Here is a 131,227-nt window from a genome sequence, read left to right as displayed (position 1 = left end):
ACAAGGAAATAAAAAAGTATTTTCAGTCACTGACTAAATGTCACAACATGAAAAGAGAATTATATGTGAATTCGATAATTTCCCAGAAAACCTGCTTGAATTTAACCTCTTCACACTCTTGGTCATTGTGAAGGTCTATAGTAACAACCCATGATGTGTTAAAAAAATAAGTGTGAACCCCATTGTGTGGTCAAGATTGCAGGATTAATAAAGATACAGTTCTATGCATCTTCTGAGTAAATGTATAAAAATTTGCCAAGTTGGAATATATTGCATCATTTTTAAAGTGGTTTTGCTGTTGACGGATTCACTGTGGGTCAAAGATTCGGATGCGTTTGTAAATGCACGGAAAGAATGATGAACAATAAAATGAAAATGAGAATCAAGCACGCCCTGTTCCAAAGGAAGATTAAACCACAATTGCCAATTGAATTCATGCACTTAAATTTCTATCATTTTTAGAAAGGATGGGACGTATACAGGGTTTTAAAAAAATCTTCTTATTGGCACCGGGGTCCTTGAGCTCCTCCTCACCCGGGGCGATGGAAACGCCAGAGTGATTCCTGGCCATTCTCCTGGGCTCTAGGAGGAAAATCCTGTTTAACGTCTCCACAATAACATTCCCTGGGGTTATTTATTCAGGAATGTTAATGTGCTTAGAATCTACTGGCCCCTGTGGCCTCTGACACGGGCTCCTCTGGGCTTTCCTATCAAGCGTTCGATCAGGCACAGCACAAGCTCTCCGGTGCCACTGCCATCTGTTTAAACAACAAAGATTGATGCAGCAGGAATCTATTGATGAGCCTGTAGTCAGACAGCACGCGTTATTTGTTTGTGTTGAATCCTGCCTTACAGCATACACACAGTGTGCATCCCTGCTTGTGTTCTCGTTGCAGTTTCACATTGCAGTACATGCCAGCTTTTGCAATTGATGTAATTAAAATGTTTGTGGGCCTTCTCAGTAGAAAATCATGGATTGTTGGTGTTCCTCCTGTGAACTGTAAATACTGTTTTTATGGCTCTTCTCAGCTCCAGGATCTGTGGTTTATGTTACAGCCTGAATAAACACAACACAATTACAGGATGTAAATGGGCCTCTCCATACATGTGAGATCCATTACTTTTCCACACTCATTTAATCTCTCTGCAGGTTCCCTAACCGGAAACAGATGCACAGAGCAGCGGGATCACCTAACTAAAAATTCATGAGCAGTGGGAGTTCATAGCTATTTCTCTTTTAATCTCGTGCCTTTTTCTTACGCATTAATAAGATGTCAGTTAGATCCTTAAAGGTAAAGTTCCACATTTTGGGGAATGTGCTTATTTGCTTATTCTTGCTGGGTAAAAAATGAGAAAATAGAGTTACTTCCAGCAAGCTGGTTTGCTTAGCATAGAGCAGTCACTGGAAACACGGGGAAACTGCTGCCTGGCTCATGCCAAACAGCATGATATGCACGCAAGTACCTTTAAAGCTCAGCAATGAAAATGTTATAGTTTGTTTGTCTCTCAGTAGAAAAACCAAACTGTTAAAAACAGATTTAAAAAGACCCCCCTCTTTATGTGTGGGACAATTTCTTAATGAGAGCCAGACTTCCTTGAGACACTGCTGGTCAGGACCAACATACAGTGCCCATAACATACCTCAACAAATCATCTGTTGTTTCATACTTCTTATTATTTTTTCGTTTTTTTTGTTTTTACTGACCATTGACCATTGTTAATAAAGACGGACGAGGCACCTCCCCTTCCTCCCTCTATAAAGATATGAAGCCCAAATACCCCAGATTTGAACGCTGCCATCTTGTGTATTTGAAGCCAGAGTTTGCACAGTAGTGATCAGGGGATAGAACTGTGGTATCAAGGTCCCGCCCATACACGGGCTTGACCAATCGTGAGTCCGTGTTAGCTGTCAGTCATGACATTTCAACACCTATTTTTATGGCATCAAATAAGTAATTGAATCCAAACTTGCTAAGAAAATGAACATGTGAACAAAAATCTGTGTAATAAGAACTAGCTCAGAGACCGAAACCATTTATGAGGAACAATGTATTTGACGTATACTTTAACATTTTAGTTTGATCCATCCACTAACATGGAGGAGACAGGGTTTATGACCCGTACTACAATCAGCCACCAGGGGGTGATCCAGATGATTTGGCCTCACTTGTGTGGAGCTGTCGTGTCGTACATCTTTATATACAGTCTATGGATTAAACAGATGAGAAAAACAGTGCTAGTTTTAGAGTTCTGGAACTGCTCAGAAGCAGATTTTGTTGCCTTTGGAATTGAGCCAGGCTGTTTCACCAGTTTCTAAACTTTATGCTAAGCTAATTTGCCGGCTAATGGAGCGTGCAAACAGGGATCTGTTGCCAGTCTAAATCTAAATCCCAGCTAGAAAGTGAAATGTTCCTCAAAATGTGGAACCTTTCCTTTAAACTCATCTCTGAGGGCAGATCAAGTCTGCTCAACGCTGTGATTTAAAAAAATTAAAAATGTTCTCAAACTCCCCATGTACTGTATATTTGACGTGTAGATTTCCACTCTGGAGAGCTTATTTTTCTTGGGAAACTTTTTTCCTAATTGTGCTTTAAAAATCCAGGGGTCCTGGCCCTCCCTGATTGGCTTTGTTTGCATGTGCGGACCTTCCACAGACCATGTGAACCTGAAGGATTTCCTGGCCCACTGGCCTCATTTGTAACGTAATGCTGTTTTTCTGACCCTCGACTGCGTGCATGCAAACACACAAGTCACGCTTCAGGCTTACTCACAGGGGACTCAGGCTGTACCACGAGGATTTCAAAATATCTATTAAGCTTTACTCAAGACTTGACCCGACGCAGTCCACATCACTGGTTGTGGTTTCATGTCCGTCACCCTGCTCGTCACGTTTCACAGGGTTTGGCAAAAATTCAGAAGAACTCCCACCCCACATCCTCTTTATGACACACGGTAAATCACGTTTAATTCCACTGACAGATGCAGTAAAATCTTATCTACTCATAATGCTGGCCTTTCAATGACTTTCACATTTTTTCCATATTTTCATGTTTGCGTAAGTTTATGATTTCCCTAAAACTGGAAGTTGGAGGCCCTGACTCATAAAAAACATAACTCTTTCTGTGTGAAAGGTTTTTACGATTAGCCTCCGCCTCATGTAACACTGACCCCGGGGTCTGAGCTGCCCCGAAAACACTTGTTTTAAATGTGGGCAATATTTTACAGCACCCTCTGGGCTTGCACGAACCAATTTTTTTTTTTAATCCACTTCTCCTTTCAGCTTCTCACTTGCTTTTTCAGTCAAAGAAATTACAAGAATGCAGAGTCAAGTATGAAAAATTATCTTTCTCTATTAGGCTTCTCTCTAAAGGAATCACGGAACATGTTCGCCGCAGAGGTGAGCGTATTTTTCAATAAATCTGGACAATTAATGGCCCAGACTCCTATAAAATTAAAGAAAGCATATTCTTTATGATTCTCCAACAGATGAGATGACCTCAGAGTATTGACTTTGGCTCAGTTTTCAGGGTAGCTGTGAGTTAGACTGCCTCGCTGGTGAAACCTGATCTGTATACGCTTAAGCAAACAGATTTAATGAATGAGTTCCCAGAGGTTCAGAAATGATGGCTCGATTGTTCAACTGTCTGAGAAAGTCATCAAACACTCGGGTGCCCGGAAACTTTAAATGTCTGCTGCCATCTACAGGCCATTATAGAGAAGAACAAGCCATTTGAATTTAGCTGGCAAATATGTTTCTGCAACATCGAGTGTGAAGGGAACGATAATGTCTTCTATGTTTAAGTTTAGATTTTAAACTTAAAAATAATAAGATGCTGTGACAATGATCATTACTTCAAACCAAATGTATATAATCTCTTCAGATATCATGGCTTTGTTACTCATCTTGTGTGTATGCCTTTGCTTCTTGGGTTTGTCTTATTTAAGTTTAGTCAGTTTTGTAATTACCCTATTATACACGATTAAACGATTATCTTCCTGTTTTTTTTTATATAAATAACAATGCAAATTTGTTTATATTTGATTTTGGGAATGTAGGTATGTGAGTATCTATATATGTATAAATATATATATATATAAAGCCTTTTTTTATTATGACCTATATTTTTTCTACACTATATACAATATAGAGATAAAGAGAATATATAGAAAAACCTGTCTATATAACGATAGAGGTTCCTGGTTCTTCACAGGTCTGAGATGGATGCTGCGGTGTTTCCCTCACACTACAGTGACAAGTGGTAACATCCTTTATCAGGTTTTCTGCAGCTAAAAAGTCTCCTCCCACCTTCTCACTGGTGAAGCATCATAAATGTATTTTCAGACAAAGTCTTAACCTCCGTCATGAGGATGCAGGAAGCTCCCATAACTGCTGCCCTGATTTTACAGGAATTAATATGGGGCAAGATGACAGGCGATAAAAATAAATAATCTATTTGAGTGGATGGCAGATGTCAGCTGCTTATTTGACCCATCTCTGTGTCTAAAATCTGAGTCTTTCCACTTAAAGAATTAAAATTGAAGCATATCTCACTTCAACAAATTTTGTACAAGGGAGACACCGGGGGGCTATTCCCAGGGGTCTCCTCCCAGTTGAGCGTGCCCAGTAAACTTCCAATATAGGCACCAGGAGGCATCCTGACTAGAGGCCCAAACTTCTTCAACTGTCCCCTTTAGACGTGAAGGAGCAGCGGTTCTACTCCAAGCCTCAGTCTGATCTCCTCAGTCTGATCTCCTCACCCTGGTTGAGGCTGACCCCAGACACCCTGCGGAGAAAAACTCGTTCTTCCTCTCACATTCAATGTCCCTTTGACAAAAGGAATAAATAATCTGTCTCTTCATGTTCTCTTCACTACAAATGATGTGGACATGTTGAAGAAATAAGTGATGATCCCAGGATAAAATACTTAGATTTAGCCCTGCTAACATTGTAAAGTAGGATATGGGATGTCCATATCATAGCCTCCATTACATTGTACCTTCATTACTATTGTTTGATTTTATGTTTTAATCAGTAACATGATACAATAAAAATTCTAATCTTATCAAAGTAAGTAAATAAGTAACAAGGCAATAAAGAATTAGAACATAAAACATAGACTACAGTCTGACTAAGCCATTAGTCAAACTACTGGTCACCAACATTTTTCTCTCTTCCACATTTCTCTGTTGTTGCCCTGCTTTAGAAAGGCGTTAATATGAGGCCAGGTAATATGTGACCCCACCGGACGAGGCAGATTCCCTTGAAATGTTTTTTTTTGTCTTCTGTCACCAAGTGCATGAACTGCTACGTTTCTCTATGTTGTGATTTGGCCCAAAACAAACACAACTGACTTGCACGGATTTAAACGTGATCAGCAGCAGCGGCTCGGTGCGCACAGGTGCCACTGAAGCCTCTCCATGTGACCTGCTGGAGTGATACTCCCTCCATTGTTCCGCACAAAGAGTGTTTCCACTTTCCAGCATCATGTTGTACATGGTTACACACCAGCAATTCCTCTGTAGCAGCGTGAATGATCCCAGCAGTCAGCAGGACGCACGAGTCGCGCGTTCACGCTTCCAGCGTTTTCACTGCTCGTCCTGCGCTTCTCTGGCAAGTCTGATCGAGATCGTGCTTTATTGTGGCGTGTTCATGTGTGTGTGTGTGTGTGTGTGTGTGTGTGTGTGTGTGTGTGTGTGTGTGTGTGTGTGTGCGTGTGCGTGTGCGTGCGTGCGCCTCTTTGAGTTAAAGGTGAAGTGACTTTACGCACAAACTCTTCTCCATCCAAAAGCATCTCCACTGGATTACTTGGAGGTGAAACGGCTGCCATGGCAGAGGAGAGCCTCCGGGATTTCTTTCCAGAGATGAGGGAGGTGGAAAATAAGGTCGGGAGGAAAACACCAGAGAGTCTTCTGATGTGGATGAGGGATGCTGCGGACTGTGGAGACGGCTGCAGGTGTGATGTGGGGGACAGGGGAGACCACAGCTCTGCCTCCAGTGGAAGCTTCTCTGACAGGATCAGCTGTTTGAAACAAGAGATGGTAAAACTCCCAGCTTTTCACTTTTCACATAATAAATACTATATTAATACATACTAGATGGCAAAGCTGTGAGTGTGTAGTTTTTGAGTTGCATGTACCTGTTCATCTCCCCATGTTTTCACTGTGACAAAACCTGTGCAGCTTGTTTCAGTGATCACGGCTCAGTTTTTTTTTAGGCATGTCTCCACCACTGAGTTTCATTGTGAGCCACTTCACCTGCTCTGGATTTTTATTTCTAATGACAGACACTGTCTCTCCGCCACACCCCTCACCTGGCTCCTCTCCCATTCACCTCTGTTCATTCTGTACAGTCTGACTGGATTCCTCTGCTCATTCTCTCCCCATGTGCCTCTCAGTTACAGTATTTCCGTGATGTGTAATGAGTACACTAGCAGGGGCCTCACTAGTGGTGGGGATAGACTGCATTCTGTCAGGGGGGCCCAGAGATAAAAGGGGCCCCATGAGAAGGACCAGGCACCCCACTAAAAACCCCAAACACACATCCAGCGGTGGAGGAAGTACTCAATCATTTTGCTTACGTAAAATACAAATAATTAGACGAAGAATTGTACACACATGAGCTTTTCTACTTGAGTAAACATAGGCAATCGTTTACAGTATTAAATGTACTTGTGCAGTGTAACCTGTTCCTTGGAAACAATCCACTACATTATTATGGCTGAGTCTCCGCCTCTTCCGAATCCATTTCAGGTGTTTCTTCTTCACTAGTCATGCGGCTGCAGGAGGCGGGGTTTACCTCCCTGCTCAGATTGGATCTGTGGATCAATTCTTACTTCTAAAAATATAAAAGTCAATGTTAAGATGCAACACAATGCTTTTTAAAAATGTGGTGAAGTAGAAAGTACAGATATTTGCTGGTATGTCAAATGGAGTAAAAGTACCTACTAAAGTAAAGTACAGATACATGAAAAATGCACTTAAGTACAGTAACTAAGTAAATGTACTTTGTGACATCCCCCCACTGCTTAGATCAAGTTCAGGTTCAAACATGTATATGATATAGTCAGTCAGGTCCCCTCATACACACATGTTAATGCATGCATCACTGATAAGTTGTTAATTCTCCATGTTGTCCATGCAGAGAAGGCTGCGCTCTGCCGATGTGAGGATTCTGCGGCAGCTGCTTGCCGTGCACGAGGGTATCGAGGCCATGCGTTGGCTGATGGAGGAGCGGGGATCCCTGGTCAGTGGCGGCGGCAGCTTGACAGGAAGCCTGAGCAGCCTGGTCACTGTAGAGGAGCACGGGCCCTCTGTGACGCCCTGCAGGTAGAGTTTATCATCTGTCAGAGGGGGGCTCTCATTGAAAAAGTGCATTTAGATAAGCCAAGATGTAGGTACAATTACATGATACAAAATATTATAATTAATATGACATGCAATATTAACATATACTGTCTATCCAGAGACCCATGAACCTCCATGCAGTGTATCCTCGATTTGAAACCAGAAATTTGAGTTTCTAAAATCGTAAATGAATGAATTTATTTCACTGCTGATCTGCAGTGAACCATTCAATACAAAATACATTAGCTGAATTATGCTGGATATGCATTTCGGGGTTTTCAGTCCAGATGTGACTCAATATTGCAAGTGTTTCTCCCACAGGGAGAGCCAGAGTCCGACCTTCCCTCAAGATTTGACAGAAACAACAGGTGAGGACTCCGCAGGTCAGCGATCACCACATGATGATGGTGATTCATTCCACAAGAGCTACTTGGATGTTCTGAGCCCCGAGTCTGGAGGAGGGAGATCTCCAAGTCCTTCCAACTCTGAGTTTGAACCCAACCCTGCCAACGGTTTGGTCAGTGCCAGTTTACAAAAGTCACAAACACAGGACGTGGACGCAGGTCAAGACCCCACAGCTGGAGCTTGTACCATCAGCAGAGCTCTGCTCAGATCTAGAAAGGCAAGAAAAGAAGTGAAAGCAGATATTAGTGGTTTTACCCAAGAGTCCGGGGAGATTCAAACAGAGCGCAGTCCGCCTCAGGAGAGTTTCAGAGCCTCTCCGAATGAAGTGATGGAGGAGCAAGAGAGTGCATCAACTGCAGAGACTGTTCTGCTGGGGTATGACGCTCAGTGGTGCTGGGTGGAGTCGCAGGATGATGTGACGTTTTTGTGATTATCTGTAACTGAAGCTGTTGCACCTCAACAGATACTGTAGCTGCCAGTTAATGCAGTGGGACTTCAAATGCACGTTGACGCTAAGTGTGCCTTGATAAAACAAGAGGCACTAGCATAAAAATAAATAGTGCAAACTCTGTCATTGATTTTTTTTCCCGAATGTAATCTGTTTAATTGTGTTTTTGCTGTATCCATATGTATTTTATGAGTGAAAAAGCAAAAACAAATGAAAAATACCATGGCATTCCTTAATATAAATGATAGAAACCTCCAATCTTGGCTGATAAATGTTATATACTCTTGGGGATTTGATTTTCAGTATTACATATAGCCTACGGACCGTTCATTAAGAACTTCTTCCTTTTATTGTGGGAAAAAGAGTCATTTTAGAACATAGATGGAGAATCTTCTTTGTATATTCTCCATCTTGTCCTATGTTCTAAAACGATTCAGTTTGAGTTTATATTATGACACAATGAGTAATAGTGATGATTTTTGGCTTAAATTGTTAAGCAATGATGAGTCCAATATATACATTTTGGTAATAAATAAGACAGACATGTTGTCATGAAGGTTCCTCTTTGTTTCTCAACCCAAACAGTAGAGATGTGTGAATGTGCTGAATCAACGTGTTCTTGTGTAAGGGTAAAATGTTCTTTAAACAAACAAATAATAAATGTTTATTTAAATGTTCTTTAAATAAACAAATACGAAAATAAATAAATACAGTAATGTGGAAATAAAAAATGCACCACGTTTTTAAAAATAAATAAATATGTGTGGAAATACATAAACTGTATTTATTTATTTGGGCTGTTTCTGTCCTCGATACACTCGATTTGTGCGATGTCGATATTTCCAAGAGACCGTGAAGGCAGCCCATGACGCTTGTCGCGTCGTCACAGAAACCAGGAAGTGCCGTGAGAAACGATACGCTCCGGATCACTGTGACATTACAGGAAACAGGTCGATGTGATGGTTCAGGCAGTGGCGAGGGAAACATGGAGGCTTGTTTTCTACGCGGGCTCCTTCTCTTCGCTCTGACCACTTCGACATCAGGAGGCGGTGAGGGCTTTGTTTCGGTTCTCCTCCGCGGGAAGCAGCTATTATTAGCATGTTGGCTAACTGTCCCCACGCTTGGTGCTGCGTGACCGACGCTACAGAGACACTGTTTACACTCGTGTGCACACGGACATGTGTCTGTCAGCTGCACGTCCACAGTTTAGTGTCAAGGTGTCTCCATGGACGTGTCAGTGTCTCTGGGTCAAACACTTTGTTGGTTATTTAAAGTTCAAACTTGACTGTACCAATTACTGGCATCGTACAAGGTCCAGTCTTTATAACAATTAAAAAAACAACAACAACAACAACAAAAACAATTTGAACCATTTAGTATTAAAGTAGCATTTCAATTTGTTTTTCCGGTGGGTCATTTATTTGTTATTTTATTATCAATTGCTCCATTACACTATCTGCGATTAGCCTTTGCAGCTTTAGCTCAATTTTGCTAAACTGCTAAGATCTAAACTCCTCCATGTTTACTGCCACAGCTGCTGAAGTCGAGTGCTTAGAAGTAAAGGAAACAGGAGTGGAAACAATTTGAAATTTTCCAGATACAAACCAAAAATAAACAAATTAAATAATAAGCCAGTCAACAGAAGATTTTGAGGATCATATTATTGTATGAATTTTTTTTTTCTTTCTTTAAGCAAAAGGTTTTCTGTTTCTGGCTTCTCACACGTGAGGATCTGATGCTTGTCTTTGTCACACATGACATGAACTGAATATTATTCAAAACAAGACATTTGCATTGTCACCTAGCTCTATGGAAAGTTATAACTATCATAATTAACAATTTGTTGTCATTTTATAGGCAAAAATAATAATTCAAAAATATGTATCAGCATATGAATTGTTAAATAAGTTGCAGTGTTTTCAACCTGTTTAGTTTAAGAGTAACTCTAGATGCACTGCACTGTTAAAGAGACATAAGTTAACTGGAATGCCCACCGTAGAATAACGCTTCTGTGCATGTAATTCAAAGTTACAGGAGTTAATTGTAATATGAATGTAATTAGTATATTTTCATCGGTGAAAACCTTCTGCCCCACAGATGGACAGGTGACGTTCGTGCCGGAGCTCTCATCCAAACCAGCTCAGAAGTTGTCCAAGTACGGTTGGTACGGCAACGTGAGGCTGCAGAGGTTTCACATCCCAGAGGAGACCGCCGTCGCTCGCTGGCTGTTTTCCATCACCAAGCTCCACAACTTCCATTGTGGACAGAAAAACGTCACCATGTAAGAGGAATGCACTTTCCTCCACTGTTTTATTTCCTGATGTTTGGCGACTTCTGCTGTGATGATTTTCATTCTCTGTTTAGTGAAATCCGACTTCCTTCTCTCTCTCTCTCCCTTCACGTCATCGTTTCTCTGCTCAAACAGATGTCTGTTGAATTCGACTCTCTCTCTCTCTCTCTTTTGCAGTCATATTCGATGGGGTGCCCCTCCAGTTATAAACCTGATAGGTTCAGTGTTTCCTAATGACACACTATGGAGTCCTAGCCTGTCTCTGACCCTACCAGTAGCATTACACAGCTCCATCACCTTTAACCACTCCGACCCTGCCCCCGGTGATTGGTACGTTGCTGCCCACTTGCCTCAGGATGACGGGCGCATCGAGCAGAAGGTTTGTATCGAGCTGTGTACACTTGACCCTTGATATTTTCAGATCTTGAGATTTTTGTTGCTGTTCTAAGTCTTAAGGTTTTCTTAGAGTGATTTTTTTTTTTTATTATGTAAAACTGATGTTTATTTTACATTTGAAGGCCAGGATAAGGTGTCAGTATTCCAGTTATGCTTCACTTGGAAAACCCCAACCTGTTATACTGGATCAGAGGGTTAGGAGGATTGTTTCTTTTGCAAAGCAGCTAAACCACATTCTTCTTTCTTCTTGTCTCTGTTTATGCAGCAGGATTACATTAATTGTTGTGTTGTCGTATTTACCAATGGCAGAAAAAGAAAGAAAAGAAAATGTCTATCTTTAATTTTACCTTCGTCTACATTTTGTTTGTGTGTGGATTTAGTTGCATACATTTTTTTCCTTCTGACCCGTGACTCTTATCTGTTTTTAAGTCGCCCATAAAACACTGCACTAAAAACATTTTCTCTCTCTCTTTGTCTGTCAGGGTCTTCTGTCCTGCGCTTATTTCTTCCAGCCTCAGTTATCAATCAGGAGAGCAGTGGACACACCTATTTTACAGCAGGGCACATTCCTCCAACAGACCACCGCACCTGACAGACCGGCTCGCCTTAAGTAAGTAGTGTACACCTTCCATTCCCGTGTTTCTTCTATTGATACGGATGTATTTTTTTCCCCCATTAGTTTATACTGTACACAGTAATGTTTTTGTCTGTGTGTGTCTTAGGTTCTATGTTCCAGAGTTTGCCTCTTCTCTCTCCGTCTCCGTGGCGGACTGTTCTTCAGGGGAGGGAGCAGACACTGGAAACTGTTCACTGGTCCTCAGGCTGGGCTCCTCCTCTCTGCAGCAGGGCCCAGTATCAATGAACTGCTCAGGGACTGGCTGCTCTGCCGTGCTGTCTAACCCACCTTGGGACACCTGGCTACGAGTTGTCGTTGACAGCAGCCAAGACAACCGCACTGTGACCTTTCGTATCATCGCAAACTACACAGGTGACTATAGATGCATGTCTGAAATTTAAGTTTCACATATATCTGTTCTAATCTACAACTTGTGCATCTTTTTGCTCTGTTCTCATTTGTGTCTTCCTCAGTGGGTTGTAAGCCAAAAAGTGTCGGCCTTAAAGCAGACGATGACATTAAGAAGCTCCGTGGAAACAGCAGCTATAGCAACTCAACTTCAGCAGGCAACAGCTCACTGGCTACAGCCGCGGTCGCCTTAATCAATGACTCAGCATCGCCGTCGTTGGAGTCTGCGTGTGTGTGGAGCATCCCTGTGCTCTACGAGGAGGTGGACGTTCTGTCGCTGCGGTACACCCCCGTCAGCGGACCCAACGTCAGCGTCACTAATACACACCCCACTCTGCTCACCTACCCCCTGCACACGGAAGCCACTGGTGGAACACTCAACCTGCAGCTCACACTCAACTCTGTGAGTATCGCTGAATTACAACAGTCACACACGCACCATTCTTTGAAAGCAGTGTGTGTTTAATACATATATGTGTGTGTGTTTGTGCATGCACGCAGACTGCTGTAATGCTGGGGAACAGTAGCAGTGTGGTGGCCTGTCTGTCTCAATGGGCTCCAGTTCTCGATCTCAACCAGTCTCAACCCTGCAGCACAGGTAACACTCAAACCTGAAAAGATTCATTCCTATTTCACACTAAGGGATTCATGACATCTTATATCTGAAAATAAAAGTGGATGTAGGATAAATATTCAATAAAAAAACTTAAATTTGGAGACATTTCTCATGTGTGTTTATATGTGAGTGCAGGTTTGTTTGGAGGTTATGGCCTTCAGGTGAATGCCACCGTGACTAAAGCTGTGGTCAGGCTGCCGTTCCCTCAGTCAGCAACATGGTACCTCACCCTGCAGCTCACATGCAACAGGTAACAGCACACTCATACATTTGTTCTTTGACAAACAAGTTATTCAATACTTAAATACTCTGACACCATGTCCTCCATCGGATAGAGTCAACAACATTCTCCACAGGCAGCAGATGTTATTTAGATTCTAGCAGTTCTCATGCTAAAACAGTGAATGCATTTGTAAAGGCTTGTTCGTGTAAATTTTTACTCCATGAAAAAGTATATTTTTGAGATTTTCCTTTATCCCGGTCCATGTTTGATTTTATTTTTGCACATAAATATTAGTAGTTGGATGTCATGCTACAGTTTTTGATTCACACTTGTGTACAGTACCTGTACCTATCTCTTTGGGCTGCAATAGATCTCTATTCACACCATATGCAATCTCATCTCTAATATAGAATTCTGCTGCGTTTGCATTTTGTGATCGTTGTGACGGTGGCCTCAACTGAGAAAAGTGCTTTAGATTCGTTAGGAAACTGCAGGGGGTCAATGAAAGTCAAAACCAGGTACATTGCCAGCTGTGTTTTGCCAAAGTAGCAGCAAAGAAAACTTCCGGTGAAAATCCCTGTCGCCTGACAACACGGCTCATCAATAATGGATCAGGCACAATCATATTTTTTGTTGTGTGTATATCGAAAACAATGGTGTGGGAGACTTGTGATCTCAATTCTAATCAAGAAAATCATGATTCAAATATGCGCCCTAATACATCTTTATCTATTTACTTCTTTAACTGTACATTTGAGTTGGTCTGTGTCAAAAGTCTCTGGCTCTGTTAGATGAGATATTGCTGTCTTGTCTCGTTAGTTGTGTGTGTTTTTAAAATGTAAGTGTCTTTGTTTCTTGCAGCACTGATTGTGGTAACACATCAGTGGTGCATGTGACCCCAGAGGTGTTTGTCAGTGCCTGTGTCGAGGATTGTGGGACATACGGTGAATGTAGACTACTGAGATCCTACAGCTACCTGTACGGTGCCTGTGTCTGCAAGGCTGGTGCGTCATACACACACACACACACACACACACACACACACACACACACACACACACACACACACACACACACACACACACTTACTTTACATCATCTAAATTAATATCAATCAATGCAGTCTCTCTGTTATTATACCAAAATGATAGTCCTTACCGTCTACATTTAATATTTTTGTCATGCCATCCATTTGGAAATTTGGGTTCACTTTGTGTGTGTGTGTGTGTGTGTGTGCGTGTAGGCTGGAATGGTTGGGGCTGCACTGATGATTCGACAGCTCAGTCGTACGGGCGCCAGCTGACCGCAACCCTGCTTCTGGCTCTCAGTAACGTGATCTTCCTGCCTGTTATTGTGGTGGCCATCAAACGCTACTACTTCACAGAGGCATCCGTCTACCTCTTCACAATGTTCTTCTCCACGGTAACAGCCACTCGCACTCATGTGACTAGCATCGCTTTTGAGAAATGTTTGTATTTTTTGGGGGGTCCTCACGATGTGGTGCAAGAGGGAAGTTTCAGGAAATCAAAGCCAGGATTATGCACTGAACTCTGCATAATCTCCTGACATTGTCCGGAGGGGTTATATATGAGAAGGCAAATGTCTGAGTACGAGGCCAACCTCCCAGACCCCGTCATTTCTACTGGGGTCACACCACAGCGATTCGAACCAATCCACGTCCGTCAAGGGAGTAACTGCTTTGTGTCTTTAGTGTAATAAAAGTGAGAAATGGCTGCTCCTAGATGCTGTTGTATCATCACTTTCACCTAAGAATTTCTGTATTGAAAGGAGAGTAAAGATTTGACACTAAAGGTTTTTATCAATATAAAAGATGTTTTCACTTACCCCCCCAAGTTTACTTGGATGTTAGTAACCATGATGAACTAAAAGTCCTGCAAAACAGTAGTTTGTCATATCGATCCGTGTGCTTTTGAGACGGAGGTGATTTTAATAACTGTTGGGTTGTTGATGTTTTGATTTTAAAATATCTTAATTAATAGCATAGATGAATCCAGACTAGATTGCACAAAAACGTCAAAGCATTTAAATCATCCAGGATTAATCTATACATCTGTCACATTCATCACTGAGTAAACATCTGTGTGCATCATACAGTATGTATTTATGGGGACATCGAGCTGTGTGTTGTCTTGTAGCTTGAACAGTGATTACTCTTCTACTCTCTGTCCTTGTAGTTCTACCATGCGTGTGACCAGCCGGGTATAGCTGTACTGTGTATAATGGACTACGATACCCTCCAATACTGTGACTTCCTGGGCTCTGTCTGTTCCATCTGGGTCACCATCCTGTGCATGGCTCGCATCAGAGACGTGTTCAAATATGTAAGACACTGATGACTGTTGCTATTCTTTCCATATTTCTGTCATCACTGAGAGTTGTTATGAAACTTAAAGGGCTAAAGTGCGTGTGTGTGTGTGTGTGTGTGTGTGTGTGTGTGTGTGTGTGTGTGTGTGTGTGTGTGTTTAGACTCTGTTTTTGCTCGGGACTCTGCTGATTGCTATGTCAATGCAACTGGACCGCAAAGGCCTGTGGAACCTGCTGGGCCCCGTCCTCTGTGCACTGCTGATCATGGTCACTGCATGGGTAAGATTCTAACGGAAGGATTCTGTAAAACACCACTTGACAACCTGGTGCCAAAGATAACATGTATCTACACACACAGAACAGAAGAAAAAGAAAGATAATTTTCCCACTTGGCTAAATCAGTTTCTTTTTCGTCGACAGGTGTCCAGAGGGGTGCGGCGGCGACATTGCTACCCGCCTTCTTGGCAGCGCTGGGTCTTCTACCTGATCCCGGGGTTGACCTGTGCCCTCGTTGGGATATGCTTGTATGTTTTCGGTGGAACAGAGGCTAACTACTACTACACACACTCACTGTGGCACATCCTGATGGCCAGCTGCGTGGTGTTCCTGCTGCCGCCGAAGGAGAAGGACAGGGAGACGTTGGGCTGGAGCAGGGGCTGGAGCTGGAGCTGGAGCTGGAGCTGGAGACCCCGGGTTTGTGGGTACACTCTCTGCGAGAACGGCAAGGATGAGCTCTACACTGTCACATAGTGAGATGAGAGAGGCTGTAAGGAAGCAAAGTGACTTGGTGTTGATTGGTAAACATCTCTATAAGCTCCACAATGTCTTTAAGTCTCTGACTCTTCAAAGTTAGACCTATATTCTCTTACATCTGCTGATTTCATATTCACTTTCTCTTCCAGTGGGAAACTGTTCTCATGGATCTTAAAACACTAGTGTTCAGACACCGTAGATACGCAAACACCCCTGAAACCTGCTGAAACCTCTAAGGTGGTCCTCTGCACCAGCTTAGGTATAAATCAAACCCTTCAGGTAGCAGACCACCTGACCTTTGACCTCATGGCCAGGAGTTTGTACATAGTCTATATGTACATATTTTATTAGACTAGAGTATGAATGTGTGAAATATTTATAAGTAATAGCACTTTGTGGAACTCTTCTGAATCTTTTCTATTCAGTCTGTCCCTGACTTTGCTGATAAAAAATATGGTGTATTTATAGTTGGTGTGAACACTCCTCCGGTGTTTTCATTTGTCCCACAGACCAGGGTGGAAAATTGATTGATAAAACTGGCTCAACTCCAAGTTTAGCTCCAAGCGTTTTCCAGAGCTTTCAAACCGTATCACATGGTCTTCGTTCACCAGGGTCCTGTTCACACCTGACTTTACCATCCATCCAGAGTTTTTCTCCTGTGACCACTTGTGGTGAGATCTCACTTTTCAGCTGTTTGTGCGTCGGCACATGAGAGAGATAGAGCCAGCGGCCGAATGAATCAATGCACAGCTCTGATATGGAGAAAGATTTGAAAAAAAAAAAGTATTGATCATTATGCTGTGACCAGTGTTGATATTGTTACCACAAGCAAAAGAGTAAAAACACATTTGACACACTTTGAAACTGTGGGTCGGGACATCAGCTGAGTACGGTCCTTCATATGTGACCCAGAACACATTTGCATTCACACAGTGAAAAGAGTGTCACCACGTGCGTCCCACCCAGACCTCCTCCGAATGTGGTCGGAGTGATCGGATCTCAGGACGCATTGAGGATCGTTCAGACCTGATCTAAAAGCTGTCCACTTGTGATCGTATCACTCAGGGCGTATGTTTATACCGCGTCCGAACAGGGTCTAGTTAACTGCAGGACACTGAATAAGAATAATAAAGAATAGTATTTAAGAATAGTAAACAAACATTTACTTCACAGGAACCATTTAAAACCAGTGAAACCGCTTGTTTGCCAAAGTCTGATGAACCCTGTCTCAGATGCCTTCCCATCGCGCCGACATCAGCCTCTCAACTCTCCTCCACAGAGCCGCAGATTCAGTGATTCAGATGCAGGATGCCTCCTCATTCCAATCCCTGTCTTTAATCACCAAATGTCTCGACGTCATGTTCATGTGCAGACGCATACGCTGCTTGTATTGAAACCTACTGTCGTCCTGTGTGTTTATCCTCCCTCTTTAAAACCTCACCTCATTGTACCAGCAGCCATTCTGAAGCACTTTTATGATTTATAAAGCTGATTCCCCTACGTAATGGTCATAGCCCATACAGTATGTGTATGAATGGGCACCTAATGAATGTATATTGAGATTGCTGTGTCCAGTGCCTCCTGTATGTACTGTGTGAATCTGTTTTGTCTTCTGCGTACTTTATTTTCCTAAGGCACCGTTTGTGTTCTGTCTATTTGCACTGTTTGATTTTTTTTTTTGCAACCTGCATTGCCTTCCTTTCTTTGTTTTTCTCGTGTGTGTGTGTGTGTGTGTGTGTGTGTGTAAATTATTTATTTTTTGTCACATTCAAGTATGCTGTTATGATCAACAAACCACGACAACAAACTACCGCTCTCATTGCATTTAAGGATTGAAGACATTTAATGTTTGATGTAAAACATGGTTTTAATTTCCTACTTTCCAATCTGTTCAAAACCCAAACACTTGCCTATCAAAAATAAATATTTTGTATGAAGAGAAATGTTCTTACATTGCTTTTTGTTAAGTGGACTTTATTTTTTAATCCTCAGACTGACACTCTCTTGCACTAAAAGAGGATTGGGGGAATAGAGGGAAGCAGATTATCATAATCCTCAGAAATGTTGAAAGTGCCTGTGTTGAAATACACATTTCTGTGTGTGTGTTTGTGTGTGTGTGTGTGTGTGTGTTACCTTACATCTTACTTCCATTAGTAAATTTGATGGTTTTACAGAGCTGACACAGATCGGCACTGAAGACCACATCCTCGTAAAGTGTTTTTATGTGGCTGACGTGGGTCAACTAAAAGGTGTGTAAAGTATTTATAATCTTATTTCTGTCTGTAATGGTCCACCAGCAGTTTACTGTTGCACTCGAGACAAGTTGAAAAAGGAACAGTCAAAGCAGTGGAGGCAGAGATAGGCTGATTTGAAGTCCCGAGTACGAGTCAGGCTTCAGAAACACTGGGTCCTACACTACCCATGACGCAACTCATTTTTTTCTGCATCTTGAATACTCCCCCCTTGCTTGTAATGAAGGTTGTCAGTCAAACATATTTATATATCAATCCAAACTCTATAGTGCAACGGAAGACCAGCCGACTGTTTACACAGGCTGAGCTGTGTCCTGGTGTAAAACTGCTGTTGCTTCAACCTGAGATGTCACCTAAGTCTTAAGTCCTGCATAAGAGATGAGTGTTTGTGTGGATCTTGGTTTTACATTCTCTATTTACATCCATGGTTTCCATTCTGGGGGTAGGAGCATCCCAAGATAAATCTGAGGGGTTTCATGATGATTCAATATCTTTTTAACCCTTTTTCTTTCGAAATATTGGATATTTTCAACTCTTCAGTTAGTCAATTCAAATAGTCTGAGGAGTAAAACTCAGTTTGAACACATGCAGCCAGTAGAGGGAGCCAATCCAGAAGAAGAAACGGCAGCATACTTGGGAAGATGGGAGGGAAGGGAACAGTTACAGTTAAGAGTTTGTAAATTCAGGCGATATATATGTTTGTATACAGTCTGCAGTTCAGACACTGGAGAGAAAAGGAAAAAATGCATGTGCAGGCAGAAGGCACTGTACTAAACTGACTGGAGCCAAATGTAAATAACTGCATTTGCCTAAATCCTGCAGCAGTTACTGCTCCAGTCAATACATCCGAACACAAATAAGGATTTGAAATTTACAGTGAAAACCTGCAAATAGACAGAACAGTGTTTAAGTAAGAGTAAAAAGCCTGATCCACACACACACACACACACACACAGTTAACTTAAGAACACAACAGAACACTGAACACTGTCTTGACATTTTATTGGGATGAAAACATGCTCGAGCAAAATGAACAGCAACAACGATCACAACGTGAAGCTCCAGCATGAAATGAAGAAAACAAGTCGAAAGTACGATAATCACAGACATGCTGAGGCCAGTTTCTGACTAAATACATATAATAAATCACTATTTTATATAACCACAACCCCACCTGGAACTGCTTGTGAGAGACAGAAGATTCTACAGTTTCGAAAAGCTACTGAGGGAGAGAGGAAGGCTTTGTATCAGGAGTTAATCTCAATAACAACAGGCAGACTTTCTGGACTGAGATGTACAGAAGAGTGTTAGAGCCAGGCATGAGAAACAAAAGGAAGTGTTTTTTTTTTTTTTTCAAGTAATAAGTTGAACAATCAACTTGTAAAATTTTGCATTTTAGAATAAAGTAGCAATATCAAGAATATATGTGAAATTTCAAGATCAAACTACTTATGGTAGCACATGTGACTCCCTGCACAAAACACCTTGTGGAGATGAATTTGTGAAGTTAAAAATTTAAAACTGCATCTGTTCAGAAGGTGAAAACCACACAAGCTTGGAAAGATGGAGTCTTGACATTTCAACTTTATCTCAACACTTCAGCTTGAGTCTTAGCATTCTGACTTTTTTTTCACAAAGAACAATACAAAATACAATCCCCTGATTTCGTTTGACTTTGGCAGTGTTTCAGCTTTACTCTCAAAAAACAAAAGAAAAATTGCCCTCTAATTTCTGATTTCAACTTTATTCGCCGACTTTATCCTCAAAAGCAAAAAGATATCTTCCTCTAATTCAGTTCAACCTAATTTTAAACATTTAACTTTAGTCTCGACATTTCGATTTTATTCTTGACATTCCGACTTTATCTAAGAAATACAAAAGAATCATCCTCTGATTGAGTTTGACTTTATTTTTCGAAATGCAAAAGGAAAGAAAATCCTGCTCTTCTCATGTTATTTCTTCTGTCCGACCCTATTCCTCCCCTGTAGAGGTGTGATGAAGGTGCAGGGTGAATATGCGGCAGTACAGAGTTGAACAGTGGCACTAAAAGCTCTTTTCCCTGCTGTCCACTGCTCGTGAATAAGATGTGAAGCTGCTATGGTATGATACGCCTGTGCTCTGTTGTATGCTGTGATCCTAACACTGACAATGTTGCAGTTCTGAAAGAAAAAATAATAACGCTTTATCTCAGTTTGAGATGAAACATTAAGCTAAGAGGACTTCTTGGATGGTTACTATGGTGACCAACAGAGACAATGGAGACGGAAGGTGATTGAGTCTGACACCGTTTTTTTGGGGGGCCTGGTATCAGACATTGGAGCTGGCTGTAGAGTTGGTACCTGCTTGCCCGGCCCCCTTGGCCCCGTCTGTCTCTGACGTCTGGGTGACAGCCTGAGCAGGGGACGGGCTAGAGTGGCGCTGGCGTCTCATGAAGGGGAACACGCTGAGAAGAACAGAAATTGTGATGTTGGAGAATACATTTTTAAAGTTTTAAAGCGAAAGGAGAATAATGTAACGGTGATGTCACCTCTTCTTGGTCTCCTGGGGGACAATAGCTTTGGCCAGCATGTTCTTGTATAGGTCAGACTTGAGATATCTCGGGAAGGAGTCCTAAACACACGCACACACACACACACACACACACACACACACAGATTGTACTATTTGTGAAGACATTCACTGACATAATGCATTCACCGCTCTGCCAAACACTGCTGCTACAGACAACTGCAGCTGTCTACAACACATAATGCTGCAATGTTAAAACACATTTGATCACATGACAACTGTTCTTACATCCCTGCCCTGTCTTCCAGTGACTTCAGTTAAGGATATGAGAACAGTGTAAATATAATGTATGTCTTCTAGGGTTGAATTTGCAGTAAACAATATACATTATATCTTTCAGCTTGAATTTGCCTATTTAAACCTGATCTCTTCAAGGTCCCATACCACTGTTTGTACCATAGACTCTATATAAACATGGATGACAATAAGAGCTCCCCAAAAGTGAAGCCAAAGCACCTAGATTGCCCCCGAGTGTCTGGCTGCAGTATAGTTCATACATCCTGCCTCTTCCATGTTAGTGGATGGGGCAGAGACCAAATACAAAAAATCATAGAACACGTCAAATTGATTTTTCTCAAATATTGTTTCTGACATTTTAGGTGTCTAGTTCTTATTATACTGATGTATGTTCAAAGGTTTATTCATCGGATAAATTTGGTTTAAATTAGTTATTTTTCGCTTAAAAATGACTGATAGCAATTGGTTGAGCAAGTGTAACATTGTAGTGACTCTCACTTGTCTATAACAACTTCCTCTGGGTAAAAAGCTCGAAGTACAAATATTGGGAGGAATCACTTAAAACCTGAAAAGCTTATTTGTCAACGTTAGAATATGGTTCATGGTCATGCAGCTCACAACAAGTTGATTAATAGTGAAGTCCTTTAAACCATGTCACTGAAAAGGCCGTAGCATAAGGTAAGTATCGTGTAGAGTCAGAGGTCAGACCTTTTTCATGAGGAAGTAGATGTGCATCTGTGCGTCATCCATAACAAAACGATGTGGGTGTTTGATCCCCTGCAGAGTTTTATCCATGGTCTTACTGTCGATGTTGACCCAGCGGGCCGCTCCGGGAGCCAGGAAGTTTCTGAATCACACACAGCAGAGAGGCCGTCACCTGACAGTGAACGTGAGAGTGTGTTCCTGCACGTTGGTCTGCTTGCACTCTTACCTGTACGCCTCCTCCACTTTCTCTATGATCCTGGAGCTCTCTCCGTGTCTGATGTCCTCGCAGGCCTGCCAGAAACACAGGTTCTCCGCTGAGAGCAGAGACACAGACAGTGAGCAGCCGGGGACGGGCGGAGGTCGACAAAACCACAGTGATGCAGGATGAGGTGAAACACGACCAGAGAATTTCTAAAGCATGAGTGGCCTCTGTGGAAAACCTTGGCCCCTGGCAGTATATCATATAGTGCATATCTCTCCCCCTTAAGTCCTTTCCTCTCTCTACCCCTCCTATGTATTCTTGTCATCCTCCCAGTAGTCATGAAATTAATTTTCTTTTCCACTTCCTCTACCCTCCCATCTCTCACCGCTGGGACTGGAAAATATCATTACGGAAGATGATGAAATTCTAGACGCTGATAAGAGTGAGAATCAATTAACGGTAAATGCATTGCTACTGTAATGAGCTTCTGTGTAGAAAATGATTCTGTTTGCAGAACTCCACTGCCACATTATTGTGATTCAGGCTTAAACAAATGTTTGTTTTTAATCAAATAAACATGGTAGAAGAAATATTGGATATTCTGTGTCAATAATCATAATCCAGGATATGGGCACACTCAAGTAATTGATGCATTATTATCCATCCATCCATCCATTATATGCACTGCTTATCCTCTGAGGGTCATGGGGGAATGAAGCTCAATTGTATTATTATTTATTATCAGCATTATTGTTGTTGTTACTACTACTATTAACTAGTGCTGCTTTGATTATTAACATCTATAAGTATCACTATTATTATCACCTCCACCAGGGAGGTCATGATTTTGTCACGATTTCGTTCATCCGTTGTTGGGATTCCTTGGAACTTGGTGGAAGGGTGTGGTGTCAGGGAAGAACCCATCCAGATCCGGATCCGCTTAAGGATGCAGACCCAGGAATTTGTTTTCATTGTCTTTAAAATCTCAATTGTGTATTTTCCACGTTCGTCTATCACTCAGAGAATAATTCATGGCTCTCGATGAAAATAAAATTGAAATGTTTAGGGGACTGATATTTAAGAGATCCAAATATAAGACTGTTGGGCCTTATTGTAGGGATATGACCTTCTGAGTGCTGTTCGAGTTTTCATGTTAACAACGATGGTTACACGACTATTCCTGGTCTGCCTCTCGTCCAATTAGGATATGATGTCTTTGCATTTGTGAACTATTCCGAGTATTTTAAGTCACTCTTGCTCACCACTGAACTCTTTCTCCAGATAGGTCATAAACTCCCGCCGCCCCATGGCATCATTCAGAAGCTCCATGAAGCTGAAGCTCCAGCGCTCCACTCGGAGACGTGTCGGGGTAGGCACCCTGCTCACAGAATAAAACACACAAACAGTGCAAACATTAAGAGAAAACTAGAGCATTCAGCAGAAGAGCATTCAAAATACTACTGCTTTATTTTGAACTTAAATATGATTGGGTTTGGTAAGGGAGGCTAAAACGTTGAAACCAGAGAAAGATGGATTGATTTTTGAGAAGGTGGACTACTGTACCATCATGGACTGTAGTTAGGATTTATTATAAATTGTGTATTATAATGTGTGTGTGTTCTCTCACATTCCTGCGTTTATCGACCAGTGTGCACTGTCATCAGAAATCCAGGGGTTACTGGGAAGGCATCCTTGCATTATGGGATCGTGGGTCTGGTACTGCTCGCTGTATTTCACAAAACTGCTCACACACACACACACACACACACACACACACACACACACACACACACACACACAGTATTATTGTATTAGTGTTGCAGATCATAGAACTTAATGGCCACTAATTCCAACTTGCCTCAGGAAGAATCCATTAGTGGCTCTTACAGCGGGGGCACTAAGCCCTATGTACGTGAGTGTGTTTGTGTGTGTTTGAGTCTGTGGCGGAGAAGTAAATTTGGGTTCAGGCAGCATCACATCCATTAGTCCTCATGTGTGTGTGCACATGTGAATGTGTGTCTGCATATGTGCGTTCATCAAAGTGACACCAACCCCTCTAGGCAGATGGATGACTTTATACGGTTTCTTCCGAGGGCCCTTCTACAGGATTCGATCTGTAAACACACACACACACACACACACACACACACACACACACACACACACACACACACACACACACACACACACACACACACACACACACACAGCTACAATATACACTCAATGTACTTAAAGTAATAATATATGAATTATATATGGTGTTTACCTCTCTTTTGTAGTAGTCACTGTTCTAGTTCTGTAAATGGAAAGTGTCATCGGATTAGGTCACACACTGCCATCTTTACACATGTATACTATGAAATCATATGAACTGTGTCTATATTTTTTCACCTATACAAGATGTGGTGTTAAATATTAAACACGGATATATTCTGATAATAGACTGTATATAAAGATGGACGGCGGATGTCCACTTCCTCCAGCTATCCAGTAAATAAAGCCAAAATATTGTGGATATGAACGACACATTCTTGCGCATTTGGAGCCACAGCCTGTGCAGTAGTGATCGGGGGAAATGGAATCATGTTGTCAAGGTGTCACTGGCACACACCATCGACCGATCACGAGTCAGTCTCAGCTGTCAATCATAATATTTTACCCTGTTGTTATTGCATCAAATTCAAACTAAATTTGAATGAACACTTTAACGTACATCAGTGTGACAATAACAACCTAAAATGACAGAAACCATCTTTGAGAAAAATGTATTTGGTGTGTTGCTGTCACGGAGGAGGTTCGGTTTATGCCCTACACTGCAGCCGGCCAGTTCTGGGGAGCCGTCAGGTCGATCATTGTTATAGATAGTGATTCTGAAAAATTAGGAAAGTAGGCTACCTTTGAGATTAAATACTGAATGTAATATATATATATATGTATAGATATATAGATATATAGATATATAGATATATAATCCTCATCACAGAAAGATATATTCTGTGGAATGCCAATTCCAATGTGGAACAATGAATTTGCTACCATGTCATGTCAGGGCCTGAAACTATTAAAGTCCACAATTATAAGAAGATGGTAATATATTGTAATTGTCTACTCTATAGCATAGTGTACCTCACTTGGTTACTTACTTTGAAGTAGGAAGAACGAGGGAAAGCAGTGCAACAAGAAGAAAAGAGATAGATAGTAGACATGTTATCAAACTTATTGTTTCGGAGGGGAACATAAACAGGACGTTAAGATATGTGATGGTGTCACTCACCAGCGTAACTCGTGTGCTGAAGTCATTTGGTCTCTCTAGACCCATGTCCAATATATTATGTGTCCCGGGCTGGAAAAAAATAATATACATAAATACGCATACTAATAAGTATAGTGTGTCACTGTGTGTGTGTGTGTGTGTGTGTGTGTGTGTGTGTGTGTGTGTGTGTGTGTGTGTGTGTGTGTGTGTGTGTCTGATAAGATGTGATGCGTGTGAGTGAGCACTTATCCTTCCTCATGCTTTCCACTCCACTAGCTCTGACTTTCATATCCAGGTTTTTCTTTCTTTTTCTCCGTGCATTCGTACCTAATTCATAGGGGCAAGACAAGATGGAGTCCCTCCTCCTCCAAACCCTTGTCCTCTGCTTCACCCTCTCCTTACTCCCACAGTACCACTACACTTCCCATCATCCCTTTCCCCTTGCCTCCTGCCTCTGCCACCCCCAGCCTTCTGTCTGTCTGTCTCCATGTAAGAATCAGAGGGACAGAAAATTATGTTTTTACCCCTCTCTCTCTCTCTCTCTCTCTCTCTCTCTCTCTCTCTCTCTCTCTCTCTCTCTCTCTCTCCTGTTGTCAGCTCAAGCTTTTACCAGATGGGTTAAATATTTCATGCAGAAGGCAGAAGGGACTGTGGGTGAACATTAGTTGGACTTCTGACTGTTTTATATACTCTGTCTAGTATAGTATGCTATAGTATAGTATAGTATGGTGTGGTGTGGTGTGGTGTGGTGTGGTGTGGTGTGTTGTGGTGTAGTGGAGTGGAGTGAAGTGGAGTGTAGTACAGTATAGTGGTATATTTCAGAATAGTAAACAGTATATCACAATGGGCTATAAGATAGGTTAGTAAAGTACAGTAATGTTGGAGTAGAGAAGCATTGGGTAGAGTAGAGTAGAGTAGAAGAGCACTGCATGGGTAAAGTAGAGGAGAGTAGCGTTGGGTAACGTAGAGTAGAGTAGAGAAGCTTTGAGAACAGTAGAGTAGTGTAGTGTAGAGGGGCTGGTCCTGTCAATTCAGGTACAGTCCAGTACCGTTGCGTAGAGCAGTGTAGAGTAGTGTTGGATAGAGTAGAATAAGATAGAGTACAGTAGAGTAATTTAGAGTAACATGAACTCACCGGGGGTCTGTTGATGAGCCAGTAAGACTGCTCCTGACATTCTAGAACAATGCGGTCGGCCTTCCGCCTCTGCTTGGATGCTCTAAAGATGAATCACACTGTAAGTTTGTGTGTGTGAGTGTGAACGTGTGTGTGTGTGTGTGTGTGTGTGTGTGTGTGTGTGTGTGTGTGTGTGTGTGTGTGTGTGTGTGTGTGTGTGTGTGTGTGTGTGTGTGTGTGTGTGTGTCTGGCCTGTCCAAATGTACCTGAGTTGCTCTCTTGCTTGCATCACCACAAAGTCCCAGGTGTGGTTGATCCTCTTGTGCAGCACACTGTACCTCATCTAAAATAAGAAAAGGAAAGATGACATGGGCCCATTACAGCACACTGACTGCTGCATAATTCATCATACACACACTGTTTTCTTCACACAGACAGTCACACGCACGCACACTTTTCTCACCTTTTCATATTCCATCAGCTCTCCTTGTTTCCTTATGTTCTTTTTCGCCAAATAGATTGCTGATGGGGTAAAACAAAGGGAGCAAGGAGAGAGAGGAAAACAGAGGTGAAGGAGCTACATCACTATTTTTGCTTCCGTACTGTAGCAGGAAAGTCTCCTTCAGTTTGCGTTTGTCTCACCATAGTCGAGTTCTGTGGCAGGCCATCGGGTGCTAGTCCAGAAGTAAGGAGTCTGAGAAAAACAAGGGACATTTTAAAATTACTGACGGACATTGATGTTTAAGCGGGTGATGGGAAAAGTGGCAGATGGGTGAGGGATTAGGAAGTGGGCTAATGGAGAGAGAGGGTGACAGATAGAGACAAGGTGACCATTTAGCTTGGCGGAAAGCAAATAGGGATCATCGTCTGACCTGGAAACGGTACGGCGACTCATCGGCACGTAACACAAGGGATCTTGGCTCCTTGAGAGGGTAAATGTACCCGTATCTCACCAGCAAACCTCCAAGGTGCAAAGACTCTGTGAAACACCACAGAAGAAGAAGAAGCAGTAGCCAAACTAATCAATGGGCTGATTCTTGAGGTGATGGACCAATCGTCAAAACTTTTGAAGTAGTCATTCCTCTTTTTCATGTATATTCTTAGGCATTCATTTGTATAATAAGGTCTAATTTGTCCCGTTTTGTAACACACTCGAGCTGCCAGCACTCTCTCTGAAATCAGGGATTTGTTCCAATGATGAAATGCTCCATCAATCTTCCGTCTCCACTCATCTGTTAGAGAGACCTACTTTTTTGACTGGCAGCTACTGAAAAAAGCTGTGCGAAGCATTTTCATCATCACTCTTTTTTGCTGACTGGCTCTTCTCTCTCCTCCGCCTTCCTCCTGAGGTGGAAACCTCCACGGGGACCTTAATCAAACCCAGACCATCAAGTGAGTTAATCAAACTCGGATTCCTCTGGGGGTTCACCCTGCTCCTGTTTACTGGAAACCACCACACATAACCACCACGTCAGCTCGAGAGAGAAAACACCATATCCCGGCAACGCATTGGCAGAGACACACAACAAGCACGTCACACTGAACCTGGAGAATCACTAGCAGGCCCTTCAACATCCTTTGTCACATACACAGTGTAGTTATCAGTGAAGCTACTTACCCTCCTCACAGATGTTGTATTTCTGGATCAACCAATCAATTACATCACGGCCTGCAGACAAAGAGAGAAAGGAGTCAAGAAAAGAGGGCAAACGTTCTCCTTTTACTCTGCAAAGCTCGCACTATTCTCCAAAACCCACTGCTGCATTATGCATGACCACTGGGACAAACACCGGCTGCAATGTGCCTGTCCACACATGCACACACAGATTCCAATGCACACTGACAGTAAGGGGTACAACCATGAATATAGATATACACACGCACACGCACACGCACACGCACACGCACACGCACACGCACACACACGCACACAAACTCACCTGTCATTGCATGTGGAATGACAGTGATCAGGAGCCTCTGGTTTCTCATCTTCATGCCCATGTCAGGGTCCTGCATGGCCACAATCACTTTCTCCATCTGTCAAGAGGACACACACATGCAAACGCACACGCGCACACACACGCACATACGCGCACACACACACACACACACACACACACACACACACACACACACACACACACACACACACACACACACACACACACACACACACAGTCAAAGATGGAGAGATGCATAAATATAAACACACATTAAACACTCAGAAATTCTAATAAACAATGCACATGATGTAATGTAGCTTTCACAATTTGTTTTCTTACAGGAAGACATTTAATAACTTGTACGTTTGAAGGATTTACAAATACCTTAATTAATATCATCCTATATAAACACTCTGTGCGGGTGTGGACCTCACCTTTCGAAAGCAGGCCATCTGATCCCGGTGCCAGCCTCCCTTGGCCAGGGTGTTGATGGTCATCTTGCAGGATGCTCGGGATCAGTCGACGGGACGGTGAAGTGCAGGACCGAAGTGCTACCGGGAGCGCGCAGCAGAGAGTGCACCGCCGCTTCCTTTTTTTTTTCCTTCCATCAGCAGGCGGTCGGGTGCCTGCGGGCGCGCCCCCGCGTAGATTAGAGAGGATTACAGTGTGGAAGTCACTTCCAATATGATATATAGTTTCTGTGCAGAGGCGAAAACAGCAGCTCGTGTAAAAGTCTGACACTGAAAAGGTCAATTAAATCCATAATGCACCATGGAATATATGACGATTAAAAGTCTCGTTTGTTATCAGTCAATCTACTTTTATTTCTATTGCCCATATAAATCACAATTTGTCTCATAGCGTTTAACAAGGTGCGACATCCTCTGTTCTTAACCCTCAACAAGAGAAAGGAAAAACTACCAAAAAACCCTAATAACAGGGGGAAAAACACAGAAACCTCAGGGAGAGACACATGTGAGGGATCCCTCTCCCGGGACGGACAGATGTCGTGTGTAACTGAACACAGCGACGAAATCACAGTATTTACAAAATTGATTAGAAAACAGTTTTTACCATAATGGAAAGGTGTATCAATGTGTTTAAAGTGTTTATACATAAGCCAGTGTCTGATAGAGATGGATGGAGCAGCAATGACAATTGAAATGGAGGAGTTATTGTCAGTAATGATAGAATAGAATAGAATAGTGTGAGTAGGCACATTGAAGCAGTTTTGTTGTAATTATAGTCCACGATCAGCCACCACCACATTACCACACAGTACTCCTATCAGCAGTATATAATATCATATCATATCATATAATATCATATCATATCACATCACATCACATCACATCACATCACATCACATCACATCACATCACATCACATCACATCACATCACATCATATCATATCATATCATATCATATCATACCATATTATATAATTTGCATATATGTTATTATAATATCATATCATGTACCTATATGTTAATATAATGTAATATATTATAATATAAAAAACAGCTAATATCTATGAAGAATAAGAAAAAATATATAGCCTATATAATATGTATATATTTTATTATATAAAATAATAACAATAATAATAATTCTAATAATAACAATGAATTGAACTGAATATATATATCTAAAACAAAACAAGTCTGTATGAGAAGCAGAATAAGTGTATAAATAAGTACATTTTACTTGCATTGTGTTATTTGAAAATGGTGAAAAGATAATTACGGACTCCACAGTCTTTGTTGACATTGTTCACGCAGCACATGCAGCCTCTGGGCGGTGGAAATCGACCGCATTACTTTTGTCCCATGCAGGGTTCCGTAGACACAGGAAGTGATTCCGTTGTCGTTCTGGGATCATTCACCAGCCCGATCGTCGGCAAATTCATTAAGTAAAATTAAACATCTTAAGGTAAGGGCTAGTTTAAGTGCACGTTTTAATTCAGAGAAGCCTTCTGTGGTGGTATAGAGACGCGAGGGTCGTTGTGGAATAGAGAAGTATGTTTTTAGCTAACCTTGCTAACATTAGCTGTAGCGGGGAGGGACAGACCCAATGTGAAGCTTGTGTTCCGCTTGAACAACGTGACGTTACAGCAGTGAACTTACAGCTGGAATCACTATCAATACATATATTTATATATTCTTTTGCCTGTAGAGCACTTTGAATAACCCGTGTCAGTGATATGCTGCTAACGAAGTGAACGTGCTCGGACTTGATATATATAAATATCAGTTTGTGAAACATGAGTTTGTAATAGGACTGGACGATGTGGTCAAAAATGATATCAAGATAAAATTTGACACATCAGTTGATACTGATAATCATCAAGATAGCACTCATGATGTTATTTCTGTTAAGTTAGAGACCGATTTCTGCTCCTGGGTGAAGTTTGTGGTGTTAAACTCTTTTTTATGAGCTTATAATGGAAATCGACAAAACATTTTACAAATCTGAAATAAACGATTGACGTGTTATGCCTCATCACTGTGTTTGCACAATGTCTATGCTTTATATTGATATAATGAATCTCTGTAATATTGCTGTTGATGAAAATGATGTCAGTAGTTGATGATAGATTGATATTGTTTTGTCTCCTAGCTCTAGTTTAGAATTGACCTTCTTAAATGGTTGTTTTTTTCCTCTTCTTCTTTGTTATATAGGCTGAGAACAATGCATTGTCATGTAATAGCTAGATATTTACATTACAGGATGTATGTAATAGCAGAGGCTGAAACATCTTTACATTCTCTAATTGAAATGGCACTTTTCACGTGGGTCTGTGTCAGGTGCTCATGGGGGACATCCGTCAGTCGTTGCTGCCTCGGGATGTCCTGAGTGCAGCCAAGGAGCTGCTGTACCACCTGGACATCTACATCTGTAACCTGGTGCAGTCCGGGAGGCAGCCTCCTCAGGTTGACTCCAAAACCGTGGAGCTGGTAGAGGAGTTCATTCTGCACGCACCCAAGGACAGAAACACCCCTGGCAGGGTAAGACATGAGCCTGACATGCATGTGTGCAGATAACAGACAGACACACGCACATGTAAACAGACAATTGATTGTGCGCGTGTTTTCTCGTTTCCTTTAGAGAATGAGCGCTCTCCAGGAGCTCCAGCTCTTGGAGATCATGTGCAGCTGTTTTCAGGAGCAGAGTCGTGACACTGTCCGTCAGCTTATGTTCTCCGCCCTCTTCAGTCTCCAAGGCAACCAGGCTGATGAAAGCCGCATGGCACTTTTAGGCAAATTGGTCTCGATGGCAGTCGCTGTGGGCAGGATTCCTATCTTGGAATGCGCTGCCACCTGGCTACAGGTGAGGTTTAAAACAGGCATAAAATACATACTTGAAACAGATGGGTATTAACTGTGAGATTCGTTTGGTCTTTATATTTGTATTTTGTTTTGAATGTGTGTGTGTACTGAATGTGGATGCACTGAACATAAGCCTGTTGTTGTGTTTGTGTCTTGCAGAGATCCCACCGTTTGTACTGCATACGTCTGGCACAGGTGCTGGTAGACGACTACTGTAGCATGGTGCCAGGCTCAGTCCCCACGCTCCAGAACATCCACAGTGCCAGCCCACGCTTCTGCTGTCAGTTCATCACCGCCGTCACCACCCTCTATGACCTCACATCAGGTACTTTGGTGCCGCGACACAAATGTACAAAGATATCTACAAACTGGGATCTCCATAAAATGTGATTTGATCGTTGAAAAATAGGGCAGAACCAATGCATTGTCAACATCTTTTTAATTGTAGTTTTTGAACCTAGAAATAATGCCTTAAATATGATTTAGATGGTAAATAAACTTATAATAGGGAGAATGGCATCTCTGTCATTGCCACAGCACCTCCCTAACACCTGGAATTGCGCTAAGTTACTCTGGTGTGTTATGCTGCAACATTTGTGTAATGCCGAAAAAGTAGCAGGGTGAAAAAAATAGACCAGAATGAGTATTGGACAGGCAGAGTAATAAGTAGAGAAACAGAGGGCAAGCAACGGTAACAGCAAAGAGTGATGGTAACCAACACAACAGCAAAGAACACTCAGTTAGACATCTTTTCTGCAGTGTAAAAACTTTTAGTATCATTATGAAATTCTGGCAGAACAAATATAGTGTAATAACAAATATAACTATGCATTATATTTGTACATAATCCTGTAACCTTCACAGTCGACATGGTTCTTTGTTTTTTGAGGTTGCCTGTTCCTTTTCCGTCAGCTTGTAAACAAAAGTATGTGTTTACCACTGACCATGGAGAGGCTCGAACCCAGACTGTATTTACCACACTGATAAAAACATGAATTACACCTGCTACCTGAAGGGGGACCCCAAGTATAGCGGAGCAATTCTTGTATTTTGTTGCTTTAAAAGGCTAAAAGTAATACTACCCCTAAATATTATCTCTCTTTGTCAATTTAACTTTTGTGTGTGTGTTTTTTTGTGTGTGTGTGTGTGTAGAGGAACTCACCCCTCCATTAGAACTCCTCCAGATGATTGTTTCGTGGATCCAAGATGACCCTCGTCTGGTCCTAATCACTTTCCTGAATACACCCCTCTCTGGCAACCAGCCAATCAGCTCACTTGATGTCACACCTTTGGGGGGTTTGGTGCGTTGGTGCGTTAAAGCACCGCTGACCTACAGGACAGACAAGAAGCCGGTGCTGACCAATGGCAGCACTGACAGTGAGCAAGAGACGGGGCCTCTTTTCTCTGCTCTTCATCTAAGTGTTTTACAGGTATGTGTGTGTGTTCATGGATCTTAAATTCAGATTTATGTACATGTACTAATCAAGTCCGGGACATTTTTTATTTCGAAACTCACTCCACATGTTAGAGTACACAACAGTGAAGGTTATCCCATTGTCCTCTGCTACATTTAGGTCCTCATGCTCCTGCCAAATATTCTAAATGAGAAGGGGCTTTTCGGTCGCCTGGCGCTGCTCCAGTTGGAGTCCTTGGCTGCGCTGACCTCTGACCTTTCCAGACTGTTGGACCAGGCCGACAAACATACGCACACGTCATCCGCAGACACACACTTGTTGTCCCAGCTGACCCTGGAAAGGCTGGCACAGGCCCTGCAGGTGGCCCTGGCCAATGGAGCCCTGCTCTGCTCGAGAGGTAAGAGTGTGGATACGGGGGGGGAGTGTTGGAGAGGTAGTGGATAGGAATCTAAAGAAGAGGAGAGGACGATTAAAGCTGTTTACTTTAAACACTTTAAACGCAGAAACTTCAGGCAAGGGGTGGCACCTGGGTACAGGAGACAGGACACGACATTTAACTTCCGCTGCAGAAACCACAGAGTTATGTTTAGAACACATTGACACTGACATCAGCCCTTATCATTAAAATCCCCTGAGTCGTGTTGCCTTTCCAAGTTGACATGTTCATTGCCGTATTATACGTGTATGTCTTCTCTTTTTAGTGTCCATCATGTGTTAGAAACATCATCGACACTTCTGTTTTTTACATTTTACTAAGGAAAGGTTTGGTTAAATGCGCGGAGCAACTGACTCTTATATTTGCATTCTCACATTCAGCCTCTCAGATGTTGTGCAGACTTCATTGCATGTCTGAAAGCAGCTTAAAGGGATAGTTCACAGAAAAATGAAAATTCACTCATTATCTACTCACCACTGTGCCGATGGACGGATGGGTGAAGTGTTTGAGTCCACAAAACACTTTTGGAGTCTCATGGGTAAACTTTGTTGCAGCCAAAGTGACCTCTTCTTCAGGCCAGTGTGTCCGTGAGAACATGAACGTGGCTCCAAGGAGGATATCAGAGGACATTTAGGCTAAAAACACGGTGTAAATGACCTCGTTTCAAGTCGAATACGAATGTCGTGGCTTGCAGACATTTGGATGACCCCACACGAGAAGGATGGAGGCATGTTGTGTTTTTTTTTCTGTTGTTTTTTTACGTCTGAAAGTGGAAGCCCATTTACTTCAATGGTATTGGCTTTGGCTGAATCACTGTTTACCCCTGAGACTCCAGAAGTGTTTTGTGGACTCAAACACTTCACCCACCCCTCCATCAGCATAGTGGTGAGTAGATGACGAGTGAATTATTCCTTTAAGAGAGTTACAGTGTCAGAAGGACTCCTGCCAGGTGTTAGTTTGAACCAAAAGTGATTATCAGGCTGAAGCTCATCAAGTTCATTCAAAACAACCTGTACATTTTACCCCATGTTTGTAAAAAATTAAGCATACGTCTGGAGGCATCACAGTTTCCTCGCTGGTACATCTTCAAGTATTTAAAATGATTATGAGGCTTTCACATAACTTTCTATATACCTCACCTTCGCTGCTGTAGACCTGCACAGGGCAATGTATGAAAAGTTACAGATTTTAGTCGGTGGTTAGATAAGTAACTGATTGGTTGGTGGGATTGTACATTCATCATGTGGATTGTTCCATCATGCTGTGGTGTTTGAGTGCTTATTACGTGTCATGTTGTCTCCGTAGAGGACCTGAGAGCCATCTGTTCCCGCCTCCCCCACAACAAGTGAGAACCAAATCTGTGTTTTAATTCTTTCAGGGCATCATTTCCACATAATATTTTCTATCTAGAATTTGACAGTAGTGGTGTTGAAGTGAGCACCAGTAAACATTCCATCTGAAGAAAAGGAGGAAAAAAAAAAGCAATTTTATTAAAACATCCCTGCAAGTTTTTACACATTTTCTAAGGAATGTAAATAATTTATTCCATAAACACAGTTTGTGAACTATTCTGTATTATTTTATTATTGTTATCAATTACTTTGTTATATTCTATAAACATAACTTGTTTAAATGACTACATATATCCTTCCTCTCCTTCCTCTCGTCACTGTGTCTCCAGTTTGCTCCAGTTGGTGTTGTCGGGCCCCGTGATGTACTACAACAACATCCACACACCTCCGCTGGCCTTCAGCCCGCACGCAGCTCACTCTCCAATCGCCTCGCACCCCACACACCCCACACACACCCCGCACACACCCCTCACCACCCACCCTTCCTCTCACCCTCAGTACCCGGGTCAGCCTTTCATTACGGGGATGCCCTTTCCCTTCCGACCCAGCCACTAAAAGGAAACGGTGTCCGTCGTGTTTGCAGATGTGAAGACGTGTGTGTTGTGGGTGATGATTGCTGTTGTGGACACGTGTAAATTTACGTGTGAATGAGAATGATGTTTTATGATGTTATTAAGCACATTTTGTGTCTGAGGAAGTCTGTGAGGCTAACGTTTGTTCAATAAATATTTTTTTACTGCACTCTTGGTTGTTGTACTTTATCCAACCACTTCTGGTGGTCAGCTAAATTGTGCTTACACCAAATATTTGTGCAAATATGCTCAATATATTTTCTCTGTCAAACAATCTTGACAAGTGTATTTGCTGGAATAGTAGGTGGAAAACAATCTACTTTCTCTTCTTGTATTTTAATTCAAGTCATATAAGTGCATGCACACGCCTCCAGAGGCTCATACTGAGCTCCGCAAGTCAAAATATCGAAAGGTAGACTGTTCACATCCGTTTCAAACTTGACGTGTTTTGTTACGTAACCAAAGATGTCCGAGTTTTTGGTGCCAAGCCCTGGGTGCAAGAGCTGAGCTGTGTTTTGGGACAGATAGCGTATCGCTTGTCTGCAGCACAGCAAAAAAAACGAAAAGGGCTGTTCAACCCTCCGCAGGACCTCAGCTGCCCTCATCAGAGAAGAGAATTGCATCATCCACAGTCGTCTCTCCGAGCGAGCGTGACGGCTGCCTTTTGCTTTTGGTGTAGGAGGATAAGTTGTGGCAGTTTGGTTTTTAGGATCCTAATGGGCATGCTTGATGTGTCTACATCCCACCTCTTTTAATTTCTCTTTACTCTATCTATTTTTAGGATTTTAATTATTAATACATTTATTACCATTCATTACTTATCAGTTTTTACTAAAGAAGCCTTAAGTGCAGCTGTAATTTGCTATAACACATTCTACTATAAATGTATCCAGTCTCACGTCCATTCAAAAGGAGCAGACCCACATCCCATTGTTACTAACAAGTGTGCATAGGCTACTGTTCAAGGCTGATTGTAGTGTTCACACTGTAAGATTGTACTGTCTGGGCCCCCTACAGAAGTCATGGGTGGGACAGTGATAAGGGTATCTTATGCATTACTGTTTGGCTGAGGGAAGGGGCAAGGCAGATAATATTCGAGGGAAGAAGGCGGGATCGGAGAGAAAGAGGATGTGTGAGCGTTGCTTCTGTAAATCATACAGGTGCTGATGGCGAGACTCCAGATTCTTCTGTTAGAAAAACAAAACCAATTCAAAACAAGAAGTAGCATAACTGCTTACTAGTAGACCCTTTCGCCAAGGCCTGAAAACTTTTATCAAGCTAATCCAAATTTCAAACACTCAAAGAAAACAGTTTCATTAATTATACTCTGAGAAAATGGTGAAAATACAAAAAAAAAGCCTATCTTGGGATGTCAAAGCAGTGGCTTATCTAGGATTCTTCTAAATCAGGGGCCGTAAAGGGGCCACAGTTTATACAGTGGGGCCAATATATATATAATATATATGTCCAACATCCATCCACAATTCCTGATTCTTAAAGAAGTCATTCCTTGTTCACTGTTAGCTCTATTGCTTTGATTCAAAGCCACACATTGAATATATTTTGAAAATGATCCCTTGTTCAAACATTGTGTTTTTCTAAGAATGTAATTCGGATTGATATTTTTCCAGATTACACTCACAAACAGTTTAAAAAATCGAATAGATAGCCGGGCCAATGTGACCAATCCCGAATATAATTTCAAATTTTTTTCTTCAAATCGCATTGTGTAAATATATAATGTATGTGTAAATTTCTTACAATCTGGAACCTTTCAAGATGTAAAAAGAAAAGTCAAACAGGCATGTGTGTATCAGGGGCCAATCAGATTTCAGCTGGACACCCCGAATCTGCCCTTGTGTCAAAGAAAGTGAGCAAAAATCCCTGGATTCTGCCAGCTGCTCCGGATCCACGCCAAAATTCAATGGCTTCTTCCTTGACCCATACCGGATCCTTTCACCATGTTCAGTTGTTTTTGTGTAATCTTGCTCACAAACAAACCAACTAACACACAAACGGACAGGGGTGAAAACATAACCTCCTGAGCGGAGGTAACGACAAGTTCAAAAAGAGTTTTTCCGTTTCAGCTTAATATTCCCTCAAGTTTTTTCCTCTTAATACTCCCCAGCCAGAGCTGGTGTTGTCTGCACAGTAACATGTAGTATGAAGTAAAGAGCACATTGTCGATGGGTTTCAGAGGAAACCAGAGTTTGTGTTGGTCTGCTTCCCTTCTGCAGGTACCAACTGTGGTTTTACAGGAGCCTGTGTCAGACGCTACAGTTTCCAGTAAGAATAAAAAAAACCTCCCAAGGCCAAGTACGAAATGTGACCCCCCTGGCAACTCCAAAGCTAACCACGAACCAGACGGGTGAATGTTATTTCTGAGACATTAGCCCATGAAAACCTGCTCTGCCTTTACCAGATGAACGAGGCTTTGAAAAGTGCGAAACCCTCAAACTGATTCAAGCCTGAAATAACAGAAAGGCAGAAGTGACTGTGTGAGCGGATTTTCACTCACTCTTTTTGCTGGATGTTGGGTTTTGCAAAGGTTCAGTGGTTTGTCTGTTTGCAGGTGTTAATCTATTTACACTCCCTCTGTCAGGAACACAGTAACTCTGGAAAGCACCTGCAGTTTCAGAGTGAACAAAGCACCTGGTAATTTAACAGTATTGACTCGTGGAAGTCATCTATTTCACAGTATATGGATGTGCATAAATACAACATTGTGTATCATTAACAGGCTTGTTCTCTCAGATCCTGCAACACAAGGCTTTATCCATAGAAGATTATATGTCCAGCTGTGGTTACTGTATAAGACCCCCCTTGTTTTCCCTCTCACTGGGGGAAGATCACCACAACAGAGTTTGTTTTTGCAAAGCCTGATCTCAGGATTTTCTTTTCCACATAAACAAACAGAATGGAGGGTTTTCATGTTGTTGAGTGGGATTCAGCAGCATTATAAGAAATGGAATACATTGTTGTTTCTCAGGGCCGTATGAGGAGAGTTGAATAATATCAAAGACCTGTACAATAAAGTCTGTTATCCAACTTGTATGTATTACAACAGAGTGGGATAAGACTCAGGGAGTTAACTGTTGATATAAATTAAATATACATTATGCTTCTGCTTTGGCCTACAACCAACAGTTTAATGAATACTATCAGAAAAGATTGACATTGATATTTACTGACAACAGACGATGTTATCATGAGTGAGAGTGGAACTGACGATTTTGGATGTGTCGTTTGGTTTAGGCCCGAGTCTGCAAACAGATTCTGTGCATGGGTTCCTTTAAGAAAAAAGGGAAATCCCTTCATTTCCATTGAAAGACCTCTGTGACATTTCTTCTGAGAAAACCTTTCCTCCTCTGTTTTTGCACAGTTTGAGTTTTTTTTACAGCAGTTACAGATACTGTAGGAAATCTATTCCTGCTGTGCTTCTCACCTTCAACCTACAGTATGTAACGACACAGGTCGGGACATAATCACTTATTCCTCGACAGGTCTAGCACCATTCAGACCACATCAGAGTGCCAAGCAGTGATTACACATTCTGACTCCAGGCTCTATGGTGACTTTACATTCTTGGTCAGCGATGGCGTTAAACTGCAACAACGACTCGCTGTAAAAAAGGATTGCTGAACTTTCAGAACTCTAAATCCTCGACAGTGAGACTGCTGTTCCCAGGAGACGACAGAATAAATCCCCATCATGTCCACTGTTTCGTTGAGGCAGGAGATATACTGCACAGTAGCTTTAGGTATCTTCCGTACAAACATGCATGTTGTACAGAAAACAAAGCCACCTCAGCTCCTCTTTCATGTCACACAAAATGTGGGAAAATTACACTGCAGGAAAATTATTAAAACCAGAGCTCAGAGCACCCAATGACTGGTTTGCACAAAATGCAGTGACCATGCACTATGCAGGTATAAACATACAATTACTGAAGACACCCAAAAGAGCAATTATAGGCACAATAACAAAACCTCATAAAGACTGTGTTTTCTCAATAATCAATAATTACAACTGATGGTAAATAAACCAGATTGCTAAACCCAGCATCACTAAATAAAAAGTATCACATGTTTACAAAGATTTACTAATAATTGACCGACAGTGGCGTCTGCTTTGCTGCTGCCCACCACAAATACCCAATCAGAGGGGTTGTTGATTCTTTCAACCCCCTCTGTAAAACCCAAAGAGAGTTGTACTTTAAGCTTAAATTGTATAATACTGTAGCATATTATACTTCTGGATATTAACAATGACTTCAGTGAGGGCAAACCAAATAGGCCCACGCTTCTTTTCCTTTTCCCAAGCTGATATTTTCACAGGTGCTGAATGAAATAAATGTTATTCTCTGGTTTCAGCCCAAACAGTCCCTGGCACGTTGGTATTATGTTTGTTCTCGTTTCAAGGTGAGCTGCAGATGAGAGACGCCAGTTTGTCTGTGACACGCTCAAAGTCAACCTCAGCTGAGAGTCTAGTTCACTGGAACACTCATGGGATTATAGTATTGTAACAGGTATCTTTTACAAGATTTCCTGATGATTTGAAACATAAAATGTAAATTTCTCATGAAGTTTTTTTTGTACTTCTTGATGATAGCGGACTCATTATGAATAAAATATCCTTATATACATGTGTCTGTAGCTGTGGCCACCAGTGTTTTTTTTACTTTTTGTACCAAGGTTGGATATATGCACTTGAGGTTCAGGCTCTTCAGTGAAAAGCTTCTGTCTTTCTATAAGTGGTTTATTTTGTGAAAGGGTCTAACTCTCCCAACCCCCAACCCCAACACAAACCACCATGTTTTCCAAGCAGTTTGGGTTGTTTAAACCCAAACATGTATGTTTGTTGCCTGTGCATAAACAAACTGCAACTGAAAAATGAATATAACAATTTAAGATGTAAAGAAAACTAAGTCTAAAAAATAAGCAGATATCAAATGTTTCAAGGAGCTATTTGGGGGATGTGTCATGTGTCTGTTTTCACCTATAGGAAGCAAATGGATACTCCATTATAATTACTGCCACATTTAGAGGCAATAGTTATTAAGTTATATGACTTTAACCAGTCGAGCTGGCTCGGCAGGACAATTAGGACAAATGTCAGTGGAGGCATAGCAGAATATGCATAATTTATATACAGTACACTTATGGAACAGATGGTAAATGAAAAACCAATTGACTGTTAAGAGGAAGCAGCAGCTATTGGGGTATTTTGGATTCAGAGTTAAGTTCAGACGATGAGGTTACAACATTAATACAAATTTGGTCTTTGCCAAAAATGCTTTTGAGGTCCTGTGGAAAGAAGGACTTTTGACTTAAGTGTGCAATATTTGTGCTTTTCTTGTACAGCCGTTTCGTGTATATATAGAAACTCTGCTTAGTTACAGAGAGCAAAGTCAATAGCTAAGAGAGTCCTTCCCTTCCACACTCCTGAAGAAGTGGCTTGGCTTGGCATGCGGATGGGTATAAACCAAGCCATTGTTGCCATGGCCACAGCTACAGTAGTGTTCACAGCTCCATGCAATGGACCAATCAGGGCACTTTAGATTTCTCACCTGTGTCTACAGTTGAGTTGCACTCTGTTTTAAATGCACCACAGTGTAATAAATCTTAGGTCACGTATGTCCAATACTTGTCATAATTATAATATAATAATTTTCTCTGTAGTAATAGAACACGGCACTGTGTTCACTGGTACATTAATTAGCAGATATTGGAAATCCTATTTCAGTTTCAAATTATCCAAACCAGAGGGAACAAGCATTTGCATTTGACATTTGCATTGAAAGGAGGAAATGGGAGAAGTAAGACGAGAGATAAGTTGCACCTTTATATATCCTCATAGGGGAAATAAATAACAAAAATTCACAAAGCACAAGGAAGTAGCAGCACAAGGGTGTAAGAACTCAAACAGAGTCCAGAAAATAGAGGATACGATTGACATCCTAAATAAAGTAAAACTAGAGATACTATTTGCAAGGGCTGTTTTTCTAAATGTGCAATATTAAGCTAAAGGTTGTGTAATTGTGCAATATACAGTATGTGCAGCCGACTGTGGCGTTGTGCAGTCTGATGGCTGATGGCACATGAGAGGGGTTGTCCACGGGGGAGTTTAGCTCTCCTCTCGTCCTCTTCTCTGTCACTGCCTCAACATGATCAAGACACAGACACTGTGAGGGAAACTGCGGAGGTGAAGACAGAGTCCAGCCAGGGAGGCCATGGTCCAGCAGGAGGTGCAGAGTTTGTGGAGGAATCTCTTTCTATGCAGTTTGTGGGAAGAAATAAAGATGAAGCCTCGGCCCCTTTAGGTGGCAGTATAGCAGCCACTGAACACCGCAGAAGAAGAGGAGGAGGAGGAGGAGGATGCGGAAGTGCTGAGGAGGAAAGCTATAAATACACGCAGCGTGTCCAAGGACACCGACACCTCGTGAAAAAGAGCAGAGAGCGGGAGAAACTTCGAGGAGCACAGCCGCGTGTCACAGTTCATCCGATGAGAAGAGAAGGTGAGATTCAACCGTGACACTGGGTTTGAAAAGAGCTGGACAATTAAAGGGTTTAATTACAGACGTAAGCCGGGAAGCACGTGAACGCGCCCGCTTTTTTTTTTCCTTCCGTGATAAACGTTTCAATGTCGCGGGGTTTCACTTGTCCATTTTGAGCTAGTGGTCACATTTGAGCTGAACGTGAAGAGTGAAACGCTCACGTTGCGGTGTGTCGGCGGTCCGGCCACCTGCCACGCCGTGGGGGAAGAGGCTCCTCGCGGCTGTCACATTGCGGATACCACGGCGCCATCGCGACTCGAGCCGGAAGTCATGCACGGCAACGCGACACTGACCGTGTCCCCGATCAGAGGGGTCAGGACACGGTCTACTGACCTTGGCTGACAGCAGGGACATGCTAATGCTAACCCCAACCTCCAGCCCTCACACTGCAGGTGCACATGCAGGTGAAGCTAGCTCTGCTTCAGGGGCGTTATGCTAACATATGGTGGTAGGAGTGGAGCAGGAACTGGGCTTGGTTGTGAATGAGCTGTCATTGAACACTGTTCAGACCGCTGCTTAAATGGACTGCAGCTTTTGCCCCTAAGTTCAGTGTTTGATAAAACTGAATACAGCCCATATAGCAAACACACTTTCACCTATGCATAATAGTTGGTTTTGGTTTCAGGGTGGACATTTTTCGTCATTCAAGTTCAGTAGTTGTTGACTATTTGCACAACCTCCATAGGAGAAACACACGTACCTATTCCTAATTGGTTTAGATTGTAGGTTGTTTTCCTTACTTAAGTATTGTATTTTCTTAGTAAATCCATATTTGTTTTGGATGCCTAAAATTCCCTGGGGATCAATAAAGTATCTCCATCCTTTAATTTTGAGATTAAGTATTTTTTTTTTTTTTTTAAACTGTAGTTTTTCCTCACTCTAGTTGAGGGTTAAAGACAGAGGATGTTGCACCTTGTTAAACCCTATGAAGCTAATTGAGATTTGTGAATATAACATCTCTATGTAGTATGCGTGTTCAGAACAGACGTGACTGTGTTTTTGTTTGTACAAACTAACAATACATTTGTATATAGTGGTTTGAACAATGCCCAAAGACACTTTACATATTGGCTTCCACATCATTCATCACACATTCAAAATGGTTCTAAATAGGTTGGCTTCAGTGTAGTTTTAGTCTGTCATTGGAATCTATTTTTTACAGATGCATTTTGATTAACCTCAAGCACAAAGGTACATTTTGAGCCTGAAAGATGTATACACACTGATGTCACCGCACCCTTGGGGCATAAAGGTATGGCCCACTATAGGGAGACAAACCGCCCGACAATCTGTGAGTAAAGAGCATCATCCTCATGATCGTTGTCTCGTCTGCGTCGAACACGGCTGCGTCCTCTGTCTATAACTTAGAATGTGCTGCAGTACTTGTGCAGGCCCTATAAAGGGGATTTGCCTGCCTGTTCTACTTCTGCCTGATTTATTTTTTTTTTCTTTCTGTGAGCTTCTTGGAGCAGTTTTTTCCCAATGTGACTGTCACGTGATTTTCCACTAAATGACTCAGACTTATCCGTTTGTATTCCCAGGCTTTGCCACTTTTTCGCTCCCCTTACATCCATCTAACACTGTTACCTTGATTGGTCCTGATTACTGAGGAGTTTGATTACAAGGAAAACATTTAAAAATATACTCTTAAAGAAGAGAAGATGTTACATTTGTATATGACTTTGTTGATCTCGAATTACATGTGGAGGGTAGTATAATGGTCTTTTTCCGTTGCATTTGTGTACAAATTAAAGGAAGCACACTAATTTGTTACACTCCCATTTAACCGTCATGTTGTGTAATATGCTACAATGTATGATGCAAGGTTTAACTGCTCAAGACGTGCCCTGTCACCTGGAGTTTATCTGGCTGCCTTTGATCAAATATAGATGACTGATTATAAGCCACCATAATATTTTTAACAAAAAAAATGTGTCTACAGATGTACCTTGAATTGGATTGTTTTTTTTCTCTGTACACTCCCATATTATGAAATGATTAAACTTTATTTAATAATCTGCGTGTCTATGAGTGCATATTCTGCTCAAAAGACATTTAATACATGTCATTTCCTAATCAGCTGCACAAGTTTCAATTGTATGGTATTGGGATGCTTCATGAGTTAGTTGTCTATGGCTCTTCTAAGAAGAGGTAGTTTCTTTTGACAAAATGTAAATTTCATAAAATCACATCCTTTTTTTTTTATGAATTTGGTATTGGATTACTCTGGGTGATTTCAAGTGTAAAGATTTACAGCTGTTGTTTTTTGCAATAACAACTGAATATTCACAAACCCAAACAACTTCAGTAAAGTACAGGTGTAATAACCATTGGCTGATGGTAGAGCCCTTTAGATAGGCTAGGTCATCATCACCATAATGATAGCTATCGTGATGTTATGCCTTTGACAGATGTGTGCAAGGTAGTTAGTAATAATTGTCATGTAATTTTGTTCTAACTAAGTTGAGATCCTTGGTAAATGATACTGTGTGTAGTGTCAAGTACATGTTCTGCACGTGGCTGTCCTTTACAGTGAAATACGTGTATTCACACTTGTTGGTTTAATTCAATAAGGTAATAACTAAATGTTCTCGCATACAATAAGTGAATCAAGCACATTGTCTTTGACTCTGTGACTCTCAGCAGTAGTGATGTTGTAATGTTAGAACAAAGGTGTCCTTGCCAAATGTTTAGTAACCAAGTATGAAGCAATGCTTTTTTCAAAGATTTGTTCAGTTACCAATAACTTGACAGGAAGCTACTTTTGCAACACTTTTTAACCTCGAAACTAGACGGCAGCATTTCATTTGTCCGCAGCGTTATGCAGTTGTGGTTGAACTGAAATCATGCTCAAAAGCAACTATTTCCAATGTCTTTTATGTTCTTTTGCTTTGATCATTATGGTCTGCAATATTTATATGAAAAAAATCCCTATAACAGGTGAGCATGCTAGGCTGTTTCACTCTTTATTTTAATGGTGTTGATGTATGTAAATGTCCTAACTCTTTATCCTTTAATGTTCAGAGGGCCACGTCATGACTTTCAAACTGGCAATGCCTGTTTGTGCTGTTCCCAGAAGGGTGTGACTCAAATTTGCTCTTACTATCTCTGTTGCACACGCGTGTCTGAAATTATTCAATGGAGATACAAGTCATGCCTCTTAGTTGTAGTTTAGAGACTGAAAATTGACCTCATTAAAGATGCTTTCGTTTAGTCTATAGGGTATTTACATATACATTCTTGCATACATTCTTAAGTGTTTTATATTGCTAATATCTATAGGTCTCAACTAAAAGTTCACGTAAGCCGATTAAAGTATTAGCTCTGCTAATGCATGGAATGTTTGGTATGTAAGATTATAGACATGGTTCTGTTCACCTTAGAGAGCAATTAGCTTTACAAAGAACTAATCCTGGCCTGATGCCACTTTTTAAAATCCATTGGTCAATGTCTTCAGATTGTGCTGAGAAGTAGGCTATGTGCTAGCGTTCTTCTTCGTCCATAAACTAGTTGACTTAAGTTTGTGACCTTCAGTGGTAATGCTGTTTATAGTGAGGTAAAAGTCAAGGCTGTCTGAGGGCCAGCCATGTTCTAAAGTTAGCTGTACGTCATGATGCCTGCAATAGCCACAGTATTTTCTGAAGCAAAGTTATTGTCTGGCCAGGTTCCACCATTTCGGCATACTCATTTGCCTGGAGTGAACGTTTAGGCTTAGTATCAATGCGGTTTTAGAAACATGATGTAGGGAGCACATCAAGGCCTTTTTCTTGGCTCGGCCTTTAGAGGTAGGAATTTCTACATGAGGGTTCGTGTCCCCCTTGGCATTTTCCCACACGCAATGTCCAGTCTGGGATCTGCTTCCAGTGGAGCTGGAAAATTGGACCAGAAGGGTCATTAAGAATTTTTCAGTTAGGCTGCACAGCACACATCATAATCAACCCGATTATTATCAATTGTGTCTCTTGTTTTAACCTTATGTCTTCTCCATTACTTTGTTTTACACAGAACAGGTAATTACAGAATCTATTAACAGATCATGCAAAAAAGTCATGAGCCAAATTTGACACCCTTTTAAGCATGTTGGTTTTGCTTAGTCCTACTGTCAATGAAACTGTGTTCTCAGTGATGGATTGAGTCCAAAGTTTAACTGGTGTAATCCCTGAAGCCATATACTTCTTGCATACAAGATCAGTTAAAAGCTGTGGGATTAACCCTCTTTAGGGTTTGATAAGACATGGTTTGTTTTTAGGCGGTTTTGTTCTTTTCTGAAGGTCAGACAGGGCAGAAGAAGTCATGTGAGCTCGGTCAGTCAAATCATCCGGTCTGCTCACTACAACTGGGTTTGGGGTCAGATAAGGATTTTTTTCTTTTACTGCTTGAGGAGTTGATATACTGCCATCTTTTCATGTAAACACTTTTTAGTTATTTTTTTACTGGCATAAGATTAACTACGATAAAAATTAGAAAATGACTTAAATGCTTTGGTCTCATTTGTTTTGTTCTCTTTGGTGAATGGGATTGCTGCAGGCAAGAGTTTAGAAACTCTTCATATAATTTATTTTGCAGCATGTACTGGCATTCCTGCATCAACGCATATTTAAGAATACATTTTTAAAAAGAGAAATGATCACAACATCTTCAATGAAATCACATAATGTCTAATACTAAACTAGACTGGCATTCAGTAGAGCGCATACCTACACCAATAGTCTCCTAATATTCAATCCAGCTGCACTGAATTGCACACACATAGAAATCAGCTACCTAAATGTGAATTAATTATTTGATGGGATATTAGTGAAAATCTCGGATTGTTAAAGAAAGTGATACAACTTTTGTGATCTACCCCCTAGTCCTCATCCGCACCAAAATTTGATGGGTTCTTCTCTGAACCATAAAGCAACCTTTCCAAGTTTCATGGTAATCTATCCTGTAGGTTGTGTAATCTTGCTTAAAAACACAAACTGCTTTCAGACATGCATTCAACTCAGTTTTTAGATTAAATTCAAGAGTTAATATGATTCTATGATGAAAAGAATTGAGGTTATATTAAACATTTCAATTATACTGTGACTTCTGTAAGCACTGTATAGACTTTCATCATATATGAAAGCAAAAGGGTTCTGATGAGTTATTGTCATACATTAGTTTTGTCATAAATGCTTTGTAATACATATGTTCTGACCTTCCATATTTGAAGCGCCATACACAGCAGGTCTTTCTCCCCAGGACTATCAGATGCATGACTCTTATTCCACTAGTTGTGCATTATCATATTTAAGAAAATATACAGAAGACTTGTATTTCAGCTCTTTGTTCTCCTGTTAGACTGAACCTTACTTTGTTTGGCTTGTGGATTGAACTGAAGCTTGTGGGAAGCTAGTTATTCTGTTATTGTGCTCTTCTGGCGATTGGTTCACATGGCATGGAGTCTGTGTTGACCTGTGCAGGACACTGGTCTTTTGTGCGAAGATACAGTCCTGTCTTTCTAGTTGGAAGCAGAGAAAAACCAATGGCTGTTTGGACAAGAGGTGGGACGTGTTCTTTGGACACCCCGTTATTCTCATAACGCAATACGTCCACACTGCAATGATGTAAAGCCTTCATGAAAGTCTTTAATTGAGTTTTAAATGGTAAATCTTGGTAGATTTGAATGTGGCAGATTAAACGTCATTATACAGCGACTCTTTCAGTGTTCAAGTCTGACTTTTTTGTTTGCCTCCAGTATCCTGTGAAGCAACAATGGACCAGGCAAGGACTACAATATCCAAATTTGTGAGTATTTCAACTCTTACTGCAACCTAAATCCTAAAATCTATTTATTAAAATTAATTTATTTTAATCATTAGTACTTTTAGAGATTGAGTTGCTTAGCTGTGAAAAGTCCCTTTTGGCTGGTGTTAATCGTCTTTGCAGCAGGACATCTATCATTAACAAATGCATACTTGTTGTTTCTGAATTGGAAAATCTCCATCATGGCGTTACTAACACTTGTAACTGCAGACTTGATGGGTTGCCAACTTGCATAACGTGCTTGCAAGCAGAATACTTAGGTTTTTGTATATTGTGCAAACTAAGTCTTACTTTTTGCTTCTGGAGTAATAAAGATGATCTGTCTAAAGTAGAGTTTTATGTGTAACTTGTCATGAATTCATCAAACTAGTAACTTTTTGCTGGTAAATTTTCAGCCATCCAAACACAGTTCAAAATTATAACACACTGACAGAAGACAAGACACAAACATGACAAAAAGTGCTAAAATACTTAGCTATCAATAGAAAATTGAATCAGCCTATATCTGCAAATATAGCTATAACCCGTTCAAACATTCATCAGCAGCAATTCACTTGTCACAAATGGTCATTGGGGTTTCTTTACAAAGTTAATGTTTAAATTTATCTCAAGGGCCAAACTTAATAATTTGAAAACTAAACTCGTAGAATTATTGGTAACGATGTTTTTAAGGCATTTTTGCATGACATTCAATATTTGTGCAGATAATTTTTTTGTGTTTATATTGGCACATGATGTTGTACATTTGGAAATAGTCTTTCGTTTGCTTAAGCCCTTAAGCAATGCTTGTCAGACAACTTGCTGTGTACGTCAAGTGTTGTCATACTGGTACAGTAACCTATGTGCACTATTAGATGAGTTAAATGTTCCACTTTGTTTAAGCTAAAATAAAAGCTAGCCAAAGGGGAAAGGGAAATAAAACCAAACTTCTTTTGTGGGTTTTGGAAAAAGAATTGTCAAAACAAAATCCATTGAGTCTAACTAACTATTGATAAATTCTTTTTGGTGGTGCACATGTAGAGGTTCTATGTCTGTTTTTCCTGTATTTTTATGGTCAGGTGATCCATTGGACCTGTCTTCAAGTTAAATCGAAGTGCTTGCTAAATGAGCAAAGCTAGTAATGTGACAGGAGGAAATAGGATTTTACAACTCATCAAATAAACAAGAACAATTTATGTATTAGTTTATAAGCATTAGTAAAGCCATAAGCTACAACTTATAAATACTTTTGTCCTAAGTGTGGCTTATTAGAAATTCAGAATAGCTGATGTTGAAACATTTTAGGGATGAATGCCCATTACACCCATTACAACATATTTCTGTGTCATCTTAAGCCAATCATCATTTCACAATATTCCATGGTCATAGAATCCAGCTTTTGTCATGCAATCATAAGCTTCCATCAACAAATTAACTTTTTTTAAAACTTTGAATCATTACACATGCTTTTTCTACCATTACAGCTTAATGGGGAGCCACACTCCTACACACGCTTCAACCTGACGCAGAACATGGAAGGTGACACCAGCCAGGTGGAGATGAAACTGTCCTCTGACATGGATGAGGAAGTTGGGGGAAATGGAGTTGGAGACCATCTCAATCACAACTCACCCCGCAAACCCCACATGGCTCAAAAGTTAAGACGCTCACCCAAGCACCTCTGCTTCATGGCAGTTGCAACCCTCCTCATCTTCATCATTGGTAAGAGGGGCTGTTGAATGAAGATCTTTCATTAAAATTGCATCACTCTAAAATTATTTGGAGTTAAGCAGGGATTAGTCTTAGGACCTCTGCTTTTCCTAATTAATATTAATCTGTATTTGTCATTAGAACACGCAGTATGACTTTCTCAACCTACCCTTTGTCTACTTTTGTGGACAAATTTGTGCTTTTGTTCTCTTTATCATTGACTGTCTTTGGTTCTTCCTTACTTAGGGTACTTGATTGGCTACCTGGTCCAACGTAAGAAGGACTTGACTCCCGGCTTTTCAGCCACCTCAGTCCCTTATCTAAAGGAAGTTGCTCCTGTGCCCTACGAGACAGGTGCTGCCCCCCTCATGAACTGGGGCGATGTCCAAAAACTCCTGGCTCAAAAACTCAGTGCATCCAATTTTGAAGCAGCCTTTAGGTAAATTTAAATCCCTACAGTTTGTGAGGCAGTATCTTTACAAAATGGCCACTCGCACATATTTTCTTTGTTTTCTATCGTAATAATTTGTTTCCTCTCTTTGCAGAGGTTTTACCAGTGACAGCCACCGAGCTGGTTCTCTTGGTGATGAAGTGCTTAGGGACACGGTGATCAAGAAGTTTACAGAATACAGAATGCACCCCTGGACTGATGTGCACTTTGTTAAGGTCCAGGACCCCCCAGCTTCTGGCTCCAACAGATTTGTTTTCAACGGGACCGAAGAGCGTCCAACTGGGTTCCTGTCCTACAGTGCCAATGGAATAGCAAAGGTAAGCTACAAGCTAAATTAAGTCAGGAAAAAATGTAGTAATAAAGAAAAATGCCCTAATTTTTAGTTTTGTTTGGTGCAGGGTACTGTTGTGTATGCACATTACGGACAGGAAGATGACTTAAAGATGCTGGTGAACAAGAACCTTGACCTGAGTAGCAAAGTCCTGCTGGTCAGAGCTGGTAAAATCAGTTACGCTGAGAAGGTGAGTGGTTTCAGCAAGAAAAACTACTTTAATATGAAGTAAATTGTGAACTTCATGTTTTCCCTCTAAAGTATGGAATTTTAACGTAAAATAATAATTGGATTTTATCATGAAAATGGTGTGAAATATGTGAAGTTAGTTTCCATGATCCTTTTTTCTTTTTGATTACAGGTAGCCAATGCTGCCAAAATGAATGCATCTGCTGTGTTAATCTACGCAGACCCCACTGATTACAGTATTGGAGACAACACTCAGCTCTTTGGACATGTGAGTGAGGACATTTAGTTTGTTCCTGTGTACATGCGGTATTAAATAAATTATATATTTAAAGATACCTTATGTAGGATTGAACTATTGCTGGTGGCATGGAGCAATAAATTGATGGATGAGTTCTAGGGCTGCAGGATGTTAGGAAAACGTACGATAACTTTGTTGAATATTGTGATGGTGCTATGACTTGCGATAAATAAACAAATGCTTAAGTAGATGGTGTTTACGTCTTTCTGCTTTGCTTTCACTGCTAGCATAGACCCCATAAAGTAAGTGGTCTATGCAGACAGTGAAAAAAGATGAAAATAATTATTTATATTCCAACAACATGGTTTTTATTGGAGAATGGGGAGAATCCATGATCTCTGTGCAGCTTTGCTATGAGAAGAGATTTTACCCATTATGAAAGAAATGGATATCATTAGGTGACTGATTGTGGGAGTTTCTGAAAAACAAATCACTGAGAAGAGTAAAAATACTTGGATAAATTGTGAACTGTAGCAGGTCGGAGGACATCATCTCAGTAGGTATTCCTTCATATGTGGCCCAGAATGCATTTCAATCATATGGTGAAAAGTGAAGTGGCCACATGCATCTTAGACCTGCTCCAAATGCTTTAGGTGCATTCAGCTCTGTACTTGGTGCTGACCCCTTGTGATCTGAAGACTCAGACTACCTCCAAAAGTGATTTAGATCTCAGGACGGATTAAGGACACTTCTTTTTGTCTGTCACAGGTCCACATGGGTTCAGGGGATCCCTACACCCCTGGCTTCCCCTCTTTCAACCACACCCAGTTCCCCCCTGTCAAGTCTTCAGGCCTGCCAAAAATCTTGGCTCAGACCATCACCCCAGCCATGGCTACTAAAATTCTAAGGTAAGGTGCACATCTGTTGTGGACCATCTGAAACACTGTCCCTAAAGAGATGGAAATCTTAAAAGTTCATCATGAATGTTGTGCCTTTAAAATAATGTGATTGCACTCTTAATATTCTTTCTGGTAGCTTTCACAGAGTTTATTGTGTGCGTCCTACAGGCAGCTGGGGGGTCAGGTTGCACCGGGAGACTGGGCATGCTACAACAAACTAGGAGATGAGACCGATAGCATTACTGTGGAGGTCAACAACGTTATTGCTGAGAAAAAGATACATAACGTCTTCGGCGTCATCAAAGGCTTCGTGGATGCAGGTACAATGAGATGTTGTCTTAACAAGAAATACTGTTTGGTCACTGAAAATAATGCAAGTGATGAGTCTTACCTTTTTTTTAAAAAAAATGTTTTATTATGTAGATCGGTATGTGGTCATTGGTGCACAGAGGGACGCATGGGGTCCAGGATTTGCTGCATCGACCGTTGGCACCAGCGTCCTTGTTGAGCTGGCCCGTTCCATCTCAGACATGGTGAAAAATGGTAAGTCTCTTGTGGCAGCAGATCTTCAATTTTATGTGAAATGGTGAGAAGTGCACTTAATATTGCGATCAGATCCTGCCTAATGTATGTAATGGAGGAGTTAAAGGAACTACTCCTTGGAATTGCAGTCAAAATGGATTATTTTTTGTTACGCAAGGGCTATGCTCTTTTTGTTAACATGCATTTGTCATCCACTTTCACAGATGGATTCAAGCCGAGGAGGAGCATTGTGTTCGCTAGCTTTAGTGCTGGAGAATATGGGAGTGTTGGTGCCACCGAGTGGTTGGAGGTGAGAATTGCATGAGTTCTGTGACCTCGATCAGCAGCTTTTATGTAGTAATGATACTGAATGTGATTGTCCTTTTGTTTTTCTTTGTTTATTTAGGGTTATATGTCCACTCTGGGCATGAAAGCTTTCTCCTACATCAACCTGGATGGTATCGTAACAGGTATTTATCTCCATTGTCAGAAACATCTTGGACATGTCATCAGGTTTCCTATGGCCTCTGTTTTCATCTGTATTCTTAGTTAGCAGCATTACTGGACGGAATACCACAACACGTAGCGGAGGGATGTTGTATGGGTCAGGGAAGAACCATTAGTGGATCGGGAGAGGATCCAGATTTTAATCATGTTTAACATTCTGAGATGTGTTGGTTTGTTTAACTTTTTTAAATACGTTTTTATCAATTAACCAGGGAATAATTTATGTATCTAGATGGAAAGAATTGGGCACATCTAGTGGGACTGGTAGCTATGAGTATGTGCAGCTTGATTGACTTTAAGAGGGAGGTATACACTCTTCTCAGTGCAATTCTATTTATGTAAATGTGTATTTAAGGTACTGATATCTAATATTGACTTGTGTAAGAGCAGTATAAATCAGTCTAAATGACAATTTAAAATTATGAGGATATTTAGTGGTTGCTCAAAGAAATAAACTTATCGAGAATTATTTCTCAAATCTACATCTCCACAGAGCTTTATAATTTCAGCTCATCGTTGAGTCGTCCAGCTGCAACTTTACACTGTAAAGTTTCATTGAGCCTATACTGTCGTTTTTGGCTGTAGCAAGCAGCTGTTGCAGTGAGAAAGCTCTAAACACCCATTGTATACTAAACGCTCAATATTAAAGGGCTGAGGGACACAGTCAGTGATTAGCTGCTGAACAAAGCAGCGCATTTAGCAGCTAAATAGCCATACATTTCCCTCGGGTGTTGGTATAGACTAAAAGAGTGAATATTGGACTTTACACAAGTGAAAACCTTTGCAGGTTCTGCTGGATGTGTAAATTATTAAAAGTAAATGTAATTTTCAGAATGACTGAATAAAATGGTTCTTCTTCAGGTCGCAGTGGATTTAAAGTAGCGGCCAGCCCCTTGATGCACAAACTGATTGAGAATATGCTGAAACAGGTAAACCCTCAGCATGAGGACTTTGAGTGAATCAAATTTAAATATCTCACCAGCCTGCAAGTTTTTGTTCAGAAAAATAAATCAATATTTCAATGTTAGTTTTTTTTAGTGTTGAGATGATGTACATAAACAATTGTTTGGTTCTCAGGTGGCAGCTCCAAACAAAGATGGCACTCTCTTTTCTCAGTTTTCAAAAGGCGACTTGAAAAAAAATATGTAAGTCTGACCAGACTGTAGCATTCCCATTCAGTGTTAGTTTTTCTCCAGGAAAGCAAAATCTTTTTCACCTTTATCACATCCACACTGGGATGTTAATGGTAGTTGTCATACTCCATGTTTGCAGATGTCCACTACTTAATCTTCTCTTTTATTTGTTTTCCAGCTTGGAGCCTCTACAGATGGATAATGCTGCATATCCCTTCCTTGCCTTTTCTGGCATTCCCTCTCTCTCGTTCAGATTCACCTCTGGTGACAAAGTAAGTCATTCTCTACTTAAATATACTTACTATATCCATAACCCAGGTCAACCGTGTAAATTTTCCCTCTTAGGACTACCCGTTCTTTGGCACAATGCTGGACACCCAAGAAAACCTGAACATCGCCACCGTCAACCAAGTCCCTCAGCTGGCTGTAGTAGCGGCCCAGTTCGCAGGTCAAATTGCTCTGAGGCTGGTCCACGATCATCTGTTGGAGATGGACCTGAATGAGTACAGCGACAGTATACGTCTTCACGTGTCTCAGATCCAATTGAAAGTCAAGAACATTATGAGGGTGAGTGTCCAGTTATTATAATCATGCAAACTAATATCCCTTAATCCTTTTAAGACCTGAGGCGTTGAATAGAAATGCACAAACCGTGAGGGTTTTCTGAAGAGCTGACCGAATTTCAAACATTTGAGAAAGCTTTAATTTCTCTGCCTTTGAAGCAGATGGATATTTAAGAAAAATACAACATTTGATAGCTTAAACATTTGGATTCATTGCAAATCATTGTCCTTTGAACATAAAAAAAAAAGCCTGCAAACTCTGGATTATTATAATGTGGATGAGATTCACACGTCGCAAGGTGTATACATGCCTATGTTACATCTGAAGGTGTATACATCTGATCTTAATGGATTAAGGGCAAGTTGTTGGAAGAAATCAAGATCAACTTGGCTCAAAGTGACAGATATATTATTAATAACATTGTGGATGTGATTTGTTTTTCCAGATGAAGCCCCAGCTGTTGCCCAAGTCCCTGACCGTACAGTGGTTGATGTCAGCCGCCGGCTCCTTTACCCGTGCCATGCAGAAACTGGGAAACGACATCAAGAACACTGACCTGGATAACATTGAGAAGTGCCGCATCCTCAATGACCGCATAATGGCGGTAAGAGCGCTATAGTTTAGGGCTCATTAGCCATAGCTGCTTTCCAAACAAAAAAGCTCTTCATAAACATGATGCTGTATACTATGGAATTAGCGAGTACACCATTATCTGTTCAACCAACTAAATTATCCGTACTCTGACTAAAACCCAAAGTGTGCAGGGCTTAAATCGGAAGCCTGACCTGTTGATCAGAAGTTGCTATATTGTTTATTAGAAAACTATTTACAGAACAGCCTTGGAATTGAGCTTCAGATCAAGTTTTTGATCACAATAGTAAGAACTATTCAGAACAAGTTTTTTTTTATTTTTATGATTCAACACATTAAGTAAAATGCAGGTTTTCATACTCAACATGCTCTACTAAACAAGTTTTCCTTTTCCTGTTGAGCCTGTGCATGTCGCCTGGCTCTCACTCGGCTAGTGGAGATGTGAACTTGTAATGAAAAATGACTACAACGTGCATCAGAGCTTGGAAATGCCCTCTGCCAAGAATGCTAAGGAGCATAGCAGGAGTCAAGCTGCCATTTCTGCTTTGATTCTAATAGAATTTTTGCATTTGGTGAAGTTATCTTAAATCCCACATAAAATTGTATTTCAATGTACATATTTATGGAAGTCAGTGTACCACATTAGATGTACAATAAATTCCAATAGACTATGAATGGTCAAGAATAAATATAAAGTTTTTTCTTCAAACAAAATGTGTTTAAAAAAAATTGCCCACTAGCAGAAGCCTCCCCCATTGCAGTATGTGAAGCTTATCCTAAGTAAGAGGGTGGTGCTTTCAGTCAGTTTCTGTGAGGCAAAGAAAATTCTTCTTAGCTTCACTGCTTCTTTAGTTTTCTCTAACTTAGTAAGGCAAACTAGTCCAGTGATTTGAGGAAAAAAAAAACAATTGAACATCTCTTCCTCATCGTCCTGTTTCTCTGCTTGTTTCTGTAGGTGGAAAGGAACTTCCTGTCACCCTACGTGTCTCCCACAGACAGACCTTTCCGCCACATCCTCCTGGGCTCCGGTGCGCACACTCTCACAGCTCTGTCCAACCACCTCAACATCCTCAGGACCGACAGCCATGGGGCAGATGCTGACTTGTTTTGTACACAGTTTGCGCTGGCGACCTGGACCATTCAGGGCTGTGCCATCTCACTAGCAGGGGACATCTGGGCCTTGGAAAAAGAGATCTAAAAAAAAATTCTTCCCCCCTCCTCCCTTGTTTATGGTTTGGCCCTCTTCACAACTAGCAGTGTGAAAACCAGTACGATGTTACAAATCAGTTACACAGCCTTTTTAAATGAGTATTCTTAGGAATTGATAAAAGTGGAGCAGTTTCTAAATGGATACCATTTTAGTATCACCGTGGTAACGTTATTTTCAACATTTCAGTGATAATCCGCTTCGTCTCATTTAATTTTCCATAAAGCCAAACGAAATTTATATATCAGCCTTCTGCCCTAACATTACAGTTCAGTGGGTCAATTTTTTTTTTTTCCCCACTGCGGAGAGATTTTTATTTTAACATGTGGTACTTAAATACCACAATCTTCAATACATTGGTGCTAATAACTGCTTCCTTTTAAATTCCCAAATTATGTGGCAGTACTACTTACATTGGTGCATGTAGATGTAGTGACGGGGACGCATTTTCAGCACAGTATCGGGTCATAATCACATGAATGACTGTGATATCCAGCTTTTGAGGTTCTTAAAACATAAAAGTTCAATACAGTAAGCTAAGGAGTTTACATTTCTTTACCATAATAATATTTCCTAAGTGCTGGTCTTTCCACTGCTGTGGCCTCTCGTTCGAACCTGAGCTGTTTTGTGTTGGTAGCTATTATTTCATACTGTGCTGAAATCTGCTACTCGGCTCATCGTAAGAGGTCAAAACGCTGCACAGAACACATCCAGAAGATTTGGGACAATCGGCTTCAGTTGCTGCCAGTTTTCAACAATCGAGCTGCATTAATCCTCTAAGTCCTCATTCATACGTTCCACCTCCTGATATGAGAGCAAATCTGCCTTTTTTTTAAATATAAAAAAAAAAGCAAGGGAGAAGGTCTCCAACCACATGGCACTGAAACAAAAAACGTATGTCTATTTATTGTGTTATTTATTTATCAGTGGCAGGGATCACTATAAATATATCTATTTTTTTTAATTGCCTTTTATAAAAAAAAAAACGAATTATCGGGAGCAGTGTCTTCCATAATTATGACAGTAATACTGTCGAAATGACAAAAGCAGCATCTGCTAACAGAAGTGTTCATGTTGACTGACGGCCGGTACTGCACACAACAACATTCTGACACCTTTGAGAGAAGAGTCAGATTTTCAAACATAACTGACACCGGTTTGGTCACAAATCACACATGACAAGTATTACCTCTGGACGACCGGTCAGTGCTGCGTCTGTGGTACATGTACACTTCTCGTCCTGACACCGTTATCGGGAGCAGTGCCTTCCATAATTATGACAGTTGTACTGTTGAAATGACAAAAGCAGCATCTGCTAACAGAAGTGTTACAGACAGACCACACTGCACACAAACACAATCTGACTCTTCTCAGCAAAACTGTTCAGTTTGCAGAGACTTAATGACTCTGGGTTGGTCAAACACAGCTGATTTACCGTCAGTGCTGGATCTTTGGTACATGTACCCTTCTCGTGCTGTCAACCTTATCGGGAGCAGTGTCTTCCATAATTATGACGGTAATACTGTCGAAATGACAAAAGCAGCATCTGCTAACAGAAGTGTTCATGTTGACTGACGGCCGTTACTGCAAACGACAACTTTCTGACTCCTGTTTGTAGAGAAGAGTCCGATTTTTCGAACATAACCTGGCATGACCTGTCAGTGCTGTGTCTGTTGCACATGTACACTTCTCGTCCTGACACCGTTATCGGGAGCAGTGCCTTCCATAATTATGACAGTTATACTGTTGAAATGACGAAAGCAGCATCTGCTAACAGAAGTGTTACAGACAGACCACACAAACACAATCTGACTCTTCTCAGCAAAACTGTTCAGTTTGCAGAGACTTAATGACTCTGGGTTGGTCAAACAACTGTTGATCTCCCGTCAGTGCTGGATCTTTGGTACATGTACACTTCTCGTCCTGACAACCTTATCGGAGGCAGTGCCCTCCATATTTCACTGTAGGGGTGGATGTTTTTTATTATCGGGAACAGTGTTTCCCATAATGTTTGTATATATTGCTACACAATGCACATGTGGTCTGCATCTTTTGATCTTATTTTTGCTGTAATGTTATTTCCTCTCAGACTGCAGGGTTCAGCTTCTGCTCAAAGTAATTGTGATGACTTTTCATCAACAGCAGCGCTTATTAAAATACTTCCCATCTGTAAGTCAAGCAAACTGCACGTCTTTAATCAGTTCTTGGTTTCTTTGCTTTTTGACATTTTTAATCACCTGTATTTTGTGAACGGATGTGATGTGGAAGGTCTTCAGCTTTAATTGACACAAACCTGTGTGGGGCCGCTGTGCTCAGTCGTGTGGTTCAATACTACCAAGAAAACATGACCACTCTGCAGATATGAGAGTTGCTCTTAATGATTGTGTCATTGTGAAAGTTTTTTTCTTTTCTTTAACTGTATTTGTTTGTTCAGATTTCCTTGTGCCTTTTTTTTTTTTTTTTTTTTTTTAATTTTTGGTGGCTTCATTATTCAACAGTTTCTGCACACAAAGTACTTCAATGAGTTTTGACTTGTTTAGTTTTGACATTTTTGCATTTTCTTATTTTCCTGTTGACTAGAATCAAACGTTACTGGTGTTAATGCCTGTTATGATGCAACACATTTAGATTAAATACAAAGTTACATGATGGATGAAAATGTTGGGGAAGGGAAATCAATGTAAATGTTACACTGAATGTTATAGTTGATATGGTTCTTTCTTTAGCTTATCTGCTAAATCTGGTCAGCATTATTCAGTAAGTGTGTGATTGCGGAAATCTTCTGTCACGCCGCTATAGAAAAACAGTTTTGGTTCAGATCTGCGGGGCATTTCTTATGTTGGCAAAAAAATTACAAACAAAATGAGAAGCCTTTGTTCTGCAAAATTTGTCTTTATTTGGAGAGCGTTCTAATTCTGAAAACCTGGATAAGAATGTGTTTGAAAATTTGTTAAATTTGCATTGTTTTCCTATCACTGTATACAATTCTGCTTCAATAAACAGTGTCATAACTGTCGAGCTGTGGTTTGATTATTGGTTTAAACATTCTGTGTCTTAAACATCTTGTAGATTTACATGAGTATAGGTTATTGATGTATATGTAATAGACCTTTAAATAATTGCTTGCTTTACAAAAATGTTTTATTTAAAATTAAACAGCAATTGGGATATGGTAACAATCTTATAAACAAACTATGATTCATTCTGACAAGAAACAAATGACTTATTTAATGTAATTCTTAACTTCACTCCCATAGTGTGTGTATATATATATATTGCGTTTGGGCAAATGGGCCTAAATTATACTGCGTTTATTTTCAGTTTGTGTCTTTGAAACACACTGTAAATGTGTGCGATTTTTACTTTGATGTATAAACGCTTAATGCTCTTTATTGTGATTGCTGCTGCGATGACGGCATCAACATTCAGAGAATATAGTTGTAGTGACACTGTTTGACCACACGATGGGCTCAAAGTTAGCTTTTGTTAAATTTCGGGCTCCCACTATATTGAGTTGATACTTGAGGTGGTCATCTGATGGTCTGAAACCTTTTCCTGGGACAACTCTTCAAAGGGTTTTGTGAAGGGCCATTAATTACAATAATCTCCCACAAAAAGCAGCCAATTTTATGAATTAAATATGTCTGAGTACTTTATACAGAGTAGAGGCTGCAGCCACCCAGTGTAGTAATATTGCAAAATTGTGGCATGTTCCTTTAAGAGTGGGCTGATACCCTGAATGAGTACCAGAGATGTGATAGAAGCAAAGATGACTCACTTTGCTCCGGATTCTTGCAACAAGGACATGCAGACCACAGACTTGTACCAGGACTGTGGACCTCCTGGTATAGGTGGGATGTGTGAGGTGTCAGGGAGACGGTTCACATTCCCTTCACCACGATATGTTCTGGTATCGGGGGGGCAAACATTTGCGAATAGTGGTCCTCAGCTGATGAGCCGCAGCTTACCAGGCAGGCAGCGGTGGAGGTGCAGCAGGCCCAAGCTGCTTTTACCACCAAGCTGTTCAAAACCGACGAGATACAATAAGAGGACCCACGGAAAACACCCAATGTACAATATTTTTAGTTCGACAGACCAGCTATGCTGAGGTGCTGAGCTGCTGCAGGGTGAACAGTGTTGATGTTAATTAAGAAGATGGTTGTACAGAGGACAGTGGTAATGTTAGTACATATGAATAGGTTGATGTCACATCCACACAAAGTTGGATTAGTTTTATTTTGAACTGTATCAGTTTATAGGCCAATAATGGATAAATAAATAAAGAATATGTTTACCCACTTAGAAGACTGTGCAAAGATTTTCTAAACGAGCAATTTGTCACTTCTGTTACCCTTTTTAGGTAACACCTTGGGATGATATCTGTTTTATTTCAAATATATTCTGAATGGGATACATTTTTGACAGCCCCCTCCCCCATTCTCTTGTTTGAATCAAAATAACATATTAGTTCTTGTATTTATTCAAAAGGAGCCTTGCACAGTTTAAACATACATGTCACAATTTGATGCATCATACCAGATTCATGCTTCAACCTTATTCTCATCTGTATAACATAGACTGTATACAAAAATGGACGACATGACAGCTCCCCAGATGTGAAGCCAAAGAGTCTTGATTGCCACCTGGTGGCTGGCTGCAGTATAGGTCATTAATCCCACCTCCTCCATGTAAACACTTGGTACACAAAAAATCAAAGTATATGTCAAATAAATCTTTCTTATCACACTGATGTATGTTCAAGTGTTTTCTGGAAAGTTTTGTTTTTCATCAGATTAATTAGTTATTAGTTATTTGATGCTATATAAACGAGGTGAAACATCACGATTGAAAGCTAAGACTGACTCATGATTGGTCGAACGTGTGTATCGACGGGACTTCGCTACCATGGCTCCATCCACCGATCGCTAGTGCACATACTCTGACAAATCCAAATATGTTCTTATCCAGGATATTTTGGCTTAATTCCTGGGTAATGGGAGGAAGTGGAGACTTGTCGTCCATCTTTATATCTATCCATCCATCCATCCATCCATCATCTATACAGCTTGTCCTTTGTGGGTCCCTGGGGGCTGGACACTGAGCTGACATTGGGGCAAGAGGAGGGGTACACCCTGGACAGGTCCCCATCTTTATATCCAATCTATGATTCATCACAGTATTGTAATTTTGAAATTGAACTAGAAATAGATGAATGAATACAATAATCTATACTGGAGGTTGTTTGAGGTAATTACACTGACTGACTTATTTACGAACTAACTAACAGACTGACTGACTGATTACATTTGCAAAAAAGAGAACAGGTGTTTTCCCTCCTCAGTGGAGTGATCCATCTTCTGACACACAGACGATCTTTGTGTCGTACAAAGACAGTAAGGCACTGACTCAGCCTGAACACACTCACACCCGGACTGTGTGTGTGTGTGTGTGTGTGTGTGTGTCTGTCTGTCTGTCTGTGTATCAGTGTGGATCAGTGTGTGTGTGTGGACGGGGCTGGTGACACAGTGAACCATTCAACTAACTTTGATCCGGCTTCACTCATGCCTCGGCCGCCGGGAGCCTTCACGTGGTCGGACATGTCCGAGCTGCTGAGCGTGTAGCCGGAGACGCACCGGAACAGGAGGTGACAGCAAGTGACAGGCTGAGTCTCTGAGGCTGAATCTCTGAGGCTGAGTCTCTCGAATCTCTGAGGCTGAGTCTCTGAGGCGGAATCTCTGAGGCTGACAGGTAAGAGACACTCACTGACACACAAAGAGGCAAAACACTGGGGGCGTCATTATCACCCAGTGGATTCTCAGAACCCGCAGGTGGGAGCTGTCACTGTCTATGTTGTGAAACACTGCAGTTACACAACCCCAGGTACTAATGGTGCGAGCTGCACACACCTGAGATGGACGGCGTGTAGCACTTGTGTGTAGCTGCAGGTGGCAAAACGCCTGAAGTGTCTCAGGGTTGATACGTGGGGACATTCGCGGGAGAGATCCGGTGTGAATCCTCGGGGACATGATGGTGAGCTGCTGTGGTTTCAGGTGTTGTACTTGATGACTCCAGCAGGGGCGGATCCAGGGGGGCACTGGCCCCAGCTGAAATGGGATTGGCCCCTGAAGTGCCCCTGTCTATTTTTTTTTAACAAACTAGCCAGTGGCGGCTCGTCAATATGTCGAGAATCCTGAGAAAACAAGGCTATTTAAACATGTCAAACTTAATTTCATTAGATAGTAATAATAGTTTACTCCTACAACGCTCCTGGTTGACAGGTAAATGCCTGTGAGCATTCACTAGAAATAGTTTTCAAATTGTTTTTGGTTAATTTCTGTCTAAATACATATAGTTCCTGGTGAAAATCAATTTTGTGGTATTCTGTCCAGTAGTTTTTCTGTTATCCTGCTAACTAACAGACAAACTGACATGCGCCTCCTCTACTAATCATTATCGTTATGTAATTAATATCAATAGCAATATAAGAAAGGTCTAATATATATTGTTATGTTAATGCATAGTGTACGCACAGTGAGGAGGTATAACACATAATTGATCCACCACAGATTTGTAAAATGTTTTGTTGTTTATAGCAAATGTTTGTCATTCTCTGCTCATACAGAAGAGTTTAAAACTACAAACTTCACTCAGTCTTACAACTTAAAATAAATAATAATGTGACGTATCATATTACTGATTTCGACTGATGTGAACATTTTTATCTTGATATCATTTTTGGCCATATTGCCCAGCCCTTGAAGCACACATTACCAGTAAAGCCATAATGGAGACAGATGGGGAATAACTATGAATACATACACCACATGTGTGTCTTATAATGAGTGAGGGATGATCCTCATCACGGGGACGCTTGTTTGTCTGGGGACTTTTTGCAACAAATTGAATTAGTTTAATAAGATCCGCAAGCAGCAGTGATGCTTTATATTTTAAACGTTTGCTCCTTTTTGTATAACAAAATCTCATCTAAGAAGTCAGATCTCCAAGAACAGAAAATATGTTTGACTAAATATGCATCTCTCTCTCTCTCTCTCTCTCTCTCTCTCTCTCTCTCTCACACTTTCATTATGCTTAAAGTTTCTTAATGGCAGCACTATTTATCATGCTCATAGTTTTATGTGTAGCATTATGTAAGCCATTTGCAGATAAATGATATTTTATTGGTGCAACTACCTGTAATGTTTCCAGTGTTGACTATAAAATCCAATTGACCCACTGTCTTCCAACAGTGTAAAGTCCAGGTGACTCTCGTACAGTAGACTGGGGATAAGTCAGGCAACACCACATGGGGTCAGGGTCTTTGTGATTGTTTGCTTGTTGATTTTAATGTTCATGTTAATATTAAGCATCATTTCTCATCTAACATACATCTCAAATGAGCCTGGAGCCGACAGTCAATAGACATTTAGGGTGTCATACCACAGGATCTCTGTTTCACAGCACACTTTGGGGTCTGGTGCTGAAACAGGCACTGGATGTGTTCAAACGTGAAAGCCAAGGTGCTTTTGAGAGTTTGAAATTTAAAGATGTTGGTATCGCAGCTCTCATCTCGTTTCGTTTAACAGAGGAAAGACAAAAAAAATTGTCATCACCTCAATATCTAGTCCATTAGTACAACATGACCCTGGAGAGACTCATTTTAATGTTTAAAACAGTGTTTGAAACATTTCCATACCTGTGTCGGAAGATTACTTGAGTTTTGGCACAGGCAGTAATTTGACTTTGCTTTGTAGAAAAACCTACTTGATTTCCATGGGACTGAATTTGAGAACAAAGTCTTATTATTAGAGACCAGTATGTAACATTAGGGTCGATATCGGGGAAGAAACATTTCTGATACTGATATTAGCAGATATATAAATTAAAAAGAAATTTGGCAATGATTCTTAAGACGTTGTATTCAAACCCTAATGACAAATGAATCTAATCGAGCATCAACATATTTTTGAGGTGTCTTCTCTTTGCTCAGGTTATCTCATGTGTTTTTGGTTTCTATCTCAGTGTCGAGTCTAATGCAACAGGTGCTAAATCTGCCAATGGTCCAGGATGTGTGATCTTGGTCTTTAATATTATGGGTTGTGTGTTGTATTTCAGTCAGTAGTGAAGAGTATGAATGGTATTTCTTCTCACTTTTCACAGGCAGTAGCTGCTAAATGTTTCAGTAGGATCCCTCTGTGTTTGTAGAGGTAGTTCTCAAATTCTTGCTATGTTCCTGATTTTATTTGGGTGCAGACTATGACCAGATTCCATCCCCTTGATACTATTTGAGGAGCTTTAATTTACAGATTTGTCCTGGAATAAAACAGGGACAAAAATGACAGCTTACAGAGTTGAGGTGCAGCTGGCCTCATGTGTCCAGTATCCTTAAGATGACCCAGATCAGATGTTGGTAGATTTATTTGTTTGAGGCAGACATGAAGCAAAAATGTTTTGGAAAGAGAATAAAGTTGTTGAGCATCTTTTTGCCACAGACTCAACTGTAGAATATTTTGCTGATGTTATACCACAAAAGTGGAAATAAGGGAGTTGTAACTAATCTATACGATTATCACTTCTGGTGATTCTTCAGAGTGATGTATTGTATTAAAATGGTCTTTGAGGATGAAAGGAACCCGACATATGTTGGCATTAAAACACTTGTATGATGACAGGTGGACGCGTAAGATGTATTTAAGAGGAAACTGTTTGTCAACACTGGCCCGAGGCCCAGTGAGCAGTTAGCAGGACAGGAATATCGCTAAATATGGGAAGTACCAGTTCTCTAACAGGACGTTACAGCCTGTCGTAGTGTTGCACCAAATGAAACACTAAACACTGTGTGCAATATCCTCTTTCTCTCTGCTGCTGTATTGCTCATACATAATGTTTGTGTGTGAATGTGTGTGACACAGCAGGGAGAGAAGTGGATTTCCTGTGTCCTTTTGGTAGCGAAGATTGTGTTTCACTCCCCTCTCCTCTTCATATTGTCTTCTCCCCTGTAGAGAAAGTGTAGCTGTCCTCTGCTGTATCGCATGACCCACTGAGAGCAGCTTTCCTTTGTCCCCTGCTGAGTATAAAGTCGTCCTGACCTGTCAGTTCCTCCCTCATCTCCACAATAGCGTGATTATTGGATATCATTCAGTGTCCATATAAACCTCATTAAAACTAGATTAGTTTTGGTACTGAATCTATTCATTTTCATTCTATGGTTAAGCTATATAGTCACAAGTACCTAACATGTTTCTGTTATATTTTGCCTTATACACACTTTTCCTCTGTGAGTGGTCCCATGTTGATAGGGCAGCATGCATGAAAGGCTTTTCTGTGGACAGTGCATGTGGAACGCATATCTCACAACATTCATCGTATGGACTTCCTACTTGGCACATCTATTTTAAACTGCTCTGGGAAGTGGGAAGTGCTGTGCTGCAATTTGGTAATTTCAGTAATAATAACAGGCGTCAGTGCTCTGTAACAGTCAGAGGTGGGCGGGGCCGTGTGCCTTCAGTCTGAGGGCTGAGTTGAACATGTCTTCTTCTATGTCCTCGGATAAACGACAGCAGTGGTCGGCAACTGGGTCAAAATCACCGCCAGATCATTTTGAACATTTATTCCTGACACAGACACAGAGGGACCTCCATTATGGCAACAGCATTCGTAGAATCACTTCTGGTTGGCAGTTTGTCTTCAAAGTAAAAGCGCAATGTAGGTTTTGTTGCTGCAAAACCTAATGCTGAGCTGAATTACAGAGCTTTTATTTAGAAAGAAAAGGAAATTCAGCTTCATTTTATGAAAAACATGGACTGTAAAATCTTCACTGCAGATAAACCAAGTAGGACGTTTTCTAACTTCGCTCTGCCACCACTGTTTATAAAAAGCTCTGCACACAATGTCCAGCACACAAACAATAAAAAAAGTGGCATTATATTGTAGATCTGCTTGAGGAGGACTCACTAATGACAAGGAATCATTCTGAAGTAGCTCTAGAGCATCAACACAGAAGGAGAGAACAGCCCATTCAGAACAGGCAGGTTTACAATGGGCACTGCACCAGTTATAATAAAGAGACAGTCAACAGTGCTCTCTTGTTGTCAGTGTTGATCCGCTGGACTCACTTCAGCATGAGAGCTGATCTTGAAGGGTTTTACTCAAGTGGCCTCTGAGCTCCGCTGTGTGAGCAGCAGTTTATTTTTGGCCTTTCTTACACTCTCTAGGGACAGGGTGGTGTTTGTTTGTCTTTATGTGCCAGGGTGGGGTCTGCAGCCATGGACTGCCTTCCCCTCCCCGTCCTGCCCACTGGTGGACCGTTGCATAACAAAACTGTCAAATCCACCGGGGTCGTGTGATGTCACCCTCATGTTACAGACGGTTGTCAATAGAAAAAGATGTTGCTCACTGGTTTTAGCCTCTGAGTGGTGCAGGTCGATAAATGAATGACATGCCCGGGGATTTTTTGTCACACTTAAAAGCTGTCACTGTTTAGTGGGTGTATTTGTTTACCGCTCATCAGTTTGTGTATGATTACCGTGTTGCTGTCCAGCGTGGTCATGTCACACTGTTCAGTTACATCCCCCAGACAAAGGAGTCGTTTGTGGAGCGTGTGCAGGGTGGAAGAATAGCTCGGCCTTTCTCCGTGTTGTGAACTTCTCATCTGACACTGTAGGCTCCAGTCAGCTACTTTACTAGGTGGTGGGTGGACTGTGTCCCTGTGTGTCTGTGTGAATCACATTGATTCATTCATACTGCCCTCTCCTGCACAGCTAGGGCGCCTCAGGCATTCTTACCCCAGCCCCCAGACCTGGTTTGGAAAAATGTCAAGTTAATTCACATCTAACATCCGGTGGCAGCTTCATGTGGGTTATAGATGCAGCAGGTTCCAGTGAGTCCGAGTTTCATGTTCTCTTCAACTATGTTTACTGTCAGATATTTATGAATTGATCAAAAATATCAAAATCATGATACCACGATTTTTAAACTTCTCAGTGTTGCAGTTGTTTTTATAAGAGGGGAGTTACTCATCTCTGTGGTGAACTTAGTTCAGGTGTTGCCAGCGCTTTGTCATGTGCTTGTGAGTGGGTGGAAGGCTGTTGCTGAGAGGGTGGTGGTGAAGCAGAACGTCGCCGCTCTAGATATTTAGTTTCATTTGCCTTGAAATAAGAAGGAAGCTGAACAAAGAGTTGTTGAGGTTAAACTGAACTTTATGTTTCTCATGAGAATTTTTTTTTCTGTGCGATATCTCAAAATGTGTGAATGTTGAACTATTTTAAAACTCAAAATGGGCCACTTAAAGTGAAACCCCCTCTAAGGTTTTGAGAACAAAGTCATAATGTTACAAGAAATAAAGTCATACATTTATGAGATTTAAGTCCTTATTTTAGGCCATGTGTCATTTTAGAGGGGGGTATCAGAAGATCCCTCTGTCGCTTGGGTTATAATGAGCAAGGTGGAGCATAAGTGGTACTTAAGTTTCACAAATCAGCACCATCAAGTTTCAGATCTTTGAAAAGATTGTGCAACAAACTGTCATTTCTGAAGAAAGAATCACATAGAAATGGAGGAGGAAATGTTAGGTTGTGGTCGACTATGAGCTTATCGTTCAAAGGGCTTTCTTCAAGATTATGAATTCAGTGGAACTCAAGCGAGCCTGGGTTCTCCTTGCTGCTTATTTCCAAAATGTTTTCTTTGTCTTCTTTATTCTCCTAATACTACACTTTTCTTTCTCATTAAATAATTTTATTCTGACTTTTCTCTCGTTAAAGTTTCACTTCATTCTCATAATATTACGACATTATTCTGGAAATCTCTACAATTTTATTAATTTAAATTGTGTTCAATACGGCCCTAATACTCCATTGTACATGTTAATGTAGTATAACCTACTTTATTTATTTTGTCTTTTCAAATTTTTTTTTTTTCAGGATTGTTTTGCAAACCCTTTAGTGTTTAATGGATGAATGAACATTTTTTGGATCTTCTTTAATTCTGGTAGCTAAATTTCAAATCATGTTTGTTTTGTTGTTTGTTTCAGGCTTCTCCTGCAGCACACACCTGGGTTTGTGTTGACCAATGGATGGAGATGAAATCATGTAAGTGTGTGCTGATCCTGCAGTGCCATGGACTCTGGGTCTCATCTGCTCGTGGTTGGCCTTCTGTCATCAACCTGAGAGCGGCATCTACAGTATCGGAGCAGAGGCTGGACTCAGACCAGGAGAGAGAAGCAGGTTTCTATGGCTCAAATATTACAAGATGATTATGTTAAATGTGTATTGTATATGTGTGTGTACATGCACATACATTCAGCGTTTCAGACAACCGCACTGTAACAGTGAGTTCACAGCAGCTGGGTGTGACTGTGTGTTGTGCGGGTTTTTGTCAAACTGCCCACTCTTTAAACACCCACATGAGTTTGGTTGTGTGTGTGTGTGTGTGTGTGTGTGTGTGTGTGTGTGTGTGTGTGTGTGTGTGTGTGTGTGTGTGTGTGTGTGTGTGTGTGTGTGTGTGTGTGTGTGTGTGTGTGTGTGTGTGTGTGTGTGTGTGTGTGTGTGTGTGTGTGTGTCTGTGTGTGTGTGTGTGTTGGATTGTTCTATATCCCTGTGACGACGTTACCTGAATACACACAAACCATAGGGGCTTATGTCGTAGATAATGTGCTGCTCTTTGAGGCTCGAGAGTTGGATTTAGTGTTTTGGTAAAGGTTGGGTTTAAGCATTTATTTGTGATGGTTAAGGTGTGTGTGTGTGTGTGTGTGTGTGTGTGTGTGTGTGTGTGTGTGTGTGTGTGTGTGTGTGTGTGTGTGTGTGTGTGTGTGTGTGTGTGTGTGTGTGTGTGTGTGTGTGTGTGTGTGTGTGTGTGTGTGTGTGTGTAAAGAGAGAGCTATGCAGACATGAGGTCATGCCAAACAGCGACTGTGCTTTCCTCAGAGCAGGAAGGGCCACAGACCAACTCAGTGTGTCTGAATGGGAACTATTCACCTTTTGAAGTGTGGAGGAGCAAACACCGGGGATGATGTCATGTTGATTTGACATGTGTGTGTGCAGGTCAGAAAGGCAGAGCGCCATGGAAAGGGATAAAACAACATTGTTTTTATAGTTGCACATACTTAAAAACAGAATATGGATGTTGACTAAAATGTTGGTTAAAAGCCTATATCAGGCTTGTGTGTGTGTGTATTCAAAAGGGATGTGTTATGATTTATTTATTTACTATTCTCACAACACATTCAACACATATTTTTTTTACTAATGAGGTGGAGTAGGAGGAAGTGAGAGTCACACTGTAGGCTTCAACAGGAACCCCTGCAGACACAAACAGACCCACACACAGGATGCTGGCAAGCCAGACACTCCCTGACAGGTGTCTGCAGGCCACACTACAAAGAGAAATGATAATGGAGTGTGTGTCTGAGAGCTGAGAAAGCAAAAGGAACCGTCTGAGTGAGTGAGTACAGTATGTGTGCCTGTGAATGTAGGAACTGTGCGAGCACGCCTTTGTGTGCGTGGGCGCACTCACCGACAGTTTATATATGCTTTTGTTTTGTGAGACACCATCTAAATGAACAGGTGTTGCTACCAGGCAGGTTGTTTGTTTATCAGCGGCCGACCATCAGCGTTTAGCTCCGTAAACGGTTCTATAATTGGAGCAGGAGGAGTTTTAAAGATGCTTATCTCACAGTGCTTTCACGATCAGGTCAGAATAGGCACAACTGAAAACAAAGGTCGGATTGAAACATTTAGTGTGAAGAAAAGTCTATTCACTCAAATATGTACACGAGCAGTGTTTCCTCTTGATTTGTTTCTCAGGCCTGGTGGTGCTTACCAGTAAAAAGCCAGAATCCTGAAGTGCATAGAACAGAAAATCACGAGGCACTCAAATGTAAAAGCAGTGAGGAAATACCTTCATTCTCAATACAAACATCTACAGGCATATTTTTTTTAAAAAGCTAGGGGGGTCCAGGGGCATGACAAAAAGACTGTCAAGCCCAAATTTGGTGCCTCTGGTATATTCTAATACTTGTTTATACTTATTCAACTTGATTTGTGAATTATGTAAAAGTAAAATTATGAACAAGATTAAAAATGCTGACGACAGAGATTATGCAACATTTGATTGCATGCAGCATGAGAGAGCAAATGCACCATAGTGAATCACAGGCAACGAAACATACGAATACAACATTGAAGATTTGAGACGTAAATATTTTTGCAATAATGATTAAACAGCTTAGTTAAACATTTTGAACTAAACAAAGTATACTTCATGCTCCCAGCATGATTGAGTTACTTGTTCCACAGAGTTTAGATAGAACAGTGATGTTTGGGGGAGAAAGATGGACAGAGAAAGTATGAGGATGGAGCAGAAGTGACTAGAAGGGAGTTGGGAAGCTCCCAGAATAGCAGCAGTGACCAGTGACTGTGCTTTTTGTGGAGAGTGTCTCTAAATGCTTGGAGGGCCTGGGGGGCTGGAGGGCTGGACTGACAGAGGAGAACGAGGAGGAAAGGGAGCCTCTGGGAGAGTGAGTGAGTGTGTGTGTGTGTGTGTGTGTGTGTGTGTGTGTGTGTGTGTGTGTGTGTGTGTGTGTGTGTGTGTGTGTGTGTGTGTGTGTGTGTGTGTGTGTGTGTGTGTGTGTGTGTGTGTGTGTGTGTGTGTGTGTGTGTGTGTGTGTGTGTGTGAGAGAGTGTTATTTTAACCCTGAACTTACATCCGGCTGTCACACTATACTCACCCCCATTGCTCCAGACTGCTTACGCCTCCATCAGACCAGTTGTCACACACCTCACTGTCTTCTTCTCTCCTGTCACCTTTAGCTGCTGTTTTTCTTTTTACTACTTTCTTGGGCTCTTTACCTGCAAACAAACACATGTCTTGCATTACCACCACCTCCTGCAGACTGTTCGCTCCCGGGTGTATGAGGGCTGGTTTGTTAACGCATTAGGTTTCCAGATTCAGTGACCCTGTAATAGATCACCTTGTCCCACTGGTAACTCACGAGCACAGACTGGAGCTCCCAATGCGTTTGTTATGCAGAGTAGTGACCACTATATACCTGTGATTAGCCTTGTAAACAGAATCTAGTCCAGACTTTGTGTATCATCGTGTGCTGCCAATACTTCTACTGTATACTGTCAATCGTGGATCAAGGATTTTTCTAAATGGGTTGGGATTAACAAAGAGCGGTTAGTTTACTGTCAACTCCATAGCTTTGAGCAAAGCCACACACCCTTGAATATCCACATGAATATGGAAAATATTGTGATATTGAAAATATGAATATTAAAAAATGTTCCCTGTTCAAGCACGTTGTGTACTTAAAAGCTGAGAAAAATGAACTCTTAACAAATATTTGTTTTACACTGACACTCTGACAGGGTTAGCAACAATTAAATAAGCAGGCATGTCGACCTGGAAGTTGATCTATGCTGTCCTGTTCCCTTGAGCTACTTTTACTCTCAGTTAAATTGAAATGAATTTTCTTTAGGACGCTAAACTCATGCTTCTTGCCCCAGTCAGTGTTGTTATTATAGCCAATTATTATATAATTATTATAATAAACTAAAATATGAAAGTAACAATAGACCAGAATTTCTTTGTAGCGATGCAGATGAGCCTCACTGACAGATGTGTCATGGTTGCACTGCTTTCCTGTGTGCATTTCTCTCTTGCTCTCGCTCTCCTCTCGCTCTCACTCTCGCTCTCACACTCACACACACACACACACACACACACACACACACACACACACACACACACACACACACACACACACACACACACACACACACACACACACACACACACACACACACACACACACACACACACACACACACACACACACACACACACACAGAGAGAGAGAGGGGCCACAGGGTACAATGTGTTGTTTTCCCTCTTATCTCAGTCACTCACTCCTGGGTAGAGGGGACCGGAAGAGCAGCTTACATATTGACCAGACACTTGACACTTGCAGAGTGATGATGTAATTCAGTGTATCTTTCAGAGGCCACGCTACCACACACACATATACACACATACTCGCACGCCCACACATACTGTGTCCTTGTTTTTACATGCAGAGACAAAACCTCAGTCAAAGTTTGTCTTTTTCAAGCAGATGAAGTGAACAGACTAAGGAGCCTGAACTTCTAAACAAGTCTTTATCTATTTTAAGGAATTAAATCTTTTTAAGTCTTGATTTTTTACAATGGCAAGTTGATTTTGTTTTAATGCTCCAATTTGATGAGGATATGTAATTAGTAATTGTATCAGAATTTGACTTTTACAATATTTGTATTATGATGCTGGATGTGATATTTCTATGTTTATACGTCTCTGTTTTGCAAAGCGAGTGTGTAGGTACAAATCATTAAGCCGGCGCAAACAATGCACTCGTGCTTGACCATATCAGTCCTAGGGAGTCACGTTTGCTTTTTCCAATAATAGAAGAGATTATGTGCCTGGAAACAACAGACAGGGAATTATTAACATCTCACCTGGCATCACTTTGAGCTGTGGCCTTCAGTCATGTTGTGCCATACTGTTTAGTTTCAGTGGTTTCTACTCCATCAACCCCGGCTGCTGATCTCAAACACACATTGTTGTGTGGAGCTTGCTTCAGACGTGTGTTTATCTTGTGGCCTGTTGTTTGACAGATTGTTCCCTCACTATGACGACAGGACAAATCCTTGAATTTGTTGCGTTTAAAAATGTGTTTTTGCTGCTCTTGTTGCTGTTAAAGATGCAAAGTTAAGTTTTGAATCCATGATTAATAATCCTGTCTGGTCTCTTTGCACCTGCCTCACAAACATGGACATTTTTAAGTTACTTTTACTTCTCATTACTTCAGGCTGCCCTCATGTGGTCAGATGGAGTAATGATCAAGGCAGTCTGTCAATAATCAAGTACAAATTCATTTAAGAACTGTGGCTGTGAACCTATGAGCTTTTTTATTGAAATGCAATTGTCCCCCTTGTGTGCTACAGATGGGAAATAGTTAAGAGTTTGCAAGGTGTTTGACAGGTTTGTCTGTTGTGATGCTGTTTGAAGCAAATGATTGAATAAATCATCCGTATTTATGTAGAGCTTTTCTAGTCTGGATGACCACCCACAGCTCTTTACAGTGCTCATACAGTGCAGCACTCTGTCTATCTCTCACACAGCAAAGTTGGCACAGTCGTCCGGCGCAATTTGAGCTTCAGTATCTTGCCCAAGGACACTTTGGCACACAGAATGGGTTCGAACTGCCAACCTTCTAGTTAATGGACGACCCGCTCTGCCTCCTCCTGAGCCACAGGCAGGTTGACAACATGGTTAGAATAGTTATCCACGTATTGGTAAGATCATTTTATTGTTTGCTAATTAATTAATCAATTAAACAAATGGAAAAATGTATCAATTAATGTTTGGTGTCAGAATTCTATTAAGTGATCACAGAAACTTTTCATTTTATCACCACATAATTCCACTGAAACATTAATATGGCATTATTATTAACATGGCTATAAATAGCAATGCAGTTTAAATGGAAGGTAACACACACTGATTCCAGTACAGGGTTGGCATGTGAGCTGAGGGTGAGAATGAGTTAGTATGTGCAGTGTCAGTTCAATGTCAACGCACGCACGCACACACACACACACACACACACACACACACACACACACACACACACACACACACACACACACACACACACACACACACACACACACACACACACACACACACACACACACACACAGATAGATGAAAAGCCATTGGCATGATGTATGACCAGGCATCCAGATGGCAGTGACCCAGAGAGCTTTAGCTCCTGATGATTTGCGTACCTCATCACCTGTGACCTTGGCACAAACGCACACACAGATTAAGCGAGACAGTGGGACCCTCATCCCGTCCTCCTGCCCCCTAATCCTGTTCTGGTCTGGCCTGGTTTGGCCCACACAGGCTTTAGATCACCCTCTTAAATCTCACCTGTTTATCCTGCAGGGACGAGGGAAAGCCATCACTCACTCGCGTGCCCCTGCAGCTCTTCCTAGAAAGACGGCATGAGAGCGGAGGATTATATGGCATGGAGGTATATCTATCTCTCGTTCTCTGTCACATACTCTCAGAAGAACCCACTTTGATTCTTTTATTTCTCACACACCTTTGTCCACAGTGCAATTATTGCCTGTCCCCCTCTGATTGAGGAGAAGTGGAAATCTTTCTAGGGCAGGGGTGATGAGAGTGGATTTGCCGAGGACAATATTCCTCCTGACGACTGTGAATGAAATATCGCGTGTTCAACAGTGAATGGAAATCAGGGGGAGGTTTGACTCTTTGCCAAACTCTGAGTGATCCCAACCGAGCATGCTGGACTGAGGGCCACATTCGACAACACCCTTTTCATTTAGTTTACAGTTTTAACTTCAAGCTGCTAATTGTGTTGTTTATGAAAATGTGACCACTGGACACTATAGTCAGAATGACGTACATGCTGTATATCAGGCTGTATCCCTCACACACTGCATATTACATGTGCTCCTCAGAAGGTCCCATTTCCTGAGATGAGTATAGTTGTTCTGACTCCAATGTGCTCATGTGCTTTGATGTCGGACTTTGAAAAAAACAAAACAACTAAATGTGTCGTTTTAATTTGTTTACATTGTTTCAACACCATGACACATCTTTCTGATATTTGCATGACAACAAAGAGCAAAGATAAAGGATCAGGTGTGACGCACAGGCATCCAAATCCTTTATTTACCTTAAAAACATACTGGCTAAATAGTGGTGTGAGGTAGTTGTTAGAGACGGTCGAACAGTTGGCAAATGACTAAAGGGCAACATTCGACAACTATACATTAAAAGCTACTATTTAAGAGCTGACTGTAAAATTACGGTTTTAGGTGCTGATGTCAGCAATTCGTCCACCAAAGTTTCCACAGACAATTGGGCTGTTGATCCGACTTGAGGGAGAGTTTGTGTCAATTTTCTTATAGCTGGGAATTCTGATAATTCCCACACCACGTGAAGGCAAGTTCACATGTAGCAGGGTCACTTTTCTTTATGCAGTTAATTCCACTTGAATACAAAGATAAATGGACAATGTAATTAATGTAAAAAGCACCGATCTTTATGTGCGCAGTTAAAATCTGGTTTTATACAGTTCTTATAAGGATTGCATGCTTTGTTTTTCTTACTTCGCCCATACCCCACCCTTCCACCACCTTTAAAAAAAAAAAAAATAGTTGTAGTATTTTTTAGTAATCCTGCTAACAGAGAAACAGATATAAGCAGAGGAGAAGGAGCTACTGTACCATTTCTCCACGGTCCACACCCTGACCACAGCTACATCAGCTTCCTCACTGGCCGGTGACGTATATATGTCAACATTTTCTTAGGAGCACTGACTCAGTCATTGGTCAATGTGAACGTCTCTTTTCATATCGTGGAGTGGTGAATCATCTGGGAGCATGTGTGGTGTTTTTCAGCCTCAGGTGAAGTCATCGCCTAAGTCAACAAGATTTGCTCTCTGACCAGAAACTGTGAGTAGGTGTTGCTGCCGTGGCCTTTAAGAAGAAATATTTCCTTCATGTTGGTGGTTTTTTAGTGTGACATGCCCAAAGCAAAAATACATTTTAACTATAGCAACATATAAAAAATATCTGTTTTAATTAGAATTGTATCTTTGTTAAAACAAAACTATTTTGTGTTCAAAGTGTGTGCACATGGTGGATTGGTACTTGATTTGTTACCAGAGGGTTATGAGTTCTGGGAGAGGAGAGGGTGATGAGGTTGTGAAGTAAACTGTCTCTGCAGCTTGGTGTGGTTTTAAAAGACGTCCAGTTGTTTAAGAATTTGTCAGATTTTGAAAACCTATGATCACATGGATGTGAATAAACTCCACACAGAGGATCTGCACTTATTGCACACATACATGTTATTGTTACAGTTATAGGACGGAAGCACGTGACGACAGTAATGAGAAAACAACCACGAAGAGCCTGATGACTACAGATGTATAAGAGAAAATCCCTCATTACAAACTGGGAGAATAGAGGCTGAACGATTTAGATCTCCAAAGATTGATGCATTATGTGTAGAATTCAGTGTGTTTGTAGCTTCATCCACATTAAGTGAGCATCATTTTCACTATCAATTTGTCCGTTAGTTGATAAACTATAGAAATGTTGACATCGGTTTAAAAGCAACTTAAATAATTTATCTTTTATGGAAACAGTTTTTGATCCGTCTCTTGTAGGTTCCCTACACTGTGCTGAGTTGCAGTTTTCAATAGCTGGATGAATATATACAGTGCATCTTTTATACACGTGTACAGTATATTAGATATGTGTGAAATGATATAAATTATTTGGAAACCAGTATATTCTGTGTGATTTTGTATTCTTATAATTGGAACTTTAGCTCCTGTGATTGCGTCATATTAGTGTATTTGTTGTTGTTGTTGTTTTTTTTGGGGAATTGCAGACTGTAAATTGACTGTAGGTGAGAATGTGAGTGTGAATGGTAGATAGATAATGACAGGATGGAAAATATTTATTCATTTTAGTCTTTTTTAATCGATCATAATCTATAAAATGAAAAGAACTTTTCAAAGTATTGGTATTATTATATTGTTAGATATCAGTCTGCAGTTATTAATTTGGCCTCCAGTAATCTGAGCATGTTGCTTTTAGCTTTCGTTCTGCTGGTTAATACAGATATCACATATAGCATAACAGCAATATGATAAAGTTCCAAAGAAAACGTAATAATTTCCACAGAGCCATCATAGATACAGTACACCATAACCTCTTCTGCTGCACTGTCTAGTTACTACCCTGATTATATTTCCACCCGATGAACCCCACATCAGTCGCAGACATCAGGGATTTCATCCAGCTCCTGTTCGAAAGCTTAGTGCTGCCCCCAGAGTCGACCCACCAACAGTCGTAAAGAGACGGCACAGACCCAGGAGTCGGTGCGTTCAGTCTTCAAGGACTCTGATCGGTCTCTTAGAGGGAGGGTCAGAACAGCCTGTGGTGTTTGGGCTGGGAACATAGAGCCGTTTACACCCACAGCCTGTCTGCTCTGCTTCTTTATGCTCTCCATCATGGGGAAGAAGAAGGCGTTTACATGTTTTAACAGACTCGACTTTACCTTCCCCCTGACATAAGATGGCTGACAAAGCCCCTGGGGTCAAAGGTCACAGTCCAGTATTTAGATATTAAAGAGCTTTTTCCAGGTTTCTGGAAGAGAATTTGTGAAACGCTTTCCGAATCATCAGCATCTGTGGAAAGTTCCTCTTTTAGGAGATTTGAACAAGAATACAATAAAAAAAGTGCTTCATAAAAACAGCAAATTTAGAGTCTAATGAAATACAATTTAGTGACAGCACAGAATTAAAAGATTTTACGTCATTTGAAATAATAATATAATATAATTGTATTTAATGTTGTTTGACTGTTGTAAATAGATTTTTTTTGCACATTCCTTTTGACGCCCATATGTAGTAAATACTGAGAACACATTCAGGGTTACCAATAATTATCCAACATGATGATGAATATCAAAATGATGAACACATCAGCACATAAATCAATATTTCTGGCAAAAACTCAAACACTATCTTTAGTGTTTGAGTTTATTCTGATGTTCCCTGATTAATTTGTATGAATAAATAAACACAGTCAGAGGTGTGATGCGTGTGCACTGTGCACACTGTACAACATGGAGGGTAAATGGGAGAACCTGGGTACAAACAGACTTCCCATCAGGTGAGACATAAGGTACAAACACTAATGTATGCAAGAGTTAGTTTGTTATGTCTGTTTACAACATGTTGTAATCTCACTGAGTCAGCAACATGTCCACTGTATTGTCCACATATTTAACAATTGGAACAAAAGGCACTTATCTTCTTTTGTAAAGTTCAAATGACTATAGAAATAATTATCACATGGTCAGTTTTATGTTCTGTGTTACTAACTTGAAGTGCCATGCCGTCTGTAAGGGAGCGTGTGAACTTGATCAGGGGATGAGCAGCACTGACCCCACATGACACCACAGCTCAGCCCTGCTTCCATTCATCACTGCTTCAATTGGCCAACACATCACATTATGTCCCCCCCTATTAATGTTATGTTAAGTGTCCAAAGCAGCTCTGTGTCACGTCTCATCTCAATGGAACTTGCTCACAGAGGCATCTTATTACAGGACAATGTTGTTTCATCTGTTGTTTTTTTTAATATGCCAGCGTGGGGAGTATGAACGGGATGCTCAGCTGCAGTGTCTCTGTACGTGTATCAAACACAGTCATGTGTAATATGTGGGATGACAGTACTCATTGGCAGAGTGGATGTTACTGAGCATGTTATACTGACAGTTCAGTGTGATGAGTCCTTGTTTCATTCATTATATCATTTACAAAGAGATGGAAACAATGGGCATCCACAAATAGCTCAGGGAGGGAGACACTGCTGAGATAGAGAGAGATGATGATAGTGATATTGACTGGCTGTCAATTGAGTTCCTCTGACAGTGTATAAGGTGACTTAAATGGAGGGATACATTGATAAACTGTAGACAGGTTGGTGTAAGAGGCATTGATGAATCTGGCTAAAGCTGGGCATACACTGTGCGACTTTACAAATGCTGTTGTTAAATTCCACCTCACACTGTACGAGCCAAAACTCATGATTTATGTGTTCCCACTGTACGGTCAGATTGTCTGACACAACCAGACTGCTCACACCCTGTGCTGCCTTGGCTCCTCCAGCTGCCAACCTGTGTTTTTTTGAAAGAAGTTGAAGTTTGTTTGCTTACAATACTAAGAAGGGAGAAAATGCTGCGCTGATCCTTGTTTCTTTCTGTGTACTGAGACGTCCAAAAAAAGAGCCGTCAGCATATGGATGGTGGCTTGGAAGATGTTGGAGTTATTTTGGAGAAAGCAAATATGTTCGAGGCTTTTATATTGTGAACTGATCACTATAGCGACACCACACTGTATAAACCCCTTTCTCTCCTTTTTTTTCTTGCTCCGCAATTGCTTCCTGCCATAAACCACATTTCCTACTTCTGCGTTTTGCCATTTCACGCAGACACAATGAGGGAAAAGCTGCTGATTTAGGGAATTGACTCATGACACTGCTTCAACTGTGCGAGAGCCTGATGAAGGCCGACCCAAATTTCTGACATGCCAGAAATTCATTGGACTGTCCAATGAGCGGTTGGGAGCATCTGATTGCTCCACTTACACTCTGTACACCGCAGAAAACTGAAAAATCAGTCTGACTCTAAAATGAGTTGTGTGACAAAATAGGAGAAGCAGTACAATGCCAAACCCCAGAGACAAAAAAAAACCAAACTATACATCCAAAGACATGCAGAGAAAAAAGCAGAAGAAGGGCCCATGCATGTGAGTCTCTGTGTGGTTATGTATTGTGTCGGGACACATACAGTTTGTTTCATTTTTTTAGGACTATTTGTTTGTCACGTGGGAGCGAGATGTGTGTGCATGTTTGCATTTTTTAGGATGCGATATTGCGTGCGGGTCACATGTGTGAGAGCCCGGCCTCCAGACGAGCAGAGTCAACAACAGGGCAGAGGAGAGGAGAGGCGGAGGAATGAGAGCAAAAAAAAAAGCAAAAGTTGCTCAGCGGGCAGCGAATAACTGGCCTGAGGACATTGACAAGACTAGAGTGGACTCAGAGAGAGAGAGAGAGGGAGGGAGAGAAGAGGGGTGGTGGAGGACAGAGGATAATCACAAGAAAGAGAGGAAAGGAAGTTTTAAGGATAGAAAAGAGGGAGGAATAAGGAGTGAGTGACATGGATGGAGAAGAGGTGCATTAGCCAACGTGTACTTAAACCGATATTTTCTACTGCTGTCATTTAAATATAACAAAGCCCTGGTCAATGGCATCCGTGCTTTGAATGCAATGGTGCTGTAGTCACACAACAGCTTGGGAAAGACCCAGAGACACACACACACACACGCACACGCACACTTACACACACACACATTATTCTTTTATTCTATTTCCCCTCCATCCAGATGTCCTCCCAGCAAGGATCCAGATGGCCTGGATACCCTCCCTATAGTGGAGAGGTACTTTTGACACACACACACACACACACACACACACACACACACACACACACACACACACACACACACACACACACACACACACACACACACACACACACACACACACACACACACACACACACACACACACACACACACACACACAAAGCAGCATGGCAGTGTTTTTCTCCCTCTCAGAGGGAAGATTAACTCTCCTCATTAGGGCTCCCCTGCCTCTGGCCCTCGTCTCTCCTCCCCCTTCCTCCCCTGTCGGCCTGCATCGCCGTCATTGGCTGCTTCTATCAGGACCACTGCTGACTGGAGCGCCGTCACTACAGGACACAGGAGAGCAGGGAGGAGGTGGGATTGGTTGATGTTGCCACGGCAATAGAGGAGGCGATCATTCACCAAATCATTGAGCAGGGGCTGAAATGGAAAAAATAAAATGAGTGGAGGGCTGCGGAAAGCGGGTTAGAGGGTGAAGGACTGAAAAGAGGAGAGGAGGGGGGAAAAACAATAACAACAACAGCGAGGGATTAGGCATCGACTGAGCAACCAGGAAGTCCATTTAGGACAAAGCAGCGTTAAAAATCCTCTCAGACTTTAGACGTGATCGTCATAGCTGCGCTGCCTGTTGGATTGGACAGCTGCTCAAGATCTGTGGGAGAAGAATGGAAGCACACAAAGGAAGGATGAAAAAACACAGGTGAAAATATTAAAAGCAGCTCCTGGACAATCTCTCCTCTTTGCTGCTGTGATATTTCACTCCTGGCAAGGAGTGAGAGGAGTGAGCCGGTTGGAGTGATGCCTGGGGCACCGAAATAGAAACGGGGGAGAGAGAGAGGGGCATCGCCAGATATGAGGAGCATGCGTCAGCACTAAGGCGAGAGAGAGACAACAGAGATGAGCGAGGTGGAGAGCGAGGTGTAGAGCAAGAGAGCGATTGAGGGTAGAGGTCATTATCGTGGCATCAGACGGGGCGACTGAAATAGAGCCTGACAGATTTGTCACCCTCAAGCGCCACACCTCGGCTGCATCATCCCAGCGCTCCATCCTGACTGCAGCAGCACCGAGGACCCACGAGGGATTTCCTCGCCTTCTGGGACAATAACGATCAATAAATTATTTTTGCAAAATGATCCGTTTTGCACCGTTTGAAGCTTTCTCTGAAGATTGAAACCACTGACACGAAAGGGACACACTGTACTTCTCTTTCAAAAAGCGGATCGTATTTAATTTTTTTAACAGAGGAGGAAGAATCCTGCACACATCAATGCTGAGATAAGGATTATGTTCCCGCTGCATGAAGAATCGTTGTCTGCAGGAAGTCATATGTAAAATCTGATCACCTGGTCAGTCGGTGAACACAGCCCTGTACTCACTGTGTGAAAATGAGGAATTCATTGTCCGGCCATTTTCTTCATATGCTGACTCAACCTAAATGAGGAAGACAATGAAGGTGGGAGTATTGGGAGGAGTCCAGCATCTGAAATAACGTAACCCTGAACTGTGAATAACATGCGGATCCCTGTACTTGTCTTCCTAATGACAGTGTGGACCTCGAGGCAGGCTGACTGAACGACTGGCTGAGTAAGTGCGTGGGCTGCCCGCTGATAGGAGCTGTGGCTATCTGAGCACTTTGAGGACACGTAGCCCCGGGGAAATACCGGGCGGGTGGTGGAGCCCCATGATGGGGGAGACGGCGGAATACCAGAGGCTGCAGGACACCTCAGAGCCCGACTACCAACGCGCGCCCAGCGATGATGAAGAGGTAGACTCCTGCAGTTCCCTTGATTACGCTGTAGTAGTCCTGTCACACTGCATTAGACAAACATGGCTGACAGATAAAGAGCAAGCAGACATTTCAGCAGGTGTTAGGAATTCTATTGTGGCCGTCTCCCTGCGATGTGTATCTCTCCCATAAGTTGATCTTTAATAAGGATAATAATCAGTGTTTTTTTTCTTTTTTTAAATATGCATATTTGTTGTGCGTGCAGATGTGAATTTGGATGTGCAGCATTTGTGTGTGTTCCTTTCATTACCCGCAAAGAAAGAAACATTAGGTTATTTTTCACAGGTAGCCGTTTTCTGGTGACGTCCCTTTTACTCATGTGACCAAGAAGCATGCAGGGAGGAACTGTATTATTTTCAGGAATATTTATCTATAAAAATTGGGCTGAAATAAGTATTTTATGTTTCATTTAAATAACGAGAGTAATATCGGCTAAATTCCATTTCGCTGCTTCATGATTTCATTGTGGGAAGCACTGTCATCTCACAGCAAGAGGGTTCCTGGTTCGAATGCCGGTTCGGCTGGGGTCTTTTCTTTGCATGTTCTCCCCGTGTGTCCTTTTCTCTGGGTACTCCAGCTTCCTCCCACAGTCCAAAGACATGCAGATAAATGAATTGGTGACACTAAATTGTCCATCGGTCTGAATGTGAGAGTGAGCGGTTGTCTCTATATGTTGGCCCTGTGATATGATGCCAACCTGTCCAGGGTGTACCCCCCCTCTCGCTCAATGTCATCTGGGATAAGAAACATATAGATAATGGAAGGATGGAGGTTCAGCGTCCTGGTGCTGTGCAGGCTGGCTTACTGTCACACAGCCATGGCTTATTGGAACACATGGAACTCATAGAGCTATAATGCACTGCAAGTCAGATGTCTCTGTAAAAAAAGACCTCCTGGTTTGTTTGAATGTAATTCTATTCATAAATCACTCATTCATCTGTCACACAGGACTAGAACTTTACACTTGTATGTCAACACCACCCCGAATCCAGTGACACCATACACAGCCCTTCTCACCCACACACAGGGCAGGCCCCAGTGTGTGTTGTGTTATTAAATACAAAATGATGAGGTCGCTGATGAAGTGCTGCAGAATAGAAACAGTGACAGGCAACGTATGACATTTCATTCCCTCCCACCCCTGACAGGCCGAGGCCTTATGAGGCCAGCGCTGCCATTGTTACGAGGATGTTTTTGCCTTTTTAACTCTTTATTTAGTTGCATAGTGACAGAATGATATACTAATGGTTCCAGTCTACATTAAAAAACAAAAACTACCATAGCATTAGGGTGTGTCTTATGCACTTTTTCCTTAAGTTTGTCATTATTCTATATAGAACGTGTGTTTGATTGTTGATGAGGATTTTACAGTGTAACATGTCCCACGCACTAGCAATGTTTGTGTATGAGTATGTTCAGTCACAATCTGTAGACGTTTTAAAAATCTAGACAAATAATATATCAAGTGTTTCTTAAATTTGCAATAATTATATATGATTTTTATAATTTTGGTGGGAAAATGTGTTTGACGCAGCCGGTCCTCCTCCCACCCAGTGTGCACTGCCACAGCCTCCAGTCCTGCGTGGCTGTGCAGGGGTTAATCCCGTATTGAAAATCTGATGGCCTGGATGAATGTGTTGATCTGTGCAACAGTTATAATGTCCTGAATGTGGACTGTGTGCTGTTTAGGGACTGTGTGCTAGTTCAGTGGAGTTAAGCCGATGGATGCTGCAGCTGTCCTGGTTACTGAATCAGATCAGCCTCTTTCTACAGCTGCAGCCTTGTGCTGAACACAGCAGTTTTCTCATCCGCACACACACGACCCACACACTGCATACGTCCACTTCATCTCCTTAGAGACTCAGGAAATAAAATAGAGAGAAGTCCGTTTTATTCTGGTGACAAACTAAAATACCTTATGAAAGCAAACGTACCTTTGCTCTGTTTTCCCCCTGTCGAGCATGAGGGGATTAGTGAGCGAGCCTTGCCCCTGTTGTTAAAGCCCTTTCTGAAAATTGGTTTAGTCCAGAAGTATTATTAAGCATCTGCTATATATATTTTTTCAAACGGAAGATATGGTGAGAATAATTACTCCCCATTATCTTATTGGAGCACATGTTGTCCTAGATTTTTGGTCCACATACTGTCGACTGTGTGCGGGAGGTCAATCGTGACATTTGACCGACATTTTCCACCAACACCCTCCTTTCCCCTCTTTAACCAGCTTTAGGGGATCAGAGGCGGGTTGGCTTAGGTTGGCTGGGTGTCCTGGGTGCAGACGACACTGGCAAGTGTTGGTGGGGGTTGTTTCGGGTCCCTGGCATTATGCATATTAAGTCAAGCCACCAAAACAACCTGTGTTGACAAAAGGCGACACACATGCTCAGCTCTGGCCCGGAGGCAGCCTGTTTATATCCAGGGCCCCTTTCATTCCTACAGTCAGCTCTCCTCCACCCTCACATAACCCCCCCTCCTTACTCTGTGAGTGATGTGGTGCCGTGGACGGTGGAGGGATTTAGGGAAAACATGAACACCAGACTCTGGCAGAGGGTTATTATCTGTGAGATCACAAATGACGCAGCTCTGTCTGTCTGTGCATGCAGGCCTCAGAGGCAGCGTGTGTGCGGGTGTGTATAGATGTTTTGCTTGCAGAGTTGTAATCGGGATTAATCACACTTCTATTACTTCACTCTGCTTTTCCAGTTTTTGGCATCCAACACCAAACCACAGATGAATGTTTTGCCACCGAAAGGTTGCAACTTATTTTAGAAATGCTCTGGCAGTGCGTCTACCCGTATCCACTAAGCTATCTTAATTCCCAACATCGTACGTCAATGTGAATCCAGCTGAAGTGAGTGCATGCCTCTGCGTGCCTGCGTCTGTGTACAGTGAGCATCGTGTTACAGAATCCCGCTTCATGTATGTGAGTGTGTTACAGCACTCAGACATAATGTAGACCTCACACAGAGCTTTGTTCTTCATAATCTCATTAGCAGGCAAGCTACTAATATGATGTCAATTCATGATAATACAGCTAGTGAGTCACAACAGTGTGTGTCTGTGTGTGTGCGTGTGTAAGGCCAGATATAAACAGCTAGACAGGCGTGCAGTAGCGTGCGAGGGTCCTTTAAAAATCTGGCACAAGAGTGGCCACAGTGAAATACAAGAGTTCTATTTACCCTGATTTAAATGTCCATGAGAAACGACCCACTTAAAATTAAATAAGAACATATTCAACAGTTAACAGGGCAAAGTGTTGGAGCCCTGCAAGAACATTTACATGTTACATCAGTCTCCTGCTTTGAGTCTCATTCTGATCATATATGGTATTTACTCGTCAAATATGTTTTTTATGTCACAGTGGTTCATAAGGTGAATGTGGTTGTGGTAACGGTTGAATGGTAAAAAAAAATCATTGTCTAAATAGACTGTTGCTGTTGAGAGGGGGAGATTGTAACACATTATTTCTGTAGCTGCAATTTACAGATGTCCCCTAAATGCCTCACACTCTGGCTGTCAATATAGGCGTCTGCACACAGAGACGCTTCTAGTCTCCACTCAGTTAGTGCCTGAATATGCAGCTCAGACAGGTAGGTAGCTGTACATTGTTTGATTTGAAAACAGTATAATAAGGGGCTTGAATTCTAAATAGAAACCAAGTGAAAGGTTTGCCATCATATGTCCTGGTTTTGCTGATCACAGTAACTACAAAACTTGTTGCGTTGAAGAGGCAGAAAGCAATTAGGAACCTGTATCAGAAGTGATACATGTCACAGTTTCCTTATGCAGGTGTCTCAGATATTCCAGGATGTGTATGTGCATGTGCACTCAGTCTATCATCTCAGTGTGCTTAAGAAAGAGGACAAAGGGGAAACATTCGTACCAGTTAGGCCAGACCATATTATTCGAAAGGGAAGTGATGACATTAACATCAGCTGAAGCTAGTTCCCCAGTTGTTCCCAGTTAATGATATTTAAAATCAAGGTTCATATTGAACAGCGCACTGGTTTGAGGAAGCACAACTCAGCCTATACACACTGAAGGGGCATGTGATGGACTTTTACAATGAGTGTGTGAGTTTAAACGCAGACTTGTGAAAAGTAGAGGTTGAGCTTTGCAGTCATTGCTAATAACTAATTGATTCGTTTTCAAATCTATTAGAGTAGAAGCAACATCAGTGAGTTAGATCACTCACCAGTCCCCACAATAACATTTGGTGCCACCTCATGGTGTCTTGGTGGAGCTGCAGGCTGGCTTACTGACCATTAATCGTATTTGTCTAATCACCTTAGTCGGGAGGCAGCTGACTGTGACACATTCCTTCCATTGATTTGACACAGATATCTGATAGTACAGTAACCAAAGCACTGTTTCATCCAGTGTGTGTCATTCTCCACTAAACACAGTTCAGCTTCTACTGTCACCACCAGGTTTCCTCCTTTTCCTGAGCACCATCATTATGTGAGGAGTGATGTTCAAGTGGTCATAACTGTGTGCTACACACACACACACACACACACACACACACACACACACACACACACACACACACACACACACACACACACACACACACACACACACACACACTAATGACTCGGTCAAAGAATCAGTCACAGGCTTCTTCCTGCTGATTTGAAGGAATGTGTGTTATTAAAGTCCTATTTAAGTCATCTGTTTCATAGTATTGTGAGTTATATAACTAAACTTAAACAAACATCTGTTCACTATTTTTCATTGTAACGACGTTGAATTTATTCAACCTTTTCCCCTTCAAGGAAATAAGCCACATAGTCATAAAAGTGTGTGTGTGTGTGTGTGTGTGTGTGTGTGTGTGTGTGTGTGTGTGTGTGTGTGTGTGTGTGTGTGTGTGTGTGTGTGTGTGTGTGTGTGTGTGTGTGTGTGTGTGTGTGTGTGTGTGTGTGTGTGTGTGTCATGACATCAGCTTTGGGTCTGAGTGACTGTGAGAATGAGACGACAACAGAAGGATTTCACACTTCAGACACGGGGGGGGGGAATTGCTCATGAAACATGTGAAAGAAAAATAAGATTATCTGTAGACTTGTAACCATTGTAGCTTCATGTGTTATCATGTCAGTGTTTGTGATTAAAAGTCACCTCCCTTTCTTTAAGCTTGATTAAGAATCTTGGTTTGATCATAGCAAAAGAACTAAAAACATGTATAATTACTTTATCAACAGCATTGCACTCTTTTGAGTAAAACACATTTCTACTAACACTCTTTGTCAATTGGGTTTTTAACGTGAAACCCGCTTAAAAAAAAGTGATTGACTCCTTTCCCATTGGCGGTAGAGGACTTTGTCTTTCATTTATTCCCCCTGCTGAGTCATTTTTCGACGTAGAAAACGTACCAGAAACTGAAAAACTCTCTCACCTGACTAGTCATGATAGTGTTGCATTTTGCCAAAGGGGACGCAACTGTTTGACACTCGACACCATGCGAATATGACACAATGATAATCATGAATCTGTTAATTAATTTTCTTTTTACATCATTTATTTCCTTTTTGAGTGGATACCTGCACGTCTTGTTGTGAATGGATTTCCATGGATACAAACAACCCCCCCAACAAACTCATTATCAAAGCACCACATGTTCAGAACGCTCTGCTCTCCTGTCTTTAATCAAACACTTTATAACCTCCATATTGTTGTTGTTTTCTCTTTCTTCTCCCTCCACGACTCCACCATCTGATCTCCACTCTTTCTTGTTCCAGAAAACGTCCTAATTAGAAGCAGAGGAGAGAGGCAGTGAATGGGACAGAGAGAGAACTACCCAAAGTGGAAAGGCCAAGGTCAAAGTCCCAAACTGAGTCGATAGATTGACTATCAAAGGAAAAAGTAAAGCAGCGAGAGCAGAGACCTGTGAAGTAAAAAGACCAAAATCTGCTGAATAATGTGTGACGAGAGGCAGGATGAGGGGCGGCTGGTAACTCCTGAGGGTCTGACAAGCAGCTAGGGGTTTGTTTAGTCAGCAGAGTGGGAGAGAGAGAGAGAGAGAGATAACATTTTTGGAGGATTAGGGGCAGGAAATAAAAGGCAGAACCAAATAAAGAAGAAAATGCGTTGGGTTGGCCAGAGTCAGGGGAGGAAGGAGAGAAGAGATGAAGAAAGGAGTGAGGGAATGGGGACAGAGTAGATGTTAAGGGACAGAGAAGGAGTAAACTGCCGTTAGTGACCTGGTCAGAACAACTGCTTTTCATTTTTAGCTCTAAATTTGTCATAGCCATCAGGAGTTTGTCTCTGTGATGTAGTGGATGTGGATGTGTGACTATATAAACAGAAGATGATGGTTTGTGTATTAAATCTGCCAATTATTTCTTACAACTAACATTTTTTTTATAAAAATTAGTCTGCCAATAAATTAATTTTATATTTAGAACTCTATACTATAATATGTATCCCCAGATTGCTGTATCACTCGGTTAGTGCTTCCTTTGACAGTCAAAAGCACAAAAGGTCAAATTTCATCACTGTGGTGAATTTATAGATCAGCAGGCTGAGAGAAAAGGAAAGACAGTAGTGGGACAGGAGTGAGTGTGTGTGTGTGTGCCTGTGTGCGTGTGTGTGTGTGTGTGTTTGGGGGCGTTGCATCACAGGAAACAAGCTCTCCATCCTGCAGTTGAATGTTACCCTTTGGCCCTGGATCAAATGCTTCTCCGGCCTGAATACCATGAAGCCTCTGTCCTCTGCACCACGCACTGCTCTGCATTGCACGGACCGTCGGAGGGCCTGCAGGAGGGGGGAGGACGGCAGAGCAGGGAAAAGAAGAGCAGGAGGAGGCAGGGAGAGAGGGGGTACATGGGAGGAAGCAGGAGAAACACAACAACTGAGTAAAAAGAGCCCTCCACATTCAGCGAAAGCACATAAGCTGGCTGTAAACAAGTCGTATTATTGTTCTCTGAAAGCACGTAGACACACATCTTGTCAAAATGTGAAACCAGAGACCCTCACTCTCTCGTCTCTGCTGCCGGCCCAACTGGCAAGCTGTTAAATTGGGGAGAAGTCTTTCCTATTTTTAGCCCCACGCTAGATGGAAGGAAGGAAAAGCAAACAGACAGAAGCTGCACGCGCAGAGACAGAGAGGCAGACACAGAGAGAGAGAGGAGAGAGAGAGAGAGGGAGGAGTGACTTATTTGTGAAGTCCTGCAAGTTTGGATGACTGGCTCACTGGTGTCTGAGGAGGACACATGGCTGGACTGGGCACAGGGCAGAGCTGGGAGGTTTTCTCTGCTACAAACAGCAGCTTGTAATCCCTCTCCAGCCTGTTCTTGGATATTACAGAGCTGTTTAAGTTCTCCAGAGAGCCTCATGAATGCCTCTTTGCCTTCTTGAGGGAGCTGAAGGTAAAGAAGGGGCTTACAGGAGGATTTCCCCGCCATGGAATGTTGTAGATTTGCGAACAGGATCGTAGGAAGTTTTTCTTCCCCCTCTTGGGTTTGGAGCTGCGGGTCTAGATCTGGAGAGCGTGTGCGCTTCTTAGAATTCCCTCAGAGACTGGGAACGTTAAAGTGGGAGGACCGTGGCTCTGGTAATGATTTAACGGAAGAGCAGCCACCTCTGGCCATTTAAAACGTGCACCCACATTTTTTTTGCACCTACACTCATCCAGACGAAGGAATTCAGGATGCGGCGCTTTGACAAGCTGAAAAAGTCATTCCCCTTCCTGGCACACTTTCACGTATATCGAGTAAGTCTGATGTCTGCTGCGCCTGTCAGCTCAGGAATTGAATGCTTTGGTAATATGACATGGATCATGTGGTTCACCCAGATGTTAGAATGCAACATTTGTATCGTGTGTGTGTGTGTGTGTGTGTGTGTGTGTGTGTGTGTGTGTGTGTGTACTCACCAGCTGGACTGAGGCTATCCTCTGGGAGGCTTGTTGTTAGTGTGTGCGTGTGTGTGCATGGATTTCTCCACCACCATAAGGAATGATTTCAGGCTAGAGGCATTTCTCAGCAGGGACATCATGTTGTTTCTCTGCGTATAAATTCTTACATCCCTCCTTCCTCCTCTCTGTGTTAAACTTGTGGCCTCCATGTTTGCTTTCATAAAAAACTGTGTTGAAACATTGCACGTTCCTCTTAAAGCCCCTCGCCACAACTTCTAGAAATAACACGATACGGTAGAGCCAAGTCCTACTTGGAACTTCTGGCCCTGGTGGGATTTACTCAGAGTCATTCAACAAGTCACACCTAATGGTTTGAACATAGCATTTCTCTTGCTGACCTCACACCTCCGCAATGTGCATCCTCCTCTTCTTATCCAATATAAAGGTCAAGACACAAAATAAGGTGTTTTGCGTATTACAATATCTACACATGAAGCAAACCTTACAATTTTTCTCCTCTAAAAGTGTCAGTTGGTTGAAATAGCTAGAGCCCATCTCCATCTTAAGCACCTCTATAAATGGATGTATGACATTGTATTTCCAATGCAGCACCCTTCTCAAAACAAACAAGAGCAATCCTGGCTTAATGAGTTTTGTAGATGAGTTTGCAGGTTCACTGAGATATGATACAAGGCTTTAGCACTAAGAGTTTTACCCCTCATCCCCCAGTTATGACACTGTCGTGGAAAAAGGCCCAAGAGGAAGCTGACTTGCGTCTTTGGCACCGTCCAGTGAAATAACACTGACATGTTTACTGCCAGAGAAGATCAGACTGGGAGCAGCGTTTAGGAGGATAATGGGAGTAATAGTTCATGCCCCATAGACAGACTTCCACCCCACAGATGAATATTTGGTACTTAAAAAAAAAAATTATTTGAACAAATTTATTTTACATTTGTTAATTTATCTATTTAACATTTGTACAAATCACATTTTTCCACGTATAAGTGTAAATCATCAGGATAAAACGTGAGCTTTAGACTCTATAATTATGAACTACAGATCCAGTAAACATGCCACATGCCAGACTCTGGCACAGCTTAGCACATATTGGACCAGCCCAAACGACTGGAGTATCAGCTTTCTCAGGGTAAGGGTCAGGCATGATGCAGCAAAACGCAGAATATGGTGATGGATTCAAATGACTGCAGCTGCATTTAATCCTAAAGCTGAACTCTTACAGGTTATTATATTACCTCCGATTATTTACTCGCTATGTGGGAGTACTTCTTATTTCTGCTCATTTCTGCTGTCAACAGTCAGGAGGATTTATGCCCAGGCTTACATCAAATAATGATCTGTGTTCACAGAATTTTGTAACCGGAACAAATGGACGGAACACCCTGCTGAGAGTCAAAGCTGCATGTGTGGACATTTCTAAAGAGATATCAGTTAACCCACTTTTATGGGCTTAGCTCTGAATTTGTATCAGGATACAGACATCTGGCATAACCATTGGGTATCCCGGCAGTCTGTCCTCACAGTCAGACTTTTGCATGTAGAAAGAACAGGACCACTCATTCTGAAGCAGCATGGTAAACATATAAACATATTCAGTCTGTTGTTCATATGCAAACTGTATTTTTGATGGCCCAGTATTAAGTCTGTACTTGTATGTGTGAGAGAAAATCCTCTCTAACTCACAGTCACAGCCATTAAGCAATAGGAAGTGACCTCTAACCAAGCCCATTAAAAGTTTAAATGACAGAGAGGAAGCTGTGACCCCTCTGACATTTTCCTTTGGACCATGTAACCTTGCCTCAGCCAACACAGGAAGTTCCTCATTCACAGTCTAATTACCACTCGGTGGACTGACCCCCACGCCCCAGAGCATCCACCCTGAAGGTCTCCCAGTAAATCTCAACAGATTAGGAATGTTTGTCATTTCTGAGTTGATTAGGTTGGTTGACGGGTTCACTTCCCCGTTGAGAATGAGCCGCCGTTATGGACGAGTACATGGGAACTCAGGGTTCTGTGAAGAATGAGCTGGTTACATTGAGCAGACAGTGATGGATGACGTTTTAAACTCGGTGTTTTGTTTTGACGTTGAAGATCGATGGTCTGACTCAGTGTTGTATGGAGGGATGTAGTATATATATATATTGTGTGGTCAGAGTGTGAGGAGCCTCTCGTTTGTCTTCACTGACGTATATGGACACCAGATGTGCATCATTCATCTCATGTATCTCTGTCTGCAGAGAGACTGTGATGTCTGTGAACTATCTGCAGCGAGGAAGCCAAAAATACAACTTCTGTGCTTTTTCCTCATTTGAATGCAATCACAGCCTGCGTGGTGTATTATCACCACATGGATACGGGATCTGTCTAATCACAACTAGTGTGCAGTTGTTTGTTGGCCCATTGACATGCAGCTCATGCTATATTTGGCCCCTTGCCTTGTGTGTCCTTGTTTATGCGATGGCAACCCTATCTCCTGTGTATGTGTGTGTGTGTTTATGTATAGTGGACTGAAAATGTCAATGTCCGAGTATCTAAGCAGGTATTTCATTGTGCTGTGAACTTTTGCTGCCGTGCACACAATGGCCATGAGCTCAGTTTTCTCTTTTTTGTTACAGAAAAGAATGGTTTGTTTGTTCCTTTCTTTCTCTCTGGCCATATTTTGCAGACGCTGGAACAAGCATTGAGAAAACTGTCAATGAATAATGAATGTTGAATGATTTAAACTCAGTTTCCTGTTTTCTGTGTGTGGGTGTGTTTTGCAGAAACTGGGCAGTAGCATGCAGTGTGAGGAAGGCACAGAATGGCTGCTGGAGCTGCTGATGGAGGTGCAGTTGCAGCAATACCTGCTGCGGATCAGAGATGACCTTAACGTCACGCGGCTGTCACACTTCGACTACGTGAAGAACGAAGACTTGGAGAAGATCGGCATGGGTCGACCTGGTGAGACTGTGTGTGTGTGTGTGTGTGTGTGCACGTGCATTTGTGCAAGTTTTGTCATTCTAATGACATATATTAGAGTTTCTTCATTTGCAGGGGATGTGTTTTTGTTTTTATGTATTTTCTGCTGGGATCCTGAAGAGACGACATCATGTTAGACTGAACCCAAATGTGAATTTGAATGGCTTACATCTGCCAGGGCCGAACAGTCCCCTAATGTACCTGTCTAATTTCTTCCAGATCCATGAATTATTATCTGGAAAATTATTTCATCAGTGTCTCAAGAACTACCTAAAATGGGAGGGAAATTATTTGGTGTGTTTATATGCGGACAGTGCAGCCAGCCACCAGGGGGCGATCAATATCTTTTTTATGTCATATTGTCATATGTTTTTAAGTAGTTTTCCTTACTCTTGTTGAGGGTTAAGGGCAGAGGATGTCACACCATGTTAAAGCCCTATGAGACAAATTGTGATTTGTGAATATGGGCTATACAAATAAAATTTGATTGATTGATTGATTGATATCGGAGGGTGCGTCCTACCTGGCCCACGGAGATCGTTTCCTTCACAGGTTGCATCAACCATTAAGGCCAAAGCAACAGAGCTGACGAATGCCACACAGGGAAAGTTTGAATGGCCCTTGGTTTTTTTTAACATCTGTACCATTAGCTGTTGGTTGAGTTGAAGCGTGATGCTCAAGCATTAGACGTCTAGTCGCTTGCCAGCCCCGTTACCTCTTTGAAAAAACGGTTTCACTGAAGTGCGATGAGTCCTGGGAAAGATTGTTGATTGACGGATCCACTTGTTGGAGCCTTCGTTTCGCTGGGATGGAAGGATGCATTTTGTCGGCTGCATTTGAAGGAGCCAGGGACAGTCTAGTTGCGCTGCTGTAATGCAATCGGTTCAGACGGAGCTTCAAATGCAGCTTGTGAAGGAAGCAGCCCTGAATTGAGACACAACTGTTCTACACTAAGAGAATGAACACGGTGCACATTTCTGATAACATCTAGCTGTCCATGCAACATTCAGCTTGAAGCACCGTTGTGCCTGTGTTCTGCTTCACAGACACACTCACATACCTGAGCACCGACGACATAGTACTACTCTTAATCTGTGGTTTGCTTGTTTCTCTTTAGCAGATAAGCAGATATCATTTAGTGGTGAAAATCAATTCAATCAGAAGCTCTGAAGAATATTGAAGACTGTTAGCTGCCCGGCTTGTTTTGTGTTTGCTCCCTGTTCACTTTACTGAACAATCTGGACCACAAACTATTTGTCTCCTCTCTGATCAGCTGTCATGTCATCAGGAATACTTTGACAGATGCCTGATTCAGTTCAGTGCAGTAGAACTCTGCCTCATGTTTCATTGTCTCAGCAGAGCCACTAGAAGTGTCCTTCCAAATAGTCCCTGTGCTTTAATACGACTAGATAATGGGAAAGTCTTCATCTACACTATGTGGCTTTAAATACTACTTTTGTCTGCAGTAATGGCAGCGTGTCATTTGACTAAACACTTAGCAGAGCTGAAGCCAATCCTCCATCACTAATACCCCTAATATCGTTTTAACGTCACAACTGGTGATTAGGTACAATAATAGGAGACCAGTCTTTTGTCTGTGAAGAGGATGGCAGCAGTAATGTTCTTAATCCAGTTACTGGAACCCTCAGGACTTCCTCCACTGCAGAGCCACTTAAGTTTAATTACACCCACTTCTCCTGCTCATACATTCACTCACATCTCACATCCCTCTACTCCTCGCTCGCCATCGTTTCTTCTACCCCTGTAATTTGCAGTTCTTTTTTAACTACAGCAACAATGGGGCTGGTATTGTCTTCCTCTTCTTCTGTAGTGGGAACAACCACAGAGGCAGTTTTGAGTGTTTGAATGTCTGTGCACAGATTTTATCACCACAACAGTGTTACAGTTGTTCAAGATACACTCACAAAACTTAACATGTGTGTAGTTGAGATCATTTTTTAAAAATAGGACAACATGGTGAATATCCCTTGTATGTTTGAAGGTCCCCTGAACTATATTGATGACAAATTGCCAACCAGCAGATGTAAAGGAAGTTAGAGATGCTTAGCTATGCAGCTTTATGATTGCATTCCTTTGAGTGTTTTTCCAATCATGGTATTGTGGGATATTATTTGAAATTCTTGTAATTTAGCTCTGAAGTCGTCCTGTGGGACCAATACAAGAAGAAGCAGCTGCAGTCCTTGTGTCTTATGAGATTTACCACTGACATCACTGTATTCATCTTTTTTTTTTGTTACTCTCTTGATAAAGGGCAGAGACGTCTGTTGGAAGCTGTGAAGAGGAGGAAAGCCATGTGCAAGCGCAAGTCCTGGATGAGCAAGGTGACAGATATAGACACACACACACACACATTTATTATGGTACATATAGTGTGCTCGACATTATGTGGCAGAGTTTGGGTCTGTCTGTGGGAGGCTGCTGAGGCCCAGGAGGTAACTGTATGAATATGTGTGTGTGTGAATGGGTAAATGGCTGCTTTAAGTGGTCATTAAAACTAGTGCATAATAACTTAAGACCATCTACACCTCTATATATGATATAATCACATTTTGCAAATTCTTGCTGAGCTAATTTTGCCATCATCAGTTGTTTAATGGGGACAAAAGTATAGAAAATGACATACAGTATGTCTGTTTCAGCAGCACTTTATACTACTGCTGTGTTAAACTGTGAAATGCATTTCAAGCAACAACATTTGTTGCTGGAGGTGGAGTGAGACTGGTCAGCCCGGGACAACAGTAGTGACCAGTATACGGTTCTCGCTTTACTGGATCATTTTAGGACAGGACACAGGCAACAACTTGGGGGAGGAGACCAAAGAGAGTTCTTGTTGTTTCTTGCTGCTTTTTTTTCTAAAGAAAAAACACATCTGTCCCTCACAGATGTGTGTGTGTGTGTGTGTCTGTAGGGAACATTCCCCCAAGAGTACAACACGGCTTGACCCTTCACATGAAGAGGAGCACGTCCACATTCAGACGCAGACAAACGCATGAACACACGAGTCAAGTCACAAGAGCCGGTGACACAGATTCGCAGCAGGCTGCATTCACAGAAATGTTCTCAGGATGCATAAAGTCTCTCCCTTAAAGAGACAGAACCACGCAGCACTACTTCTTCACATAAACACAGAAAACTTGGGTAAAGGTTCCCAGTGAGACGGATCTGATGTACCTACACACAAACGTGTGTGTGTGTGTGTGTGTGTGTGTGTGTGTGTGTGTGTGTGTGTGTGTGTGTGTGTGTGTGTGTGTGTGTGTGTGTGTGTGTGTGTGTGTGTGTGTGTGTGTGTGTGTGTGTGTGTGTGTGGGCTGTTCATAGTGGATGTCCTGGTGCCCAATGGACGGTGCTTGCCATCTATAATTACACCTGTCTGTTTCTGCGTCTGGCACCATCTTCAACTGGAGTAATCTGCTTCCTCAGCCTGCTCTGTGTGTGTGTGTGTGTGTGTGTGTGTGTGTGTGTGTGTGTGTGTGTGTGTGTGTGTGTGTGTGTGTGTGTGTGTGTGTGTGTGTGTGTGTGTGTGTGTGTGTGTGTGTGTGTGTGTGTGTGTGTGTGTGTGTGTGAGTGAGAGAATTCTGAGCCTCCTATTTGAAACCCACTCACCACACAGTGACCAGAGAGATGCTGGTGGTGTTTTTAAAAAAGGTCTGTAGCATTATGTCATGTCTGGTCCAGTGTGAATGTGAAACCACACACCCCTCGCTACTGTTTATATCTGGCCAGTCAGATATGTTCGCCACTAGTCATTCATTGACACCTCTTTTTCACTGATGATGCCATTTCTGAATACTGGCCATTGTTCCTGAGCCAATCAAGAATTGACATGTCTTTCATTCATTCATGCTTTAAATGAAATATTTCACCTATAAGGAAGAGAGAGTTATTTCATTTCTGACACGCTTCATGTTATTTATTGGCAGGAATTATGATGATGTGCAAATTTAGCTTTGTCTGCTACTATCTGGTATCAGCAGCATTCCTATGTGCATTCCTATTTTAGTAAACAGTCTTATTTAGGGCCCCTAAACAAAGCTTTCCCTTCTTGGCTCTGCACAGCACACACATTGTGCAGGTTCACATTTAGGATTTGAAAGCGCTTAAGGACTCATACAAACACACGTATGCCAGCACACAGAAACATTCGCTAAATCTAATAGTGCCTCCTAATGAGCACTTCCTACCGGCTCAGTCATTCCTGCTGTGTCGTCCACGCTGAAGCCAAGAGTCAAGAAATGTCTCTGTCCCTTAATGATGAGGGCGTGTTTTGATACTTATACATTACGACTGACTGCATAGCCTCTAGTTATTTATTTTTGAAAGCACTCAACCATGTGTGTTTTATGCTTATTATTCAACCCACACCCAGTTATTTTTCATGAGCCATATTCAGACAATTAACTCTGGAAAATGGGTCCGGACTTTCTCCAGGGTTTGCCTTTCACATGTGAACGCATCTTAGTCTCATCTTAGACACATCATCAACACGCCCACTCGCTCCCAGTGAATCCTCCAGGGGATCGATCCCCTGCTGTTTTCCTTACATGGGCTCATTCAGACATTTGGAAATTATCTGGATTTTTTTACCTGGTTGGCAGGAGAAACTCTGGAGAAAGTCAGGAGACGATTATGTAGTTCTGTGCATATCTGAGAGCAGCTGTATGGTAAGAGTAAGGGCTGTGTTTATAGTATGGAGGACAAGAGGTTGCTCCATGTGTCCTCAGGCCCAGATAGAGCCTGTGCATCACTTCTTATGTGACAGTGGACGCTGCCCCATAACATGAGCTCCTCACGCTGCACATTCACCAAGTGTCCAGATGCAGCAGAGGAGGATGCATGGAGGAGGATAAGGCTCAATGTTTACGCTAAGGGTGAATTGAGATCGTCATTTTAGGAGCCACATTGAGACGGTTACTGTCTGGCTCAGGCTTCAGTAGTTCTAGTTCCACCATAAATTTCCTCTTTCCTGCGGAACATAACATTTTATCAGTGCTGATAATGCAAGAAACTTCCAAATAGTGTTGACCCCTGCAGGGCTACATGGGTCAATCCTATGTGTGGGAGAGGAATGCGGGGCAGGGGGGCAGATGAAAGAGACGGAGAAAGTGAAAAATATTCTTTTAAGCTTATAGAAATGGAAAAGAGCAGCTGTTAAAGTTAAGAACCATAAACGAGTGTCTGGTGTCGTCTCTTTCTGTCCACCCACACTCTCCAGTCCAGTGTCTCCTGAGCACAAAGTGGCCGCGCAGATATAATCTCAGTATAAGATAAAACACAAATGTGGAAGTTCTCGGTCTTTTCAACCTCTAGAGCGGTTGCGAAACACAAATGTTTCTCTATTCTTTCCCTGCAATGTTTGGCTTTTTCACATATTTGTTACAATTTCACCATACTTCCTCTATACACACCGAACTATTTGTCAGTATGTTTAGTTTCTTCTTCTGTTCCTCTCTAGGTGTTTAGCGGGAAGCGCCCAGACGGAGGAGACATCCCCCAGCAGGGTCAGCCGGCCTCCTCCTTCCGAAAGTTGTCCCACACGCCTCCACTGGGCCTGGGGGGGGGAGTCCTGGCCACACAGCCTGGTGGTGGTCCTCTTGATGGGCAGCAGCAAGCTCTGACCTGTCTCATCCCTGAGAAGGACTTGACTTTGTTTGAGAAGCTTGGGGACGGCTCCTTTGGCGTCGTGAAGAGAGGAGAGTGGCTGACACCTGCAGGGAAGCTGGTGAGAATCTAAAGCTGCTTTTCATGCATGCAGGCTGTATGTGACAACGTAAATGTCCGAGTGAGAGGCTCCAGATAGTCTCTGGAGTTTCTCCTCTCAGTCCCCTTGTAAAAATGTCAGAATGAGCACATATGAGAATACAACAGGAGATTCTCTGGAGGATGCACAGCTGATGACATTTCTAACACATGACGGACGCAAAACTGTAAAGAAAAAGAAATAGAACACAAATAACTCAGGATGAAGAATAGATGCCATACATATAGAAGACACTACAAAAAGGCAGTAGGTTTCCAGAGCAGTTGCTGATGAGGGTGGTGTTAAAGTGCTGTAAACAAAAACACATGATCTTCGCAGCAGAATTTATACGTTACGCTCCCTGCCTCATGCCTTTCTATTCTAGTATTTTTTCTCCCACAGTTTCTTAACGATACAAACAGACAGACAGGGGTGAAAACAATACCCTGCCCCTGTGAATGAATTTGAAGCTGTCATGTGAAATGGTTTGACTGTCTTTCCAGCTGAATGTAGCTGTGAAGTGTCTGAAGACAGACGTGCTCAGCCAGCCCGACGCTCTGGAGGATTTCATCTGCGAGGTCAACGCCATGCACTCCCTGGACCACCAGAACCTCATTCGCCTCTACGGTGTGGTGCTCACACACCCAATGAAGATGGTACAGTGGACACACAGAAAACTCATGCACACAGGGAGGAATGTACAGAGTCAGACAAACACAAGTTCTGTCTCAAATCAGGGGCCACGTCCTTCGCAGGACCGAGTCTACAAAGCCGACGAAGGACGCAGCCGACGGAATTGTTGGCCGCATTTGAAAGAGCCTTCAAATTGGGACAGTCTAGTTGAGCAGCTGAGACACAATCAGTTTTCAAATGCAGCCTCCGAAGGATGCGGCCCCCCGATTTGAGACACAGCTACAGTATATGCACACGTGGACTTCATTCACTGGATTAGTTGCTTTTTCTTGGCGTCCCTGTGCTCTCACTTACACCCACACTAACTCTCAGGCCCTCTCTCAGCTTTATGACCTTAAAGTCGATCTGACCCAGGTCAGGCCTCTCAAGGCTTTTGTCATGACTGGAGATGGGAGGATGGTGGGCTGAAATAAAGGCTGATATTTTGCCCTTATTGTTTTCAACCCTTTGTTGCTTTGTAGTTAAATTATTAATTTATTTCATTCGTTTTTGGACCGTGCTACCAGCACCTATTGCCAACGTTTCTTTCAATTCCTTTTATTTCACCAACATCTCTTCATCCTCTTTTCACTTCTTCAAATCGCACTCTTTCTTTTCTCATCTGTATCCTCTATCCCCTGTTCTTTTAACTTTTTAGTTTTTATATTCTACTGTTGATTGCCACTCTCCTCTTTTCACGCACCCTCTCTTTATCTCCCTCCATGCTGTGTAGGTGACGGAGCTGGCTCCTCTGGGTTCTCTGCTGGAGCGTCTGCGATGTCTCCGTCCCCAGGGTCCAGTGTTGATCCACACTCTGTGTCAGTACGCTGTACAGGTGGCCTGTGGCATGGCCTACCTGGAGCAGAGGCGCTTCATACACAGGGACTTGGCAGCCAGGTGAGGGGCACATTTCAAATTTGGACCCAGGTTTTAGCAGCTTAGTTTTAACGTGTATTTATTTGATTTAGACATTCTTCTTTTTTAGGACATTTTGTTACTGGTATGTTAAATCATTTATATTACTTCTCCTTCTCCTCCACCCAGTAATTTACAGGCCATTACAGGGAGACCTGGCACACAAGTAAAATGAGTCAGTTGTTGGCTGCCTGTACTGGGTGGTCTAAGTTAATGGTCTCGCCTAAATTAGTCATTTTCACACTTGAAGTGTTGAAACTATTCCGATGCTTAATGGCTGGTAAAAATTAGTAATTTTCCCAGTTAAAGCTGTGAGAAAATAGTAATGATTTCACATAGTTGTTAAAGAATACCAAACACTAATTTTTCAACCCGTGAGAAAATTCCTGACCATTAAAGTCCTGCTAGTTTTATACCCTGAGAGTTATTTTCCTCACAGATTCAATATTTATATGTGGCCTACAGTGAAAATCCGCAGTAGCTCCTGAGTGTGGCCTTGTTCAGATTGGGACAACAAATGGGCTTTATATGGTGGGATCATATTTTAAATGTAACTACAGATTGACCACATGTTTCTTGGTCAATTTCTGGAACGATGTTGTGCTTTGACCTCTTTTTGGTCAAGTTGAATCAAATCTGAATTGTTTTTCTCTTTTCTCAACAGGCAGTTTAAGCTTTCAATCATTCTTGGTTGTTGTTATTTTGTATGGAGAGCTGAGACAACTTGTGCTATTGAGCTTTAACCAAAACTTAACATTTGATTGATCAAAAATCGTTTCAGCTTAATTCCCCACCAACACTCACTGTCTTTGTTAAAAGTTTTATATGTTAAATATTTGAACGTGTTTCTCCAGGAATATTCTGTTGGCCTCGGCTCACAAAGTGAAGATCGGTGACTTTGGCCTGATGAGGGCGCTGCCTAGCAACCATGAGCACTATGTCATGCAGGATCATCGCAAGGTCCCCTTTGCATGGTGGGTGGACTGAAGTCAACACACAATAACAAAAGATGTACTTTGAAATTATCCAGATTTGAATATGAGTGTTTTACAGGACAGGGTGTATAAATAACTCACATTTTCACAGAGAATCGAGTCAAAGCTGCATTCCCCTCCCGCTGCTGTCTCATAAAACAAAGCTCTTATATCCCACTTGTACTGTAGATAACTGGTTCATGACATTTGATTCTTGTTTTCCAGGTGCGCCCCCGAGAGTCTGAAGACCAGAACGTTCTCCCATGCTACAGATACGTGGATGTTCGGTGTCAGCCTCTGGGAGATGTTCACACACGGCCAGGAGCCTTGGCTGGGTCTCAATGGGAGCCAGGTAGACGTCATATATACAGCAAATTCATGAACACAAACAAGATGAATTATAAGACAGACGCACAAAACTAGTCCAATTTTTTCACTTAAATTGTCCCTTTTTCATTGTCTTTTTTTTCTCTTTTGTGGTGATATTTTTTTAAATTTTAGATTCTGCACAAAATTGATAAAGAATGTGAACGCCTCCCAAAGCCAGAGGACTGTCCGCAGGATATCTATAACGTCATGCTGCAGTGCTGGGCACAGAAACCAGATGACAGACCAACGTTTGTCGCCCTGAGAGAGTTCCTGCTTGAGGTATTTCTTTAACTTGTTACTCTTATTGTTTTTTACTGTTAAGGATTCCTAATTTTCATCCAAACCAACTAAACAAAGGACACCAGATTGGCATTAGTCTGGGCCCCCATCAGCAATCTATTGCTTTTATGGGCTTTTAGCGCCAGCTAGTGGACTGTTTCAGAAGAAAATGAAAAAAGTTGAAAATAACTGAGAGGCACTTTACTATAGGCCCAACTTGTAATTGTTGTGTGTGTGTGTGTGTGTGTTTCAGAGCATGCCCACAGACATGTGTTCTCTGCAGGACTTTGAAGAACCTGACAAACTACAGATCCAGCTCAATGATGTCATCACCATCATAGAGGGAAGGTGAGGATAAATAAAGTTTAGCCGTATAAGTTACTTCCCAGCCTCACTACTAATACATACAGTTTTGAATACAGAACTGTTTTCACACAAAGTCAGTCTTCACTAAACCTTAAAGATATTTGCACTTACATACCTCATTAATACGTTTTTGAATTCCCATAAATCTAAAGGCCATGTTGTGTAATTTTCACGCTGCTTGTTAGATTGAGTAGGATAACTCGATGCAGACATTGACCCAGAGACCCTTGACTCTGTGTCATAACATGTGGTTCGTCCTGTCTCATCCTCACTGTCCTTCAGGGCGGAGAACTACTGGTGGCGAGGTCAAAACAAGCGCACACTTCAGCTGGGGCCGTTCCCCAGAAATGTGGTGACATCAGTGGCGGGTTTGTCGGCTCATGATATCAGCCGGCCACTCAAGAACAGCTTCATCCACACTGGACACGGAGACAGCAACCCTAGCCGCTGCTGGGGCTTCCCTGACAGGATCGATGAGTGAGAACAATCTTCTTGTTTATTATGCATTTTTAGTGTTTTGTAAAAGCCACCCGGAGAGGTGGTTCTGTTGTGTCATCATTACCTAATTAGTACATAAGTATGTGTAATGTTATAATTATAACCCCTCATTGGAACATGATGGTCTTTAGTTTTTGCTGGTTTGTAGCAGTAATAAACTCTAACCACTAGATGGAAGTGAGATATTATTTTACCAGCTTATTGCAGCATAATGACGCCCAGGTTAGACAGCTTCTCTATATTGTGATTAACAGTAATGAAGTGTGTTGCTCTCCTCCCTGCAGTTTGTACCTCGGGAACCCCCTGGATCCTCCTGACGTCCTGAGTTTAGATCTCAGTGGGACTCAGCCTACACAGCTTCCAGGACGAGCTAAAAGTGAGTAGAAGGGCTGTTAATAAAAACTGCGCCACAATCATGATCATTATAAGTGACAAACACTGTAGAATATGTATTCTTTAAGAGCTTCGAGTATCCACTAACATAGGATCAAATTGTTAAGTTTGGACTTTGGAGTTCCTCAGGGCTGTCACTTTTCCTATAAATCAAGCTTAAACGAATTTGCCATGACACGCAATTTGTTCGAATATATACAAATACTCAAGTCGGATCAGGATGAACACTAGATGTGGCGCCGCTCGTCCATGTTCCCTCCTCCGCTGCCTCACTTGGGCGGAAAGCTAACAATTGAACTCACAGTTCACGTATGTTCGTTCCTCTGATGTCTACACTGTAGAACATACTTCCACCGACCGCTTCTCAGAGGCTTTGGTGTCATGATTGTCCACCAAGGACGGCTTTGCTTGCTGGAGTTCTCCATTTTTCGTAGCAAGACATGGTAACATTACTGGCTTATAGGTCAACAGGGCCTGCAGTTGGTCAAGCTGACTGTTACCGCCCTCTGCTGGATCAAGAGATAAACTTCTTCAGACGGTCTGATGTGCTTTTAGACTGTCATCAGGGTCATTACAGGTCGAATATGAAGTTTCCCCCCCACATTCAAATGAATGTTCGAATTTCAATGAAAAAGTGACAGCTCTTTATACTGATGTTATTACAATAAAGTTAAGTAAGACCTGAATATGTGCTGTGGCACTGACCTTAATTTCAAGGTCTATTTAGTCATTTGATGTGATCTTAAATCACAGGTATGTTTTCACATTCTACTAGAAAAAACATTTGAATTTCTTAACTAATCCCCATCGCAAATATAGACCTGGTTACCGATCTAAATAAATATGAATGAATATAAACATATCTTTAATGTTTCTTATTGTTAGTCCACTTCTAAAGGATAGCATTAAAAACTAAGGATAATGTGATGGTTAATGATGCAATTTATATATTGAATAATAAAAAATATATTAAATATTATAACTAATACAAATAAAAGTTGGAGTAGTGTAGATCTTGCTTCAGAAGAACGACACTAAAGCAGCTTGTGTCTAACGTTTGCTTGAAAAGCTTTTCGTTTCTGACATTTGCTTCCTGCTTTTTCTTCTAATCTTTTAATATTCGCTCCTGTCATATTTTCTTCTTCTCTGTCTCTGCTTTTTGCGGCGGCGGTTTCTGTTTGTATTTCTACAGAGGAGCCTCCTCCCCGGCCTCCTCAACCAGCCGTGTTAATCAAGAGTAAGTCTGGTCTCTCTCAGCAGCTCCTCACCCATTGCTCCTGCCCTCTCTGTTCCCTCCTAGCTCCGCTACTCAAAGGTACATCCCATAGATGTTGTCTATCTTCGGCCTGAGTTTGCAGTGATTTTCATGTCTGCTTTTATTTCTTTCCTCACATCTTTCTTCATCCATCCACCCTTGTGTCCCTCTAACAGCTGTGCAGTGTCTTGCTATCCTTGCAGTGTCCCAGTCTTTTTTGGAGTGTGTTTTGTGGAGTGAAGTGAACTTGGAGAACTTCAGTGTCTTTCTAAAACTTTTCCGTAAATTAATAAAAGTGTTGTTTGTTTTGTGTCTGCAGAGCCTTGCTACGATCTCGTAAATGAGGACGAGGATTTGACCTCTGCAGGACTAAAAAGATTATCACTTCGGAAGACTGGTTCCGTCAAAAGCTTAAAAATTAAACCTGCTGCGTGGGTCTCTGCTTCCAAACAGGGGATTAGCCGTAGTCCGGGCTCAGGCTACAACCCCAACGGTGAAGTGTCCCTCATTGACTTTGGGGAGGAGTTCCCCCCGTCCTCTCCCTCCCCCTCCCCTGTGGTAGAAGTTCAGATCCCCTCTCTGGCGGAGCTGGCTTTGGAAGCTGAGAACATCATGGACCGCACTCCTCCTCAGAGTCCGTCCAGATCGTTACCCCGCCCCCTTCACCCTACACCAGTAGTGGACTGGGATGCACGACCTTTACCTCCACCCCCAGCCTATGACGATGTAACCCAAGATGAAGATGATATGGAGGTACGGTAGGAGGTGATACAGCATCTTTGACACTATGCCAAAATACAATGGAAATGTTTATCTCCTTTTGTTATCAGTTTGTTCTACAGTGGACTGTACTGAAGCCGATGTTTACATAAGCTGTTTTCAGACATGAACTCCAGATAATTTCTGCACAATGGGGTTCGGACATTCTCCGTAGTTTGTCTTTCACACCTGAAGAACGCATCACGAGATTCTCTGGTCAGACGCGATCACAACAACACAAATCTTTAGAGTGTTCAGGTTAGAGGCGGCGCAGCCTGCAGAGGCAGGACGTAGCGTATAAATTCTGTAGAGATCACATGGTTCTGTTTACACCACGTCAACCCTGGCATCGGCCCGTATTACCAAACACTCTTGAAGCTCGTGGTCGCCGTCTTGTATGTGAATGGCGCCATTTTTATCCTGAGATATTCGTATTCTTTTTGTTTTCTTTCAGTTTTGTGTCCTTCACCTGTTAGAAACATCATCAACACGCCCTCTCGCTCACGTTAAATACTGTGGTGAATCCTGCTGTATTCTCACATGGGCTCATTCGGACATTATCTAGAGTTTTTACCAGGGGGCAATGTCTGAAGCAACTGACTCTGACTTAAGTGTTCTCACATACAGCCCCTCCGGATAATTTTAGGGGATCATCTAGTTCAGTGCATGTCTGAAAGCAGCCAAAGTAATAGTGAGAACTTTCTTTCCTCACTCAGGTGAGCTCCATCAACAGCTCAGAGCAGCAGCTTGAAGAAGAGCAGAGCGATGTTCTAAACCCAGATGAGGCTGACGTGGCTCCCTCCTCAGGGCAGGTTGATGCTCCCGTCTCCTGGGGTCCAGACAGACCGGGCCTGGAGGACAACCTCTTCCTCCCCAGCAAGCAGAGCCAGGGCCTGTCCACATCTTTCTCCCAGTCGGCAGACATCTTCCAAGAACTCCAGCAGGAGTGCATGAGGAGGCTCAACGTACCGAAAGGAAGCGCTGCCCGGTCGAGCTCGCCATCCCAGACATCAGCGTTGTTTCCCCACACTTCTCTGACCCAGGAGGGAAAAGAGCAGAGTGTCTTTCCCTCCGGTGAAGACAAACCCCAAATCCCCCCTCGTGTCCCCATCCCACCTCGCCCCATAAAAAGGGGTGACTACACATCTGCTCGCTGGTCAAGAGATCTTTCTCTTTCCCCAACTCTCGCAGATGCCACAGAGGACGTTTCAGGCCCGGATCAGAACCGACCACCTCAGATCCCTCCAAGGGACCCTTTGTCTCTGCCGGGCTCCAGGACTCCCAGCCCCATGGGCCTGTTAGTGGGCTCCCCCCAGCAGAGAATCTACTCTGTCAGTCCCACCACCATGCAGGTTCCCCTTACATCCTGCCCCCCCACACATGCCTATGGCTCCTACCTCTCCACCTCTCCAGGTAAACTCATGCCTACCACACACAGCTTCGCCTCAGATCCTAAATATGCTGCACCCAAAGTGATCCAGGCGCAGGGGAAGGACTCTGCCAGTAAGGGCCCCTGCATCCTCCCCATTTTACGTGACGGATGTAAAGTGAGTAACACCCACTATTACCTTCTGCCAGAGAGGCCACCGTACCTCGACCGATACGATCGCTTCTTCAGGGAGGCAGAGAGCCTTCCTGCTAGTGGGATGGAGGAAAGGCATTTACGGCAAGCCAACACTGCCACCGTCAGACCCATGGTGGTCAGCAACCAGACTGTCCAGGGACATGCCCAGGGACAGGGCCTTGTCCAGCTGGGTGAGCTGAAGGCTAATTTCTCCTCCAACAATAACAGCAGTCTGGGTGGACCACGGTCAGGGATGAGGACATCACTTAGTCTCCCTCGCGTCTGCTCGGAAGGGTTGACAGCACCAGCCATCACTGCTTCCTGTACCAGGACAGATGGAGGAGCGAACTCAGCTGACAGGGTCAAAATGGTAAGGTGACAGTGCTTTGGATTTTCTTTTGCAACCTCATGAAGCACATCTATAATTTTATGCTTTAAATCATGTGCGAAAAAACAATCAAAACATAAATATATTACATCAAAACAATGCAATATGTACTCTTTATGCTTTTAAACTGTGTCCATAGATTTAAATTTACTAATAATACTAAAACTGTTCGATGCAAGTCAGAAACTTTGAGCCGTTCTCCCTGTTTAACTGTATATTTCTTCAAGTAACATTTTCTCCGAAAAATTATAGAAAAATATTATCCATGGCTCCTCTTACTCACTTTTTCATATGTAATTCAGCAGTAGAGTCTCATAAGTTTTACAGCCTTGTACATCAGCTCAACATGTCTGGAGCTCTAATACCTATAAAGACTCTTGTTACTCACATAAGTATAGTTATGGCTAAAGTGCAACTGCAAAATCAAAGCCCGGGCACATACAAGAAAACGTGTCTTGAATAAACGTCCACTGCAGTGGCTAAAAGACAGGGTCATTAGTTATGAGTAAATGTGTAATAAGGTCATTATCACACAGCTATAAGATGAAATACCAGTGATGTTGCTCAGTAGAATTGGTGTGTGAAGTAATAAACCTTTAAATTTAAGATGTAATGTATCTCAGTCAGTGTGTATTTGATTTAGGGTTTGGTATTTAAATTTATCTTGACAAAAACAAAACAAAAAACATGTACTGTATACATGTATGTAATGGTGCACAACATATTGCATTTGTTCATACACTGAACACAAGGGGGCAACAGAAGATAATCTTGCTTGGTCGTCCATTGTGTGTGTGTGTGGGTGGGGGTGTGTGTGTGGGTGTGTGGGTGGGTGGGTGTCTCTTAACTGAGAGAAGTTGTGGAAATTGCCGGCCCACACATTAATAGTGTTTAATTACTCATATCTCTTCTTATTGATCATATTACTTCCCTATTCAACTTCACATCATTATTAGAGCCAACTTTCAATTTGAAGCTGAACTTACAAAAGCCAATGAGTTTGAATTAAATTAAAGTGGTTAAAAGTTTTATTTGAATATCTGTTGAGTTCAAAACTTGGTTGCATACAAACACGTTTATCCATTCCCGTCACAAGGTCCAAGTATAAAAATGTCTTAACTTCTCATAACTCGTTTACATGATTTATAATATGTCATTGTTCTCTGGAGATGAATTCATTTAGCTGAGAATTGTATTCGAAGGACGAGGGACCAGTTAGGTTATTTTTGCCGACCAATTGATTCTGACAGCGATTAAACCAGATTGAACTGGAGTCAGAATCACTGCGAACCACCGAAGGCTCCACATTGATCAGCCGTAGTGGATACTGAGATCTGTGGCTGCAGTGGGAATGTGGGATTATATATAAATTGTACTTCAGAGGAGTTCAATGCAAGATATAGATGTGCAGTTGAAATTCAGTGGCTGTTAGTTCAAACAATAAAAGAAGAAACAGGAGCTGATGTCACACAGTACACAAAAAAATACTGATCAAATAAAAAGAATAAACATTTGTCTACAGAATTTGTGAAATTCCCATCATGCTCACTGTTGGTGACATTGTGGAAATCAGAAACAGTTTAAGGTGGATTTATATAAACATAATCAGAAGAGCCCAGACAATTCTAATTCATTTAGTGAAAAAATCTGCTTTTTCAGTCAGGTGAAGCTAAAAGTAAACAGGAGCTCTGAATTCAGCCAAAAGTTATTATTTGTGTCTGTGAACTATTAAAAGTCAAGTTGATACTGGGGATTTCATCATGAGAAAAGGACACAGTGGTGTACTATCAACAGGAGTGAGGAAGAGGAGGCAGGGGAATGTTCAGTTAGGTGTTGTTGGATGATGCTCAGACTTACAGCACTGTTGTGTGATTTAGGTGCAGGAGGCAGTTCATGGTGTCACGATAGAGGAGTGCCAAGCCGCCCTGCAGAACCACAACTGGAACGTCCAGAAAGCTGTGCATTACCTAAAGGTGAGGACTTTAAAAAAGTGCATGTACTACTGCAGCCATTTACTGAACCAAAAATGACATCCATGCACTCGGTGTCTTCCGGCCTGTTCGGGCTCCTGTCATGGAGGTAGCTGACCAAGTAGCGTATCCTAGACATCCCTCTCCCCAGCCACACTTTCCAGCTCTTCTTGGGGGGTGCTGAGGCATTCCCAGGCCAGATGAGATCAATCCCTCCAGGAGTTTTAGGTCCACCCCGGGTTCTCGTCCCGGTTGGATGTGCCTGGCAAACCTCCGAGGTTCTATTCTGAGCTCCCTGCAGATCAGTCTGAACTCCTCAGCCTATCTGAGCCCAGCCACGCATTTCAGCCACTTGTATTCACAATCTTGTTATTTCAGTCACTGCTATAATGAAAAAATTATATCAAGATAAAAACGTTTGTTTCAGTCGATAATAGATTTTTGCACTTGATAAACAGCAAAACATTTTACAGGTCTAAGGTAGATTAGTTACGTATTATACCTCCTCACGTTGCTTACACAATCTATTAGCATTCTATCAATATATACTGCTACTACTATATTGCTAGTAAAATGATATTGCAATAATTATTGATTTTGATTTATTGCCAAGCCCTAAGAATACCATGTTTCCTGCAAATTGGTACAATGCAAAACGTTCAGCCACTAAAGGTACAGCGAGGACGATTTCAAGAATAATTATATGAATGAATAATGATTTATCAACAATCCACCATTTGGTGTGAAACGTTTGCCAATTCTCCATGCTACAGTTGTGCACAGATCCTTCAAAAGTAACTGGTCCTTCAAAATAAAGATCCCGTGAAGTGGATGGTGATATTGCAGCTGTGTGGTTATTAAAAGAGAACCAGAGTCCCGATGGTAACGCTGCTGTGCTGCAGAAGAGACCTCAGAGGTCAATTTCCCTGCTTCTCAGGTCCGGCCTCAAGTCCTTTTCTATAATAACTTTTTTTTTTGCGCATGATATAAGTGCAAACAACTGGTCGTTCACAGTTGCCTAATGCAATATTTACTTCACATCAGGGTATAATAGCAGCAACCTTTGTCGATCCTTAAGGGACAATCAGGTCATTACTGCTGCAATGAGCCGGCTATAAATAAAACGCATATGGACTCACTGATGTGTCGACAGCAGACCCCAGCACCGTCTTAACCGGCTGCCGCTGGGGCCACGGTGGGGGAGGGAAGTCGCGGAGTGAGCACGAGGGAATGCTTTGCAGAGGTCTCAATCTATGCAACGGAAGTTTGAACAAAGACATTTAACGTCTATAAAGACTGAAACAAGTTCACAATGTGCTTACTGCAGCAATAACACTCATATGAGGGAGTAAAAGAGATGACGTCTGTTGTTCCAGCCCATGCAGTAACCTATGCTGTGACCCTTCTCCGTCTTGCTCCCTCCCTCACTCCAGCCTTCTTTGTACGACTGATGTATGTTTGTGTGTCTCTGCAGGTGGAGCAGTTGTTCTGTTTAGGTCTGGGGAGCAGGTCCGAGTGTCTGAAGCTGCTGGAGACGTGGGACTGGAACCTGGAAGTGGCCAGCACGCAGATGTTAGATAACTATGGATCCACAAGGCAGAGGTACTGCACTGTCTTATTGAAGTTTTACGGGTCACAGCTTCCCACATAGAATCTATAACTTTTAATGGGCCACACTCTCCCATTAGTGCCAAGCAGTAACTATCCATCTGTCCCCTTTATTATTAATTATGCGTTATCACATAATACAACAACCAGAGCCTCTAATCTACATTTCAAACTTGATCCAGATATTTAATCTTGCATCTGTGGCTTTTTGTCTGTCGTTGTGAGAGGAAATGCTCGGTGAGTTAACTGTTGGATAGTTTTCCTCCTACAAACTATATTATTACTTGTGGTTTATTAAGAAGTTAACAGCAAACAGCAGCAGTGTGACAATGACTTTGTGTACATGTGCACTAGTGTTCCGGTTATGAGGCTTATCCTGGTTTTGATCACAAGGGCAGTGCCCGTTCTAAACCTGCCTGTTTGGAACAGGCTGTTTGTTTGGCTTGTGTTGATGCTCTGGAGCTACTTCCTGTTAATCCTTGTCATTAGTGAGTCCTCCTCAAACAGTTTATACTGTCACTTTTTATTGTTTTTCTAAATGTTGTGCTCGTCCTGCTTGGTTAATCTTCAATGAGAAATTGGTTATTGTTTCATTCACTACATGTTGGCTATTTCAGAGGTCTGTTACGCTATCGGCACAATCTTCAGACCGCAGTTCAGATCTTTAAAAACTAAAAGCTCTGTAATTCAGCTTGATATATAGGATTGCAGAAACAAAACAAAGGTTGTGCTTTATGAAAACAAATCTCAAAAGAGGAAGTGACAACACATCCTACCGTCAATTTTCAACATGTCGCCCACTTTGGTTGGTGGCATGCTGTCACTGCGACGGCACAGAACCAGAGCTCAGTGGATGTATGCAGCCATTACTGGTGGGATTTGGTTTTCATGAGTTCAGTGACACAGAACGGAGAGACAATTTCCGTACACGTAGGGAATTCTTTTACAGGCTGTGTGTCACAGTTTAACTGTTCATAAGACAGTAGGAAAAAACATTATGAGCATCAGTCGGCACAAGTCAGAAACCAGGATAAGATGTATACATGCACCAGTATCCTGGTTACTTACAGAGTGCTCCAGCTAATAAATAGGTTTTGTCAAAAGCGGGATAAGGGTTCATCCAGGATACTGAAATCAGGGCATGCTTAAAAGAGGTTTTAATAAACAGTCTATGGTTCAGAGTAAAGTTAGAAAACGTTGTGTTCATCCTACCTTGTTTATCTGCAATGAGGCTGTTGTATGTTCTTGATCAACTAGATTCTTTATTTTTTTTTCACAGATTTTTTTGCCAATGGTTTTCAAAAAACTAATTTGCGTTATTACTGTTCACGTATGTGGTTTGTATGTAAGTTTGACCTATTGACTTAGGTGGTGTTTTCATACATTGCATGTTGGCTTTTTTCAGAGGTCATATAACCGGGATACGAGTGCACGTTAATGCAGTCAATGAGGCTGAGGCTCATACAGTGGTTGGCTGTTAGAGAAAGTTTTCTGTCTTGTTCTACAGAAAAGTATATATTACTGAAATTATTTAAATACTTCTAATGTGTAGCTCAGCTTAAAAGCCTCAAAGTTCCCTCAAGAAGTCGGTCTTGCAAATAAATGTAAATATCTTTCAAGTTAATTGAAGAGGATTCAGCGTTTCATCTCACTATGTTCTCAATCTAATCTAAATCTTATTTCTATTTGCAGACGGTGACAGAAATCTCAAGCTGCTGAGCTCTGATTGGAATTTCATCCTCAGTAAAACATCATCAGAGGAGGTGATTCGACTTCTTTCTGTTTGACACCTCCAATCAGACGACTGTTATTTGACTTATCACCGAACTATCACAAATTCATTATGGTTCATTCAGACTGACCATGGAGACAGGAAAGTAACTCGTGGGGCAGCAAAGAAGAATTTGGGACATATTTTAAACCTTGTTCTGAAAAATCCGTCATTGTTGCACTTAAGAAGTTGTCTAACGGCACCCAGCGTTTTTTAAAGGTTTTTAAAGGCAAAACAGAATTGGCCTGAAATGTGTCACTCAAACACTTCTGTGTGCTACCCAACTGTCAATCATCACTGCGGCTCGTACACTGATGGCCAAGTGCAGAGAGTCAGGTTGGGAGTGAAGCTGTAGAGGCCACCATGAGATGAAGAGCACAATATACACATAAGCACTTTCTAATTGTCAAGAGCTTGGAGAGTTTGACTGAAAACTGGGATCATATTTACCGATCACTGTCTCAACTAAAGCTTGTGCAGTGAATGTACAGTCGGGTCTAGAAGAATGAACAGCCTGCTTTGCAGCTGAGGAATCTGCATCACCATCTGAGGCAAGGGTTTCAAGAGCAGTGACAAATAAATCATAGACTTCCACAAACTCTGTGCCCAACAAATCAATATTTGACTGGCAGGAAATAATTTTGCCTGTTATAAAGAAGTGTGTCATCAGAAAGAAAAAATTTGGCACAAATTAAAGCACTTGTCAGACTTCAACTAAATTCATCTTCTGCACAAAGCTGCCTAGGTCCTGAATATCTAACATGTGAGTCATAGTCTGAGAATTCAGGGCAAATTAAGGCTTTTTAAAAAACTCAATCACAAGAGCAAATCAGTCAAATTGCCCGACTCCATTCACTCTGCCATAAATGTTTCAAGGACATTTTCCCAGTAATACAGCGAAGAATGTAACAACACAAAAAAAACTTCAATAGAATAAAAGCTGGTCACTGTGCAGACTTGTAGCTGAGCTGCTGTGGTTTGGGGATTTCTTGATGCCAGTGCCTCTAGTAACCTGTCTGCCAGACTTGAGGAAGATGCCTTGGGTCAGTGACAACAACTGAGGACATCTCTGCTTTATATTTCCATCATGGTAATTGTGGTCTGCAAAAATTATTTCCTCTTCATGAGCAGCTCCAAACCATTGTTGTTTAAAATAAACAATTATGAGCCATTTTTTCTTTGTGTGTCAGTGCTACTGGTCAGCAGTTGTCACTGACTGTTACCATGGAAACATGGCTCTTAGTTTTAAGTAAGCTTGAGGGTTTAATAGCTGTTTTGGTTTTTTTACCAATAAAAATACATAAATCTAAATGCTAAATTAAAGGGCAATTCCAGTATTTTGTATTCTGGGACCTATGGGTGTATAAATGAATCCTACTTACAAAAACTTTTTGAATCAGTCCAGTAGATCTACCCCTTAAAAAAGTATTTTTGGTGAGAAATCACTTTTAGAGACATTTCATGGACTGTCACAGTTGCCCCATAAGATTATATTGTCGTCACTGCCGCCTTGACAATCTACTGGACTGATTCCAAATGTTTTAAGTACCATTCATTTACCCATCTACATTAACAAACATAGGGCCCAGGTTAAAACAAATCCAGAAATTCCTCTTTAGGACTAGTCTTACAGTTAAACTAGTCTAGAATATCTTTGTGCAGCCGGCGTCTGATCTATGACCATTGCAACATAGTCACAGACCCCAGATACAGTCTTTCCTTATTCCTCAGCTGAATACTCCTGCCAGTTCTGCATTTTCTGCATGTTTCCAGACTACGTTGGCAGCCAATAACATCAACGTAGAGAAATTTAGCCCAAGGCACAGATCCTGTTCCATAATCATCACTTAAAACCACAACTGTGATATTTTGGTCAGGAGCTTCAGGGGCAATTATTCAAAACTTCCAGGACACCTCAGCTCTGCTGAACTCACTGCCGGACGTGATACATTCTGCCTGTGTATTGTCACAGTCGAGCAATGAACACTTTAAAACTCAATATAGAAACCTTTGGGCCTGTGCTGCTGTTTATATCATATAAACTTTTTATTTGAAGACTGGTGAAAGAAAAGGCAATAAAAGGCATTTAATAAGCTTTAACCTCTAAAATTCACTTTTATATCGGCAATACTGAGACAATGTTTGGTCATCACACATGATCCCTATGGTGCTTCTCTCTATAGCAACAAAGAACCATCTTTGCCAACTGGTGCCCATCCATGTAATTACCATATACATGTCTATGGCCCTGGCTTCGCTCCAAACCCACTAACCCCTCTGTATGGCCTCAAAAAACAAAAACAGTATGTGACACGTCTGAGCACAATCTGTTTGGGCAGAAACGTTCGGGCAGCCGCTGAAAAAAGCTTCTGTGGAGCCACAACCAGCCCGTTTTTCTGCATGAGTGAACTAAGAGGCTCAAAAAACAAAACAAAATAAAACAAAAAAAAGCTAAAGGAGGTATTTATAAAGGATGTACAGGACTGATTTATACAGTCAGAGCTTTCTCCTGTGTGCAATAAGGCTGCTGTAGAACCTGTGACCTCCCAGTCTGTCCATCCATTAATGCCACCCAGTCCGGAAAATATCATGGAGCTGTCTTCTCTTTCGTGATGAATCCTAGCGATTGAACGCACACCGTTTTTCAGTATCAAGTGTTTGGTGACTCAGTTTTCCTCCCTGGGTAATTCCGCCACTGATCCACACTCCGTTCAGCCATTTCCCTTCTGGCTTGTGTTTGCATTAGAGCTGACTGTAAATCAGTGCATGAGGACAACTGGAAGCGAGGGCTGCCTCCGCTCTGTCCACGTGTTGTTTGTCTTTATGCCAAGCTGCTGTAGTTGTATTAGAAGGACTGAACCTTGTGGTGTTAGGATCAACCCAAAGAAACATTGTCCTGTTGTGGTGTTGACCCTGATGTTTTAAAAAAAAAAAACTCTGTTCAGCTCTTTGTTTGCAAGAAAAACATGTTCATTAGAAACTGCTACTTTAAAGTCCCTTGTATTGTTTTTGCTGTTCTTTTGCCATTTCTCTCGTGTTTTGCTTCCCAGGATGTGATTTATTTTAAATGCCTACTGTACAGCTGGTTTTCATTGTGTCTCTCCTCCTGGGTCGATGGAAAAGTTTGAGAGAAGTAAATGCTGCAGAATTTATAAATGTATTTTTTATTAAAGAGTTAATTATTTTTTACCTCTTCTCCTCTGTTGACCAATCTTTTTTGTCTGTTCCACTAATAATCTCTGTAGTTGCGTGAAAGACTTGTCTGAGTCAGTTGCCGCTGACATTTTCCCGAATTTTTCCTGCCAGAGTAAAATGTCCGAGCACGAAAATGTCACGAACTTTCCCAGCTAGTGAGTGGGTTTGTTGATGACAGACGCAAACCTGAAAAAATATATAAATATCTCGGGATGAAAAAAAGTTTCCATACACGTAGAAGACGCTGATAAAGACGAAGAACTCTGAAAGAGCTTTTGGTGATAAGGGATTACGTCAGTGTTGATGTTGTGCCATAATGCATCAAACGTGATACCATAAAATGGTGTGCCTTTCGGCATTCAATAAATTTGGTTATCAAGATAAAAATATTAAATATTAATATTTTATTATTAATATTAAATAATAACTTTAATTGATTAAAGTTACCTCGGGGCACCACCCTTCAAAGGAAGTGAAAAGATAGCCAATTTATTGATTAAGTCTCATAAAGGTTCTAACTACAAATTTGGAACTCTGATTAACAATTAAATTAATAACTATAACCAAAATTACCATATAGATAGTTAGCTAAGTTGAAAGATATGGGGTTCTTGACAGTGTAGAGGTTGGCGAAATTCACTTATGCAACATTAATGGAAAAACATTTGTGAAAGAAAAACATTTATTATGAATATAATAAAGTATAAAAACACAAATTACTAACGGTCTAATTGCTAAACAAAGATAGGTATGTGTGTATACATGTGTGTGTGTCTGTGTGAGTCAGCGTGCTTTCAAGATGGTCGCTGGCCAAAGAGATAACACCCTTCCCCCACCTATTGGAATGTTTACGACCTGTAGAGATAATGAGGTGAAGGGATATGCATGTGTCTGTGTGTGTGCCAAATTAGAGGAAGTTACTAGATTGGATGCAACGAAAGACTGTGAAGAGCATAACAGACTAACATTACTTTCTCAATAACTTGTACCCAAAATATCACAACACCACAAATCAAACTTATAAACCTCACACAGAATCGAATAAACAGTCTTGCTTAGCCTAGTATAATTATTAAGCCCAGATGTGTTAACAGTCCGTGGAAAGGGGAAAACGGAAGTTGCTGTGCAGTTCGCAGTTTTGTGTCGTCTTGCTGGTTTCGGTTGAGTTCAGTTCAGTTGCTGAAGTTTGCCAGCAGGACATCGAGTCGCTGCTAGGACGTTGGTAGAGCTTGGAGGGCGAGGAGGTTTCCTTGGTGAGATGAGCTGGAAGCTGCACCTTTGTGCTCCTCTCGAAGAGTTGGATGGGAAGAGAAGATGTGAGCTGGAGAAGAGGCTCCACAGCCTTCCCTCCTGTGGAAGGATCGTAGGAAGAGGCAGAAGAGGCTCAACAGCCTTCTCTCCTTAGAGGGGTTTTAGCAAGAGAGAGATCGAGCGCAAGAAGCTGGAGAACCTGGCTTATATTGGCCCGGTGACCTCACAGGTCATGGGGTCCAGAGTGACCAATGGGAGTTGAAACCTGTGTCCCTGGGGGGTTTTCCACCCCTCTGTGTGAAGTTGTTGCCTGCTGGGAGACTGAGTTCCTTGCTCTGGTTTTTAATGGCCCCTGGGAGACGGAGTCTGTTAAGACTAAAATCTATGTTTTCCTTTTACTATTTGTTAAGACTAAAATCTATGTTTTCCTTTTACTATTTGTTAAGACTAAAATCTATGTTTTCCTTTTACTATTTGTTAAGACTAAAATCTATGTATTCCTCTGAATATTTGTTAAGACTAAAATCTATGTATTCCTTTTACTATTTGTTAAGACTAAAATCTATGTTTTCCTTTTACTATTGGTTAAGACTAAAATCTATGTTTTTCTGAATATGTGTCTGTGAAGATGGCAATGAAACTGAACTCTAAACAAGTGCAGTAGGTTGGACAGGGGTGGGGGATGGGGCCGTTTGGGCTGAATCTGAATAGGTGGGAAAATGTGCGGCCTTCACATAGTGACTGATAGTAGCTGTTGCTGGCGGGTTTTAATCTTGAAGTTGATTGTTGTGTGTGGGTGTGTGTGTCACATCGCAGTTCAGTCTTGCACCTGTCTGATAATGCCTGTCTGAGAAGACTGTACATCTGTGGCAGACAATAAACTGTACTTTAACTTGTTCTAATACCTAACTTACAATATTACAGCATAAACTCCATTAGCTTTATTCCAAAAATCATACATAGATGAATGCACTGTTTTCTTAAAAAACTGTGACCTACCCTTAGAAAGAATTCAAGCAGCGGCCACTAGGGTCTGAAGGACAGATAGCAAAATGTGCATGCCATACTGAAAGCTCACAAGCTGTCAGCCGATTCAAGGCTTGTTTTAAAACACCAAACCAAACACTGTCAGAATGTGAAGATTTGTCCCAGCTACGGTCAAAGGAGGGACGAAACTGGGAGCGGCTCCTCATCATTGGCGAATTCCAGTGCCTTGAGGCTGGGACCAGCCTGTGCACTAGCCACGTGACTCCCCCTCCTGCTGAAGTTCTACCTATTATTATAAATATTGCACCCACCGTCCGCTCGGGGCGACTCTTGACTTCCCTGGCGGTATTAGGCGGCTTGCGGGTTGTACGTTGAGTGCCCATAGCTATGTAGTAGCTGTTCATTGCTTCTAAATAAATACTTTCTTGAACCAGACCGACTCTACCATCTCTACCTAAGGAAAAAAGAACGCGACAAGTCCTGGGGGAACATGCGGCTTCAGGGTTTGATGGCACATGTAGGCCGAAGTGTGGTTTCACACAAAACCATGGCCCAACATTGATGTGCTGTAAACAAAATCATGCAACTTCAACAGCAGATCACGTCGTGCCTCCTTCATGCTGTCCCCTGGCGTCACCCCTCACCTTAATGTTCCACACATTTTCCTGTTTTTGTGAACTCGTCTGTGAAAGGAAAACTCTGAAAATGTCCGAACCCCCTTTTCTGGAGTTCATGTCTGAAAAAAGCTTGTTAGTGCTGCTTTTTAAAGATATTCTGGATTCAGATTTTATTAAATGAAACATGTTCCAAACAATGCTCCGATGCAAAAGAGCTAATTACTGCATACGAGCTAAATATGAGCTATATAATGCACTGCACATAGACTGCATTAATTAACCTTAAAAGTGTTTCTGTCCCTTTAACATTGAATGTTATAAACTACAGCGAGGCCCTATTACAAAAAACTCAGTTTATATAATGCTGCTTTTATGAGTTATACTCGGATGCATAGTGTTGAAAGTGCTGATATCACTGGTCAATTAATATAGTCGTCAATCACTGGGAAATTAATCAACAAACATTTTAGCAGGAGATTAGTTTGTTGATTGATTTGACTGGGGACTTGATCTGCTTGTGGATTTTCTTGTGTCTCAGCATGCTAACGTTTGACAATTAGCCCTAAACACGAAGCACAGCTCAGGCTAATGGGAATCATTCGGTTTGTAGATATTTGACCTGATGGTGCAAGATGAAAAGTGAAATTAATCCTTTTTGTGAGACGTTTAATAGAATTTCATGGCAGTTTGTCTTAAAAACATTTGACTCTGAACAAAGTCGATGGATCAATAATGTTACACCCCACGATTATGTGGCCCTGTGGGGCGAATACAACATCTAAGATCACTAATCACCACTGACACCAATCAACAACAGAAACTATGGAAACAGCCCAAACCATGGGATTTATGAACATCAAACGACACAATACACAGAATGTTAAAATCCCAGGCTGAGGCCCAGCAGAACACGCAGTCCCCAAACTGGAAGCCTCCCTTCTGATCCTGAGTTTTTTAAACAACCTTCATTCACTGGCCAAGTGCACCTCATTGACGAATGATCGGTTTAATCAGGGTGGAGCTAGCGGAGAGACATGAGAAAAACAGGGACACAGAACAGGAACTCATGCAGCCATAACAGTAACTTCAATAGGATTTGTCGTCTGGGAACCGTCAATGTCCAAAACGAAATTGGTGCAACTCCATCATAGAGGTCAAGACAATTCAATTTGTAAATGAACAGTTTCAGCAGCTGGTGGCGCTGAATAGCAGGATCCGCTGAAGCCAATCAGGATCCTTGATCCGATGTTTTTTGAGAAGATATTTGAATGAGAAACAAAGCAATGGACTGAATGACCAATGTAAATTAGCTGTCTCTTGAGATATAATAAGGCTAACACATTTATTCATTTCAGCCTCTCGATAAGGGATTTGCTGTTTTTCTATGTTAATGTTGATCAATCTGAAATCAATATTTTGAGGATTTGAACTGAAGTTCAGACACAACATGGAATTTGAATGTGTCAATATCCCATTGGTGTCTTTTTTTAGATGTTTCATACTCTAGACGATGAATCATCGGATTAAACTGTAATGAAAACCATTGATCATTGTTCCCCTAAATGTGTACATACAACAGTCTGTTCTGTGGACTGTTACTCCATGAACAACTTTATTTGTAAGAAGCCGTCGGGCTCTGGCTCCACCGGACCTCGTGGCCTCAGTGTGATGTAACAGATCGATCCCAATCAATGAGGCTGTGTTTGTGCTTGTGATCATCGATGTTCCGACGATGCGAAGCCTTGATCCCGGAGAGAAAATAAAACCCAGACCTTGCATGTGTCGACTGTATATTGATCCTCACAACACAGATATCAATTGACCTTCATATTGTATGGTCATATCACCTGCGGCAACACTTTATGGTTCAGAGTTCATGCATAGTTTCTGTTGTGTTAAAAATGTGCTAAATGAGCGTATCACAGATCCATTTGATTATTGATGAAAGGGCAGGAATCCTACTGAAGAAAAAAAAGGCTGCGGGTCAATGAAACATAAAACTGTATTATGGAATAAGAGTGAACAACGCAGAAGGGTGCAGCTGAACCTTCTGTCGTAAAAAACAACATTATTCTTAAATCCTCCCTTCCCTCCCTCACCAATCACCATCTTTCTTGTCTTCCTTGACTTGGAAGAACTTCTGCTTACTAGTGAGGGACCCAGTAGGCCTTCCATTCATCTTAGTGGTGTGTTCATGTGTGCACGTAGGGTATCATTACTCAGTCCCTGGGCAAATTATCAATGCCTGTTGTTGTACTATAGGATGCTAGAGAAGTGGGATCGCAGGAGTCCCTGGAGAAATTATTGTAGTTTTCGCCAAAGAGAAGAGGGTAAATAAAGAAGAAAAAGAGACAAAGCAAGAGCAGGAGAGCTGCCAAGAAAGTGCAGAAGACCAGATAAGACTGAACCTCCTGCTTTCTGGGAAAGAAATCACCCTATATATATATATAGGGTGATATTATATATATATATATTTATTTATTTATTTAATTGTTTTCTGTGTCTACAGTTTGCTTTATAGAATACAATCTCAATATCCCTATTTTGTTTTTCTTACTTTTTTTTGTAAAGGATGATTTGTTTATTTTTCTCCAGGACTGTTTCTTTTCCTTACTCGCCATCTCCTTTTTTGTTTTGAAAATAAACTTAAGCTCAGAGCTACAGAACAGGTGCAGATGTTCGGCTAGCTGCGGAGCAGAGAGAGACGGATGATGACAGGATGATTGGGGAGAGGAAGATACACCGGAGAGACTTTTCAGAGGTCGGAGAGGAGAAAGAAGAAAGGAATCTAAAAAGAGACAGATGGGTGAAAAGGGAATGGCTGTGTGTTACAACACATGGATCTCTTTTATTCTTTGTCTCTACATCTTGAAAAGATTCTTTGTCTTTTGCCTCGCTCTTTTTATTCGATAGGTAATTTGAAATGAAATTACTGGTGTAGTGCCCACTCTAAATCTGCCTGTTTGGAATGATCTGAAGCGTTAAAGCTCCAGAGCTACTGCAGAATTATTCCTTATCATAGGTGAGTCCTCCTCAAACGATTCTAAAAGTTTTTTTTGCAGGCAAGATTTTACAGTCAATGTTTTTACTAAAATGAAACTTAATTTGTTTTAATACTGTTCACTTATGTGGTTTACTTATAAATTGGAATTATTTTCTTCTCTGTTATGCTCAATGTAAAGCATTACAGCAATAAAATGAATGGTGTGCTTTTACTTTGAACACAGATTGCTAAAGAGGAAGTGATTCTATGAATATTGTTTCCGTAACGGTGATCAGCACCTGCTGCACTGCTGAATATCTGTTAGATATGGTTTTAAAAGAAGATCTGATAATCAAGATGATCTGGCAGGACAGACATTATTGGCCGCAGGCTGCCAGTTACTCTGCGCTGTTGTTTATCTGAGGACAAAGAACAAGATTGAACTGGGTCCATGGGCTGATCGTTATTGCAACCCCCCCACCGCCTCCTTTTACTGAAAGACCCCAAAAGCCACAAAAGTAATCTGACTTTTTTAGTACTAAGCTGCATGTCACAATTGAAGCAGCACTATGAACACTGTTTTTTAATTATTATTATGGACAGATTTTTAATTTCCCCTCATTGCAGTTTTGTGAGGAGCGTCTTTGTCGTGGGAAATTTGAATTGAACACTTTGACATTACCGGGTCATTTAAACCATTGCTTATATAAAAACATGCATTACTTTAAGAACAAAGTACCGCAGACATTGATAACATAAAGTTCCATTGTTCCTCTTCACGCTTCTCTGGTTCTTCTCTCTGGTTCTTCAACAATACAGTGCATGTGTGCAGTCCTCAGATCGACTGATTAATGATGTGTAAGGAAAGGACATGCTATTGGCGACTTACATAAGCCCACTTGGGTAGCGGAGCCAGACAGGGAGGTGGCGTGTTTTGCCATTGAGAGTGAGGACAAAATAATGGACCTCCAACCAATTAATCATTGTGCTCAGGGTTAATGATAGCCCTTTGTCCAATGTCCCTGTGTGCCTGTAGGTTATTATAGCATTATCTAACCTTTACTACTATTATCTAACTATTAATTACCTTATTTCAATACATGCTGTCCAAACCTACTCCTTGAAACACATGATATTAACCTTATACTGAATTGAATCTCCTAAAAAGACCTTAAAATGTACAAGATGTAATCATATATGTCGAGCATGTTGCATTATTCTACATAATGAGACATGCATGTGAACGACTTATATTGGTACATTGTGTGCAACGTCCCCCTGCCGACATCCACTCAGGGATGTAATTGGATTTCTGGGAACTGCCGCTATGGACTACCGCTACCTGGACATGTTGTACAGAACATGTGTACGTGTAAAGTGCAGGACTCCATTATGCTGTATGATTACACTTCTCACTACTCATTTTTGACAGACAAATAGCCAGAGAGGCTCTTTCACTTAGTTTTTAGTGACAGTGGTAGTGTGGTGACAGTCTCCTCTGCGGCATCCAAAACCCATTTGTGGATGTTCAAACAGCCTTTTTAAAAAGAAACCTAATTGCAAATGAGACAAAAATGTAGTGATGGAACTGCCATTTTTGTCATGTCAAGGAAACAGCTGCACACCAATTAAAAGTATGCCATATTCAAGAAATTACAGGGAGTGATGACAGGTGGTGGAGGAGGAGGGGTACACGGAGACAGGGTGTTTTTAAAAGAGGGTGATGAAAAGATACCTTATTTTCCTCTAAAATTAGTAAATTGAAGAGGAGGACAAGGTGATAAGGGAGCACAGAGAGAAATTCAGAGAGGTGAGACAATATGAGGGAAAACAGGCAGTAGTGGAGGCCAATAGCAGAGAAACTGCTGTCAGCTGGACCTAAATTTATTCCTTTAACAAATGCTTTTATTCAAAGCCACGGACAAAAGAGGTACAATCCAAACCACAGTAGATCAAGGAGAGGTCTTTGAAAAGGGAATGTTTATGACCTTTCCATGAGAGAGAGCGAGAGAGCGAGAGCGAGCGATAGAGAGAGAGAGAGAGAGAGAGAGAGAGAGAGAGAGGTTTAGAAGCATGAAGAGCATATTTGGTGAAGGTACCTCTTGAAAATGTCCTCAAGTCGTTTTTTGAAGAAAGAGGGATACTGCTGTCCATTAATTAGTTACGGTAAGTTAATAAAGAATGGGGGCTATGGTTTTCATTCATTTGTAGATTGTATTGCACAGAAAGTGTCATAAACTTGAATGAGTGGGTTCAGGTGGTTAGGTGCCATGCTAGAGGCCAATTGTGCGAGCCTTAGTGACTTGTGACTTAGGCAAGACATGGCTGGTACCTGCACAAGGGGTTAGGAGGCATATTCAGTCAGAAAACATCTGATCTTTCATGAGTATTGGTGAACGACATGTCAGATGATACATGCTCGGTGAAAGTCATTGATCATGATGCCCAGATTTCTTACTGACTTTGAGTGAAGTGGACCTGAACCTGGTACTGATGCTACTAAAGAGGGCTGTCTGTGATGCCCAGGAGTTCAGTCTTAGAGACCTTGAGTTCAAGCTGATGTTCCGACATCCGTTTGGAGAAGATTGCCCTGATTTCTATCTAAGACAGTAGGGTTATCTTTGAGGAAACACAGATGAAGGTGGGTTTCATCAGCATAACATGCAGGCTAATTATCGGACCAAGAGGGGGGGTGTACAGAAGGAGCAGCCGAGGACCAACAAAAAAGGAAAGAAAGTCATGAACTTGAACTCTTTCACTCAATGACTCTAAACAGAATGGAACTGTGCCCAAGATACCTATGAAACCTTGCTGAATCTACTGAAAGAAAGGATGGATACAAGCACGCAGAGGCATGGTTGGGCATTACAGGACAGTTCAAGTTTGTGAGAAGTTAAGAAGAAAAAAAACCTTATAATATTCGATCATTTAGCGCCAGGTAATGATTTGAAACCTCAGAGATTTTAAACCCTCAGTAGGTTTGAGCTCTGAAGCGACCTGCACAGTTACAGAGCCACCTCCCACCATCCACACTAACATTGCATATTTGAAATATTAAACCTGCCTAATATTTTCATATAGTCACATGTCGACGAGTGTGGGATTCACATGGGGTTGCTTGTCACGATGAATCCACAGAAATGGAATTCTGTGTTTTTCAGCTCAATGTTTTTAGTTTTTCCTCCTGCAGTTATCATCACTCACAGACACTGCGTTAGAAATCAAACTGATCCACTGATGTTGAAACATTTAAACAGTATTTGTACCCCAGTGTTCACTGGCTGATTTCAGTGCACACCGCCAACAGAGGCAGGTGAGCAAACGGATTAGTGTGGAGACTCTGTGTGTGTGTGTGTACATTATTTATATCTTTGTGAGGACCATTTTAAAAATAGACCGTAGAGAGTGAGAACAGACAAAGGGCTTATCAAATAATAACAGTTGTAGCATAAACTATCTGTACGGGAGCGATGCATAACAATCAGGTTGAATATTGCATTTAAATCATATTTCTCAGTAATTATATATCTCTGCTGTAATTATGCCTGCAGTGTTTGAATGTGAATAAGTCACATGGCTATCAGGGGGTGCCAGTATGTGACTGTGGCCTCCATCAGGTGACTGTGTTTGTTTGTGCTGGTGCCTGTTTTGTCATTTAACAACTCTGGTAACAATTCTCAATTTCTGGCCGTCACTGCTGAGCTTTGTGCGTTTTTGTTTTGTGAAGGAGCCACTACTATAGTCATTAGCTTGCAAACGGTTCTCCGCTCCTAGATAATTATGCTCCTTAAATTTGGTTGGCATCTAGATCCCACCCTGTGGCAAGTAATGATGAAATTGGATGCTTATCAGAGGGGCACATTGCAGAACTAGACACCAGACATTCCAACTCTGCAATCTTCTTTCTCACTGATTTGTTTTGCTCAAACAGGTTACCTTTCCAACCTGTGAGGACAAAATGCTCTGTCTGGGTTTTTTTTTCAAGCATTTTGCTAAATTAAGGGTACGTCTTCCCTGAAGCTGTTCTGACCAGGCACTTATTCAGATTGTGCCACCGAATTTCAGTCTATTCAAGAGGAAACTGAACAGCCTGGAAACTGCAAAGTAGGTACGCCGGTTTCACACTCCTGCACAGCCTCTCTCTGGGCTTTCTACCCTCCGAGGAAAAAATCTGTCTTAATGTGCAACGGGCATCTTATGCAGACATCCTCCACTGACAGCTGCTATCACAGAACGACAGAACTACTGCTGAAGGCCTGAGATGCAACACCAACCAGCATCCTCCGTCTCTCCTGTCCAGCAACACCTGTTCAGTTGAACCTAAGTGGCTAGAGGCCAGTGCAGATGATCTCAGCCAACATTAAGACAATGTTAATACCCGGCCTGCTCCTGTCTGAGAGGTGACAAACCTGCCCCTTTCCTAATACAATTTTGCCCACGTTGAAAAAATAAACATTGCACACATCTGCCAAATGGGCCATCACACTGCCCTGGAGTAGTGTGGCTCTCATGTTTCCTTCCGTCTGAATTAGTACTACATTGGTGACACCTTCCATTATCACTATATGGATCTCATAGTGTTTCAATCAATATGACCATCTTCAGACAAAGCTGACATTGGGAGCTCTTATCCATTTGGGATTCAGCTGTCACATCAGAACAATATCAGGACAATATGCTCAATCACACAGTTGATAGACAGCAGAGTGTGTGTGTGTGTGTGTGTGAGTGTGTATCTTTTGTGCAGATAATTGTCCCATTCTAAGAGGACGACGGCGGTAATGCACCTTGATGTTGGTTGCTACCCGCCAATAAACCAAACAAAGAAGAAGAAGATGATTGTGAAAGGTGCCTCAGACCACTCAGACCCACAGACCAAAGTTTAGTCTGTGTTGGTTTAGGTCCGCATCAAACCCAACCATGGTTCAAATGGGCTTTTAAAAAGGTGTCAGTGGTTTTAGAGACACATCAATCCGGTACAGGTAACTGCAGGAAGTGATAGAATACACTGGTCAATGATAAAAAAAACTCAGTGCAGAGACTGAGGAGCACAACAGAATGAGAGGGAACCACTGATCCGCCCTGACCACAAATTAAAACAGCAGAGCAGCGATGTGTGTGTTTCTCTTTCTGTGCATGTGTTTACATCCGTATCGGTTGTAAGCTGCAAAACGGACAGTGGCACTTTTAAATGCAGGTATGGAGCAGAAGGTGATAACTATGTAAATGTTATGTGTTGAGTTCAGACCTGCATTAAAAACTTTAACAGCAAAGAAGTCAGACTTTATTTTCTTCATGTGAACAAATACACTCTATGTAATTCTGCTCTATGTTCTGACTGTTACTGTTCATGTTTGACTGTGTCTCGGCCAGGTTCAGCTGATCAATTTGAGGTGACCCTCCTCTGCACTGCAACATACTGTACGTGCTCCATCAGCCATGATACAGATGTCTACCTTCCTTAGTGTGCTCTGCCAAGCACGTTTTGAACACACGTCCCATTGATCTATCATGCTGATACTGGTGGACCTAGTAATTAAGCTGTTAAACCAGAACCACGCTTTGTTTCCTTCAAACATTATCTCTCTTACCAAGGAACGGCCAATATTGCCCTGATTAAACTGCTCCCTAAGTGTTAATAATGTGATACGATAATTCTTAAAAAAAACAAATGACTCTTTTGGCTGGGGAGGGAATCAACGCTTATTAATCATCTGATCTTTACTTTTCTGTGCTCTGACATCAGTCAATTTGTTTCATAAAGTTCAGAATGGAGCAGAGCTATGCAGTCTGCAGATGCCATCTGACCTGGTCATAGTTTCTAATGGTTAAGATGATCTAAATTTCTCTATAAGCACCAGCAGATTGTATCTCTCACAAACAACTAAAGAAAGACATCGGGTGGCAGAGAGTCTACACATGACCTGCGGTACAATTTATGGTCAAAAAGGACATTAAGGAGAAATGGTAAATGGTTTTGTATAGCACTTTTCTAGTCTTGATGACCACTCAAAGCTCTTTACAGTACAGTTTTACATTCACATTCACACTATTAGCAGCACTTTGTTGTCCTATGAGGGGCAATTCAGGGTTCAGCATCTTGCCCAAGGACACTTCGGCATGCAGATTGGGAAGACCGGGGATTGAACTGCTGACCTTCAGGTTGGAGGACAACCACTCTACCCCTCAGCCACAGCCGCCCCGTTGAACGACTAAAGAAAGAAGGTAACATAATCTCGATTTAGCCCAGAACAAAACCAGAGCAAAAGTAATAATACCCTCAAACATCTGCACTGTTATGTACCATTGTGTGTTATTATGATGATTAACTTTTGTTTAGGGATCTTTGTTTGTTATAATCATGATAATAACATTCAAATATCAAATTGGTTCAGGAAATATGTCAACTGCAAAGTCTACCTGGAAAACTCATGGGAGTTTGGGAGTTCATCCACTTTCTTTCATCCACTTTCTTTCAGGAGGCTGATGACCACATTGTACTGTGGGAGTCCTGAGGTTATTAATACTTGCTTTGAATGAGGCACTGCCTCTGGTGAAGGAGATTCAAGCCTTTTGGGGTCTTGTTCATGAGTAAGGGTAAGAAGAAGTGTGCAAGTGACAGACAAATTGGTTCATTGATGGCAGAAATGTGGATGCTAAGCTCTCAAGCTGATTCACATTCCAAACCTCTCTTTAGGTAAGGACAAAAGTACAATATTTCATGAACAGGCAGTGGAAATACTTCCTATAGGGTGCCTGAGGTCCTTCTTAGAGCTAGGGTGAAGAATGGTGACACCTGGAAGGGGCTTGATGCTCCTTCACGTTGAAAGGAGTCAGCTGAGGTAGATTAGGTATCTGCGCCAGATCCCTTCTGGATGGAGGAACTTTCACCTTGGCAAAGCACTCAGAACAGACCCAGAATACTTTTTACATACATATCCTGTGTGGCCTGATAATGTCTCAAGATACCCTTAGAGGAGCTGAAGGATGTAGGATGTTAACTCAGAGTCCTGTTAGAACGTGTTACAATATATTTATATAACTTCACGTGTACAGACACAAGAATGGGTAACAATTAAGTGAACACAGGCAGGCAGCAGCTGTGAACTTGCGTTTTTTTTAAACCAGTGATAATGATGCCTGTGCTGGAACATGAAAATGGATAACATGAAGACAAAACAAGCCAGTGATGAAACCATTCTCAGTGGCTTCGCTGCTCGTAAAAAGTGCGCAGGTGACTTTTCCAAACAACACAACTCAGCCACCAAAACATGAGGACTGGAAGGCCATATCCCATTTGATGTGACTCTACAAGTCATATGTTAAAGGGGTCTGGATAATATGGTGGGTAATGGATCAGGTCCGGTATGGAGCTCTGTGGGTGCGGTGCAGGGGTTTGCAAAAATGGTACCTTGCTTAATTCACTGCTACTGCAAAACTGACCTGGGTGAACAGCAAAGAATTGAATGGATGGAGTGATGGATGGATGGATGGATGGATGAATGGGTAAACGGACGGATGGATTGATGGATGGATGGATGGATGGATGGATGGATGGATGGATGGATGGATTGATGGACAGAACTGATAGATGGACAGATGGATGAATGGGTAAACGGACGGAGGGAGTGATGTGCTTCCAGTTTTGTGCTTGTAAGTAAACAGCTGATAATACCACAGTGGTGTGTTGTCTGTGTCTGGCTGTGCTGATCACGAATGTGTTGCATTATGACCACTTCTCCTCCCCTCCCTGTTTGTATGATGAGCCTCTGGGCAGGACACACAGCCCTGTTCAATAATAAAAGACATCTCCTGACTCTTTAGTGATATAGCCACAATTGTGCTAATTATTGTTTTGTAGAAAAATGAAATAATGAAACTAAATGTCATGGTGTAAGATACATAATGACCCTTGCTGCGTCCAGGGTTTTATAGTGAACATCAAAAACTTGCAAACTGTTTTGTTAACTTGAGCATATTTTTTTCTGCTGTATGCTGGCAAGTGTGCAGAATGAAGCAGATGGTAGTTGTTGGGAATATTGCTTCGTCATAAACAGTCGATTTTACAACAAATAAAATATCATGAACCAATCAAGCAACTCCCTGTCCAACACAGAGTGTGACACACTGTAAAAACTCAAATGCGCAATTACATCCCTTTCTCATCTGAAAAGAAAACACACAATTTAAGTTCTCAAACGGTTACACTCTGGCTCAGAGTGAGGAACAGACCTAAAGGACCGATGCAGCAGTTTTATGTTTGTTTATCTCCGCTGTGCTTTATCACAGTTTACATCACATTGTTGCAATGGTATTTCACTGTGTTTGCCTGCAGCACACATTCAGTCAGCCACAAATACTGGCCCTCTGCAGCGGTGTCAGTGCTTTACATCTGAAATTGCTCCATAGCAGGCGCAATGCATTTCTTACAGATACATAAACTATGTAGGTGTGGAGCACAAGTTTGACCGTTTACTGTATTAATGGCTGTTGTTTTGTGCAATTTCTGTTGCTGATAACAACTCTCTCTCTCACACACTCGCACACTCGCACACACACGACACACACACACACACACACACACACACACACACACACACACACACACACACACACACACACACACACACACACTTTGGTCTTTTTGGAGATATTACATTAATTTCCTGGAAACTTACTCTGACGCTAACCACCCAACTTTTTCCAAACTGGGTACACAGCTTTTTTTACCGCGCACACACAAAGAGGAGTGGACATTTCCAGAATGAAACTAAGATAAAAGCTATGAATCAATGTGTGGAATCACAAAGAGTTTATACCCACTGCCAACCATCACTGTCTAGATGTCCAGGTCAGTGAAGTATGTGACACGACAGCAGGAAAAATGAGTCCCTAACACATATCATGTGCTGTGCAACCACCTTGACCACGGAGCTGTGGTACCGGACAGCCAATCCTATTTTTTTTTTTTTAACCAAACAACTGAAAACTCAATCATCTGTCTCTGGGTGCGTCTCTCTCTCTCCCTCTCTCTCTCAGTGCCCCATTAGTGCTATGAACAGCCATAAGGGATGCCCAGGGCTGCTGGGTAAAACACTGAGTGGAGTTGACAGGAGAGATGGAGGAGAGTGCATGAACCAGGAGGATAAGACCAGGGAAAGGAGAGATGTTAACTGCATGGGAGCATTGTTTTGCCATGGGGACATTGGATATAGTAAAGAAATGTATCAGCAATATATACACAGACACACTGCTCTCTACATTATGTACTGTATCTAAAGGTAGAGATACAGAGTTGGAGTTCTCTGGGAAATATGGGGGATCTGAATGTACTTTCTCTGCAACTTTTTCACCTGGAACCCCTCAACTTTCCTTCTTCAATTTTTACTCAGACAACTTCTTTAAATTGATACGGAGGGTGAGACATGTCAGGAAGAGTTGTGTGTGTTGTTTGTCTCTGCTTTTTTGTCAGACAAATTTGACTTTTCCTTTGCCTCTTGCCTCTCACTGGGAATTGTTGTGCCTTGCTTCTCTCTAAACCAAAGTAGTGAGATCCTCTTTCTCCTAATTGATGCCATTATAAACAACAGTTTCCTCTTAACGATTCTGTTCATATGCAGCTAAATTGCATTATTGAATGTGTCAGTTAGGGATGCCACCTGGGTCTCCTCACAGCAGCCAGAGACAAGCCATTCAGGCTTTAACATTTGATTCAGAGGCAAGTTGCAGACACAACTTAAATACAAACATAGCTCTGCTGCTGCTTTTTGTACTAGAAGATCAGTCTGCTGACAGCTCTCACCTGAGGGGATTGATCCTCTGGTCCAGGGGAAGGTGCTCTCCCCGCTACCTCCACATTGAATATTGTATATATTATATGGTTTTCGTTTAAATATATATAAAAGGTTATTATGGACCTATCTGAAAACCAGGGACACACCAACCTAAAATTGACATCAGATTTTGATAGTGACTTAATTAGTCATTCTTTGTGCCAGCAGTGCAACCAGTACATTTATCTGGGAGACAAGTGCAAATCAAAGGAGTTTCACACACTACGCTAACAACTACAGTTAAGAAGGATCCCGG

At 41.8% G+C, this 131,227-nt stretch overlaps 6 protein-coding genes across 15 annotated transcripts; 5 read left to right on the top strand and 1 right to left on the bottom strand.

Moving 5' to 3' along the window:
- Positions 1-5,682: 5,682 nt before the first annotated feature.
- On the top strand, positions 5,683-8,810 carry LOC118118043 (leucine rich adaptor protein 1). Its single transcript, XM_035170829.2, has 3 exons — positions 5,683-6,039; positions 7,142-7,326; positions 7,666-8,810. Exons 1-3 carry the CDS (start codon positions 5,827-5,829, stop codon positions 8,177-8,179), a joined length of 912 nt encoding a protein of 303 aa, XP_035026720.2. The 5' UTR covers positions 5,683-5,826; the 3' UTR covers positions 8,180-8,810.
- A 275-nt stretch (positions 8,811-9,085) lies between these two features.
- pgap6 (post-glycosylphosphatidylinositol attachment to proteins 6) lies at positions 9,086-17,780 on the top strand. 2 transcript variants are annotated; one of them, XM_035170929.2, is made up of 14 exons: positions 9,086-9,246; positions 10,295-10,478; positions 10,665-10,866; positions 11,366-11,493; positions 11,606-11,871; positions 11,973-12,310; positions 12,409-12,505; positions 12,659-12,773; positions 13,608-13,750; positions 13,990-14,168; positions 14,942-15,088; positions 15,234-15,350; positions 15,492-15,868; positions 16,998-17,780. In XM_035170929.2, exons 1-13 carry the CDS (start codon positions 9,183-9,185, stop codon positions 15,819-15,821), a joined length of 2,310 nt encoding a protein of 769 aa, XP_035026820.1. In that variant the 5' UTR covers positions 9,086-9,182; the 3' UTR covers positions 15,822-15,868; positions 16,998-17,780. The 2 variants fall into 2 exon arrangements, with proteins under 2 accessions (XP_035026820.1, XP_035026819.1); XM_035170928.2 differs by having other exon boundaries at positions 15,492-17,780.
- A 1,283-nt stretch (positions 17,781-19,063) lies between these two features.
- Positions 19,064-28,703, bottom strand: rgs11 (regulator of G protein signaling 11). Its single transcript, XM_035170931.2, has 17 exons — positions 28,536-28,703; positions 28,099-28,195; positions 27,777-27,827; positions 27,031-27,137; positions 26,801-26,852; positions 26,622-26,680; positions 26,425-26,501; positions 26,180-26,261; positions 25,066-25,134; positions 24,058-24,081; positions 23,841-23,902; positions 23,416-23,529; positions 23,051-23,166; positions 21,813-21,900; positions 21,590-21,728; positions 20,604-20,686; positions 19,064-20,519 (listed from the first exon to the last, which is right to left on the bottom strand). Exons 1-17 carry the CDS (start codon positions 28,596-28,598, stop codon positions 20,384-20,386), a joined length of 1,419 nt encoding a protein of 472 aa, XP_035026822.1. The 5' UTR covers positions 28,599-28,703; the 3' UTR covers positions 19,064-20,383.
- A 1,212-nt stretch (positions 28,704-29,915) lies between these two features.
- Positions 29,916-35,375, top strand: ints15 (integrator complex subunit 15). The gene is made up of 8 exons (XM_035171645.2): positions 29,916-30,034; positions 30,910-31,110; positions 31,211-31,432; positions 31,591-31,756; positions 32,584-32,861; positions 33,006-33,243; positions 34,588-34,627; positions 34,964-35,375. Exons 2-8 carry the CDS (start codon positions 30,916-30,918, stop codon positions 35,187-35,189), a joined length of 1,365 nt encoding a protein of 454 aa, XP_035027536.1. The 5' UTR covers positions 29,916-30,034; positions 30,910-30,915; the 3' UTR covers positions 35,190-35,375.
- Positions 35,376-41,567: 6,192 nt separating this feature from the next.
- tfr1a (transferrin receptor 1a) lies at positions 41,568-58,892 on the top strand. 2 transcript variants are annotated; one of them, XM_035169984.2, is made up of 18 exons: positions 41,568-41,723; positions 47,488-47,537; positions 49,019-49,256; positions 49,491-49,683; positions 49,790-50,012; positions 50,094-50,216; positions 50,388-50,483; positions 51,222-51,361; positions 51,521-51,672; positions 51,776-51,895; positions 52,099-52,184; positions 52,281-52,344; positions 53,243-53,310; positions 53,459-53,526; positions 53,693-53,786; positions 53,860-54,081; positions 54,524-54,682; positions 55,625-58,892. In XM_035169984.2, the coding sequence occupies exons 1-18, from the start codon at positions 41,711-41,713 to the stop codon at positions 55,865-55,867; spliced, it is 2,352 nt and encodes a 783-aa protein (XP_035025875.1). In that variant the 5' UTR covers positions 41,568-41,710; the 3' UTR covers positions 55,868-58,892. The 2 variants fall into 2 exon arrangements, with proteins under 2 accessions (XP_035025875.1, XP_035025876.1); XM_035169985.2 differs by lacking the exon at positions 47,488-47,537 and having other exon boundaries at positions 41,643-41,723.
- Positions 58,893-61,287: 2,395 nt separating this feature from the next.
- On the top strand, positions 61,288-115,294 carry tnk2b (tyrosine kinase, non-receptor, 2b). 8 transcript variants are annotated; one of them, XM_035170085.2, is made up of 20 exons: positions 61,288-61,624; positions 67,902-68,094; positions 81,496-81,714; positions 92,371-92,548; positions 94,838-94,908; positions 98,040-98,306; positions 98,828-98,980; positions 99,730-99,893; positions 100,766-100,885; positions 101,111-101,237; positions 101,387-101,533; positions 101,787-101,881; positions 102,182-102,376; positions 102,682-102,773; positions 103,983-104,027; positions 104,365-104,798; positions 105,521-106,738; positions 108,634-108,729; positions 110,201-110,328; positions 112,027-115,294. In XM_035170085.2, exons 3-20 carry the CDS (start codon positions 81,631-81,633, stop codon positions 112,031-112,033), a joined length of 3,621 nt encoding a protein of 1,206 aa, XP_035025976.1. In that variant the 5' UTR covers positions 61,288-61,624; positions 67,902-68,094; positions 81,496-81,630; the 3' UTR covers positions 112,034-115,294. The 8 variants fall into 8 exon arrangements, with proteins under 8 accessions (XP_035025976.1, XP_035025972.1, XP_035025977.1 ...); XM_035170081.2 differs by having other exon boundaries at positions 103,983-104,105; XM_035170086.2 differs by lacking the exon at positions 81,496-81,714 and having other exon boundaries at positions 103,983-104,105.
- The last annotated feature ends 15,933 nt before the right edge of the window (positions 115,295-131,227 follow it).

Source organism: Hippoglossus stenolepis, chromosome 11 (genome assembly GCF_022539355.2).
Source record: "Hippoglossus stenolepis isolate QCI-W04-F060 chromosome 11, HSTE1.2, whole genome shotgun sequence".
Taxonomy (NCBI): Eukaryota; Metazoa; Chordata; class Actinopteri; order Pleuronectiformes; family Pleuronectidae; genus Hippoglossus; species Hippoglossus stenolepis.
The sequence above is the reverse complement of the archived record's forward strand: the minus strand, read 5'-3'. Positions and strand labels throughout refer to the sequence as shown.

What these genes read in the sequence shown, in the direction of transcription:
- LOC118118043 (XM_035170829.2), top strand. Translation starts at nt 5,827, where the DNA reads ATGGCAGAGGAGAGCCTCCGGGATTTCTTTCCAGAGATGAGGGAGGTG. An exon ending in GCTGTTTGAAACAAGAGATG is followed by an intron (nt 6,040 to 7,141) that starts GTAAAACTCCCA and finishes TTGTCCATGCAG; the next exon opens with AGAAGGCTGCGCTCTGCCGA. An exon ending in CCCTCTGTGACGCCCTGCAG is followed by an intron (nt 7,327 to 7,665) that starts GTAGAGTTTATC and finishes TTTCTCCCACAG; the next exon opens with GGAGAGCCAGAGTCCGACCT.
- pgap6 (XM_035170929.2), top strand. Translation starts at nt 9,183, where the DNA reads ATGGAGGCTTGTTTTCTACGCGGGCTCCTTCTCTTCGCTCTGACCACT. An exon ending in ACGGGCGCATCGAGCAGAAG is followed by an intron (nt 10,867 to 11,365) that starts GTTTGTATCGAG and finishes TTTGTCTGTCAG; the next exon opens with GGTCTTCTGTCCTGCGCTTA. An exon ending in GACAGACCGGCTCGCCTTAA is followed by an intron (nt 11,494 to 11,605) that starts GTAAGTAGTGTA and finishes TGTGTGTCTTAG; the next exon opens with GTTCTATGTTCCAGAGTTTG.
- rgs11 (XM_035170931.2), bottom strand. Translation starts at nt 28,598, where the DNA reads ATGACCATCAACACCCTGGCCAAGGGAGGCTGGCACCGGGATCAGATG. An exon ending in GGCTCATCAACAGACCCCCG is followed by an intron (nt 25,135 to 26,179) that starts GTGAGTTCATGT and finishes ATTTTTTTCCAG; the next exon opens with CCCGGGACACATAATATATT. An exon ending in GTGACTACTACAAAAGAGAG is followed by an intron (nt 23,903 to 24,057) that starts GTAAACACCATA and finishes GTGTGTTTACAG; the next exon opens with ATCGAATCCTGTAGAAGGGC.
- ints15 (XM_035171645.2), top strand. Translation starts at nt 30,916, where the DNA reads ATGGGGGACATCCGTCAGTCGTTGCTGCCTCGGGATGTCCTGAGTGCA. An exon ending in ACAGAAACACCCCTGGCAGG is followed by an intron (nt 31,111 to 31,210) that starts GTAAGACATGAG and finishes CGTTTCCTTTAG; the next exon opens with AGAATGAGCGCTCTCCAGGA. An exon ending in GCGCTGCCACCTGGCTACAG is followed by an intron (nt 31,433 to 31,590) that starts GTGAGGTTTAAA and finishes TGTGTCTTGCAG; the next exon opens with AGATCCCACCGTTTGTACTG.
- tfr1a (XM_035169984.2), top strand. An exon ending in AAATCAGTTACGCTGAGAAG is followed by an intron (nt 50,217 to 50,387) that starts GTGAGTGGTTTC and finishes TTTTGATTACAG; the next exon opens with GTAGCCAATGCTGCCAAAAT. An exon ending in CTCAGACATGGTGAAAAATG is followed by an intron (nt 51,896 to 52,098) that starts GTAAGTCTCTTG and finishes CCACTTTCACAG; the next exon opens with ATGGATTCAAGCCGAGGAGG.
- tnk2b (XM_035170081.2), top strand. Translation starts at nt 81,631, where the DNA reads ATGATGGGGGAGACGGCGGAATACCAGAGGCTGCAGGACACCTCAGAG. An exon ending in ATCACCATCATAGAGGGAAG is followed by an intron (nt 101,882 to 102,181) that starts GTGAGGATAAAT and finishes ACTGTCCTTCAG; the next exon opens with GGCGGAGAACTACTGGTGGC. An exon ending in CCTAGCTCCGCTACTCAAAG is followed by an intron (nt 104,106 to 104,364) that starts GTACATCCCATA and finishes TTGTGTCTGCAG; the next exon opens with AGCCTTGCTACGATCTCGTA.